This window comes from Sceloporus occidentalis, unplaced genomic scaffold, assembly GCF_023333645.1.
Source record: "Sceloporus occidentalis isolate IW3139 unplaced genomic scaffold, rSceOcc1.0.p SCAF_3, whole genome shotgun sequence".
Taxonomy (NCBI): Eukaryota; Metazoa; Chordata; class Lepidosauria; order Squamata; family Phrynosomatidae; genus Sceloporus; species Sceloporus occidentalis.
In genome coordinates, this window is record NW_028316983.1 from 4,207,105 (window position 1) to 4,321,267 (window position 114,163).

General features: G+C 45.2%; 4 protein-coding genes across 7 annotated transcripts; 3 read left to right on the plus strand and 1 right to left on the minus strand.

The window, feature by feature from the left end:
* Nucleotides 1–2,135: 2,135 nt before the first annotated feature.
* On the plus strand, nt 2,136–17,330 carry TRIB3 (tribbles pseudokinase 3). Of its 2 annotated transcripts, none has more exons than XM_089513489.1 (4): nt 2,136–5,249; nt 6,351–6,635; nt 11,853–12,145; nt 14,247–17,330. In XM_089513489.1, exons 1-4 carry the CDS (start codon nt 5,241–5,243, stop codon nt 14,740–14,742), a joined length of 1,083 nt encoding a protein of 360 aa, XP_089369615.1. In that variant the 5' UTR covers nt 2,136–5,240; the 3' UTR covers nt 14,743–17,330. The 2 variants fall into 2 exon arrangements, with proteins under 2 accessions (XP_089369615.1, XP_089369616.1); XM_089513490.1 differs by having other exon boundaries at nt 2,138–2,452.
* Nucleotides 17,331–23,042: 5,712 nt separating this feature from the next.
* On the plus strand, nt 23,043–46,742 carry RBCK1 (RANBP2-type and C3HC4-type zinc finger containing 1). Its single transcript, XM_089513491.1, has 13 exons — nt 23,043–23,131; nt 30,294–30,360; nt 33,468–33,612; nt 34,788–34,881; nt 35,723–35,921; nt 36,492–36,634; nt 36,755–36,928; nt 39,079–39,239; nt 40,216–40,327; nt 41,640–41,819; nt 43,075–43,173; nt 44,409–44,552; nt 46,046–46,742. Exons 2-13 carry the CDS (start codon nt 30,339–30,341, stop codon nt 46,124–46,126), a joined length of 1,554 nt encoding a protein of 517 aa, XP_089369617.1. The 5' UTR covers nt 23,043–23,131; nt 30,294–30,338; the 3' UTR covers nt 46,127–46,742.
* Nucleotides 46,743–49,396: 2,654 nt separating this feature from the next.
* On the minus strand, nt 49,397–78,117 carry TBC1D20 (TBC1 domain family member 20). Of its 2 annotated transcripts, none has more exons than XM_089513492.1 (8): nt 77,691–78,117; nt 64,927–65,112; nt 62,192–62,272; nt 60,904–61,090; nt 58,369–58,470; nt 55,473–55,614; nt 54,395–54,579; nt 49,397–53,241 (listed from the first exon to the last, which is right to left on the minus strand). In XM_089513492.1, exons 1-8 carry the CDS (start codon nt 77,737–77,739, stop codon nt 52,983–52,985), a joined length of 1,191 nt encoding a protein of 396 aa, XP_089369618.1. In that variant the 5' UTR covers nt 77,740–78,117; the 3' UTR covers nt 49,397–52,982. The 2 variants fall into 2 exon arrangements, with proteins under 2 accessions (XP_089369618.1, XP_089369619.1); XM_089513493.1 differs by lacking the exon at nt 77,691–78,117 and adding an exon at nt 76,522–76,745.
* Nucleotides 78,118–79,733: 1,616 nt separating this feature from the next.
* On the plus strand, nt 79,734–103,083 carry NSFL1C (NSFL1 cofactor). Of its 2 annotated transcripts, XM_089513494.1 has the most exons (10): nt 79,734–79,904; nt 85,889–85,986; nt 88,272–88,346; nt 91,167–91,332; nt 92,889–92,912; nt 93,320–93,412; nt 94,994–95,103; nt 95,295–95,432; nt 102,206–102,370; nt 102,512–103,083. In XM_089513494.1, exons 1-10 carry the CDS (start codon nt 79,803–79,805, stop codon nt 102,672–102,674), a joined length of 1,134 nt encoding a protein of 377 aa, XP_089369620.1. In that variant the 5' UTR covers nt 79,734–79,802; the 3' UTR covers nt 102,675–103,083. The 2 variants fall into 2 exon arrangements, with proteins under 2 accessions (XP_089369620.1, XP_089369621.1); XM_089513495.1 differs by lacking the exon at nt 92,889–92,912 and having other exon boundaries at nt 79,736–79,904.
* Nucleotides 103,084–114,163: the final 11,080 nt, after the last annotated feature.

Below are 114,163 nucleotides of genomic sequence, written 5' to 3' on the forward strand. Positions count from 1 at the left end.
ACACTCCAACCAAACTCTACCAAGCCTTGGTTGGGAAATTGCACCCCCTTCTTCCAAGTCTCCTTGCCAGTCTGCACCTTTGCTGAGTTTTGAACTCCCAGATAGGAACCACAGAAGGACCAAAGGAGCGACAAGGCTTTTTAGCAGCAGGCGTGATTATTACAGACAGCCTAAATACCCTCAAGGCACCAGATCCCATCTGCTCTTGGATGCTAAGTATGGCAGCCCAGTCCAGTAACATCCAAACCATAATACCTTTAGTGGAACAACCAAAATGCACAATTATATGTTACAAGCTTTCGAAGTCACACCGGCTTCTTCATCAGGCAAACAGGAGAAAGAAAGGGAAGGTGTTAGTCCTAGCCTTGCATTTTCTGTATTTGGTCTTAGTTCAGATGGTAGGGAGGGCTATCTGCAGGCTGGCAGCTCTCCCTTTGACCAAGCTGGCACTGGGAGATCTTCAAAGTCAGGGACATTTAATGCCCATTTGCAATTCAAAGAAGATGTTTCCTTGGAATCAGCATGTCCCCTTCCTTTGTGAAAGCATGGGTTCCTATGTAGGCAGAAAACACTGAATTTCTCAAGAAGTCTTCATGGTTTGCATCAGGAAAACTTTAGGCGGTGTAGCAGTAATGCATGCCAATCAGGGCCGATATTAAAATACATCGCTTTACTTTTATTGGAGGCTGAAGCCGCAGATGGCCAGGTCCCAGTGCGCTGGCTCTTTCCATAGGATTCCCCTGTGATGGCTAAAATGGGGTATCTTGAAATCCAAAAAACATCTAGGGCTAGCCATGTTGGCCATATAGCAAATCCAGAGTGTGATGCTGCAGCTAAAGAAGCCAATGTGAGTCTAGCCTGTATCAACAGGAATGCCGTATAGTCCAAGTTAAAGCCATACAAAGCATTAAAAACACACTCGGCCTCCCCATTCGCTGGGGTTAGGGGCCCCTGTCAAAGTGGGAGAACTGCAAACAAGGAACACCCAGTTTTCACCCCAGAGAATGAACAGCTCTCTAGGAATCTCTAGGTCCTCCGGGGCAACTCTGTGGTCAGCACCTGCCAGACATTGGCCAGAGAACTGCGCTGGAGGAGCCACAAAGGCCTAGACTCCTCTGGGTCTGGCAGGGTGGCTTTTGGTTCAAGTTGAGCATAGAGTTGCGCTGGAGGACCTAGAGATTCCTAGAGAGAAAGAGATGAATAAATTCTGTGAACAATCAAATCTGCAGAAGTCAAAGCTGCAAATCTGGAGGGAGTCCTGTGTGTCCTTTCAGGCGGTTGAGGGGCATTTGGGAAGAGTGATGCTTTTGAAGGCAATGTCAAAAGAATAAACATTTACAATTAAAAAGCCCCCCCACCCCCAGATTGAATGCCTTCTTCTCCGGAGCCTCCCTCCCCTGCCCCAAAGGGAGACAGGCCATGGCAGGAGTCAGTCAGGGTGCCACCCTCCCCCTTTGGCCAGGCCTCCCCCGGAAGAAGGCAACAGGTTCAAAAAGGACGTGGAGAGAGGACCCCCGGGGAAGGGCCTGGAAGCCAGGAAGGACTCGGGCAACTGCTGGGGATGTTCAGCCTGGAGAAGAGGCGGCAGAGAAGAAGAGGGGATATGATGATGAGAGAGAGAGAGCCCTGTTGAAATACTTGGAGGGGTCTCACATTCAGGGGGGAGCAAGCTTGTCTTCTGCTGCTGCAGAGAACAGGAGCCAAGGGAGCAATGGATGCAAGCTGCAGCAAAAGAGATTCCACTCAACCTTAGGAGGCTGTTCGACAGAGGAACACACTCCTCCCTGGGAGGTCTTTAAGCGGAGGCTGGATGGCCCTCTGTCCATGGGGTGCTTGGAGGGAGAGTTCCTGCATGGCAGAAGGGGCTGGAGTGGATCGGGGCCCTTCTTGGGGTCTGAGTTCCAATTCTGTGCTTCTCTGTTTTTGGTCTGACTTTCTGCCCCAAGGATCGCCTTTGAGGGGGCCTGGCTGGGGGGGGGGGCAGGCTGGCTGGGGGGGTCCTCTCTAGGTCTCTCCCTCCCTCCCTCCCTCCCTCGCTGCTGCTGGGTGGCCCAGGCAGGCAGGGAAGGAAGGAAGGAGGAGGAGGAGGAGGAGGAGGCGCTGCCGCCTGGGCCCTCCTCCTCCTCCTCCTCCCTCTTCTTCCTGGGGCCTTGCATTGCATCAGCCCCGGCGGAGGAGGAGGAGGAGGAGGAGGAGGCTCGGGGCTGGACTCAGGCAGCTCCAGGAGTGGGCTCCCTCCCGGCTCCAAGGAGAAGCCTCCGGAGAAGGGAAAGGGAGAAGAGAAGGAAGGAAGAGAGGGAGAGAGACAGACAGACAAGGAAGGAAGGAAGGAAGGAAGAAAGAAAGAAAGAAAGAAAGAAAGAAAGAAAGAAAGAAAGAAAGCAGGCAGGCAGGCAGGCAGGCAAAGGCTCCTGGCCCCCTTTGCACCCAAGAGCTCCATCCTGCGCCAAAGGTAGGTCTGGCTAGATCCGCACTGGAAACAGAATCCGGATTGACTCCGCTTCCTCTGCCAGGGGCTTCTGGGCTGGCCTTTGTTCTGTGGGCCCCGTCGCCTTCTCTGCCCAGGGCCCCCAACAAACCACAAGCCCCAGGATTCCCCAGCACTGAGCCCTGGCAGACAGAGCAGCCCTGGAGGGGAGGGCGAGGGGGTGATCTTGGGGGGGTCTTTGGGGGTCCCAGGGATTGCCCCCCCCCCATCATTGTAGATTTGTGAGATATGTAGCCTTGTCTGTCGGAAAGCTCTGGGCCACAACGAACTAGAGTTCCCAGGATCCCATAGCATTGAGCCAGGGCAGCTATAGCTGTTTCTGGTGGATCGGGTCCCTTGGCTTCTGGGGGGCTGGTAGGAGGAGCCTTGGCTGCAGCTAAACCAGCCTTCTTCTCAAAGTTTGGGAGTCCAAAGCCCATCATCCCCAGCCTGGGCCCAGGGAGGATGTGCAATGCACCTGAACCTCCTCCGTTTCTTTGGCAGCAGAGTGTCTCCCTGGAAGAAGGCCAGCAGCTCATAGAACCCAAGAGTTGGAAGAGACCCCAAGAAGGGCCACCCAGTGCCACCCGATGCTGCCATGCAGGAACTCTCCATCAAAGCAGATGGCCATCCAGCCTCTGTTTAAAAAACCTCCAAAGAAGGAGACTCCCCACTTTCCAAAGCAGCCTCTTCCACTGCTCTCCCCATCAGGAAGCCCTTCCTAATGTTTCGGTGGAATCTTTCCCTCTAGTCTGGGGATGATGTGTGTAGGAGTCCCACATTCATATACTTTTCCCAGCTTTTGTGTGTGTGCCTTCAAGTCAACTTATGGCAACCCCATGAATTTCACAGGGTTTTCTTAGGCGAGGAAGACTCAGGTGGTTTTGTCAGTTCCTTCCTCTGAAATAGAGCCCACAGAGTGGTCTCCCATCCAAGGGCAAACCAGGGTTGGCCTTGCTTAGCTTGCAAGATCAGACGGGATCTGGCGCCTTTATTTGGGGTCTACTTTCCAGCTTTTAGGTTCTTTAAGGAAGAGAAGCAGGCAAGAACCTATAAAAGGTTCAGGCACATCATCCATCGCTCAGAGTCACATCACCCAAAATGACTACCGGATGAATGTGCAAACTTCCTCCATTGCAAACAGTGGTGAGGTGAGGTGAGGTGAGGTGATGCAGAAACTATGCCAGCAAGGAGGTTCACCCGTGCCAGTTGCTCGCAGATGGCACAGTGGGCGATTGTCAGAAGGAGAGCAGGGAGGTGCCCTGTGGGACCTGGTTGCAAAGAGAAAGAGAGAGATTTCAAGACCTGATGCAATAGAGGAAGAATTGCTCAATTAACCCAGCCTTGGGAATGAAGTCTGCAAAAAGTATGAGCTGATAAGACACTACTAGGGAGTAGAGAGCCAGCAGAGTGGTTTGCGTGTTGGACTATGACTCTGGAAACCAGGGTTTGAGTCCCTGCTCAGACATAAAACCACCTTGGGCAAGGCACACTCTCTCAGCTTCAGGGAAAGGCAGTGGCAAAAGATCTACTAGGCGATAGACAGTTAGTGTGGCATAGTAGTTTCACTGTTAAAGCGGTGTCAAACTGCATTATTGCTGCAGTGCAGATGCAGCTCCTAAGGTTGAGAGTAAAACCAGAACCAAACAGATTCCCCCCGCTCCTAGCCCATAATCCACTTACTGCTAGGTCTTACAAGAGTTTCTATGCCAAATACTCAAACCCCACAGCCTTTGTATTTGTACATTTATATAAGCACAGCTTTTGCAAACATGCTGAATTAGGAGCATTGATGTCAGGAAACACCCTGTGCATGCTCAGAAGCTACAAAGAATTCTGAGTGTGCTTGTTGTTACATGGCCTTTAAGTCAAGTCAGCAACACTTGTTGTTGTGTGCCTTCAAGGCATTTCTGACTTATGAGGACCCTAAGGTGACCCTATCATGGGGTTTCCCTCTGCAGCTTTATTCAGAGGCGTATGCCCTTGCCTTCCTCTAAGGCAGTGGTTCCCAACCTTCCTGATGCCTCGACCCTTTAATACAGTTCCTCATGTTGTGGTGACCCAAACCCATGAAATTATTTTCATTGCTACTTCATAACTGTAATTAAATAGGTGTTTTCCAATGGTCTTGGGCGACCCCCATGAAAGGGTCATTCGACCCCCAAAGGGGTCCCGACGCACAGGTTGGGAACCACTGCTCTGAGAGAATGTGATTTACCCACAATCACCCAGTGGGATTTGCATGGCTGAGTGAGGAACTCTGGTCTCCCGGTCTCCTGATCCAGCACTGAAACCACTGTACCATGCTGCTGTTTTTCCTTTATCTTTGCATGGTTGCAGCTGTTTCTGCAAGGCTTAGCAATGGAGGGATCATACTTTCCAGGGCCTGTGTCATCAGCTTGTAGAGAGTAGTGCAGCCAGGCTTTCTCTCAGTTTGCATCATCTGCATTATTCGCTCTGCTGACTGCCATTGAAAGAGTGATTGCAGGAGGCTCTTCCTCCTCCCCTGGCATTTTGGCTGGCATCATGATTCACCTTGGGCATCCTTCTGGATGTTGGAGGCCAGGGATCTCTGGCAGTATTGGGTGCCTAGGGACTTTTCTGCCTTCTCCTGAATGTTTCTGGGTTGTTTAGCTCAGCGTTTCAGGTTTCAGTTTTCAACTTTTAAATGCTTATAACTGTTCATAGTATCATAGAATAGTAGAGTTGGGAGAGACCGCAAGTTGTTGTTGTTGTTATGTGCCTTCAAGGCACATAACTCTAAGGCAACCCTATGGAGCAGGTGGGTTTTAGTTATGCTTTTAACTTTTGTATATTTTTATGTGATTTTTATATTGCTGTAGATGATTTTAAATGTTTTGCATTTTATTGAGATTTTAAAATGTTTTATCTGTGAGCTGCCTTGGGAGAAAGGCAGCATACAAATCAAACCAACCAACCTATCATGGGGTTTTCTTGGCAAGATTTGTTCAGAGAGGGTTTGCCATTGCCTTCCCCTGAGGCTGAGAGAGTGCGCCTTGCCCAAAGTCACCTAGTGGGTTTCATGCTCGAGCTGGGAATTGAACCCTGGTCTCCAGAGTCGTAGTCCAACATTGAAACTACTACATCTCACTGTCTCCCATAGATCATAACAATATAAAAACAGAGATTATACAAATATCAGATAACGGAGCTAAAATATACATTGCTGAACTGTAGATGCCAACATTATTCAGCATTGGGTATATTGGCTAAGGCTGATGGGAATGGCAGGCCGACAACACCTGGAAGTCTTCATTTCTCCATTTCTTAGAGGTTTAAAAGCAGAGGCTAAACCAGTGTGTTGTTGTTGTTCTTGTTGTTGTGTGCCTTCAAGTCCTTTTCAACCTACGACAACCCTAAGACCCATAAGTCAGAAACTATCATGGGGTTTTATTGGCAAATTTCTTCAGAGGGGGGTTTGCCTTTGCCATCCTCTGAGGCTGAGAGAGTATGGCTTGCAGAGATTATGCCAATATCAGATAATAAAGTTCAGATATATGTTGCTGAACTGTAGCAGTGTCAACATTGTTCAGTATTGGGTATGCTGGCTAAGACTGATGGGAATCAGCCAGTGGGTTTCGATGGCTGAGCCGGGATTCGAACCCTGGTCTCCAATCCAGTCCAATGCCCAAACCATTGCACCACGCGGACCCTCAGTGATGCAGTGGCAGCTGATATACTGCAATGGTTTTGGGATGAACTTCTGAAATGCATCCAAACCAGTGATTATATGTATTGGCCTTGAGACCGTTCTGAATGCTCACATCCTTTAATTCCTAGAGAAAGCATGCTGCTGCTGATCAAACCCTGAGTACTACTGCCATGGTGTGTCTTAACCCTTTGTGCTTTTCTTTTTCCCTAGATGAGTCTGCTGACACAGGAGTGTCATGCAGTGGCCACCCTGCGGAAGAAGCGGCTGGACATTGACGACGCATCAGGGGCAGATGATCCGCAGCCCAAACGCCGGTGTCCTAATCCGGTGCAAGGACTAGCACCTTGCCTCCAGCCTTTGGCTTGCTCCCCTCCCATTCCAGACCAGGATCCGAGGGTCTCTCAGATTGGCCCATATCTCCTTTTGGAGCCCACCGAAGGGGGACGCTGCTACCAGGCTGTGAACAGGCAGACTGAGGCAGAATATACCTGCAAGGTAGGAGGCCCCAGAGAAGAGCGTCATTTTTCTCACTTTCTTGCTGATATTAAGTGTTGCATTTCAAAATGCATTTTTTAAAAAAAATATGCCTGTCCTTCTTGAGTCAAATCTAGAGTTGTCCACAGTCTACATAGGGACCACCAAATGCAGTGTTCAAACACGAATCAAGGAACATGAGAAGCACTGCAGACTGGGTCAGCCAGAAAAATCAGCAATAGCAAAACACTTTATAAACCAACCTGGGCATAAAATGCTATTTGAAAACACTGAAATTCTGGACCATGCCAACAACTACTAGGTCAGAATACACAGGGAAGCCACTGAAATCCACAAACACCAGGACAGCTTCAACAGGAAAGAAGTAGCCCTGAAAGTAAACAAAGCTTGGGTACCAGTCTGAAAAACACCAAAATCAAGACCCAGCACAAGGAAATGAGAAGCACCCAGGGTCAGGGGCTTTCCCAGCAGACAATGGATCCCGAATTACATAGATACCCCGGAGCCTTGGCATTCAACACAGACCAACATGGATTAACATGTAAATCACTTCCTCTCAACCTAGGGTCATACAGTATATATATATCCCCCACTCATTCCCATGCCAGCATTCTCTGAAGATGCCAGCCACAGATGCTGGTGAAACGTCAGGAATAAACTTTTAGAACACGGCCACATAGCCTGAAAAACCCTCAAAAAACTATAGATGCTGGCTGTGAAAGCCTTTGACTCCAGCATCAATAGTTGCCAAGAAGGAACAGCCCCTTCAGTTCATCTCCCTGCAATCCCAGCTCCTCTTTATGATTGTATCTACACTGTAGATACACCACTTGCACTGCCATGGCACCATCCTGCAGAATCCTGGGTTTTGTAGTTTTGTGAGGCAGAGGAGGTTCAAAACCTTGTAAAAGTACAAACCCCAGGATACCATAGGATGGAGCTACAGCACTTAACGTGATGCCAAAAATGATTTCTACAGTGTAGACGCACCTTTTCTATTCCACCCTGTCCTTTTCCCTTCAAAGTCCTGCTCCTCTTCCCCTTTCCCAACTGTGATCACCAATCTCCACCACTGCACAAGTTTTCATAAAAGCACAGAATCCTAGCGTTGGAAGAGACCCCAGGGCCATCCAGTTGAACCCCATTCTGCCATGCAGGAATACACAATCAAAGCACCCCAACGGATGGCCATCCAGCCTCTGTTTAAAAATTTCCAAAGGAGACTCCACCACTCTCCAAGGCAGTGTTTTCCACTGTTGAACAGCTCTTACTATCAGGAAATTCTTCCTGATATTGAGGTGGAATCTCTTTTCCTTCAGTTTGAATCTGTTGCTCCATGTTCTAGTCTCTGGAGCAATAGAAAACAAGCTTGCTCCATCCTCAGTATGACAAAACCATTGAGCCAAAAAGTTGCCTCCCAGGAATTCTGCCTCATTCCACCTGTCTTCCTATCCATCCTGCCCTCTTCTACCAACAAACCGCAGCCAAACATCAGCTCCTGCAAGGTGGGGATGTGTCATTTTGCAGCTGCTCTTCCTCAAAACCGAAGAAGTCCAGCAAATGCTGCATATCTGTGCAGAGATGTTGGGCTGAGAAACTCCCAAGCCCCAGACAATTTTATTTTATTTTCAGTAGATTAAAATGAGTGGTAAGTTAAATACATAGCATAGATATGAGTAATATTTTTGGAGAACTGCATCTAACCCTGTTTCCCCTGCAAGTCCTGTTACTTTAAGAGTGCAAATCACTATGACATAATTAGAGGATACCAAGTTCAGAAATCCAGGGTTCAGTAGTTAAAACGGAGAAAATCTTTATTAAGAAACGAGATCCACTCCAGTGATGTTCATTGTCAGAACTGACCAGCAAGCGTTAACTTTGCCTAATTAGCATAGACACAGTTTCAAACTTTAGGCAGGCTTAATTCTTATTCGTCATAATTTATAAACACACTTCTCCTCTCTTACTCATCCCACCCCTTTCTTTGTTGTTACAACCAGATCCATTCACAAAAACAACATTAGAACAAGCTTAGCTCATGTCTGCCGCCCTTCCAGCATTATCTCAGCATCTGCATCTAAAATCACCACGACGTAACAACCCCACTTCTACTGTATAACCCATCACACCTCATTCACAACATGTTATGGAAGGCAAGTTGTCTGTGCAACTCCTGACAGACTATAGTGCAGCCCTTTATAGGAACGAAACTATTGCGTTGTAGCCGAACTTACTGTGGACTCATAGTGCTGTCATTGTATTGTCTGAAAGGGCCCTTGCCTTCCTTCACAGTTCCCTTGGGGCATCTGTTTCTGAGTTTTGCCACTACAGGCTGAATTCCAAACTCCCTTGTTAATCACAACAAGAATACAAGAAATAATAATAATAATAATAATAATAATAATAATAATAATAATAATAATAGATCCACTGAATAAATGGGGACTCAATATGTCAGCAACTGTATAGATTCTATTGATTCATTGGTTCTACTCTGGTTGGAACTGAAAATTGGATTTTGGCCAACAATGGGGATTGTGTGGTCCTTTGGTTGTGGTTAGATTGCAACTCCTAGCATTCCTCCAGAATTATCTATGATGGCTAGGGCTGCTACGACTTGCAGTCCAACAACATCTGGAGGAGTGCACAATTATTCCTGTCATTGTTTGATGATAGTCTACTTTGACTTATGGCATCCTTATGAATGAAAAATCTCTGGGAGACATTGTTATTAACAGACCTGCTCAGGTCTTGCAAACTCATGGTAGCTTGGTTTCTTTGATGGAATCAGTTCACCTATAATGTTCTTTTCCTGCTTCTTGTTGTGTGTTTGAAGTTATTTCTGACTTATGGTGACCCTAAGGCAATACCATCACGGGGTTTTCTTGGCAGAATTTGTTCATAAGGAGTTTGCCTTTGCTTTCCTCTGAAGCTGAGAGTATGTGACGGGACCAACGTCACCCAGTGGATTTCCATGGCCAAGCAGGGATTTGAACACTGGTCTCCAGAGTTATAGTGCAACACTTAAATCATGATACCACACTGGATCTTTTTCTGCCCATGATTTAGGCCAGGGGTAGGCAACCTTTTTGAGCCGGGGGCCGGGTTGCTGTCCCTCAGACAACTGGGGGGTCGAAGCCAAAAAATAAATAATTAAATAATTTTAAAAAATTGAAATAAATAAATAAACCGGGACAAATGTAGGACAAAATTTTCAAATGGAGGGCACTTTTTTAAAAAATGGAGGACACCCAAAAAAATTTGCTGATTTTTAAAAAAATGTTAATATAAATGCATGTTTTGGAGGCTTCTATAGACAATTGCCCCCCTTGCCCGCCTCCTCCTGATAGGCCAAAGGCCCCACGCCCTCACGCGAGAGGCCAAAAGCTCCGGCGGCAATTGGCGGCAGGACCGGGCGGAGGCCGGTCCCAAGGCCTTGCCGGGCCGCATCCAGCCCGCGGGCCGCAGGTTGCCTACCCCTGATTTAGGCTTATGAGTGTTTTGGCATCTTCTGTCACTGTCAGCAAATCTCTGTGGTTCTTTCATGACAATTGCCATTGAAACAGCTTCCAGCAGTGACCTTATGCTGTCACCTCCTGGTTAAACATGGAATTTCATGCCTTTCTTAAGGAAACAGAAACTAAAGTTAGGAGTTTATAGAATCATAGAATATTAGAGTTGGAAGAGACCACAAGGGCCATCCAGTCCAACCCCAATCTGCCATGCAGGAATTCCCAATCAAAGCATCCCCGACAGATAGCCATCCAGCCTCTGCTTGAAGACCTCCAAGGAAGAAGACTCCACTACACTTCGAGGAAGGAGTTTGTTCCACTGTCGAACAGCCCTTACTGTCAGGAAGTTCCTCCTAATGTTGAGCTGGAATCTCTTTTCCTGTAGCTTGCATCCATTGCTCTGGGCCCAAATCTCTGGAGTAGCAGAAGACAAGCTTGCTCCATGCTCAATGTGACATCCCATCATATCACCTCTAAACCTTCTTTTCTCCAGGCTAAACATCCCCAGCTCCCTAAGTCTTTCCTCATAGGGCATGGTTTCTAGGCCCTTCACCATTTTAGTCGCCCTCCTTTGGACCTGCTCCAGTTTCTCAATGTCCTTTTTGAATTGTGGTCCCCATCACAGGAAGGAGATCAGGAGTTTATCCCATGAATATCCCAAAAAATTGTGTAATTACGCAAAACAATTTCACACAACATTGCACAAAACCCCCCATTAAAGTGGTCACAAAGAAGCATTAACGTGCATCTTTTTGCTTTATGGGATTTCAGCGATAATACATTTCCGATATCACTTTATTTGCGCAATCGCGTGTGATAATCATTTGTGCAATTACTCACCATTTTCACTTTATTTGTGGGATGCTTTAAATGTGCTTCAATCTCTCTTTAATGCTGAAATTAGCCCCAGTGTGATAAACTCCTTAGTTTGCAAAGGGCTTTTGTAGCACATTTGATACTCACTGAAAGAAGGAAGTTGGTAGCATGAGCTTTCCTAGACTTGAGCTGCCTTTTCTGATGCACATTCGACCACAAATTTCAAATCCATTATTGTAATTGTTAAATGCTGGGTTTTTTCTCCACTTTTTGAATAATGATGAGCTTTTCTTGTAAATTTGGAAGGTGTGCCCATTTTTAGTATTTTTTTTTTCATGTAGAAATCTAATGATTTAGGATTTTTAATAACGACGAAGCAAATTAGTTTTATTGATTTCTGTTATTATTATTTTTTTTAAAAAGTATCATCAGGTCTCATTTTAACATCTCAGTAGTAATGCAAATGTCTTGATGCTCTGGGACAACTCCATCTCCACAGATAGCTATTTTGTGTTGGCAGCCATGGCATCTTCTCAAAATCCCAAATGTGTCCACTGGTTAGGGTTGTTATATTCCAGCCATAACTGGGCATCTAATTAGCTAATTTATGTAAATTAATTTGCACTCTGATTAAGCCAATTCAGCACATTAATCATTGCACTTTTTCTAACGTTATGTGGCACTGGTCCATAAAAGTCATGGATCCCGGTTAGAATTTAGGGATACTTTTGCTCATAGTTTTCCCCGTTTTCTTCTTTATTGCTGGGTCTTCCAAGGGTGTCTGTGGCCATACGGTTCTAGGAAGAACCTAGGATACAATTTCTGGTTGTGACTTCCCAAATAGCTTTAAATCATCTGTATAGAATGACATGTGGTTCTTTTTTTATAGGTTTACCCAGCCAAGAGCTACCCAGAAGTGATGGCCCCTTACAGTGCCCTCCCTTCACATCCGAACATTGCCCATGTGGCTGAGGTGATCGTTGGAGACAAAAACGTTTACGTCTTCTTCCAATCTGGGAAAGATGACATGCACAACTATGTGCGGCGGTGCAAGCGCCTGTCTGAACATGAAGGGGCTACTCTCTTCCGACAAATGGCCGAAACTGTTGCCCATTGCCACCAACATGGCATCGTCCTACGGGACATCAAGCTGAGGAAATTTGTCTTTGCCGATAGGGAAAGGTGAGGTGATGAGAAAATTATGGACACCAGACATACACACACTTGTGCAACTTCATTCTAATGCACAACAGTCCTCCTGCGTTTTTGTTCTTCCATTGGTCTCTGCCCATTTTTTTAAAATGAAATACAGTTGGCTCTCCACATTTGCAGCTTTGACTTTTGCAGCTTTGATTATTCATGGATTTCGTTACTATGTTCTTATTATTATTATTATTAAAGTTTATTTATACAGCGCTGTAAGGTTTACACAGCGCTTTACATAACGAACAGTCAAAATAGAAGTAAAGCCTGCCAAATGGCGTTCAGCCTAAAACAAAACAAAATTATATAATTAAAACATCTCTTAAAATGATTCTAACCAATATGCTATGAAAAAAATAGATTAATGTGTTCGCCAGTGTGACTCTTCTGGAATTTGACCATAGAGTCATGCTGGAGGACCTAGAGATTCCCAGAGAGAACACATCCGTAGGCATTTGTAGGTCCTCCAGCATTACCCTATTGTCAAATTCCCACAGATGTTGACCTTAGAGTTGCTTTGTTTCAGTAGTAGCAGGATATTTATTGCTTTATTCCTTGGACTATGGCAAGTGGTAGTGTAACTGCTCCAAATTTTAGTCCAAACTTTAAAGATGTTATCCAATATGCTACCCGCCTTCCCGGCCATCCTGCAAATAGATTTAATTTATTGGTGAGACTAAAATCTGGAACAGATTCACTGCCCAACTTATATCAGGACCACCAGCTTACACTGGTGCATTTCTCCTGCAAAACAAAGTGTAGGGCCTATGCGTCTTGGTTTTTTTGGGGTGGGGGTGGGGGTGGGGGTGGGGGGTGGGGATCAGTTTAAAACAATATAGTACAGTTGGCCTTCCTTATCCATGGATTCTTTGTCCATAGATTCAAACATTCACAGTGTGAAAATATTAAAAATATATAAAATTCAAAATAACAAAGCTTGATTTTGCCATTTTATAGACAGGATGCCATTTTACCATCCATTGTATTTAATGGAACTTGAGTGTCCATGGATTTTGGTATCCATTGGGGGTCTTGGAACCAAACCCCAGCAGAGTCCAAGGGCTCACTGTAGTGGCTTTTTGGAAACTAGTGCATCCTCCAGAGGGTCCTGGGGTAAAAAATAAATAGCCCTGGGACTCCCAGACTTTGCCCACCCTTTCTTATACTGTACTTCTTATTTGGTTTTAACATCAGCCAAAAAAAGTATAACAAAGCACCAGGTCCTTGCAATTTAAATTTCAGCACTGAGGGAGACCTCAGGTAGGAAAAGGAAGGTGGGTGGAGAGGATAAACATAGGATGCTTTCATGTTCTTGGGGTTAATTTCCATATGGATGAACATAAGGGCTTGTGCCAAAGGTTTCACGGAAGAGGAAGAATTTGGCGGAGAGAATGGAAAAATTAGAGACAGGGAGAACGAGAAAGAAAAAGAGAGAAAGGAGGGAGAAGGAAGGTAGGTAGGTAGGTAGGTAGGTTGGTTGGTTCTCCGCAGTATACAGAGCAAAATGGGAGAAAGTTCTGAGTCTCCACCTTCCTTTATTCTCTAACTTGTGTCCTCCTACCCTCCAACTGTCCTGATTTGGCAGAAACTTTCCCAATTAATCGTCTGCCATCCCACTTTTTCAGCTGCATTTAAAATGCCCCAGTTTCTCTCTCCTTCTCCTCACCCTTTCCCCCTTTGCCCAAGCTTCCTTCAACTGGTGCAAACTAGATCAAAGTTTAAAAGCCATTTGCACTCAGGTAACTCAGCAGGAAGGAGAGGAGAAGAGGGGCATGATTTTGTCCTTCCCAGTAGGCTCTAGCCTCTCCTAGCTTGTGTGTTTTTCCTCATTAATACCATTTGAGATCTTGACCACACTCTTCCTTTGCTTGGCCACATGTATGTTGGTTTCATCTGGGAAATCATGGGAGGGTATGTATCCGGCTTTTAACCCAATATGGGATTCAGGGCAGCTTTCAGCAACCTCCCAATCTCTTGCTAACTTTTATGCTGAATTATTGTTTAGATAAATTTGGGGGATCAAGAGGTGGCTGCTAATCTCTGACTTTCTTCTCTACCCCCTTTCCCCAATTTTACATAGATCCAAATTGCTGCTGGAGAACCTGGAGGATGCGTATGTGCTGAGTGGTCCCGATGACTCCTTGGAGGACAAGCATGGCTGCCCAGCCTACGTGGGGCCTGAGATCCTCTGCTCCAAAGGCTCCTACTCAGGGAAGGCAGCGGACGTGTGGAGCCTGGGCGTTGTGCTTTACACCCTCCTTGTGGGGTGCTACCCATTCCAAGACACCAAACCTGCCTCGCTGTTCAGCAAGATTCGCCGTGGGCACTTTGCTGTCCCTGAGGACTTGTCGCCCAAGGCTCGGTGCCTCATCCGTTGCCTCCTCCGGAAAGATCCAGCTGAGAGGTTGACAGCCAGTGGGATATTGTTGCATCCTTGGCTGGCCATGGTTGGCATCTCTGAGGGCTTGCACAGTAGCCCTTCTGGGGAACGAAGCCTGGAGCAGGTGGTACCAGAAATGGGGAGCGTCCAGAAGCCTGAGACTGGACAGGAAATGGAGGAAGACCTCTATAGCTAAGCAGAAGCTGGAGACAAGATGACAAACATTGACTCTGTCTTGACCTGACTTCGGTTATGCGTTGGAATGTGGTCCCTTCCAGCTCTCAATTGCACAGGACTGCTTCCAGAAGTGCCTTCAAGATGGGATGAGGGTTTCCCTTTGCCAGAAGGTGCTTTTGCAACTAAATCAGGGGAAAAGGGAATCAGAACCTCCCTTGTATCGTAGCATGAACTCTGTGGCATGCTCATTCATGTGTGCCAAAGAACCATTTCTGAACCCTTTGTCGTCACCAGCAAAATCTCCTGCATTCAGAAAGCGGTGCTTTTACACACTCCAGTCCTCTTCATCAGCACCTAAGTGAAGGATCCATGTATCAGTTTGGTGGACTGCAGAAGTGTGTCTGGAGATTCATCTGGGATTTCCTGGAAGGAGAGGTCTATGTTGCAAAGGCTGGATCACAAAAATGCCCTTCTGTGTCCATAGACAGGACCATTTTATCTTGGATTTCAGTTGGTGAAATGGACTTTTGGTTGGAGTTTTTGGCCAGGCAGCTATCAAGAGGGACCCCCACTCCCTCCAAGCTTGAGCACATCACAGTTTACAGGAGAATGAGTGTTTTCCCTTGCATTGTGCCAAATGGAAAAGGATGCACTCCATCATGGACCAGAGATCTTGTATTGGGGGGAGGCAGCGTTGAAGGAAGTTGCAAGCCTGGATAAACTAAGCTGATGTCTCCCTCCTGACACCTTTTTTGACAAATTTATGGTCTCTTTGTAATAACTTCCCGCTATGCTAGGGCCATAACTGCTCTCCTACCAAATTTTTCCTCTGTTTTTTTTTTCTTTCTTTCTTAAAGAGTGCCTCTTCTGATTCCTAATCTGCCTTAAAAGGAAACTTCTGTTGGGAAGGAGTCTTGCAGGCCTCACCAAAGAGCTTGGACAAGGAACTTTTTGAGGACTACAACGTCTATGGCTAGCTGGGGAATTTGGGGAGTTGTTGTTACTTGTAAAAGGTCTGATTCTCTACTTGAATTTATGTCACTACTGGACATGGTTTGGGATCTTGGGGTGAGGAGTGGCTGTGCTGGCATCTCCTGCCTTGAGGTCTCACTGCTATGCCCTTCCTAGCTTTCTCTCCCTGTTCCCGGTGGCTAATGGAGAGATAAATGTGGCCATGCAAGATTTGGTGGAGCTGATTTTGCAAAGGCCCACTGAAACTGGATTATCTGTTGTTACCCACACACCATTTCTTCTAGAGCGCCTGTAATAGTCGATAACATCTCCTTGTCCGAATCATTTCCTTCCCACCCCTTCCTACACCCGCCTTAGCCTTTAACTGACTAGTGTTTTGCTGCTCATTTTAACCATGGAAACTGTGAAGAGAAAGAGGCAATGCCTGTTTAGGGGGTCAGGCAATAATTTGAATGCTTAGTTTTTTGTGGGTTTTTTCTGGTTATGTGGCCATGTTCTAGAAGAGTTTGTTCCTGACGTTTTGCTAGCATTCTTCAGAGAATACTAGCATGGAAGTGAGTGGGGTATATACACTTGTCCCTCCATAATCGCTAGGATTAGGGGCACAAGACCCCCATGAATATGGAAAAACCGCAAATAACAAAAACACTATGTTTGTTTACCTGAGAGGGCACCTCTCTAGGAATCGCTAGGTCTTCCAGTGCAACTCTGTGGCCAACATCCAACAGACATTGACCATAGCACTGCACTGGAGGAGCTACAAATGCCTCGTAGAGTATTTTCTCTAGGAATCTCTAGGTCTTTCTGTGCAACTTTTAGTTAAGGTTGACCATAGAGTTGCACTGGAGGATCTAGATATTCCTAGAGAGAACATAATAATCAAATCCGTGAATATCTGTGTGACAGTATATATATACTGTGTATGTATACACACACACACACACACACAGAGGCTAATGGTTATTCCAGCTCAGACATCAGAAGGGCTGCCAGACCCTAGAAAAGCCCAGAGGAGTGAAGACAAGCAACCACCCAAAGGGAAGGTATTTTTTACCATACATCAAAGGAGTCACAGACAGAATAGGGAAACTGGTGAGGAAGCACAGCCTCCAAATGGTTTACAAACCACGAAGAAAAGCCAAGGAGAGACCCGCTATCAGCAGCTATCAGGTCAGAATGCACAGAGAAGCCATTGGAATCCATAAACACCTGGACAACCCCAGCAGGAAAGACGAACCCCTTGTTTGGCTACCAGTCCTGAAAAACACTAAAATCAAGACCCAGCAAATGGAAATGAAAACCACCCAGGACCAGCGGTTTTCCCAGGAAGAGGTGGGTTTCATGGTCATTGTTTCCTCTTCCTGGGAATTAGAGCTTCGGCAAGTGCCTTGTTTGGACTGCAGTTCCCAGAATCCCTCAGCCAGCTCTGTTGGCTGGGGGATTCTGGGAGCTGCAGTCCAAAGGAGGAACTTGCTCAAGCTCTGCCTCATTGCACCCGCGTCTGTAAATATGTAGCATGTCTATGTGCCTTTTCGGATTTGACCAAATGAAGGCCACGATTTTCTTTTTGTTAACAAGAGTGAGTTTGCTTATTTTTCTGTCACTTGGAAAATAAAAAACAAGACTTTTTGTTGACTTGTTGGTGTGTCGCTCCAGTTTACCTTGTCATGTCTTGTCTTTTCAACAGAGTTTATCACACTGGGGGGCTAATTTCGGCATTAAAGAGAGATTAAAGTGCATTTAAAGCATCCTGCAAATAAAGCGAAAATGGCGAGTAATTGCACGGGTGGTGATCACACACAATTGTGCAAATAAAGTGATGTCAGGAATGCATCGTCGTTGAAATACCGAAAGTAAAAAGATGCGTGATAATGCTTCTTTGTGACCACTTTAATGGCGGGTTTTGTGCAACGTTGTGTGAAGTCATTTTGCAAACTTATGCGATTTTTCCAGGATATTCATAGATAAACTCCCGATCTCCCTCATGTGATAATCTCCAATGAAAGGCATTGCTGGCTTCTTGCACAACCTCCCTGTAAGGTTGAACATTCATGAAACACTCTTAGGCAGGCTGATTCCAAACCATGATCAAGTCTCTGTCTCTCTCTTAGTCCATAACTGCGTCTGCACTGCAGAAATAATGCAGTTTGACACCACTTTAACTGCCCTGGCTCAGAACTGTGGAATTCTGACATCTGTAGTTTTGTGAGATAACCTTCTCTGTCAGAGAGTTCCGGTGCCACAAGGACAATAATGATATCTATTTGTATCCTGCTCTTTTCCCTGAACTGATACCCAGAGCAGCTCACAATATTAAAAGAGCAGTACATTTAAAAACACAGAATTAAATAAGATTCCATAGGATGGAGCCAAGGCAGTTAAATCACTGTCAAACTGCATTATCTCTGCAATTCAGATGCAGCCCCTGTGGCTTTTGCTTACTGCTGGGATTGCAATCATGTCACCTTCCAATGTTGGATTGCAAATCCCAGCAGCACTATTCAGCATGGCCTAAAGTGAGGAATGCTGTTGAGATGCAATCCAACTTCTGGGAAAGATGCATGATTCCTATTTTTCTTTACTGGCTGTAGCTCTTTTGGGTCTCTGAGGGTGAAGGATCTCTCTCCTCAGTTGCTGCCTCACAGTTTATTGTTGTTGTTTAGGGACCTCTGACTCCCAGGTTAGACTATTCTAAACCCAGACTTGGCTGGATGATAATCTTGGGGCTTTTCTCCCCAGATGACTTCTGGCTTCACCTCCTGCCTGCCTGCTTGTTTTGCTCACTCTGCAAGAGGAGAAGCACTCCACATCTGCAATCATAAAAGGAAATGAAAGTGAGGTGTGGAAGGAAACCCTTTGGTTCATGACGAGTCAATAGTGTGATGCCACAGCCAAAAAGGCCAATGCAATAGGCTGCATCTACAATACTAGAACATTCAGATGGAGGGAAGTAATACAGTCGGCCCTTGGTCTCTGCTGCAGCGTGATTCCAGGACTCCTCATGGATACCGAAATCTGTGGATACTCAAGTCCCCTGGTGTAATTATTTGCAACACTGGCAGCATTAAAAATCAATGCAAACAGACAGAGAATAAAACTCTGTATGCCTTGAATGGGCTTTGAATACATTCACATCATCAGCTCCCATCTTTATTTGAGTCCTGGCTCATGTGAGCAACTGAACTCTCAGAGATGTGCAGGACTGCTGTTCCATAGTGTGCATAAGATTATGTGAACAAGTATCATAGAATCATAGAGTTGGGAGAGACCGCAAGGGCCATCCAGTCCAACCCCATTCTGCCATGCAGGAAGTCTCAGTTAAAGCATCCCAATTGACAGATGGCCATCCAGCCTCTGTTTAAAGACCTCCAAGGAAGGAGACTCCATTACACTCTGAGGAAGGAATTTGTTCCACTGCTGAACAGCCCTTAATGTCAGGAAGTTCCTCCTAATGTTGAGCTGGAATCTCTTCCTGCATCTTGCATTCATTGCTTCGGGTCCTGTGCTCTGGAGCAGCAGAAAACAAGCTTACTCCCTCCTGAATATGACATCCCTTCAACTACTTAAATACTTATTGGCCTTTTTCACTGCCGCATCGCACTGTTGAGTCATGTTCAACTTGTAGTCTACTTGGACTCCCAGATCCCTTTCACATGTAGTTTCATTCAGCCAGGTGTCCCCCATCCTATATCTTTGCTTGCCCATAGGGAATCAGCGGAGGAGAGTCCCACAGGGAACCATTGGGGAATCCTTGCCCATGGGGAATCAGTGGAGGAGAGTCCCATAGGGAACCATTGAGGAATCCTTGCCCATAGGGAATCAGCGGAGGAGAGTCCCACAGGGAACCATTGAGGAATCCTTGCCCATGGGGAATCAGTGGAGGAGAGTCCCATAGGGAACCATTGAGGAATCCTTGCCCATAGGGAATCAGCGGAGGAGAGTCCCACAGGGAACCATTGAGGAATCCTTGCCCATGGGGAATCAGTGGAGGAGAGTCCCATAGGGAACCATTGAGGAATCCTTGCCCATAGGGAATCAGCGGAGGAGAGTCCCACAGGGAACCATTGAGGAATCCTTGCCCATGGGGAATCAGTGGAGGAGAGTCCCATAGGGAACCATTGAGGAATCCTTGCCCATAGGGAATCAGCGGAGGAGAGTCCCACAGGGAACCATTGAGGAATCCTTGCCCATGGGGAATCAGTGGAGGAGAGTCCCATAGGGAACCATTGAGGAATCCTTGCCCATAGGGAATCAGCGGAGGAGAGTCCCACAGGGAACCATTGAGGAATCCTTGCCCATGGGGAATCAGTGGAGGAGAGTCCCATAGGGAACCATTGAGGAATCCTTGCCCATGGGGAATCAGTGGAGGAGAGTCCCATAGGGAACCATTGAGGAATCCTTGCCCATGGGGAATCAGTGGAGGAGAGTCCCATAGGGAACCATTGAGGAATCCTTGCCCATGGGGAATCAGTGGAGGAGAGTCCCATAGGGAACCATTGAGGAATCCTTGCCCATAGGGAATCAGTGGAGGAGAGTCCCATAGGGAATCATTGAGGAATCCTTGCCCATGGGGAATCAGCGGAGGAGAGTCCCATAGGGAACCATTGAGGAATCCTTGCCCATAGGGAATCAGTGGAGGAGAGTCCCATAGGGAACCATTGAGGAATCCTTGCCCATAGGGAATCAGTGGAGGAGAGTCCCATAGGGAACCATTGAGGAATCCTTGCCCATGGGGAATCAGTGGAGGAGAGTCCCATAGGGAACCATTGAGGAATCCTTGCCCATGGGGAATCAGTGGAGGAGAGTCCCATAGGGAACCATTGAGGAATCCTTGCCCATGGGGAATCAGTGGAGGAGAGTCCCATAGGGAACCATTGAGGAATCCTTGCCCATAGGGAATCAGTGGAGGAGAGTCCCATAGGGAATCATTGAGGAATCCTTGCCCATGGGGAATCAGCGGAGGAGAGTCCCATAGGGAACCATTGAGGAATCCTTGCCCGTAGGGAATCAGTGGAGGAGAGTCCCATAGGGAACCATTGAGGAATCCTTGCCCGTAGGGAATCAGCGGAGGAGAGTCCCATAGGGAACCATTGAGGAATCCTTGCCCATAGGGAATCAGTGGAGGAGAGTCCCATAGGGAACCATTGAGGAATCCTTGCCCATAGGGAATCAGTGGAGGAGAGTCCCATAGGGAATCATTGAGGAATCCTTGCCCGTAGGGAATCAGTGGAGGAGAGTCCCATAGGGAACCATTGAGGAATCCTTGCCCATGGGGAATCAGTGGAGGAGAGTCCCATAGGGAACCATTGAGGAATCCTTGCCCATGGGGAATCAGTGGAGGAGAGTCCCATAGGGAACCATTGAGGAATCCTTGCCCATGGGGAATCAGTGGAGGAGAGTCCCATAGGGAACCATTGAGGAATCCTTGCCCATAGGGAATCAGTGGAGGAGAGTCCCATAGGGAATCATTGAGGAATCCTTGCCCGTAGGGAATCAGTGGAGGAGAGTCCCATAGGGAACCATTGAGGAATCCTTGCCCATGGGGAATCAGTGGAGGAGAGTCCCATAGGGAACCATTGAGGAATCCTTGCCCATAGGGAATCAGCGGAGGAGAGTCCCACAGGGAACCATTGAGGAATCCTTGCCCATGGGGAATCAGTGGAGGAGAGTCCCATAGGGAACCATTGAGGAATCCTTGCCCATGGGGAATCAGTGGAGGAGAGTCCCATAGGGAACCATTGAGGAATCCTTGCCCATGGGGAATCAGTGGAGGAGAGTCCCATAGGGAACCATTGAGGAATCCTTGCCCATAGGGAATCAGTGGAGGAGAGTCCCATAGGGAATCATTGAGGAATCCTTGCCCGTAGGGAATCAGTGGAGGAGAGTCCCATAGGGAACCATTGAGGAATCCTTGCCCATGGGGAATCAGTGGAGGAGAGTCCCATAGGGAACCATTGAGGAATCCTTGCCCATAGGGAATCAGCGGAGGAGAGTCCCACAGGGAACCATTGAGGAATCCTTGCCCATGGGGAATCAGTGGAGGAGAGTCCCATAGGGAACCATTGAGGAATCCTTGCCCATAGGGAATCAGTGGAGGAGAGTCCCATAGGGAATCATTGAGGAATCCTTGCCCGTAGGGAATCAGTGGAGGAGAGTCCCATAGGGAACCATTGAGGAATCCTTGCCCATGGGGAATCAGTGGAGGAGAGTCCCATAGGGAACCATTGAGGAATCCTTGCCCATAGGGAATCAGTGGAGGAGAGTCCCATAGGGAATCATTGAGGAATCCTTGCCCATAGGGAATCAGTGGAGGAGAGTCCCATAGGGAACCATTGAGGAATCCTTGCCCATGGGGAATCAGTGGAGGAGAGTCCCATAGGGAACCATTGAGGAATCCTTGCCCATGGGGAATCAGTGGAGGAGAGTCCCATAGGGAACCATTGAGGAATCCTTGCCCATGGGGAATCAGTGGAGGAGAGTCCCATAGGGAACCATTGAGGAATCCTTGCCCATGGGGAATCAGTGGAGGAGAGTCCCATAGGGAACCATTGAGGAATCCTTGCCCATAGGGAATCAGCGGAGGAGAGTCCCACAGGGAACCATTGGGGAATCCTTGCCCATAGGGAATCAGCGGAGGAGAGTCCCACAGGGAACCATTGGGGAATCCTTGCCCATGGGGAATCAGCGGAGAATAGTCCCATAGGGAATCATTGAGGAATCCTTGCCCATAGGGAATCAGCGGAGGAGAGTCCCATAGGGAATCATTGAGGAATCCTTGCCCATAGGGAATCAGCGGAGAATAGTCCCATAGGGAATCATTGAGGAATCCTTGCCCATGGGGAATCAGTGGAGGAGAGTCCCATAGGGAATCATTGAGGAATCCTTGCCCATAGGGAATCAGCGGAGAATAGTCCCATAGGGAATCATTGAGGAATCCTTGCCCATAGGGAATCAGTGGAGAAGACTTGCTGATAGAGACTATAGAGCCTGGGTTGCTAAAACATTCAACACCGAAAAAGGAATCCATAAATGCTTCTCTATGGGGAAGTATGGTTTCTGTATGGGCCAGTATTCCCCAATGGATCGATCCTGAGGGCCAGGCTTCTGAGGAGGGGGAGGAGCCCGGGCCCGTGACGTCACGGGGGATTCCCTTCCTCCTCCTCCTCCTCCTCTTCCCTTCTCCGCGCCTTCGCTTTCGCTTTCCTTCCTCCGGAGCCGGAGTGGCTCTGCAGCAGCAGAAGGGGCCAGCCCCATGCCTCCCTCCCTCCCTGCGGAGTCCGGGGAGGAGAGACGGGGCTTCCACTTCCCTGCTCTGCTTCCATCTGGCCGCCTTGGAAGAGTTTCCGACCCGAGAGGCAGCAGGCAGAGAAAGCCAGGCTGCCCTGCTGAGCCCTCCCTGACTCCCGAGGAAACCTGCCCAGAAGGGAGGGACCCAGGTGAGGTTAGATCGGGGCCCAGGTCCGGAGGGAGGGAGGGAGGCAGAGGGGCCTTCCGGGGGAAGGCAGCCCGCAGGGAAGCGGAGCAGCCCTTCCACCTCCTCGCCCCCGACTCACAGGGGACTCGCCCGCCTGCCTGCCTGCCTGTCTTTCTTTCTTTCTTTCTTTCTTTCTTTCTTTCTTTCTTTCTTTCCTGCTCTCTCTCTATTTTCCTCCCTTTCTCCCTCTCTCTCTTTCCTTTATTTCTTCTCTTCCTTACTTCCTTTCCCTCTGTCTCCTTCCTTCCTTCTCTTTCCCTGTCTCGTTTATTTTCCTTCTTTCCCCCCCTCTCTCTGTCTTATTTTCCTTCCTTCCTCCCATCTCCTCTCTCTTTCCTTCCTTCTTCTCTATCTCTTTCTTTCCTTCTTTTCTACTTTCTGTCTCTTATTTTCCTTCCCTCCTTCTCTCTCTCTCTTTCCTTCCTCTCTTCCTCTCTCTCGCTTTTCCTTCCTTCCTTCCAATTCTCTTATCTTCCTTTCCTTCTTCTCTCTCTCTTCCTTCCTTCCTTCCTTCCTTCCTTCCTTCCTTCCTTCCTTCTCTCTCTTATTTTTTCCTTCCTTCTTCCTCTCTTTCCTTCATTCCTACTCTCTCTCTTATTTTCCTCCCTCCCTCCTTCCCTATAAACTACAATTCCCAGGATTCGCAGGGCAATTAAAGCGGTCTCAAAGTGGACGATTTCCGCCGTGTGTTTGGACCTCACTGAAAGAGAGAGAAGTTGGAGCATGTAGAGATGGGCGCCTGCTTCCTGAGGTCTTTCTGCCACTCTCTCTCTCTTGGCATTGCAGGCCCTTGAGATGCTGACCTGCTCCTTTTGGCCTCAGGGAGCATCCTTCTTCTTCTTCCTGCTGCCTTTGTCTCCCAAGGACCTTGCTTGGAGCTGAGCTTGCCACACTTTGTGCATTTGTGTCCCTATTATTCGCACACACAGCCTGCTTGCAAAGGCCTTTTCCTTGGAGGCACTTCCGCTTCATGCATTTGAGGAAGAAGACTCAAATCTAGGAAAGCTTAAGCTAATCACTTCTCTCTTTCTCTCAGGCTGCATCCACACTGGAGAAATAACCCAGTTTGGCACCGCTTTAACTTTTTCTGGCTCAAGGCTGTGGAATTCTGGGCTCTGCTCCGCTCTGGGCCCCACAACATACTCCAACTCCCAGAATTCCATAGCTTTGAGCCAGGGCAATTAAACTGGTGCCAAACCGGGTTATTTCTCCAGTGTGGATGCAGCCTTAGCCTCAAAGGTGCTACAAGATCCTTTTGCATGATAATCCGGACTAACACAGCCACATCTGCACTGCAGAAATAATGCAGTTTGACACTGTTTTTTACAGCCATGGCTCAATTGGAATTCTGAGATTTGGAGTTTTGTCAGATACTTAGCATTCTCTGGGCCATGACACACTCCAAATCCCAGGATTCCATAGTATGGAGGGGTGGAAGTTGAAAGCTGTATCCAACTGCATCATTTCTGCGATGTCTTTGAATAGTGGCTTTGCAGTTAGAGCTAACCATTGGCTTTAGACTTGAGTCCTTAGAGTTAGTTTCCTTCCTGGGCTCAGTAAGCAAAGATCTACTGCTTGCAACAGAGTCTAAGATCAGTATCTGTGGGTTTTAGTTGTTCTTTACCCTACAAGCCGAGTGGTTTGAGAGTTGGACTGCGACTCTAGAGATCATGAAACCCAATGGGTGACTTTGGGCAAGTCACAGTCTCTCAGCCACAAAGGAAGGCAATGGCAAACCTCCTCTGCACAAATCTTGCCAAGAAAACCCCAGGATAGGTTTGCTTTGGTGTTACCACAACCTTTGTGGTTCAGAAACGACCTGAAGCCACACATCAACAACCCCGAAAAGAGCTCCTAGCAATGGCCGCATTGTGTAAATATATGCACATAGAGATACACTAAAAGAGTGGCAAGCAATGGCTTCATTGTGTAAATATATGCACATGGAGATACACTATTCTGGCACTAATCAACCCCTGTGCAGAATAACAACTTTGTGCAACGTGTGTCAATGACTGGATACCCTTGTGCAAAGGGCAGTGCGCAACCACAATGCACAGTGTGCTATCACAGCATGAAGTGTGCTACAGCAGAACTGCTGTATGTGCAATGCCACTTCTGCTGCTGTCAGCAGAACAGAAGCAGAGTCTCCCTTATCCAAAATGCATGGGACCAGAAATGTTTGGGATTTCAGATTTTGGGGGATTTTGGAATACCTATCTTTGCATATATGTGCATAATGAGATCGCTTGGAGATGGGACCCAAGTCAAAACACAACATTCATGTAGGATTCATAGGACTTTTTCACATGGAGGAATGTGCCACTGTCCCGAAAGAAGAAGAAAGGGGAGGGGGGCAATCTGAAAATGCAAAAAATTACGTTGTAGCTTATCACATGCACAGACGAACACAGTGTCCATCCAAAAGAGAAAGCAGTGCGAATTTGAATGAACTCATCCAAGTAGACCACAAGTTGAATGTGAGTCAACAGTGCAATGTGGCAGCTAAAAAGGCCAATGCAATTTTAGGCTGCATCAATAAAAGTATAGTGTCTAGATCAAGAGAAGTAATAGTGCCACTCTATTCTGCTTTGGTCAGGCCCCACCTGGAATATTGTGTCCAGTTCTGGGCACCACAATTCAAAAAGGACATTGAGAAACTGGAGCGTATCCAAAGGAAGGTAACTAAAATGGTGAAGGGTCTGGAAACCATGAAGCCCTATGAAGAACAACTTAGGGAGCTGGGTATGTTTAGCCTGGAGAAGAGAGGGCTAAGAGGTGATATGATAGCCCTGTTTAAATATTTGAAGGGGTGTCATATCAAGGAGGGAGCAAGATTGTTTTCTGCTGCTCCAGAGAACAGGATCCGGAACAATGGATGCAAGCTCCAGAAAAAGAGATTCCAGCTCAACATTAGGAGGAACCTCCTGACAGTAAGGGCTGTTTGACAGTGGAACGCACTCCTTCCTCAGAAACTGGAATCTCCTTCTTTGGAGGTCTTTAAGCAGAGGCTGGATGGCCATCTGTCGGGGATGCTTTGATTTAGAGTTCCTGCATGGCAGAATGGGGTTGGACTGGATGGCCCTTGCGGTCTCTTCCAACTCTACGATTCTGTGATTCTATGATCACATAAGTACGTACCCATTGGCTTCTTGATTAGCGTGTTTGCACATGCGCAGGGAGCACAGGATCCCATGGCCGACAGTAATCCCATGGCCGAAATGGAGATGTATTTCATACTAACGCAAATGCAAATTGACTGTGAATTTGCAGTGGAAAAGGATTTATAAATTTGATATTTCTCCGAATTCATCTATTCCTGGGATGTCTCACGATTGCGTTTGGATTGCCTTCTGTTTGCGTTTGACGTCGTTTGAAAATCTTTTGCGAAATTATGTGAAATACCTTGGATGGCCCTGGATTAACCTTTGGTTAACCTTCCAATTTCCCCCGTGTGATAAAGTCCATAGACACATAGCCTGAAAGCGGTTTTGTACACAATTATTTTTGACAATTTTGTGCATGAAACAAAGCTTGTGCACATTAGGACCATGAGAAGCAAAGGCGTCACTGTCTCAGCCACCCATGGAAAAAGTCTCAGTTTCTGGAGTATTTCAGAGACACAACCTGTATAGCCATTGCACTGTCATGAAAAATTTGCCCCACATGTGTAGGGCAGCCTACACCTGTGTATGTTACTAAGAGGATGCTGGCTGTTATTGGCTACTTACCTGCACTCAAGGAAAACCTACTTACTCTTTCCCCCCACTTTCTTTAAACAATTTCTTGTCTGCTATTTTGACTCCCCTGTCCTGGAAAGTCACCTTATTCTTTTTCTCCTTGTCTCTCTCTTTCTGTCTCTCTTTATTCCTTCATTTCCCCCCTCTTCCTTCCCCCTTTCCTTTTTAAAATTATCACTCATCAAAGGTGCAGGTGGTAAATATGGGCCTCAGAAAAGGTGACTGGGGAGATCCCCACCAAATACAAGTTGTGGCTTGTATATAATCCTGTTTCTTTTGGCTGCCTCCGGTTTCATCGTACGCAAAAAGCGAGAATGGAGCCAGGACGGTTAAAGTAGAAAAATGGGCCAAATAACCGTTGGCCCTGGCTGCCCCTGCATTGCACAATTAATGCAGTTTGACACTGCTTTAACTGTCCTGGCTCCATCCTATGGAATCCTGGATTTGTAGTTTTTGTGGCTCCAGGGAAGGATAAATATCTCACAAAACTACAAACCCCAGAATTGCATTGCATGGAGTCAAGGCAGTTGAAGTGGTGTCAAACTGGATTAATTCTGCAGTGTAGATGGAGACTCCAATCCAGCAGGGCTCTTAACCTGGAAGAGGGTCTTCTTGGTGGTTGATCCTAAAAATTCCCTTCCTAGGGGTTGTTCCCACTTAAGATTTGAAACGATTTAAAATACAACGTTTTTAATAAAATCGATTCAAAATAACACTGTTCTTATCCCGCTATCCGAATCGCTTTGTTCATCGTTCCCATCTGGTTATTTAAATCGAAGTTTTTACCTGCAAGCGTTCCTACTTGGCATGAAATCGGTGTTTAAATAAAGCGATTCTTCTCCTCCATACCTTATTTGGAGCTGTCAATCAATAGTACGTCAGAATGACGTAACGTTAATCCGGAATATTTGGAAGCGATTTATCTTTTGGCATCGTTTCCATTTCATTGACTGTTTGTGAATTTAGCGAATTTAGGAAAGCGAATTTAGGAAACCCAAGCTCTTTCCAGAGGAACTATGGGATAGCTTTTGCATGACAGCATCCCCTCTTCATGTCTCCCAAGACAGCCAGGGAGAATCCCTTCAGAGAGCCCAGAGATCAATGAAGGAGGCTGCTGGAAAAGCAGGGAGGGAGCACTCTTCCCAAAGATTCTCTTTCCAGGGTTGGAGGAGAAGGCAGATTCCATTTGAGAAATGGAGGGAGAAAGGCTCTATCCCCCCCCCATTGATCAGAGCCCTTCCTTGCCTGGGCAAGATCAGATGCCTCCTCACGAGGAGCCTTCCCTTCCCTATCTGGGCGAGATCAGATGCCTCCTCGCGAGGAGCCTTCCCTTCCCTGCCTGGGCGAGATCAGATGCCTCCTCGCGAGGAGCCTTCCCTTACCTGTCTGGGCGAGATCAGATGCCTCCTCGCGAGGAGCCTTCCCTTCCCTGCCTGGGCGAGATCAGATGCCTCCTCGCGAGGAGCCTTCCCTTCCCTGCCTGGGCGAGATCAGATGCCTCCTCGCGAGGAGCCTTCCCTTCCCTGCCTGGGCGAGATCAGATGCCTCCTCGCGAGGAGCCTTCCCTTCCCTGTCTGGGCGAGATCAGATGCCTCCTCGCGAGGAGCCTTCCCTTCCCTGCCTGGGCGAGATCAGATGCCTCCTCGCGAGGAGCCTTCCCTTCCCTGCCTGGGCGAGATCAGATGCCTCCTCGCGAGGAGCCTTCCCTTCCCTGCCTGGGCGAGATCAGATGCCTCCTCGCGAGGAGCCTTCCCTTCCCTGCCTGGGCGAGATCAGATGCCTCCTCGCGAGGAGCCTTCCCTTCCCTGCCTGGGCGAGATCAGATGCCTCCTCGCGAGGAGCCTTCCCTTCCCTGCCTGGGCGAGATCAGATGCCTCCTCGCGAGGAGCCTTCCCTTCCCTGCCTGGGCGAGATCAGATGCCTCCTCGCGAGGAGCCTTCCCTTCCCTGTCTGGGCGAGATCAGATGCCTCCTCGCGAGGAGCCTTCCCTTCCCTGTCTGGGCGAGATCAGATGCCTCCTCGCGAGGAGCCTTCCCTTCCCTATCTGGGCGAGATCAGATGCCTCCTCGCGAGGAGCCTTCCCTTCCCTGTCTGGGCGAGATCAGAGCCCAAGCGGGCAGGGAATGCCTCTTTGAGAGGAGCCTTCCCTTCCTGCCTCTCCTCCGTTAGAAATGGGCTCTCCCCACACAGAGGGGAGGTTGCAATCCACCGGCAGATGCAGGCGCTTGAGCAGCCGGGACTTCAGGCGCTTAAAGCGCTGAAGAGATTAAGCGCCTGTAAACCATTTAAATAAAAAATAAAAATAATCCTTATCTCTTATTGAAAGACCACAGCGGACAAAGGGGTGAGGGAAGCAAAAATGGCGACAGCCATGACGGATGGGGACAGAAAGGGCAACTCCCCCAAGGCCAGCCTCATCGCACTCGGCTCCTCCCATCCATCTAACCCGATTTCAAAGGTTGTCGTTCCTATTTAAATGCTCCGGTTCCTAACTCGAATCAATGGAAAAACGTAGGTTGGACCCTAGTGTTTTTTTAACACGCGTTAAATGAGGAAAACTCGATTTAAATTTTTATCCCGCTCTACGATTCGATTTGTAGTGGGGACGATTGCGGGTTGCTCTAGAACCGTTCTAGGTTTAAATCGGATCCTAATAGGAACGCCACTCCTTGGATTCGATTCAGAACGCGGGGTTTCATCTAGTGGGAACAACCCCTTTCTGCTCCTAGAAAGCTTTTGGAGAAGCAGCTTTTCAATAAAACAGCAGGAACCCCTTCCTCTCCAGCCCAGAAATGGACTTCCAGGTTTCTGTGTTTGTATGCAATTTTAGAACATTTTTAGCAGTATGTGTGCCCCTCATGACTCTTTAAAATTTCCCATTCTCATTGGAGAGAATAATGAGAATGGCCATTGCTTCCCAAGTTTTGGCATTCTGAATGTTTTGGACTTCAACTCCCAGAAGCCTCAGCAAGCTTGGCCAACAGTCGGGAATTCTGGGATCTGAAGTCCAAAACATCTGGAGGACCAAAGTTTGGGAACCACTGATTGCTAGACAGATCAGTTGGGTTTAAGGAAATCCAAATCCAAAGCCTAGACAGATTGGATGTAAGAATGTTTCTTCTGCTCCTTATGTATAAAGCTGGGAAATGTGTTTTTCTTTTTGTTTGTGGGTTTTTGTTTTTGGGGGGATTTTTTGGGGCTGCAGCTCTGAGGATCTCACAACTGGGGGATTCTGGGAACTGCAGTGCAGAAATAACTTTTCTAAGTTCAGATGCCATGCGCAGATGCTCCAAAAATGGGCCCAGCCAGTTGTTAGGAAATGCAGTGGTATTGTCCAAAAGGAGATGTGAAACAATACTTTTTTGTCTTTTCTGTTTCAAGCAGACTTTGAATTCTTTGGTTCTGGATGCAGCTGGAACGGCAGCGTTTATGGAGGAAGCAACCAGAAAAGGTGGGATTGCATGCGGCATGAGGTGTGTGTGTCTGTAGTAAGGAGTGCATGCAGAGGAATTGGAAAAGGGGCTTGGGAACCATGTTTTCCATTCTTTCTTGCTGGGTGGGGGGCACGATTCACGAGATGCAGAAACCCCACAGAGACAAATGGGCATAAAAGAGATACCACCTAAACATTAGGAAGAGCTTCCTGACGGTCAGAGCCATTCGACAGTGGAAGATGCTGCCTTGGAAGGTGGGGGAACCTCCTTCTTTGGAGGCTTTTAAGCAGAGCTTGGATGACCATCTGTCAGAGGGAGTGCTTTGCTGGTGTATTCCTGCATGGCAGAATGGGGTTGGACTGGATGGCCTTTGGGGTCTCTTGCAACTCTAGGTTTCTATGGAGTTTATCACATGGGGGAAATCCTGTGCAGAAACAGGGGTTTAAATCGGAAAACACCTGCAAAAGCGGGTTGATTTTCACATGGCGTCATTGTTAAAGTGGTGTTAAGGCAAACGGAAAGTAGACGGAAAGTAGACAAAAGCCGATCTTTTTTTACTTTCAGGAAATCCCAAGAGTAAAAAGTAGTGGCTTTTGTCTGTTTTCTGTTTGGGTTAACACCACTTTAACAATGACATGTGTGAAAAATAAACCCACTTTTCATGTTTTTTCCAGCTTTTAAATCCTGTTTTTGTACTGGATTTCCCCTGTGTGATAAACTCCTATGATACTATGATGCTATTAGGGGGCATAATGCCATTAAGTGTAACACTTGTCATGATGATGGCAGTGTTGTTAAGCTTGATAACATCCAAATATTAACGAGCATCGCATAGAGGATGACATTCAAGTGAAAAATGCGGGAACTGATGTAACAGGTACAAACATGTTGCTGCTAAACAGCAGTATTGCTGATATCCAACATCCAGCATAGAACAATACACTTCAAAGGTTACTGTGGATCGTATTAACACTATACAAGATAAACTAACCAATATACAATTTAATCATTCTCCACAATGATTCACAACCTAAACTTTCAAGGTAATAAAAGACTTAATCTAAAAGGCGAGTTGTCCAAGTTCATATACATGAAAGCACCTTGCAATTCAACATGGATCAAAACTGTAAATGCATAAACAGTCAATGAAAAATTTCGTTTTTGAGGGGGGGTTAATAATTTTTAGTAATATATAAGAGCAAACAAAACAAAGCAAACAACATAAATGCACAGTTACAATACTATCTCAATCTACCCATTCCCTTCCCCTACATAAAGTACAGTACATTAAAAGAATTGACTTCTCATCCCCAAATCAAAGACAATATAACAAAAGACAAACTTCCCTTTATAGCTGCACTATACTTATATCTTCTGGCTTAGAATCTTGGAGAAAAGAAAGAAAAACTAGTCTTCTCATTTGCTAAAACAGATCTATACTTAGTTTATTAAGATTTGTTGTTGTTGTTGTTGTTTGCCTTCAAGTTGTTTCTGATTTATGGCATCCCTAAGGCGACCCAGTCCATCTGATGATTAATAGCATATGTCAAACTTCTGCTTTTAATTTTAATATTTGTTTTACTTCCCATCACAAAAAACATTAGCAAGGATAACTTGAATTTTGATACTACTAATTTTACTATGCCCCCCCCCCCAATTCTTTTATTTGTTCACTTTAATACAGTAAATGAAAAATTACATAGAAAATGAATCAAATGAAGGTAAGTGCAATGGTAGCCAGTCCAGATCTATTTCAACCAACAAGTCTTCTTATTTTTTAATTAATTGATTTTTTATTTACCTAATTTCTATGCCACCTCTCTCCCAGAAAGGGACCCAAGTGGCTCACAAGAGAAAAACATTTTTTAAAACTTTACTATATGCTTCTTGACGGAACAAAGAGAGTACAGAAGATCCTGGGTGCTATCATTTCTGTTTTGCCACATTAGGCATCTCCACTTGAATTTGCAAAATTCCCTTTGTGTTCTTCGATGCCTATAGCTTGCTGTCATGTATTTCTTACAGATGGGATGACATACTCCAGTCCAGTGATGGTGAACCTTTTACAGACCGAGTGCCCAAACTGCAACCCAGACCCCACTTATTTATTGCGAAGTGCCATATCCCTCTGGCTTTCTAGTAAGAAACTCTGACAGACTCTGTGCTAGGGCTACAGCATGTGTGCCCACAGAGAGGGCTCAGAGTGCCACATCTGGCACACGTGCCATAGGTTCGCCATCACTGTCTATCAGTAACACACTTGTACCTATTACTTCAGTTCTAGCATTGTCTTTTCAGGGGTTTTGTGGTTCTGTTGTCTCAGATTCAAGTGAAAAATACCAAGTTGAACAAAAAGAGGAATATGGACGCAACCACTCTTGTACAAACAGTGCTGTCACCCTGAGATTCCTCCCTCTGCCTTCAGGACTGGAGAAGAGGGACCAGACCCGGCCACTTTAATCCCAATCCTATGCCATTTAGAGTTTAGGAGGTCAAAAAAGAAGAGGGCTGCATCTACATTGCAGAATTAATGCCGTTTGGCACTGCTTTAACTGCCATGGCTTGATGCTATGGAATCCTGGGATTTGTAGTTTCTCTGCCTGAGAGTGCTGGTGCCATAAGAGTAATAGAAGTAGCAATTATAACAATAACAACAGCAACAATAATAACTTTATTTATTTCTTGTCTCTCCTCAATGCTCGGCAGGGTGCAACATGTTAAAACACAAGCCACAAAAAAGAAAACATAAAACCAACAGGCAAAATACAATAGTATGAAACCATTAAACTACACTCATATAAGTACAGTCGGCCCTCTTTACCCATGGATTTTTTGTTTACGGATTCAAGCATTCATGGCTTGAAAATATTCCAAAACAGTATAAATTCCAAATAGCAAACCCTTATTTTCTATTTTATATAAGGGACAGTTTTACTATGCCATTGTATTTAATGGGACTTGAGCATCCACAGATTTTGTTATCCACGGGGGATCCTCGAACCAAACCCCAGTGAATAACAAGGGCCCGCTGGTGTTGAACTGCATTAATTCTGCAGTGCAGATACAGCCGGCATTGTTGGGCTGCGTCTGAACAATGGCCACCTGTCTTCTTTCTCCTTCCCAGCTGAACAACAGGCCCTGAAGTTGTCCGAAGCTATCCGAGGAGGAGATGAGGAGGCAGCCCAAGAGTGTGCCGCCTGGCTGGCTGAGCGATGCCTCCCAGTCACGGTGCAGGTGAAACCCGAACCCCGTGCCAAGCGTGACATCAGGTGATTGCGCAGCAGCTGGCAAATTGCCAAGAGCTGAGTTGGCACAGCCCAATGTGGGGCTGATTTTGTGGGGGTCTCAGTTCAGCTTGTGATCTGTTTAGAGGAGAGCTGGGTCATAGCAGTGGATCTGGCTGGGTCATTCTGGGGGTGGTAGTGCCCCCAAAAGTAATTTACCCAAGCTTTGGGTATGAACAGGGGCAACTTCCAGCAGACAGACATTCTGTGTGATGTCTTTTTAAAACGGGTGGACAACTGTGGCGGGCCAGCTAGGATCACCCCCCTCCCCCCCAAAATGCAGAAACATCCTTTGTAATGTTGACCGGAGTGGATATCATGTCACTCCCTGCTACCATTTCGGAGGAGGATATGGAAAAGGATGCACAGGTTGAGTCTCCCTTATTCGGAATTCCAAAATCCAAAATGCTCCAAAAATCCAAAACTTTTCTCATGGGTGGCTGAGATAGAAGACACCTCTGCTTTCTGATGGTTCAGTGTGCACAAATTTTGTTTCATGCACCAATTTATTCAAGATACTGTGTATAAAATGACCTTCAGTCTCTGTGTATAAGGTGTATATGAAACATAAATGAACTCTGTGTTTAGACCTGGCCCCCATCTCCAAGATCTCTCATTAGAAAGGGCCGGGGTGTTGCATTGTTTTAAAGTGTTTGAAACATTTTTATCTTTCTAACTGTATTTTATTCTTCTAATATGTAATTTGTTTTAATATTGTAATAATTTAATTCTATTTTAATGTTGGTATGTTTTAAATGTACTGTTTTTTTAATATTGTAAGCCACTGGAGTCTCAGTTTTGGGGAAAGGGCAAGATATAAATAAATATCATTAACGATTATGATGATGGTGGTGATGATGCATATGTAAATATTTTAAAAAACCACATCCAAAACACTACTAGTCTTAGGCGTTTTGGATAAGGGACAATGAACACCTTCTTTTGGAGATAAGGGTTTTGTGCACTTGTGCATGTTGGAAAGGCTTTGGGTGTGATTTTAGGGCAGTTTGCATCTGAAAGTTCTGCCGATAATATATATTTTCAAAACTGGGGCTGAGGGGTTTGGGAGAACAAGTGGGAACTTTAGGGGCCAGATGCAGCCTGCAACCTGCTCCTTCCTTATCCATTTTAAAAATGCCTTAATTCCTGTCTTCTCACAGGCTGTGGGTAGGTGTGGAAGATGCCCACATGCGCACCGTCCCTATATACCTGAAGGTTCAGCCCTGCATGACCTTGGCATCCCTCAAAGACATGGTAGGGACTTTTTCTGTGGGTTTTTGTGGAATGAAACGTGCTGTGCAATGTGAGCTGGATGGCTTTGCTATGTTCCTAGGCTGGGAAGGCACAACCACTTGGGCGAGGAATGTTTTCCACATGCAATGGCATGCAAGTTTCATCTGGGATGTGCTTTGCTGTTGCTCTCAATAGCCATTTGGGCCAAGAAGGTGGAGTTCTACCAGGCATTGTGCAATTGGGAAGACACTGGTTGTGCAAGGAGGCTTTGGATACTTCCTTGAGCAACTGTAGAGAAATGACTTAAATCTTGTGTAATCCCTAGTTATGCAAACCTTTTCCACCGAGAGGATTCTGTTCCTTGATTACTGCAAAGAAGTGAGCCATGCCTGCAAATGCTTCCCAGCCTGTTGCAAGAATGTCAGCATATTACACACACAGAGTGCTGAGTAATTTTCAAGTGAACGGGGGCTAAACTGCATATGACTTTAAATAGGTACCAGGAAGTTCAAGAGTCCTTTCTTTTTTTGTACCCAGATGCATGCCTTTGATCTGGACTGGGACCACTGGGCATAGAAAGGGATGTTAAAACAGAGCTCTCTGACAGACCAGTCTGAATACCTCACAAAACTACAAATACTACAGGATTCTGTAGGATAGAGCAATGGCAGTTAAAACAGTATCAAACTGCTTAAATTCTGCAGTGTGGTACACCTTCTATAAAAATAGGATTGGCCCCTTGAGGAAGTTCACTGCTCCACTAACATGAAAGCCATTCACTGCCCCTGTTCCTTGGTTTCTGAGACCACCCCGAGTTCCACCTCTTGGGATTTACTGAGACTCACCCTTTTTCACGGTTCAGATGTTCCTCCACTACGGTTTCCCTCCCAGCATACAGAAGTGGGTGGTTGGACAGAGGCTGCCTGGAGACCACGACACTCTTCACTATCATGGCATCCAGCGAGATGGGGATGCCGTTTACCTCTACCTCCTTTCGGCCAAGGCAGCCAAGCTGAGCAAAGACACCTTGGAAAGGGACCATCAACGTAGGCAGCTGGAAGGTGAGTCTATGGGACAATTTGGTTGGGGACAGCTGGGCAAGAGAGGCGGTGGAGGGATGGCATGGTGGAAAATGTCAAGAAACCTGCCCTTGAAACTGTGGGTGACACCATAAAATCTTCTCCAGTGCTGCCCAGTGTAGCACTGAGAGGTGGTTGGTATAGAATTGGTGGGGTAGAAAACGTCATCAAGAAGCTCTCAATTAAAACTGCAGGGTGGAACCATAAAATCTTCTCCAATGCTACTCTGTGTGGCACTAGCTGAAATGTGACAGTGGAGGGTCAGATAGCTGGTTCATCCTTGCAGACGTGATCCTCCATGTTCACATTTCTTCCCCTCCAAATACTTCTAACATTTGTGCATCATGAAGACACTTTGAGCTTTGAAAGCTTGTGTGATGTATTTTGCATCTTTTTGTGGGTTTTTTGGATTTTACTAAAAATATTAACTTTGAGGCCCACATATAGCCTACAGGGCATACTTTGGCCATCCTTGTTCTACACCCAAACTTAGCAGGATGGGCCCTGTTATCCATCCTTTTATATTTATATTTATTTTTGCCTTTCCATTAGAGTTGGGCATTAAGGATGGCATCCTGGTGCCCCGAGGGGTGGCAGAAGCAGCAGCCCTGACTCCAGAGGAGCCCTTGGGCCTTCCAGATCCCAGTGCAGAGAGGAGTGACACCGCTTCACTTCTTCCGGTGATGCCCCTAAAGGTAAGGGAAAGCGAGGTGATGGGGCATGAGAAGAACATGCCACTCCCAAGGTCTGTTCTCTTCTCCGAGGGGTGTGTGCCCCATCACGCTCCTTCCTCTCCTGTGTGGACGGTATCCTAGGTTGGTTGGGAGTGCCCCACCTGCACCTACATCAATAAGCCTACATGGCCTGGATGCGAGATGTGCTGCACGGAACGGCCCAAGGGGTACGTTATGCCAGAGGACTACCAGCCGGATGAAGAGGAGATGGAGCGGATGCAAAAGGAGGAGGAAGCCACTTGGCAGTATGAACAGGTGAGAGTCACTTTAGCCTACTGCATGTTGCTGGACTGCAAGTCCCATCAGCCTTAGCCAACACAGCCAGTGGTGAGGAATGCTGGGAACTGTGGTTTGGTGAGATCTAGAGGGCTGCAGTTTGCTCTAGTGAGCATTTTCATCTAAATCAAGGTGTACTTATCCACATTGCTCTAGTACCCCCCCCCCCTTTTTTTTTTTTTTTTAAAAGAAGTGGGAATGACTTCTGGGAGTCATGTCTAGCTTTGCTAGGAAGGAGAGCATTGAACAGTTGGTGAGAGTGGGGAGGACTGATGATGGGAAATGTCTGGGGTTGCCCACTCTGTTACCATACATTGTTTTGGTGAAGAGATAATTGCAGCTAGTATTGTTCATAAATTTATTTATTTATTTATTATATTTATTTGTATCCCACTTTTTTCCTGGGACTGGGACTCAGAGCAGCTTCATAGCATTAAAAATTAAAAACATAAAAAATTAAATAAATAAATAAATAAAAGTAAATTGAAAAGGACTTAAATTATTACAATATTAAAACAGATAGTTATTAAAAGAATAAAATATATTTTTAAAAGATAAAACTATAAACAAAAGGGGGGAAAAACTAAACAAATTTTAAAAATGGTCTACCATCCCAGCCTCTCCTTATAGCAATTCCTTAAATGCCTGTGTGAACAGGTAGGTCTTCACCTGCCAGCGGAAGGCCATCAAGGATGGAGCCATTCTGATCCATTCCCTGGGCTGGGAGTTCCAGAGTCTAGGGGCAGCCACCAAGAAGGTCCTCTCTCGCGTCCCCACCAACTGTGTTTGTGATGGTGTTGGGACGGAGACAAGGGCTTCTCCAGAGGATCTCAGAGTCCGGGACGGTTCATACCAGGAGAAACGGTCTGCCAAATAGTGTGGACCTAAGCCATGTAGGGCTTTGTAGGTAATAACCAGGACCTTGAATTGTGCCCGGAAACAAACTGGCAGCCAATGAAGCTGTTTCAACAGGGGCATTGTATGGTCTGTGTAATCTGCCCCTGTTAACAGCCTGGCAGCAGCTCTTTGAACCAGCTGAATTTTCCGAACACTTATCAAAGGCAGTCCCATGTAGAGCCCATTATAGTAGTCCAAATGGGATGTTACCAAGGCATGTACTGTGGGCATATCTGGCTTCTCAAGGAACGGGTGCAGCTGGCGCACAAGTTTTAAATGTGTGAAAGCACCCCTGGTCACAGCAGAGACCTGGGCCTCCAGGTTCAAAGTTGAGTCCAGGAGTACCCCGAAACTGTGAACCTGCGTCTTCAGTATGAATGTGACCCCATCTAACACAAACTGGGTCCCTATTCCCTGATCTGACCAGGAGCACCTCTGCCTTGTCTGGATTAAGTTTCAATTTTTGTTTGCCCTCATCCAGTCCATTACTGAAGACAGACACTGGTTTAGGACCAGGACAGCCACTTTGGATTGAGGTGGGAAGGAGTAGTAGAGTTGAGTGCCATCTGCATATTGATGACACCACACCTCAAAACTCTGGACAACCTCTCCCAACGGTTTCATGTATATGTTATACAGCATAGGGGACAACACAGAATCCTGAGGCCAAAAGTCAGGAGGTTGAACAGGAGTCCCCCCAGCACCACCTTCTGGGTTCGCCCCTCTAGGAAGGAACGGAACCACTATAGAACAGTACCTCCAAGCCCCATCCCAAAGAGGCGGCCCAGAAGGATACCATGATTGATGGTATCGAAAGCCGCTGAGAGGTCCAGGAGAACCAACAGAGACACACTCCCCCTGTCTAAGTGGTGCAAATCTAGATGCGGAGAAGTGAGTCTAAGCTGGGTAAACAAGGGAAGAAGAGGGATGCACTGATAAACAGTTGGGGGCTGTTTCCAGGTGTCAAATCATGATGGAGTGTTGGAAGTCATACAGATGTCTTCCCTGAGTGGTGATGGATGTGACTTCTGACAACTGAAGTCTGCAGTGCTGAACAGTGTCATAGCACTGCATATCAACCTGTTCTAGGCTGAGCCGTATGCCATCCCTTGACTTAACAGAACAACCGCTGAATACTGGGGGAGCTGTGTTTTGTTGCTTTTGCTCTTGCATTCATTCATTCATTCATTCTTTCTTTCTTTCTTTCTTTCTTTCTTTCTTTCTTTCCTCAGGCCAGAGAGCAGCAAAAGCAGAAGAACTACCAGGAACTCCTGCAACTGGATGGGCAGAGTTTGGTGCCAGCCGATGAGGCTGTGGAGTGCCCTATCTGCTTCATGGCCGTAGAGCCTGGCGAGGGGGTGACCTTGCGGGAATGCCTGCATTCCTTCTGCAAGTAAGCTCTGGAGCAGGGCCTTGTCCATAGGTGCCCCATGGCCCACTGGAGAGATTTGTTTCAGTAGCAGTAGAACATTTATGGCATTAGTTCTTGGAACTTGGCAAGTTAAAATCAAATGATGGCATTTATCTAAAAATGATGAATCCAATTAAGAAAATTAGATAGTAATATGTATATTACTTACATGTGAAAACAACCATGGTGTAGTGTTTGATAGTTGGACTGCAACTCTGGAGGCCAGAATTAAACTCAGCCATGAAACCCACTGAGTGACTTTGGGCAAGTCACACACTCAGCCTCAAAGTAAGGCAATGGCGAACCTCATCTGAACAAATCTTGCTAAGAAAAACCCAGGATAGGTTCACCTTAGGGTTGCCATAAGTCAGAAACAACTTGAAGGCACACAACAACTTACATGTATGTATATATGTGTAACATGTGCATATAACTTATAAAGTGGAAAGTAATGGTAATGTGGAATGAGTACTTATAACACTTATTTAAAACTATTTCTCTTTTGTTGATTTGTTCCTATTATACTCAGTGTAGATCAGGAGATGGAGGGGGAGTAGTTTTCAAGCGGAAGAGCTACATTTCCTGGGGAATGATAGAAAATGGATTCCAACACATCTAACTTTCCAGAGTCTGTATGCAGTAGTGGCATCTGGTGGCTCCAGGTTCAACGAAGGGGAGCATAATAAACCTGAAGAAACACTCTGGGTTGTAGTCCAAACTGTATCAGTGCCAACACTGTTTTGAGGGATGGGGCCTTCACCTTGGAGACCTTCAAATTCAGAAGAAAACCTAAATTCACCATCTGTGGTGACGGGAGCTGTAGATGCTGCTAGGTAGAGGAAGGCTGCTATAGATTCTGCCCTATTTTTCCTGGGAGTAACCACCAAGAAGGCCCTGTCCTCCATTGCCATTGACACACTTCCTGCATTTCCATCACTGTTTCTCCTTTACCCTGCAGGGATTGTCTGAGAGGAACTATCTTGAATAGCCAGGAGCCGGAAGTCCATTGCCCTTACATTGATGAAAATTACTCCTGCCCATCAGAGTTGCTGGAGCGTGAGATCAAAGCGGTAAGTATCCAGGCAGGCATGGGATGCAGGAGGGATGGCTCATTTTTCAGAGTCCTAGAGTTGAAAGAGACCCCACAGGTCATCCAGTCCAACCCTATACTGCCATGCAGAAAGACACAATCCAAGCACTCCCTGTGACAGATGGCCATCCAGCTTCTCTTTAAAAACCTCCAAAGAAGGAGACTCCACCACTCTCCAAGGCTATGTATTCCACCATCAAACAGCTCTTACCATCCAGAAATTCTTTCTAATGTTGAGATGGACTCTCTTTTCCCATAGTTAGCATCCATTGCTCTATGTCCTAGCAGCGGAAAACAAGCTTGCTCCAGCCTCAATATGACAGCCCTTCAACTATTTAAACATGGCTATCTTATCATCTCTTAACCTCTTCTTCTCCAGGCTAAACATATCCAGCTCTCTAAGCTGCTCCTCATAGGACCAGACCTTTCACTATTTTGTATGTAAAGAGATCTTGTAGCATCATGAGACTAACTGAAAGAAAGAAATTGGCAGCATGAACTTTTGTAGAAGCCCTTGCAGTCAATTCCTAAAATCCTGCCAGAATAGGCTTTTCACTTGCTGCAGAAAGAGGAGGAGGAGGTCACCATCCTAACCTGCCCAACGCAGCAATCCCAAAACTTTGGAGAAGCTGCAGAGATTACCCTGTCCTGTGTTCTTACAAAATGTGCCTATGAAGGTGGTGAGCCACAGAGAAGGGCCTTCCCCATGGATCATAATGCCCAGATAGGTTTATATAGAAAGATACAGTATTTCAGATAGCCAAGAATCAAGCTGTTAAGGGCTTTATGGATCATCATCAGCACCGAGAATGAATAACCGATTCAATGTCATTAAGCAAACTTTGCTTAGCAGGGATTTGAGGTCAGCCCCACTTTTCAATCCCCTATCTCTAAGTCATTACACCACCCTTTCTTTCTCAAAATTGATTTTTGCTTATTAAAATTATCTCCCCACTTACCAAACATTTGTAAGAGCCTGCAAGCTTACTCATGGTTGCCATCTTGTTAGTTAGTCAGTCCCAGCTGCTGTTGACTTATTCAATCAATAGTTGAATTATAAGGTAAATTCTGTTGATTCAATGAGTCTAGTCAAGAATAACAAGAAGATTTAGACCTATAAATGTCTGGTGAGCATCACAAAATCCCAGGGTAGTGGGTTTCACAGGTAAAAGAGTTTCCACAGGTTACTTCTATAGGCAGATTCCTTGACTTAGAAGCATTACTACACTGTCAAGGCAATCCAGTCCTCCATCAGGGATTTCCTCTGAGGTGCTCCTATTTTGATCCTGTAGCTGCTGAGTGAAGCCGAGTATCAGCGCTTCTTGGACCTGGGCATCTCCATTGCTGAAAACCGCAGTCGTTCCAGCTATCACTGCAAAACCACAGATTGCCGGGGCTGGTGTTTCTATGAGGATGACGTCAATGAGTTTTCTTGCCCAGTGTGTCAGAAGGTGAACTGTCTCCTTTGCCAGGTGAGGTGCCATCCTTCCAACAAGAGAGAGGTGGCAAGGTGCATGCATGCGTGCACAAATGATTCTGGAAATAGTGGAAAGAAGGCCTGTGGGAAGGCTGGCTGGCTGAACGTTGTGTTCAGACTCAGATGTAGTTTATGTAGTTTACAGCACTTCGTAAATAAAGGTTAATAATAATAATAATAATAATAATAATAATAATAATAATAATGTAGTTCCCCAAGAATTTGCTTGGTACAAAACACTGACATAAGTGAGTGCTATAATATATTTATTTTATTATTTATTGAAAGCATTTTTCTTTTGTCTCCCAGCCCACTAGGGCTCCCAAGGCAATGAAGAAATAAAAACCAATTAAAACAGTACAAAGAACATATTAAAATACATTAAAATGCTCTTTAAAAACTCCAAGCTAATGCAAAAGAGTAACTGACAAGGTAATTTATACAAACTAACCCTTTCTATACATTTGGATAGCTGTTAATGTTTGGCCGTGATGCTAACAAAGACTATAGAACCCATCTGCCTGGTAGCAGTCTCAATTCACTACACTTAGGGATTCTGGGAGATGTAATCCAAAAGGACAATGTTTCCAAGCTCTAACAGCAGGAAATCTTAACTATAAACAGATGTAGCTGGACTTCTGAAGCACTTCTAGAGCTTTGTCAGTGGGCAGGATAGAGATAGTAGAAAAAGTAGTTCCAGATTAAGGCACATAAATGCAAGGCAGAACTTATTAGACAGTTTCCATAACTGTAGTGTGACACTTCTGAAAACAGTAAGATAGCCGAAGTTGGAGAAGGTTGAGGAGACTTACCCTTCTTTGTCGAGGGAGTTAAATATATTGGTGCTTAAGCCATGGGGCCTCTCCTGTAGCGAAACGTAGGTAATTAACAGCCCATGTAATGTAGTGGTTTGAGTGTTGGACTGTGACTCTGGAGACCAGGGTTCGATTCCCAGCTTGGCTACGAAACCCACTGGGAGACCTTGGGCAAGTCACACTCTCTCAGCCTCAGTGGAAGGGAATGGCAAACCTCCTCTGAACCAATCTTGCCAAGAAAGGTTCACCTTAGGGTTCCTGTAAGTCAGAATCGAGATGAAGGCACAGAAATCTGTCATCTGAAGTGGATGAATGGGTCAGCTCTGTTAAGAGACTGTATAAATGCCCTGTGTGTGAGGTCCCAAAACAAGTGTTTAATAATAACCTGGGTGAGGGAGGAGCAGAGCCAGGAACCCAATAGTGTCTTCTCTGCAGGCGATCCACGAAAACATGAATTGCAAGGAGTATCAAGATGACCTCCAGCTCCGAGCTCAAAATGATCAGGCTGCACAGCAGACCACGCAGATGTTGCTGGTGAGAAAAGGCCTGTGTGATGGAAGAGAGGGCATGCCCATAACATTCACAATGTCAACAAACTGGGAAGGGCAGCTTATATCTTAAAGGATTCAAAAACGTAATAGATTGGAGAGCTGGGCCGAAGCTAACAAAAGGACATTCAGCAGGAATAAATGTAGGGTTCTATGTTTGGGTAGGGAAAAAAAATTCAGAGGCATAAATATATGATGGCCAATACCTGGCTTGGCAACATTGCATGTGAAAAAGATTAAGCCATCTTTGTAGACCACAAAGGCAGCAAGAGAGGCTAATGCAATTCTAAAGCATATTCTCCAATCCTGGTCTAGGTTCTTCTCTCTTAATTCAACCTATTTGGTGGTGAGGAATGCATAGGATAAGCTTGTGGGCTACCCTGAGCTACTTAAAAGGGGCAAGAAGGTGTCAGGATGCAGTTATAAAGACTTAAAATGAGGACTAGTGTATGTGAACGAAAGCATGACAGATTTGAAGCTGTAGTCCAAAACAGATATTAGGAAGAAAACTGAAGACAGTGGGATGTGTTCTTGTGTGTGTTTTCATTTGCAGTTTTCTCTGTTTTGTTAGCTGGATGGACAGGACTTCTGAGGAAATGTGTATAGAATGGCAAATACGGGTTGAGTCTCCTTTATCCAAAATGCTTGGGACCAGAGTGTTTTGGGTTTCGGATTTTGGAATATCTGCATGTACATAATGAGGTATCTTGGCAATGCCAGCCAAGTCTAAACACAAAATTCATTTATATTTCATATACAATATTTTTCATACTAATAGCCTGAAGATAATTTTATACACAATATATTTTTAATAACTTTGTGCATGAAAAAAAGTTTGTGCACATTGAACCATCAGAAAGCAGAGGTGTCACCATCTCAGCCACCCATCTGGACAATTTTAGAGTATTTTGGATTTCAGAATTCCAGATAAGGGAGACATAACCTGCCATTTCAGGAGTATTTTCTCAGTTCTGAGTAACTGAAAACAGTCTGCTATTGAGAACTGGTTGTCAGTCAATCATCTGGCTATCCCAGTTCTCTGGCAAACAGATATTTATCCCCAAGAGTGCTTGGGTGCAGGTTATGGGAATATTCAGGCATGCAAAACCTCTGCTACAGCTCCAGATGTCATTAAATTCCTTATTTATCTGCTAAGCTTCTCTACACATGTTTGGAAGAGACCCAGTTGATACCACCTCACTGCTCTCCCTTCCCTTTCAGAAAATGGTGCAGAACGGGGAGGCCATGTACTGCCCTATGTGCAAGATCATTGTCCAGAAGAAAGATGGCTGTGACTGGATCCGGTGCACCGTCTGCCACACAGAGATCTGCTGGGTGACCAAAGGCCCACGATGGGGCCCAGCGGTATGTACTGATGGAGCACACCACAGACATGGACCTTCCCTGAACTGGAAGTTATAGGGTCCTTTTAGGACCCTTTTGTTGTTTTTTTCTTATGGCAAGCCTATCATGGCGTTTTCTTGGCAAAATTTGTTCAGAGAAGGTTTGCTATTGCCTTCTCCTGAGGCTAAGAGAATGACTGGCCCAAGGCCACCCAATGGGATTTGTGGCCGAGCAGGGATTTGAATCCTGCTCTCCAGAGGCATAGTCCAATGCTCAAACCACTATGCCACACCGGCTCTCTAAATATGTTGTTCTTGGCGTGTGCCTTCAAGTCATTTCCAACATAGTTACCCTAAGGCAACCCTATCATGGGATTTTCTTGGCAAAATTTGTTTGGAGGTTTGTCATTGCCTTCCCCTGAGGCTCAGAGGATGTGACTTAGAATCAAAGAGTTGGAAGAGACCACAAGTGCCATCCAGCCCAACCCCCTTCTGCCATGCAGGAACTCTCAATCAAAACATAGCTGACAGATGGCCATCCAGCCTTGGTCAAGGCCACCCAGTGGGTTTCATGGCTGAGCTAGGAATCAAATCCTGGTCCCCAGAGTCATAGTCCATGGCTCAAACCACTACCCCACACTGGCTCTAGGGACATCATCATCATCATCATCATCATCATTATCATCATCTCATTTTTAATCCAAAATTGGGGCTAAAAGCAGCTTGCAGTTTAAAAGAACAACACAATCAAAAGCATACAAAAGTGAGCATTAACATTCTATTACAATATTAAAACACATAACCCATGGAGTTCTATTAAGAATACCAACTGCCTAATCATCTGGGTTAAGTGCAGATGCTTAAGTGCATAACTCAATTAAAGCTTTATGGCTTTGGAAGCTCCACTGCTCCTTTACACTTACATGACCAGGAATGGATGAAGTACTGACCAGTGGTGCTTGTGCCACAGCAAGGATGTCTTTGCAGCCTTCAAAGTTTCCACAATTCCTGAACTATCTGCTTTCTTCCTTCCCTTTGCAAGAGTAAACTGTCTCTCCTGGAACCTCCAGGAGCATGACAGTAGCTTTTGCAGGATCCAGAGGGCTCTGCGTTGTCTTAATATATATATAAAATCATTGAAAAGTGGGCTTCTCACTACTTCCATTTTTAATTGCTTTGGGAGTTTTGTCATATTTTGGCTGTCATTGCAATCCCTGGAGGCTCCCGGGACAGAAAATTGGCTCTTGTGCTTTCTTTAGTTGCCTATCCATATAACAGTTCTACAGCATAACTTCCTGCTCTTGACACTATCTATCTTCCTTTGTTTCAGTGTTTATTTCCATTTTATTCTGTGTTTCTGATGTTGACCTTTTCTATAACAGGAAGGCTGCACAGCTTTCCGCAGTACCCTCCCCTGATCTTCCTCTGACTCCTACTTAAATAGCCTTGTGGCGTTTCGTGTGAGATAACTTCACATGATTTAACTCTTTGCTGCTTTGTCTTCCTTGTTCCCAGGGCTCTGGCGATACTAGTGGAGGTTGCCGCTGCAAGGTGAATGGCGTTCCCTGCCACCCTCACTGCCAGAACTGCCACTGATGAAGAACGCTCAGTGTTGGCATTTGGAAAGAACGGGTTTTCTTGCTCACAGATGGGGATCCATGCCCAGGAGGGGAGCTGGTTATTTACCAAAGCTAAATTTTGGGTAACTGGACTCATCCAAAGTCATGCTGAATTAAACATTCAGAATTTGTGCTTTTGGTTCCAAGCACTCAACAACCTACAGACTGATCCTCCATATAAAAAGGCTCATTACTTCATTTTCTAAATACATGAGGTCTGGAGAGGGTGATGTCTCTCCTTGAAGCATGTTATTTTTGCAGAACTTCAGGTGGCTGTTGCGGATAGTAGCTTCACCTAGTCTTTGCAGAAATGTTTTGGACTCCTCTTGCTCTACAAACAGCACAAGCTTCCCTTTTTCTCCGCTCCTTCTTCACAAGTAGCATTACATTCTGCATCCTTTGAGGCTATCAGCTGAGGACTGAACATACTTCGGCCACCCCATGGGTGTTCAATGAAGCTTTTGGATCCCTTTATTATGAGATCAGCATTACCCTACAGTGCACTAGAACCAGGGTTTGGAGTTCTGGTTTCACTACAAGAAAATGCCATCTAGATTTGCCCTAATAAAGAGGTTTTTAAGAATTCAACAGCACCATTTCTCTCCAGACTGTTATTTGCAAGGTACCTTATCTTGCATCACTGAAAACTAGGCTGGTGTGGGATAGAGCTTTGGTTTGAACAGTCTTGTTTTCACCATCTTCTGTCAGCCAAAATTATTTCATTATTCATGTGGGTTTATGTGGTTGGAATCCTTTCAGCATCTAGACATTTGTAAGTTCCCCGGTTGTGCATTGTACAGAGCAGCACGTCAGTGGTGAACGTTGCACATGCAGATGCCCGTGAACATGTTTTACTGTATATACTCATGTATAAGTCTAGAAATTTTAGTCAGAAAATTGACTCCCAAACCCTGGATCGACTTATGCCTGGGCCAATGTGCGTACTGTAGTTTAACACTTATTTTTTAAAAAGCCATCTCCTGGTGAAAGGCAAGAGCATAATCTGTCCTGGAAGCATCTGCTGGAATTTTTTTATGTTCTTTGACATTGTTTTCCTCTGCTTTATCCTTCACATCCTTTCTTACATGCCTCTAAGTTTTACTCTCAACTTATCCATGGGTCATATCAAAATCCTTAATTTTGGCCCCAAAACTTGCCCTCGACTTATACATGAGGTTGACTTATAGTCAAATATATACGGTAAATATTTCCATTCACTAACAAGGTGGTATCATGCATTTACTTTTGTGGGGATAACATTTTACTCTATTTCTTCGATGTAGGGTCTTGGCCATGGAGTCATACAGTGTCCCCAGAACATGAAATTAAAGTAGGTAAGAAATCTGCCAAATTGTTCCTCAACACAAGTCTTGGGCTCAGGATTCAAACAGTTGGAACATTTCTGAATGGTTCTTTCTTTTTTTGGTCTGGTGAAAAGGTGCTACCTTGGTTCCTCCATAAGTCAAGACACCCTAAACATGGTGTCAAAACATCCCCACTGCAGTCTTAAGTGCTGTACTTTCAAATAGGCTTGCTACTCTTACTGTGGAAATTAGCTGACCTTTAGATGCAACTTAACACCTCTGGCTTAGCTGAAACTTGCTCCCAGTCCCATCAGTTCCCTTCTACAACAGCTGACTCATTTTGGAAAAAAGGTATTCTTTGTTACAACAGGGTAATGGTCTGCCCTGGACCTTTCCTTATTTTCATTGGGGATTTCCCCTTGACTTTGAAGAAGACTTTGTGCATTTTATGTCAATTATATGATATTCTTAGGACGTTTTATGTCCATTAAATGCAACAGACACCAAGGCAGTCTGCTCCAAGAAGGCTTCCTGGAGACATCTGGTGCCAACCTAGAATGGATCTTTGGTCTGATCTAACAGATCCCTCTGGGTGTTCTTAAGATAACAAGAAGAACTAGCATTCACATTAGTCTCTGTGCAGACAATTTCTGAACAGCTGCTAATGTGGCAGTGAAAGTAGAATCATAGGATCATAGAATCATAGAGTTGGGAGACCGCAAGGGCCATCCAGTCCAACCCCCTGCCATGCAGGAAATCCAAATCAGTGCATCTCCAACAGATGGCCATCCAGCCTCTGCTTAAAGACCTCCAAGGAAGGAGACTCCACTACACTCTGAGGAAGGAGTGTGTTCCACTGTCAAACAGCCCTTACTGTCAGGAAGTTCTTCCTAATGTTGAGGTGGAATCTCTTTTCCTGTAGCTTGCATCCATTGTTCTGGGTCCTGTTCTCTGGAGCAGCAGAAAACAAGCTTGTTCCCTCTTCAATATGACATCCCTTCAGATATTTAAACAGGGCTATCATATCACCTCTTAACCTTCTCTTCTCCAGGCTAAACATCCCCAGCTCCCTAAGTCGTTCCTCGTAGGGCATGGTTTCCAGACCCTTCACCATTTTAATCACCCTCCTTTGGACACACGGCTCCAGTTTCCTAATGTCTTTTTTAAATTGTGGTGCCCAGAACTGTATTCCAGGTGGGGCCTGACCAGAACAGAATACAGTGGCACTATTACTTCTCTTGATCTAGACACTATACTTTTATTGATGCAGACTAAAATTGCATTGGCCTTTTTAGCTGCCGCATCGCACTGTTGACTCATGTTCAACTTGTGGTCTACTTGGACTCCCAGATCCCTTTCACATGTACTTTCATTCAGCCAGGTGTCCCCCATAATCCTATATCTGTGCATTTTATTTTTCTGCCCTAAGTGCAGTACCTTACAATTCTCCATGTTGAATTTCATTTTGTTAGTTTTGGCCCAGCTTTCTAGTCTATTCAGATCATTTTGAATGTTGATCCTGTCCTCTGGAGTATTAGCTATTCCTCCTAATTTGGTGTCATCTGCAAATTTGATAAGTATGCTCCCAATCCTGTCATCCAGGTCATTGATAAAGATGTTGAATGACACTGGCCCCAGGACAGAGTCCTGTGGGACCCCACTGGTCACTTCTCTCCAGGATGAAAAGGTGCCATTGTTGAGCACCCTTTGGGTTCGGCTGGTCAACCAGTTACAATCAGTAAGCTTATGAGGGTAAACCATGATGAGCTGAAGATTTACCCCATCATATTAGAAGATTTACTGGGTAGATTACCATGCCCCTGGCCTGAAAATGAGTCAAAATATACAGAAAGAAGACACAGTCAGAAGAGAGAAACCACTACACAGCTAGCATACATAAAAGAGCCATTTCTCCCCAAAAACACAGCACTGCAAACCATATGTTTTAGTAAGTGGATAAAGCATTTATTTTTACACAATTACCTGTACAAATTTGGAATTTACACATATATGTATAACCTTTACACACTGCTAAACCATCGAAGAACACTCTTCTGCATCAGAGGGTGGGCAGTTGGTTTCCTCAAGGATGGAAAAAGAAATCAGTTTTTTTTGCTGCAGGACCCCTGATCTACTATCTACCCCGAGTAACAGTTGTAACTGTTCTGTTTGCCAGAACCCTAGATTTTCCCCTGCCTTGACAGACTTCAAGGCTCCCTTTTGAAATACAGAATGCTCTTTGTCGTCATATTTATTGGGAGTTGGTAACAGTTAGGGCTGATTTGTGACTAAGTGCATCCAAAAAGCCACATACAGTGGCCCATTCTGGACTTGGTGCCTGTGTGGGATTGCACAAACAGGAACAATTTAAGCATCTGGTGGGACACCTTATAGGACTGGCAATTTGCATCTGTCTTGGCAGAAGTACGTACAAGTGCAACAAGGCAGTCTATACATGCCCAGTGTTAGAGGGTGGGTCACAGTAGCTATTCAACTGACTACTAAGGGATGACTTCAGGGGCTCATGAGGCTGGACACCCCACATTCTTCGTTCATGATGAAAGCTGGCAGGCACCGCCTTTATGGATTTAACAGTCACCCTGAGTATAATACACCATGTTACAGCTGGCCACAAAGGCTGGCAGTTCATCAGCCTGTAAAGGAGAACTGCAAGGGAGCAGGTGTGTGGCTTACAGTTCATCTCTGATCTGCACCGATCATAGAGATCTGCCATGCTAACTGGGCTCCCACCAGCCCCTTTGGCTTCAGCTTATTATGGTCTTTCAATTAACTTTGTTCTCACAGGCAGAGTTTCACCAAATGCACACAGCCAAACTGTCCTTAACTAATAAGGATGAATTTGAAGAATCAGCAAAACCAAGAACCAGAAAAGGTCTTCCTGAACTCTGGAGTCCACCCTAGAGAAAGAAAAAAAAAAACCGCAGCTGGGGGGGGGGGGGAGATTCTTCTCCAGAAAATGCTGCTACCTTTTATTTTGCTTTCCTTTCTACACAGAACACTCAAACCCCCAAGTGGAGGAACATCAGTTGTGTGACTCTGCTGATTGTATAAGATAGCTTGAAGGACTTCACCCTAATAAGATGTTAAACATGAAAAGAGCTTCCTCTTCCCACAGCTGCACAAGTTTCGTTTCCTTCTACCTAGTCAAGCAGTACTTTTTAGATGTGCTAAATTTTCTGCTTAATGTTGGGTCATCATGGGACAGATGGAGGAAGCAACTCAGTTCCCGTTTTACTAAGTCAGGGAAACTACCACAAAGGAGGTGAGGTGCCCAGAGTTAACCTTTCTCTGCTGTCTGTTGCCCAAGGCAATGGTACAGCAAGGTTCTGTCCCAGGCTGCAGCCATCATAGTCTATTCTTCCAGGACCACCCCAAGGCTTCATAAAGTGAGCTGCTACAAACGTGAAGGGGCTATGTTATACTACAAGAAAATCCCCAATAGGGGCAGGCATTTCTCCCTCTTGGTTATCCTCTTTTTTCTTTTTCATAAAGTGCTTAGTGAAAAATTTCCTATCTTTCTCCCTTTCTGTGCTGTCCACCCACAGAAGATCTCTAGCCATCTTTGCATCTGGCATTCCCCTATACCCCTGTCCTTCAAGAGGTGCCCTAAAGAACATCTCAGGAAACATAGGAGATCTTACTTTGTGTCCTACTTTCTTTTGCTGCTGCTCAAGGTAAACACTATTATTTGAAGACTATCATGCACCCCTAATGTTTCTGATGCCACACGTATCCATAGTTGTTGGTGCTGATGGGCCAATAGTCACCCCTAGCAGCAGGAAAATGTTACAGGGCACAGCCTCTGATATAACAAGCTATGAGGAAAAGCAGATTTCCTCTACAGCACAGTCAAGCTGCACTGCTCCATTTGAGAAGAAAGGCTCCAAAAATATAGTCCTTCCCTGAGTTGGAAGGACAGTGTAAGATCTTCCCAGGGACAGTCTTGGGCTGTTGAGAATAGAGACCCCCTAAGTAACAGGGGGAAGGCTTCTTTGTTCCTTAGTAGTCATCCTTCTTGCACATGCAAATTCCAGTTGAAAGGTAAATTCAGCAAGGCAATGGGTTGAATGAAAGCATGCGCTGGTTAGTTCTACAGCTTTATACTGTGCAAGATTTTTATGAGCTCCAGATTACTATGACTTCCTCTGGAGCAGGCAATGAGAACAATGTGGGTTTCAGTCACTGCTGTTAAGAAGAGTTCATTACACCACCATGTCCCCCATTCCAATGGTCCACTCATTCACACTCTTTCATAGTTGCTGCACCCAGCATTGCTACCAACTTGACAAAGTGAGCAACCCACACTCATGACTCAGCAAAGAGTCTCTCTCTTTCTCTCTCTGAAGTAGCTCCTGGTCAGTTGAAGAGGCTGTTTTAGGTTAGCAATGGCCAGGAACAATGGCAAGCAGAGAAACAACAGTCAGTGGTGTAGACTAAGTAAGGACACTTGTGAGAGGATTTCTTAACAGAGGAAAGAGGTAGTGGCATATGGAGGGGGGCACAGAGAGTTAATGTATGGATTTAGTGAGCAGTTCCTGGGAGAATCCTTCATTACAGCAGTATAATGTCTCTTTTCTGTAAGCATGTCAGAACTTCTTAAAGGGTGCTTTTCTACATCAAATAATTTGGTCCTGTAGGTTAAACACCACAAGAGGAATGTCCTTCCCATGCCCATTTTGACCCCATTGGCTGTTACTGATTTTGTGAGATGTTGGCAACAGAAAGGACACTGAAGTACATTTTGAGGTGTAAAAGGTCATGCGCTTGGTCCAAGGTTTCCTACTCAGTCCCAGTCCACAGAAATAGTTGCTTGGAGTGTAGCTGGGTGGCAGCTGTTCCCTTTCTAAGACATATTCATTAGCTCACCAGCTTGGAGAAAACACGAATCAATTTGCAGGCTTCAAATGCTAGAGTCTAGTGAGCTCCTCAAGTGTTGACTTTCCAGAAACAGCCTGCCTGGTTACACATTTTGAGGACACAGGCTATTGAATGTTTTGGTGGTGGGAGTACACCTCTGAAAACATCCCAGATGTCTTCCATCACTCTGTTTCAGTTAATATTGCAGAAGCATCACTTTCCCTGAAAATATCCAGTGTTTCTTTCCTCTCTGATTTCAGCAAACAGCCAGAGTAGTGAAAAACATTATGAAGCGGCCACTGCTCCATCACTCCACAGGTTACAGGCCCATCAAATGGGCAGGAAGCACAGCAAATTCAAGGTTCTCTGGCCTTGCCATGGCCCAAGGCAATCACATCCCTCTTTCCCAAGGGGAGAGACTCTGGATAGTCAAGGAGGACACCAAGATGAAAGCTGATGCCCTTTGGCCAGAAAGCAGCATCACGCAGGGGCCAAGTCTGAGCTGCTTGAAGTTTCTAAGGCAAGTTGTGTGAGGGAGTGGGGAGGACAATGAACATTTGAAAACCCTATTTGCCTTCTGCAAACACAGCTGTATCCTTGCCTGCCACATCAAGCAGGACATAGTGGAGGGGGAATCTTTCTCCTCAGCTGTCATGGAAATATTTGCAGTTCAAATTTGGGTGCCCATTCCAGTGCGCTCTTCACCACAGCTAAAGCTGCTGCACCCAGGGCCACTGTCAGCCCCATCACTGCCAGCTTGACAAAGCGGTTGGTCCTTGGTTTTGTCGCCAAGAGTGATTTGGCCCGCTCCTCAGCACGGAGGCGGTCTCTGAAGCGTTGCCGGAGAACTGTGTCAGGCCGTTGTTGGGCTGAAGCCAGCTCAAAGTCCTTGAAGGTGGAAGCTGCCGTTCTGAATGGGAACAAAAGACAAGGTAGAATGCATCATTTCAAACATCTAGATACAGTGATGCTTTCCTGCTGGGGAGAAAGCAACCTCAAGGTGGAAGGAGTCTGCATTGTAACTGTAATTTTGTTAATTTTTGGAATCCGCCTCGATGCGACAAAAAGCAAGGACAAAGATGAGGTGAGCTAAATTATTATTATTATTATTATTATTATTAAGTACTTTTGTCTGGATTTATAGCCCTGGATATAAGGGCTGTTTTGAGGATGGACTCCCAAGGAGACTTCCCCCCCGATGTACACTGTAAGATGATCTTGTTTGTGCACACACATACACAGACCTTTTGTTTTGGTCTCTAGGACTCGGTAACCTGAAATTTTACCTCACAGGCACTTTCCACAAGATCAGTTTTCCCATGTGAATGAAGAATTATTATTATTAACCTTTATTTATGAAGCGCTGTAAATTTACACAGCGCTGTACATGCAATCTTTTTAGTTAGACGTTTCCTGCCCTCGGGCTTACAATCTAAAAAGACATGACACAGAAGGAGAAGGGAGCAGTGGAGGGAAAGGGTAAGAGGTCCAGCAGTTCCTCTCTACCTCCGAGGCCTGGACCAAGTCAGATGGATTGGAGGGAGAGCTTGGCTTCAAAATGGAAGGTTAATCTTCATCCAGGGAAAATACATACTCTCAAGTAGGATAATACATATACAATACATAGCAATACAGGAAATGGTTCGATAAAGAGACACCTCAAAAGGATAGCCCATGTCAGACAAGGTTACAGAGCAAATCACAGAGGTGCAGGCAGCCCTGAACACATCTGACTTGTTCCACTCTCAGACATACCTAGAAAACTGACTAAAATGGCAACCGCTAACTCTCAGTTTTGAAGGGGGTGCTCACTCTAGCATGTTTCTAAAACTCTTGTACTCTTATCTGCTGCAGGTCTCCCCAGAAAGACATCAACAATTGGATCTCTGATCTCATCTCTGTATCCTTCAAGGACAAAAAGCAAGGACAAAGATTTGCCACCAGCTAGCCATGTTTTCTTCTGCAATGATGGTGTGACAATGAAACACATCCCATCTACACACAGGAAGTGGCAAGGTATTTGGAGGGCATTGCTTGTCTGTGGAAGAGGCCTCTCTACCCACCTCTCAGCTTGTTGTTGTGCAGCCTCCCGAGCAAGTTCTGATGGCGGAAACTGCACAAAGAGATCTCCAGCTCGACTGATCAGGGTCTCGTATGGAAGGTCCTGTGGGATCTGTGACAGGAGATGGTGGACTGAAGCCATGTCACACTCACATGCCAGAACCTCCTCCGATCGATGGAGCACAATCTGCAGGGGAAGGAAGAAAGCGAGTCATGATTTAGTCCTGGTAACGGAAGTCACTGCTATCTCTGGGACCGCCTTCTCCCCTACAATCCTCCCCGCACACTCCACTCCTCTGGGAGAGGCCTACTTCAGCCACAAAAATTGAGGCTTTCAACTACCTCCCAGAGAGCATTTTCCATCGTCGCCCCCAGACTGTGGAACGGCCTCCGGATGAGATCCGTCTACTTACATCCTTAGACAGCTTTAAAAACGCTGTTAAGACGGATCTCTTCCGGCAGGCCTTCCCAGAACATTATTATTATTATTATTACTATTAATACAACAATCCCAAAGGCCTACACTAAAACAGACCACACATGGATTCTCTTTTGTACTCTCAGGGCATGTCCCATTTTACATTTTTTGGGAGGCTTGGCAATGGTATGGTATCTTGGATGCCATGTCCAGCCACATTCCAAATTTGTGTTTACACATGGGATTGGTTTTTAAGCAGAGGCTGGATGGCCATCTGTTGGGAGTGCTTTGACTGTGTCTTCCTGCATGGCAGGGGGTCTCTTCCAACTCAAGGATTCTGTGGTTCTATGGTTCTTTTGGTAACTTAACAATTTTATCTCAGCAACCTGATATGGCTTTATCGCCACTGCATGTGTGAAATGTCAAGAGAAACAAGCACAAATACACATGGGTACACAAAGACGTCATCTTTCACCTTTATGGAGAGCTCCTCGACAAATCACTAAATCACTAAAACAAAAAGTAGCCTTCCCTGCCTGCTGTATACATCGCAATGTAACTGTTTTTAACCGCCATCTGGTATAATTCATTTTTCAGTGCAGATGACCAGAAGGGATGGCCCTTGTGGTCTCTTCCAACTCTACGATTCTATGTACACTTACCACAGCTGCAAAGTAGATTGGCATCAGGGGGTGGCATGCTAGAAAGAAGTCATACAACCGCACCACATGTCTGAAGTCAGAGAGAACATGTCCAAACCAGGTGATCAGCCAGCTCAGAGCAAAGATCGTCCCCACTTCTGCCCTGTGCAAAAGAGAAGGCATGCAAGGTAAAACACCGCATCCAGAGAACTTCTGCTTATCTTCTTCCTTCCCAACTACACAATGCAACAGTGAGACGAGTAAGGCTGTTCCTTCTGTGAAAGAGCACAACCACAACTGATGATGAATGTCCCACATATGGGCACTGCTAGCTCCCAGCCTGTCATTTAAATTCTTTGAGAGAAATCAATGAGGAATCCATGGGCCAGAGTGCAGTCCTTGCGCAATGCAAACAACACCCTGTTTTTTAAAAAAATATTTATTTATTTTGAGTATTTACATCCTACTCTTTAGCCACAAAGGCTCTCAGAGCAATTTACAGACTGATAATTTGGCAGTTACCTGTCAGGAATTCAGAACTAACAAGGATTTCTTGGGAGGAAGACTCTACATATTAATCACTCTGGCCCTGAAGTATGGTACTCTAACATGTGAAGAATCCCAATCAGACAATAACCAGCCTTCTAATATGCAGAATACTCCTCCCTGAGTATTTTAGAGAGAGGGTCCAACAAACACCTGTCAGATGCTATATACAGAAGAAATCCTGCGTCAGTGAAGGGGTGCTGCATTGGATAAACCACATCCTCCCCTCCAAACCTACAGCCCTGAGGGCTTGCTTCACCAAAGATGCCCAAGCTTGGTTCCTACAAGCTGAACCCAAGAGAGGATCTCTTAGTGATGGGTATGGAGTGTTCTGCCCAGACAGGATATTCTAGCTGTTAAAGGTTCCCAGAAACAGATGGCATTCTTTTTCTCTACCCCATACTCCCAGTTCCAGCATGTCTCCACTATGATGGAAAACTCTTTCAAACATCAGGCCTTTAACAGCAGACAGGCAAACTATACTGTCATAGTCAAGTAGCTTGTCACTGGCCACTGTTTTCTTCCTTCTTCAAAATGTGAGGTCAGTAATCTTGCCATGGAAATTACAGCAACAGAACCAAGATAGCAGTGCCATGTTTTGACAGAAAGACTTTAAATATCAAGTGAGGAAATACCCCCAGTGACTTAAAGGCAGGGGATTCCAAAAACCTTGCCCATGAGGAGCAGGCAAGCCAATTAACATTTCCACTCTCGGCTCAATCAAATGATTCTGTGCTGGAGGCAGCCCACACTAGATATTTCAGACATGACTAGGCCTGGGTGGCTTTTACTGCTTCCCTGAGGACAGGGGCAGAAACAGCAACCTTGTGGCACAAGAAGAGGTCTGCTAGATCAGACTGTCCCAGCTAGTCCAGTATTTCCAGAGTTGTGACACAGTTACACAAGCAGGACATGGTTACAACTACTTGCACCTTCCTACTTGTATTCTCCAGCAAATGGTACACAGAGGCAACTCCCTTTGATACTGGAGACAGCATATAACCAGAATGACTAGTAGTTGCTGACAGCCTCATCCTCGATTAATCTGCCCAATCCCTTTAACCTGGTGCTGGCTGGTGGTCATCACTACATCTTGCAGCAGTGAATTACATAATCCAATAATGAGGTGTGTAAAGTAGTACTTCCTTACATCTGTCCTAATCCTGGCACAATTCAATGGATTTGATTTATATCTCTGTTCTTCCCCAAAACTGGTACTCTGAGGATCATCCAGCTTCACTGATAACTAGATTCTAGTATTAGAAGAAAAGGAGAAATGCTTTCACAACATGCATAGTTTTATATACCTTTATCATGTCCTCCCTTGCCACTTTTCTTTTAAAGAACCCCCACCAAAAAAAACCACATTATAACCTTTTGTTACATGGTGTGTGTATGCTCCAGCACCTTGATCATACTGGCTGCCCTGTTCTGCACATTGTCCTACTCTACAATGTCTGTCTGTCTGTCTGTCTGTCTGTCTGTCTGTCTGTCTGGTGATCAGAACTGTACATAATTTTCAAGCTCTGGTTACATGACAGATTTGTTTAAAAACATTGTGACATTAGCAGTTCTGTTTTCTTACAGATCCCCCATTTTGGAATCAGCCTTTTCCACAGCAGCTACACACAGCATTGAGATTGCATTGAGCTATCCATCCTAACTCCAGGACACGTTTCCCAGTCAGTCACTCTGAGCCCAGACTCCATTCATCATGGTTTACAACTGGGACCAAATGAAAAGGCTACTAAAGGCTTCTACACCATGTTAAATGTGTCTGGGATCTTGGACAATATATTTACACTACAGTGGTGGAGTCATAACACAGAAACATACAGAAACATAAAAAGCTGCATTATATCAAACAGGTAGATCAGCACAGCCAACTCAGACAGGAGCTTGAGATTCTAGGAAGAATTCCTTCCTACTCTGAATTCTCTAGTATTATCTGAAGGTATTTCATCAAGTATTAGCCAGGCTCAGCCTTGCTTAGATAAGATCATGGTCTCAGGGTGATATAACTAGATTTAGACTTAATATTTGGTATAACCACCTGATTCAAAGAGTAGTTTAGGATAAAGCAGCCATCTAAAGGGGGTTGTGACATCTTCCTTGGAAACACCCAAGACTAAATATAGAGGAGCTATGAAATATGCTTCATGATGTTCCATCTCAAGATCTGGGAGGTCTAGAAGCTCCAAAAATTTCATAACTTTATTCATGTTCCACTTTTTAAAAGGATGCTTTGGGAAGAAAACCAAAAGAGCCACTGGAAAGCGATATCAGGAGAACTGTAACTTCCGGGGACTCTGACTTCCCTGGACTATTTGCCCATCAGATGGGTTGCAGAAAGCACATCAGCTCCACCTACCTCTGCATGAAGTCGTGCAAATCTGGATTCACCTGGTCTATAATGGGCATCAGGTAGTTCAGGATGTGCTTGGTGTTGTCCATTGTTGGGTCCATAAAATCCCTACCAAGAAAAACAGGTAGGATCAACCAAATAATCATGTAACACTGATGGCATTACATGTTCCTATTTATCACAGATGATGAGCAATGCTAAGTGGACCAGAACCCAGGAACCACTAAAGCTGCACTTGACCAGGGAAGTGGGAACAGCCTCACTCAAATGGGATGTTTTTCAATTCCAGCAACCAGAAGCTTTCTTAAAATATTCACAGAGTGATTTCTGAATTCGCAATCATGAATAGGATAAAGAGTGTTAAAACAGAAAGAGTATTACAACAGCAGCTGTAGGGACCCAAACTGACCAAGTAATTTTGTATTTTTAGAAAAGGCATGCTTACAAAGACCTGAGCAGAAAAATGTGCAATTCCCACTGTAGGTTTCACCCTGGAGCTGATCTGCACAAACCCTGAATGCACAGATTTACTCCTGAACACACAACAAGCTTGCAGTTCCTGAAGAAAGTGTGCTTAACAGAAAGCTCTATGTCTAAGCCAAACAAATTAGCTGCTGCACCATGGAATAAAAACATGCTAAAATTCCAGAAACCAGCAACTAGAAGTGTAGTGCTTCTGCACCACTGCCTTCAGGAAAACTGTCCAGCAGGGACTGGCCACAGAAGAATCTGAAGATACCCATCTATCCCCTAGCATGCACTGCAGATTTCATATACACTCTTAAGCTCTATAACATCATCTCATATTAAGGAAGTGTGGAAATTATTACTGTCCAAGAGCCAACCCGTAGGTTGTCGTTTCTCGAAGAAAGAGCTTGCAAAGGCCCACTCCCTCCTCCAACCACATTTCTGTTACCAACAGGCCAACGACTGACTACAAAGTGGGGAAAAGGAAGAAATGCATAAGACACTCAGAAGCTTCTTTGGGTCACTCCTGCTGCCGCTCCACTGTATAAATCCTCCATTTGAGGAGTTCGTATGTACTTTCCATCTTGAACTTGCATTTATTGCCATCTTCATCTGACCAGACCATCCATCCCCATTCTATGATCTCACTTCTTCTGTCTGGAATATCTTAATCCATATATTCTGTTTCTTGCCAGCCCAGCTCTTTCTGCACCTTTGCACTACATCCACATATATTCTGAATCTTCAGAGTAGCACAGGCATGGGGATGTTGTTGTTTTTTGTCCTGAGAATCACATCCCTTTGGAGCCAACCTTCTAACATCTGCACCCAAGTGGTGGCATTCCTTGTAAAGTGTGGGCAGACGCCAAAGGAAATGTGGATCAAGTCAACACTGAAATGGGTAGAGCTAGCCCACCCACTTTCTTGTATATACCACAGATGTACTCATACACACACAACTAATTTTACACACCAAGATGACCCCACTCTTGTGGCAATGGTGCTTAAAACAAAGGCTCCAGCTGCCTTAATTATCATTTTTTCCCCAAATCTATGAGCTGCAATTTAAATGCATTCAGATTAGAGTAAATTATCAGTGTTTTATCAAATTACAACACTGAAACTTTTGCAACATTTAACAGAAGTGAGGAAAGACACAGTGAAGACTTATGAACAGGTCTTTTGCTCTAACTGCAGCTAGCATTGTGGATGGCATATTCCCAAAAGGAAGTGACAAGGACAGTGGAAGTCTTCACAGCCCATGAACTTTTCTCCACTCCAGAAGTGCAGGACAGGCAAGGGAGGGAGGACTGGCATCTTTATAATAAACGAAGCCTGGCATGCATGAAGAGAATGTGCCCCAGGGAGAAGTGGGGGTGGGGAGGCTGCAGTTTCACCTCCAAAGTGTCCTTTTGCTTGCAGGGCAGGGAAAAGAAACAGCAGATGCTATAGGAGAGAGAAGAATCTGGAGTTTAACCTTTGCTGGGAGGCTGCACAGCAAAACAAAATGGAGCAGAAAGAAACATCAGTTCTAAAATCAACCTGAGAAACCCCATTGAAGATTTCCAAAGATCTAAAGAGAGACACCTCCCTGTCACACATATTCAGGGCTTGTAAGAAGCAAATAGAAGCTGCACTTGAAAGAAGGAACTTGTGTGGGTGTCTATTTATTTCTTTAAGGGTCCAAACAGTGAGGCCAAAATAAAGCTGCTTCGGGTCACTTTGGAAGCAAGCTGTTTAAATGATGCATGCGTCTTGAGAGACTGGAAGGCATGCCAAAGCCATGCTCCCATCCTAAGGACTGAAGCGCAGCTTTGGCGCAGCTTCTGGCCTCTTAAGATGTGTGTGTCATTTAAACAGCATACCCCCAAAGTGACCCGAAGCAGCTTTATTTGGCTTGTCTGTTTGTGCCCTAAATTTCCTTCTTTCTTACAATAAGCTGGTGTGTAGCTGGATGGCCACCACTGGAAGCCAAGGAAATTAGCCCCTGCATAACAACATGGTGGCTTCCTTTGAGATTCTTTCAGCATCAAGGACTCAAGTCATAGTTCTTAATATCATAGAAAGGTGTACCTGAGGTGATGGGTTGAAAGCTTTTCCACCAGAGCTGTTGCCAGTCTCTCTCCAACAACAAGCAGGAAGGTGACCACGATATCATGGTAGCCTTGGTAGTAGTGCAGCTGTGGGTTGCGCTGCAAGACCTGCAGGATGCTGTCGATCAGCTCCTCTTGCAGCCCCTCTCTCTGCTCATCTGGCATCCCTGCAAAGAGAGCACCAAGAGAGGCTCAGTGAGGCTGCAGACAGGCTGGGAACTGCAGCCTAACAGTCTCCTGCACCCTCTTCCACATTATTCCTTATATTAGTCAATAATAACTCAATTATCATAATAATCAAAAGAGGGGACAAGGAACAATCTTTCCGTGTTCCGTTTTGGATCTCTACTACATTTGACCTTTCATCGTTGACTACAATTCTTGCTTTCTGTTTATTGCCTGAAATCTAGAAGAGCTTCTGTTAGTCAAAGCAAGAAATAACAGAATGAGATGGGCCCACAGTCCAACTCAGTACAAAGTAGCTTCATGTGTTCATGTATTTACAGCTGACTTGAGTTGAAGTCAGAAGTATGAAAGACATTTATTGGGCATTGTTCTGGGGAAAACTGCAAGCTACATTTCTGTGACTAGGTTCCAAGTATTCTGGCTACAGTTTCCTTGGGATGATAGTCAGTAAACATGGACTTTTTCTTGCACAATGCAAAACAGCACCAATGCCAGCAACAAGGGAAGGAGCACCATCCTTTGAATGGAAAGCCTATCTCTGTACTTGACCTGCTAGCAAACTGACTCAGCAGACTACGGGCAAGATAAGATGTGCTTCTTCTTTCCCTTGTGGCTGAGCAACAGCATAGTATGATGCAAGCAACAGCCAGGGGGAAACCACAACATGACTGCAGCAACGCCCCATTGGTTGTGAACAAAAACAAAGCTGATAAAGCTGACAGGGACCTCCCTAAACAGCCACTTATTTGGGGCCAATGGGTTGTTAGTGTGGCCATATAAGCACAAGCAGCATATATAAGATATAAATGTAAACCAGTCAATCATAATGGCTTTTTACATCTGGCTGTAGCTCTGTTAGAGGGATCATGACATCTACCAGAAAGAGTTCAGCTCCCACCCAGCCGAATTACAGTTAACAAGAGTTCTTTGGAGGAAGCTGCCAAGTAAACAACTTCAACTTAACCCAATTTTTAGGGCATTCCAAATGTTTCACAATTACAAACAGAAATAGGAGACAGAAATGATTGGGTCTCATACTTGAAGAAAAGTAAGCTATTAAATATACACACATATATACATACCTGGAGGGAAGCGACGGAGGGATCGCCTCACATCCAACAACACTTGCTGGTAGTCTTTGTTGTTCTCCCGGAGATCCTCTCCTAGCAAGGAAATAAGGGTGTTAAAACTTTAGTGTAGTCACAACGAGGGATCTGACACCAAGAAACTATAGAAAGTGGATATGTAGTAAAGACTTTCATTTCGCTTGTTAAGGGGACACCAGAACTAGGACAGGGGCAAGAAAACACAGTTTCTCACCAACTAGACAATGTCAGTGTATCTTAAGTAAAAAAACACTCTGCCCAATCTCATCTGATTTCAAAAGCTAAGCTGGGCTAGGGCTGGGCCTGGGTGAAAGGGAGAAAACCAGCAAACACTAGGAGGATTGGAAAGAATCCTGTCTGGAAACCTGAAGAGTCACTGCTGCCAGTACAAGTTGACCATGCTTGGCTAGAAGATCTGCTGGAGTATAAACCATTTTACTATAGTCCATATCATTAGACCACAACAAATTAGAATCACAGATGATTCTTGAATTAGAAATTTAAAGTGTTTATTAATCTGTTGCTATTTCCCACCTTGAGCCAGAAGGAGTAAGGAGTAAGAAATAAATGCTATTATCACATCATGGCGGGTTACAGACCGCCCATTTGGGGCAGGCTGTACCCGCCCCTTTCCCCGGTGTATCGGGGCCTCAGTGGCTAGAACGGCAGCCGCTGAGGCCCCGATCTGCCGCTTTTCAGGCTGCGGAGAAGCGGCAAAAGCGGCTTCAAGCCCCAAGGACACCCCGCGGCGGCGGGGAGGAGGAGAAAGGGGCAGCTTGGCCCCTTTCTCCTTTGGTCCGCTGGGCGCAGCCATGTGAAGGCTGCGCCCAGCGGACCAAACCAGGAAGGAGCTCCGAAACGGAGCTCCTTCCTGCTCCGCGCTAAGGGCTCACTAGGCACCCTGGCGCAGAGCGAGGACGTCACTTCCATGCCGCCCCGTATAGAGGCGGCGCAGTCATGACGTCCTCATGGTGGCGACCGTGTGGAATGGCCGCCGCCATTTTGTGCGTGCAGAGCGTGCACTAGGGTTAGGGGGGTGCGGAAGCACCACCCCTGTCTAACCCTAGTGCGTGCTCTGCACACACAAAACGGCCCGTTTGTAACGGGCCCATATCATTTTCTCTCAGACACAAGTGAAATGAATGGGTTAGCGGAAAAAATCTATGATACACTTAGAGCATGTTACAGTAACATGTTCTAAAATCTTTTTCTCCCAGTAGTAGGCACAGATTTCTCTAAAAGACATACAGTATTTACCCAACCCACAAAGGTTGGACACTAAAAACATTTACGTAACTAAATTTATTAATTGCCAGGAAGAGTTTGCAGAATCTACTGAGCTTCTCTGGTAATGTTACAGCCTTTCTGTCTGATAACTGTCCCACTGTGCTCTCTGCTCATCTGATAAACTAAGGGCAAGATTTGGCTCCAGATCTGCAATCATGGGAAAACTTGAATTGGTATTTACATGTGATTATCATATGATTGCAGTCTTTTCTCCTTCAAGGAAAACTGACTCCCTAGAACTACGCTGAATCAATGACCAAGCAGCAAGGAATGGAAAAGACTTAATGCCGCTTTTGCCTTGAGACACACAAGGCAAGTAATATTATTTAAAACACAATTCAAAATTGGCCACTTGAAATATCCAGAGTAAATTAAATTGAACACACAAGTCACAATACCCAAGCATGATTTGCTGTTGATCTTCTGGGTGTCAAATATGATATTTGTTTTTTGCTGGAGTAAAACCAAATCAATACGAAAGGGACAGTCTTGTTTGTGGCAATGGAGATGACAGCAGAGAGAAGAAGATGCTGACAATGACTTAGGTTGGGTGAAGGGGTCAGCCCACTGTGTCTGACAGATGTGCACCTATCACAGGATGACTGAGTGCAATTTTGCTTGCAGGAACATTATGACCCTGAGATCAGCACAAAATCAAATTGTGCTATCCTACTGCAAAGGCAGTAAGGAGAGGGAAAATCTAAGGAAGAGAGTGGGTAAGGTGCTAAGAGACAAAAAAGAATGCAGGAGATCATCCCTAACATTCCTAGTTACCCGAATTCGGAGGCAAGAGACCAGGAAATGTTGAGAACAAATCTTCCTGCTATGCGCCAAGGAAAAAAGAGTTTCGAAATTAAAGTGAAAATGGAAGTTAATGGAAATTTCAATGGATATTGATGCCTGTATCTGTGTGAAATGGAAACTACCCAAGAACTCAAGAGTGCCAGTAAGCTTAGATATCTCATCTATTATTTCAGTAAGGCTCATGGATACAAGAAGCTTGGGCTCCTGCCAAAAAAAGATTCTTGAACAAGACACATTTTGCCATGTGGCACCTCTACTGAGAAAGCTGCTCAGCACCAGCTATGCTTTCCAATGTATTTACAATGAAAATGTAAAGCTTGAAGCTACAAAGACAGAGGACTCTGGAGAGCGTCTGTGTATGTTTTAAAAGTGAAACCATTCCTGGAAAGGATCTGCTTTTAACAGCATTAAATATGTAACAAGGAACAACTCTGCCCACTTACTGAAAGCAGGATTAATGAGAGGAAGATCTCCATTAACACAAGATAAATACAAAAAGGGAAGTACAGACTATTCGTATTTATTTGTTTCCTCTCTATGAAACAGGCCCCACATCTCACCCACATGGCTCAAAGGTTCCCATGGCCTTTCCTCAAAGTGGAAGAGCCCAGTGGCCTCACCTGGAAGAGGTGGCAGGTCCTCCGTGTTCACATTCAGCAGCTTTGGCCAGACTCTCTGGCGAATCTCATCCACCAGGAGACCCCCTTCGCTGATCGCCATGCGCCTGAGGGCAGCCACATCCACAGGATCACTGCTCAAGGCCTGGAAGATCTCAGCTTCTTTCCTTTTCTTCTTTGAATCACAGTCTGTGAAGAGAAATAAAACCCAGGTACAATATAGCCTTAAGATAGCTTCTCAAGCTATTTGGTCTAAGGGGCTAAGAATTTTCCCCCCAACATGCCAGGAAATTGAACTATATTTGTGTCCACTGGCTGCAACTGTTTCTGTCTTTCCCGGAAATTCACCACAGACCAGTTTCCAATATCCACAAACCAATACTTTTGAGTAGTACTGACTTAAGCTAAAGCTGGGACAAGGGAGAAACCCAGTGGCTTGCCTCTGAGAGGGCTGGTGTAATGACTGGGCCCTCCAGTCATATCACCACAGCTGGCTAACCAGCCCACATTGCTTTCCAGAGTACAGTAATCACTTTGTTCCAGAAGAAACCAAATACTGGACCATAAACAAAAGTATATAATGCTAAACATCATGCTACTTACTAACACTGTTGGGAATGTATAATTTCGTGAACATATCTATTTTTAGAATAACCTTCTTTATTTAAAACCACTTTGCTACAAAAGAACAGCCACTAATGTCTTCCTTTCAGTTTAGCGTTATCCACAGGATGGCCATTAAATCTATATTTAAAGTCACCTCTCAGCTGTTTTCTGGGAAGTCAACAGATCTGTCAGTCAGGTCAGGAGCCCACTGTTTCCTAACAGCTGCTATTACAAGGCAGCTGAAAATTCCCTTCTGGCAACACCAGTCTTAATAAGGTCACATCAAGAAATATTACATCGCAGATTGCTTTTTGCATCTTCATAAACGCACAGCCTCACTCAAAACTGATTATGGACCATATCAGCCTCCCTCAACCAGGTGCCACCCAGATGTGCTGGACTACAAGTGCCCTCACCCCAGCCAGCAGTCATGCTGGTGCAAGAAGATGGGAATTGTATTCCAACTAAGGGTGACCCAGGCAATGCCTGCATCAGCAATGCCTGTCATTTCAACTTTTTCTTAAAGATTAGCCTTTTTGTTCTTTCAGAACCATGTCAAGACCCAGCATTTATTAAAGCAAATCATTTAAGGGCATTTGACCACCATGTAGAGTAGCGAATGAACACCAAAAAGCTAACTACACAGCATACAATACAACAAACACTCAAGGGCCTAAGCCTTTTGCAGTTACATTGTGACTGCTGCTACAAATCGGACCAAAGCCAAGAAAAAGGTGGTGATTATCAGCTGTTTTATGTCTTCTTGTACTAAAACTAAGAAGAGTCTCCATCTCTGGAACAAGGAGGAAATGAATTGGGGCAACCAACCCCTCCCATGACAAATGTTTGCATCTAGCTGTTTCTTACATAAGATCCTGACTGGGACCCTAGGATTTAGAATTCGAATTTGGGAAATTCTGTTTTGATGAATCTACATGGCAAGGTTGAATTCTTCAAGTTACCAACAGTCAGGGAGAGGAAGGCTGAAAGCCTCACACAACCCCCCCCCCCCCCCAATTATCTGAAGCCCTGCAGTTTGATAGAGCACATTGAAAAGGGTCATGTGTTCCTCAGCATTTCCAAGTGCATATGTTGAGGCTGCTTTGGAGTGGAATTTCACAGGCAATCACAGACTGCAGCCGAGGAGCCTGGAAAGCAAGCGTTAATTCTACTTGACACAAACGCATCCCAAAATAAGTAGGTCGAGCAAAGAGGAGGAATGCTAGATCCAAATTCTAAAAATAAGGACTCTGCAGTGGTGCTGGCTCTTCTACTGAGGTTGGTCACTCTGACAACTGTAATTTGCAATTGTAATTTGGAGGGTGCCTATAGCAAGAAGTCTCACATCCCCAGCTCTCCCTCCTCCCAGCTGCATTCCCCCAGAAGGGAAAACCCAGCTCTCTGCCAGGGCAGGGTAGTTCCCCAGCCCTGTCCCTACACATCTTCATAGATGTGAAGAGCAAGCATTTCCCTTCCTGTTATATACCAACAAATGGGATCTCAGCAGGCATAGGGAGCCAAGAGGAAAAACACAGATTCTTAACAAAGCAGCAAAGGGATGGGGGAGAGCCCCATGAAAATCTGCTAGAACTATTCTTTTGAAAGAGGAGAAATGTGGCCTTTTTATGGAGCACAGCAGTCCACTGTGGAAACAACTTGGACTTTCTTCAGCTTCTCTGTTATTTGCTCTAGCTAAGTGCATGCATCTGTGTGTGTGTCTTAAAGTTGCTCATCAATTTATGACAACCCTATAAATTTAATAGGGTTGAGGCACAGAATACTCAGTGGTGGTTTTGCCAGTTCCCTCCTCTGAAATATATCCTACAGCACCTGGTATTTGTTGGCAGTCTCCCAAGTACTTACTAGGGCTCACCCTGCTTAGCTTCCAATATCAGACAGGATCTGGCGCCTTCTGAGGTATTTAGTATGAAACCAATAATTTCCAGTCACTGTGGCTTCTTCAGGGAAAAGTTTCAACAACTCCAGTGCTGCCAACAAATCAACAATGATATTGTATGGATATTGGGACAGAGGCTGGCATTGATCAAAATGGTTAGAAGGATGCCAGCATTATCTTAGTATCCCTTCTTGTGAAATCAGCAACCAACTCATCTGAGTATTGTATATTTGGCGGAGAGGGAGCAATGCTGACATTGTGTGGCTTATTTGAATCCTGGCTCCCAGCTGAGTCCAGATCTGAAATAGTGGGGGATTTCCTGGCCTAAAGAATCATCCCACCAGCAGAGGCATGCTCATGCCACCAAATGCAAACAGACTGTATCTCCAGATGCCACCAAATGCAATCTGTCTGACAGTATCTCCAGAACTGGCTAGACTGTTTTGGACAGCAACTCACAATCAGAAAGTATAACCAGAGCAAACAAAAATAAAATAATGAATCCCAATGTGGGAGAACGGCAGGACATAAATCCTTGAAGCAAACAAACAGACAAACACACATGGGAAAATGAAGATGTTACAACAATACTCCCAGCAGAGCCCACTGATTTTTAGCTCTTTCTTGTTAATCTGGAGAAGTACTTCTTAACTTATAATTTCACAGTGGTTTCCAGATAGGGTTGTCATAAGTCAGGACCTCCAAACCGGGACAAATGTAGGACAAAATTTTCAAACGGAGGACACTTTTTTTTAAAGAAAATGGAGTACACGCAAAAAATTTTGCTCATTTTTTTTTAAAAATGTTAATATAAATGCATGTTTCTGAGGCTTCTATAGACAATTGCCCCCTCTTGCCCCCCCTTGCCTGCCGCTTGCCCCCTCTTGCCCCCCCTTGCCCGTCTCCTCCTGACCACGGTGCTGGTGGCGGCTGCAGTGGCGGCCACATGAGCGGCCCCGCGTGAATGCCCCAGAGGCCCCCTGCGAGCGCGAGAGAGGCCACAGGCCCCGAGCGAGAGGCGCCGTGCGGCGTCAGAGGCCCCGCGCAAATGCGCGAGAGGCCCCGCATGAGGGCCTCAGGAACAGCTGCACGGCCGCAGCCGGCCCATAGCCTCCCTCAGCGGCGCCCAGGGCCGGGACAAAGGCCAAACTGGGGCGGGACCGTGATGACCGACCCAAACCCGGGAAAGTCCCGCCCCCTGGCAGGATATGGCAACCCTATTTCCAGAGGTTATCAGAAATCTCTGATTTCTGGCAGGTTATTGGAAATCTTTCTGGAAGCCAAGATGACTGTCATACTTTAACCACATCATGAGAAGGCGTGACTCATTGCATAAAACAATAATGCTAGGTAAGGTGGAGGGAAGCAAAAAGAGAGGGAGGCCGCATGCTAGATGGATGGACTCTATAAAAAAGGTCATGGATATGCATTTGCAGGACTTGAGCAGAGCAGTGAACAACAGAGAGTCTTGGAGATGTCTCATCCATCCACAGGGTCAAAACTGACTTGAGGGTGGATAACAAGAAGAAGAAAGGGCATGTTATCTATTGAAGGTACTACTCTTACCTGCCTGTACTGCCTTTTCTTGTTGCTGTTAGCCACCCTCGAGTCTAAACATTTTTATCTGGCATATCCTTTCATGGATAACAGCCCAGTTCATCAGCAGCCCAGCAGGAATAAAAATATTTATGTCAAATAAAGCTTCCTAGTCTTTAAGATGCCAGAAGATGCTTTAATTATGATCGATTCATCTCCTTCTTTCCCTCTTTCCTCCTTACAGCTAACATGGTCAGTGTCAATGCAGTGGGATGGAACTGAAGGCTATCCACTTGTGCTCTGCCACCAAACTATGAGGGCAGCCAATATGAACTATTTCACTTTTGAGCATGCCTCAATAAATCAGTATGTGACGGATAATATGATACTTCTCCCCTTTGAGCTGCCTCTTGATGACAAAATCAAAAGAAAAACCAATCATATATGTGGATAACTGTAGACTTCTTATCCAAAAACACTTACAGGATTAAGCTGTAGACAGAGAATTTCTCAGCCACTGCCATTGAGTTTAATGGCATGGATAGAGATGTACGATTTCTGGAAATTCTGAAGTCCCCATTTTTCAACAAAAAATAAACATCTTCAGAAAATTTGGGGGAAAATGTGGCATAAGCACCTTTTACAGATTAAAAGTCATTTTGTTACTTTAAGAAAAAATAAAAATTATAATGTATAATGTATAATTTGGTTTGGCACCACATTATAATGTTGGCATTTTAAAAGTACAGTTTATTCTAACAATTATTCCAAATGAAATTTATGTTTTTAATTATTTTTTTAAATGGAGCTAGCAAGTCCTGTAATGTAAGGTACGCCTGAGTTGTAAGACATCTCTTTGGCTTTGCCACTTTATTAAGAGCAGGCCAAAAAACAAAAACAACAGAAGAAACCATCAACATTAGCAAAACAAAGAAAATTATTTTGTTTTTTCTAGTCCTCCAAAGCTTTAAATAGCAGGGAAAGAAACCATTTGCATCTCACAAATAATGGGAACAGGAAACCAGAACCAGATATTACAATGATCAGATACTGTATACTCTCTTACACAAAAGACTTTCTCTAACATGGTTTTTAAAAATAATTTTGGAAATGTAAATATATGGACAACTTCACTTAAACATTTTAGTCTAAAAGAAAGAAAATATTCTGTAATCTATTTTTTTGAAAAAATTCTTATTATTCTGGGGAAGAGGCTTAAGAAACGGGGGGAGAAAACAGGCTCCCTTCCCAATTTTTGTATTTTTTACCCCAGGCCTTTTCATCGCTCGGCATGGACAGAGGTCTGCATAGGCAAGAACACCTTCTCTGGATGTGGGAGGCTCCCAAGCCAGAGCTCTCCTACTCTGCTAGTTCACTGTTATATTGAAGGGAAATGTTGTAAATATGTCTCTCTCAGCAGGTTGCTGCAGCTGCCTTTAATGTAGCCCTGGTGGCGCAATGGTTAAATGCCTGTACTGCAGCCATTCACTCAAAACCACCAGGTTGCGAGTTCAAGACCAGCAAAAGGGCCCAAGCTCGACTCAGGCTTGCATCCTTCCGAGGAGGGAGCTAAAATGAGTACCCAGACTGTTGGGGGCAAATTAACTTACTTGCTAATTAGCTTACTTGCTGTTCACCGCTATGATCTTTGGAATAGCGGTATATAAATAAAAACAAATTAAATTATTAGTATCAGTTCTGGATTTCCCCCCTCTATAAGTGTCTTTACGTTTTCTTTATTTGGATTTAACCTACCGTATTTTCTGGCATACAAGACGACTTTTTGACCCTCTAAAATGGGGTCAAAAGTTGGGGGCCGTCTTGTACGCCGGTAACAAGAGAGCCCCAGGAACCCAGCGCACTTACCTGGTTGTCCTGCCAGCTTCCAAAGCCCTCTGGAGCCCTTTGGAAGCCGGCGCGGGGGTGCCTCCCTGGATGCCGGCTTCCAAGGGCCTCCGGAGCCCTTTGGAAGCCGGCGTTTGTGGGCATCAGGCCCCCTAAACTTGGCCTATAGTAGGCCAGGGCACTACCTGCATGCAAGGCAGGCTTTGCAAGCCTCAGCAAAGGCCTGGGATAAATAAAAATAAAAAATGAGAGAGAGAGAGAGAGAGAGAGGGAGGGAGGAAGATAGAGAGAGAGAGATAGACACACACACACACACAGAGGGAGATAGATAGATAGAGATAGATAGATGAGAGAGAGAAAGAAATAGATACAGTGGTACCCTGGGATACGAATTGACCGCGTTACGAAATTTCCGGGGTACGAAAAAGTTAGATTTAAAAAAACTGTTCCGGGTAACGAAAGATTTTTCGGGTTACGAAATTAATTTCGGCGCGTTTCGGCGCGAAATTCAAATCGGAAGCGCGGCTAGCGGCTTTCCAGCGCCTTTTCGGGTTGCGAAATGTATCGGGTTACGAACGGCGCCGCGGAACGAATTAATTTCGTAACCCGAGGTAGCACTGTAGTTAGAGAAAAAGAGAAAGAGAGAGGGAGGGAGGGAGATAGAGAGAGGGAGGGAGAGAGAGAGGGAGATAGACAGAGAGAGAGAGAGAGAGAGGGAGATAGATAGAGATAGATAGATAGATAGATAGATAGATGAGAGAAAGAGAGAGAAATAGATAGTTAGATAGATAAAGGGAGAGAGAGAGAGAGAGAGAAATAGAGAGAGAGGGAGGGAGGGAGGGAGATAGAGAGAGAGAGAGAGAGAGAGAGAGAGAGTGGGAGAGAGAGAGAGAGAGGGAGAGAGAGAGAGAGAGATAGAGAGAGGGAGAGGGAGAGAGGGAGGGAGATAGAGAGAGAAAAATAGATAGATAGATAGATAGATAGATAGATAGATAGATAGATAGAAATAGATAGATAGATGAGAGAGAGAGGGAGGGGGAGAGAGATATATATAAATAGAGAGAGAGAGAGAGAGAGAGAGAGAGAGAGAGAAATAGATAGATAGATAGATAGATAGATAGATAGATAGAGATGAGAGAGAGAGGGGAGGGAGATAGAGAGAGAGAGAGGGAGGGAGAGAGAGAGGGAGATAGACAGAGAGAGAGAGAGAGAGAGAGAGAGAGGGAGCTAGATAGAGATAGATAGATAGATAGATAGATAGATAGATGGATGAGAGAGAGAGAGAAATAGATAGATAGATAGAGGGAGAGAGAGAGGGAGATAGAGAGAGAGAGAGGGAGGGAGAGAGAGAGGGAGGGAGGGAGAGAGAGAGGGAGATAGAGAGAGCAAGGGGGAGATAGATAGAGAAATAGATAGATAGATAGATAGATAGATAGATAGATAGATAGAGATGAGAGAGAGATATAGATAGAGAGAGAGGGAGGGAGGGAGATACAGAGAGAGAAATAGATAGATAGATAGATAGATAGATAGATAGATAGATAGATAGATAGAGAACTTTATCGCACCGGGTTCTCGGCCCGGCCCGGCAGGAAACGGAAATGAGTGGGGGACGGATTTTACTGCACACACCCGTCCCTCACTCGTTCCGTTCCCCCTCTCTTCCCTGCCCATTCCGTTCCAGAGGGAACGCTTTTTGAGAACTGTTCAGAACAGTTCTCAAAAATTTCCCCCTCTGGAACAGATTAAGAACGGAAGAGAGGGGGAACGGAACGAATGAGGGACGGGTGCGTGCGGTAAAATCCGTCCCCCACTCGTTCCGCACTTGTCCCTGCTCCTTCCGTTCCGTGCTCAGAATGGAACGGAAGGAGCCAATGCGATAAAGTTCATAGAGATAAATAGATAGATAGAGAGAGGGAGGGGGAGAGAGAGAGATATATAAGTAGATAGATAGATAGATAGATAGAGATAGATAGATAGACAGATAGAGAAATAGATAGATAGATAGATAGATAGATAGATAGATAGAGAGAGAGAGAGAGAGAGATGAGAGAGAGAGAGAGAGAGATAAGCAAGCAGGCAAGCAAGCAAGCAAGCCAAGATTAGAGAATGAGTTGGGGTAAATGCAGTGATTTTTTTAAATTTTTATTTGGTGTGCATTGGAAGAGGGGTGGTCTTATACGGCAAGTATATCCCAAACTCTATATTTTAACTGGAAAAGTTGGGGGTCGTCTTATACGCCCAGTCGTCTTATACACCGGAAAATACGGTACATTAACACATTGGGATGTGGTGGCTTAGTGGTTCAGACGGCAATTCTGACGATCGGAAAATCGGAAGGTTAGCAGTTTGAGGCCCGGATGCTGCATGATGGGGTGAGCTCCTGTCAATAGTCCCAGCTTCTGCCAACCTATCAGTTTGAAAGCATGCAAATGCAAATAGATAAATAGGTATCACTTTGGTGGGAAGGTAACAGCATTTGGTGCAGTCATGCTGGCCACAAGACCAACCAGAGCAGTCCTCAGACAACGCTGCTCTTCGGCTTAGAAACGGAGATGAGAACCACTCCCTACAATCGGTTACAACTAGACATTCATGTCAAGGGACTACCTTTACCTTTAACACTGTGTACCATCTCTTCAAAGGGCTTAAATACCCTCAAGGCAACAGGATCCATTTGCTCTTGGAAGCCAAGCAGGATCAGCCCTGGTTTGTAGTTGGATGGGAGACTGCCAGTGAATAGCAGGTGCTGTAGATTCTATTTCAGAGAAAGGAACTGGCAAAACCACCGCTCAGGATTCCTTGCAACAGCAAGCATCATGTAATTCATGGGGTTGCCCCAAGCCGACAGGTGACACACAGATACACATCATCATGTTGAGTGTTTTGTTACACGGTGACAAGGTTTTGGAAAGGAATAAGGAATACCTGCCTTTTAGCTTGATTCTGCTCATGTTTACTTAAGACATAAACTCTACAACTTTCTACTAAGTAATAACAGGATACACCCAAACACAGAACAGTACTGTACTTTAGTCCCCTTGAGTCCCTATACTGCGAGAAAGGGAAGATTTAAGTAAATAACAATAGTAAGTTGTTTACATAAAAAGGGGAGGAAAGTACGCATGCTCCAGACACAGCCATTTCATTACTCTTCTGGGTGCCAGAGTACAAAACTGTATTCACTGCCCTTTAAATTGTTTTAAAATGACCACTACTTAGTTTTTTTAAATGTTGACCTATCTATTGCTTTAAATATATTTTGTTTAAATTTGTATCATAAGCGGGCTTGGGTTCCATGTTTGGAGAAAAATGGGATATAAATTGAATAAAAACAATTTTATATTGTTTAAAAAGGATTGATGTTTTAAAAACTTTGTTTATTTAACTGGATTTAAAACCTTATCATAGCCAGCCTCCCATATCCACGGATTCAATCATCCACGGTTTGAAAATATTCCAAAAGGATATATAGTGGGCCCTCCACATTCGCTGGGGTTAGAGGGCACTGGGCCCCCGTGAAAGCGGAAAAACACAAATAAAAAACCACTGTTTATTTATTTACCTGAGAGAAGACCTCTCTAGGAATCTCTCGGTCCTCCAGGGCAATTCTATAGTCAGGATCTGCCAGACACTGACCATGAAATTGTGCTAGAGGACCTACAAATGCCTAGAGAAGTGTTCCCTCTAGGAATCCCTGGGTCCTCCAGCATGACTCTATGGTCAACTTCCAGAAGAGTTGGGCAGGAGAACCTAGAAATTCGTACAGAGAACATATTAATAAATCCCATGAATAATCAAAGCCACAACTGTATATTCTAAAAAGCAAAGCTTAATTGTGCTGCTTTATATAAGGGATACCATTTCACTACGCCTTTGTATGTAATGGGACTGGAGTATCCAAGGGAGGCCCTGGAACTGAACCCCAGCAGATATCAAGGGCCCACTATATTAGGTTTTAATTCATGCCATGCTCCTTGATTCATGTTGTGAGTTACCTTGGGTCCCATTTGGGAAAAATTCAGGATACAAATAAAATAAAAAATCAGAGAAGCCAAAGCAGAAAGGGAGTCCATTTCCTTCTTGCCACCATCCCCTCCTGCGCGGTCTCTGCCTGCTGCCCTTGGAAACCATCACACTCTCTAGCAAACCAGCTCTGTTATGACTTTTCTAAAAGGTAGAGCCAGTCTGGCATAGTGGCTTGAGTGTTGGACTAGGACACTGGGAGTTAAAACAGTTTGAATCCCCACCCAGCCATGGAAACTTACTGGGGCTGCATCTGCACTGTGGAAATAATGCAGTTTGACATTGGTTTAACTGCCATGGCTCAGTGCTATGGAATTCTGGGATTCCTACTTTTGTGAGAGATTTAGCCTTCTCTGTTAGAGAGTTCTGGTGCCACAGCTAACTACAAATCCCAAGACTCCACAGCAAGGAGCTATGAGGGCTATTAAAAAGGTGTCAAACTCCATTAATTCTGCCTGGATGACCTTGGCCAGTCACTCTCTCTCAGCCTCCACAGAAGACAAGGTCAAGCCCCTCTAATCAAATTCTGCCAAGAAAACCCCATGATAAGATTGCCCCAAGTTTGAAATGACTTGAAGAAAGGCACACAACAACAACAACAACAACAACAACAACAAAAGCCACGTTAGTCAGTTGCAGCAAGAACACCCGCTCTTGTAGTACTGCAAGGGTGAGAGTCACAGGGCTCTCTGCCAGATGTATTTTGGGACTCCAACTCCCAGCATCACTGGCCATGCTGTGTAGGCACCAGCTGGAAGCTGCAGTCCAACAACCTTGGAGAACCTTCCAGTTCTTACCCTTTCCTTTCAAGGCTTTTTATTTGTTATAAGCTTTAGTTATAAGCAAAGATGAAATAGGGAGGGAGCCCATGGCAGGACTCAGGCCACAAACAAAACTTTAAAAACATGCAACGCCATTCTTATTAAATTTCTGTGTATACCAAAAAACTGAGTAAACCACACAAAGACACACAAAAGTACAATAAAAGAAAGCAAGCTTTCGTAAAATGTATTTAAAAATCTGGCAGCCTTTCACAAAGTATGTAAAGAAGAGAAGAGGGGACATTGTAACTACAGATTTTGATATACAGAAAGAAAATATTTTCTGTTTTATAAGGAAAGATAGACAAAATAGACTCAGTTTAGAAAAGAGGAATACTGTTGTTGTTGTTGTTAAACACCCTCGAGTCGACCCTGGCTCATGACAATGCTGTGGCTGAGAGGCCTCCAAGCCCAGCTGCCCTCCCTGCTCTGCTCAGGTCCAGAGGTTTCAGGCTGCGACTGAGTCCATCCATCTGACATGTGGTCTTCCTCTCTTTCTGCTCCCCTCCGTCTTCCCCAGCATCACTGCCTTTCCTAATGAGTCCTGCCTTCTCATGATGGGGCCAAAGTACAACAGCCTCTCATCTCTGGCACTCTTCTCCAGCACAACATTCTTCCTACCTGCTTTCTTTACTGTTCAGCAATCGCATCCATACCTGGCGGTGGGGAATACGATGTCTTGGAAGATCCTCGCTTTAGTGCTTAGTTGTTCATCTTTACTCTTTAGGATCTTTTCTACTTCTCTCATGGCTGCCCTTCCCATTCCTATCTCCTTCCTGATCAATCTTTGATCCAAGGACAGGAACTCTTTTACTATCTGGATTTCCTCATTGCTAGGTTGGCTGTGTGTTCCTCTGCGGTCATTACCTTTGTTTCCTTTAGGGTCAACAGTAGGACTGCCTTTGCACTTTCTCCTTGATCTTCCTTATTAATTGTTCCAAGTCTCTGAGGCTTTCAGCTAGTATTAAGGTGTCTGTGTTGTTGTTGTTGTTGTTGTTGTTGTTGTGTGCCTTCAAGCCGTTTCCATTCTGTGACAACTCTGAGGCAAACCCTATCATGGGAGTTTCTTGGCAAGATTCATTCAGATACTAAGTAGGTATTAAACCTGACAGAATACTTTTAACACCCTCCCAAAGAAAAGCCAAATGAAACTCATAATCGTTATAATATTATAATTTTATAAATGATTATATTTATCACAATATGTGTCTATAATATTTATATCTCTATAATATCACCAACAGTTCCCAAACTTATATTTAAAATATTGATTTAAATAAATAAATAAATAAATATAATAAATAAAGATTTATTATACTATAATAAGTAATTATAAATCATTATAACAAATTATTATAACACATAATTGTAAATAAATATAATAAAATAATAAATTACTATTATGAATTATATTATATATTAAATTATAGTATAAATTGTATCATATATATTTATATTATATTAAACATTATTTTAATAGAACAAATACTATCACTTTGGGAACTGCTGATGCAATGCATTATTGCCATTCTATTCTACCAGCGGATCCCAAGCGTTGGTTCTGCGGGTATTTCGGACTCCCAGAATTCCCAGCCAGCTTGGCCAACCGCAAGGCATTCTGGGAGATGAAGTTCAAAACACCTCGAGGACCAAAGTCTGGGCATAATAACACTTTCTAACCTTCAAACTCTCTCCCAGCCTCCCTCCTCAAGGGCCCCTCCAGAAGCGTGAGCCCAAGGGCGCTCTCCCTGTTGAACTCCTGCCTGCCTCCATTTGGCTTTCTGACACTTCTGGGCAGAGGGGCGGGGCCAGAGAGAAAATGTCACTCATTCCTTGCCACGTCACCCTTCGCCCGCCCACTCCCGGCACGGCCTCCTCTGATTGGCTTGTGGGGCGTCAGGGGCGGGACATCACCCTTAGCCACGCCCCTCCCTCCTCAGGCCCAAGTCGCCCCAGTGAAGGCCCCTCTCATTCTCCCCTCAGAGCGCACCACAAGCGGACGCTCCGCCCGCGAAGGGCCCAACCCGAATAGTTACCTCGCTTCCCGTTGCCATCCGGGGGTGGCGGCGGCCTCCGCAGGGCCATGGTCTCCGGGCGCCGCCGAGGACCATCCCGGCCGGGCCGCCCTCTTCCGTCTCTTTGACTTCGGGCCTTCGCTAATCGCTTCCCTCAGCCTTTCTCCCCTCCCTTGACTCCGCCCCTTTCCCCTGGCTTCCCTGGCGCGTCATCAACCGCCCTCGGGAGGAGTAAGCACCCCTCGCGCGCCGCCGCCGCCACAACAGCGCATGCGCCTTACTCGCCCCGCCCAAGTTTCTTATCAAAAGCCTAGCTCTACGGCTTCACCATAGAGATTTAGAGGGAGAAAAACCAAAGAGTGACCCACCGAGGTGTAACTTCCGGGTACAGTGAGGGAAGGGGGAAAAAGATAGAGTTAGAAATTTTAGAGTGATACTCCCTCTTCAACAACCATTTCTTTACATTTATAAAACAAAAGCATACATCAGTTATTTTAAATAATTATTTTAAAACAAAAAGTGCATCTATACATTTTTAAAAAACAATGCAGCTTCGTTTAAAGTTTTTAAGGGCTTTGTAAGGGATTTGTAGTTTTAAAAGGTCTATGGAAGTGGTCCCCAAACGGTGCCCTTTAAGGGATTTTGGACTTCAGCTCCCAGAATCCCAGACTATTGGCCAACATGGCTGAGGCTTCTGGGAGCTGAAGTCCAAAAGCTCTTATTAAAGGGCACAGTTTGGGGTCCACTGGTCTTTAGGGCTTCTCTGTTTTGGATTTTAGCATATTTTGGAGTATTAGCACATATCCAAGCCGAAGGTGCCAGCCAAGAGTGTCTATTATCACTCTGCTTGTTCAACTTGTATGCAGAAAGCATCGTATAAAGACCTGGACACAGAAGAAAAGGGGAGTGAAGATCGTAGGAAGGAATATCAACAGTCTAAGATACACAGATAACTCCAGGCGACTAGTAGAAAACCTCACTAGACATGGAACAATGACTAAGGAAGGTCAAGGAGGAAAGTACAAAGGCAGGCCTAACGCTGAACACAAAGGAAACGAAAGTCATGACCACAGATTTAACCAAGTCCTAGACAATGAGGGAAAATCGAAATGGTTAAAGATTTCTTGTACCTTGGATCAAACATCAATCAGAACGGAGACTGCAGTCAAGAAATAAGAAGAAAATAAGAAACAGAGAGGGCAGCAATGAAAGAACTAGAAGAGATCATAAAGAGTTGTTGTTAACTGCCCTCAAGCCTCTGCTGATGAATGGAGAGAGACCCTAAGGATGAGACATCTCCAAGACCCTCTGTCCTCCACTGCTCTGCTTAGGTCCTGTAAACCCATAGTGACCTCCTTCATAGAGTCCATCCTCCCTCTGGCCTGTGGCCTTCCTCTCTTCCTCCTTCCCTCCACCTTTCCCAGCATCATTGCCTTTTCCAATGAGTCCTTCCTTCTCATGATGTGTCCGAAGTACGACAGCCTCAGTTTGGTCATCTTGGCTTCTTCCAGGGAGGTTTCTGGCTTGATCCACTCTGGGACCCATTGGCCTGTCCTTTTGGCTGCTGTCCCTGGGATCCTCAGCACTGGGATGTATGATTCTAACTTCCGTGCTCAGTTGTCCATCTTTGCATGTTAGGATCTTTTCTAATTCTTTCATAACTGCCTCCCCATTCTTAAGCTTCTTCTGATCTCTTGACTGCAGTTTTTTTAAATGGGTGATCTGTTTTTATACTGTCATACTTCAATCCTAGTTTAATGTATGTTTTAATTTTACTTTTTAAAAAAAAATGTAAAATGCTTTGATTTCAAAGCAGCTTACAATTTTTTAAAAAAAGTAAAATTAAAATATACACAACAACAACAACAACAACAACAACAACAACAACACAAGTTCCAGGATTCCAAGACTCTAATGAAAGTGGCGCTAGTGCTGTTCATATCACTGCAACGGCAGACCGTCACTTCTGCCACCCGCCGCCAGGTGGCGCTGCAGCGCGTGTGTCGCCGTTTCTCGCCCGGAGCGGTTTGAGTGTCGGGCCTCAAAAGGAGCGGAAGTGACGCAAGGCTCGGCCGGAAGCGGGAAGGAAGTGAGGCCGGAGCGGAGCGCTTTGGCGGTGCACCCCGAAGCAAGATGGCGGACCGGGAGGAGGCGCTGAGGGAGTTCGTGGCCGTGACCGGGGCCGAGGAGGAGCGGGCGCGGTTCTTCCTGGAGTCGGCGGGAGGGGACCTCCAGGTAGAAGGGAAGGGCAGGGCTTGGGGGAAGAACCCGGTTTGGCACCGCTTTGATTCTCTCTCTGGCCGAAGGCTATGGAGTTCTGGGAGCCACTAGCCTCCCATTTATGCAGCCTAGAATGGCGTTGGCCTTTTTAGCTGCTGCATCACAGTCTTGGCTGATGCAGTGGGTCCCTGAGCAACTAATTCTGCCCAGAGTGACCCAGGCATTGAGCCGTCTCTTCTCCAGGCTGAACATCCCCAGATCTCTCAGTTGCTCCTCATTGGGCTTTATTGTTTTCGGATGCTGACCAGAATCCTCCTTGGGCCCAGTCTAGAGGGTTTGGGATCATAGATCGTGCAGAAAGGGGGGCCCCAAGGGCCAGGCAGCCCAGCCCTTTCCTGCCATAAGCAAAGCAGCCCTGATAGAAGGAGACCCCAATCTCCAAGAGATTCATGATGTACTCTTCCACAAACAGACACTCAGACGCTCTGTGTAAATGAACAGCCGTTCCCAGAGATGAGGAAAATATCATCTTTGTTGTTGTTGTTGTTGTCATGGTTGTTTACGTCTTCCTACCGCCATTTTCCTTCTGCTTTCCTAAGGCTTCTTCTCTCTGGCCCCTCTTTCTTGCCAGGCTGCCCTCAGCCAGTTCCCCTTGCCTTCTCCACTCCTTGCCTTCGGAGCCCTCTCTCCTTCCCCTCATGTTTTTGGGCTGCCCCTTGCCTTCTTCATGCTCCTTCTCTTTCCTCCGCCTGAAATCGTGCTTCTTAATAATTCTGTTGTTCTTGTGTCCCTTCAAACAGTTTCCAGCTTATGGTGACCCAGCCCCAGGGAACCCTATTGTGGGGTTTCCTTGGTTTCTTCAGACGAAGTTGCATCCTCTGAGGCTGAGAGAGTATGGCTTGCTCAAGGTCACCCCATCGGTTTTATGGCTCAGCAGGGATTCGAACCCAGGTCTTCAGAGTCTTAGTCCAACACTCAAACCACAATGCCACGCTGGTTTCCACATACGCTAAAATGGGAATGAAACACACACAAAGCTAAAATGCAGTTCAGCACAACGCAGACTAAAACAACTGCATCGGTCTAACAAAGAATGACTCCCTGTTGCATTTTCTACAATTGTGGCTGCATCCGCATGGCAGAAATAATCCAGGTTGACATTGCTTTAGTTGCCACTGCTATAAGCTGTGCAATTCTGGGAATTGTAGTTTTGTGAGGCATTAAGCCTTCTCTCTCAGAGAGTTCTGGTACCACAACAAACTACACATCTCATTATTCCATAGGATGGAGCCATGGCAGTTAAAGTGGTGTCAAACTGCATTAATTCTCCAGTGTAGCAGCAGCCCCAGTCTTTTCTGTGACTAGTTGTGCCAAAAGACTGTCTCTCCTTTGGTCTTATCTGTTGGAAGCAGATTCCATTTTCCAAGAATGGCCCTTCTTGGGACCGGGCGGGAATGAATTGATTTCTATATTTGCCCTATATAGTCGCCTTTTAGTTAGTTGAAGAATGTCTTTGCCATGAACAAGCTGTTGGCCTTTCAGAATTCAATCAGTTGCTGTCCAGCCTCATTTCTTGATCCGAGGCCCAATTCCCCCCAAGCCTTGATTCTTCTGCTCTGTTTCCAATCTTTGCCGTCTGATCTGTGATTAAAAAGACGTCTTGCTTCCTCCTAGACTCCAGCACAGAATCTTTCAGTTTCTTCTTCTTTTTCCTCTGTAGTTGGAGCGTAGTTTTGTATTATGGTTATATTGACAGGTTTTTCCTCAGGACGTACTGACATTAGTCAATCAGATTTTGTATTATATCCTTTGACTGTTGTGGGATGGGGGAAGGGAGCAGCCTTGTAGCCTCTTTTGGGTCAGGCTTTGCTGTCTGTCTTCCTTTGATTGGGATCTTGGTCAGGAGTTGCAAGGAAATTTCCACTCCTCCTTCAAAATTTCCTTTGTCTCTCATAGTTCTGGTGGCTAAGCCAGTATATGCCAAATAGTGGTTCAAGATCAAGGTAAAACAACTCCAGTGGGGACCCTAAGAGCGAGAAGGTGTTAGTGTCAGAGCTCTTTAGTTAAGATGGGTCTGTTGGAGCCTCCTTCTCCATATTTTAGGCATTTTCCTTGCTAAACGATCGGGTTCTTAGATGTTCACTGCAGTCAGAGATGGGGCAGCGACCCGTTTGGCACAGATTGCAACTACTTGTAGTTTGACAACCTGTGTTTCAGGAAGAACGAGTTCCCAGTGTGGTCCTTCAGCTTCCAGGGAGATTGGAACTGTTCCAGTTATGTAGGTGTCACAGGCTGAGGTAGTCTCTAAACCTGCTCCTTGTACACCATTGGTATGCTGCATCAATAGAAGTATAGTATCTAGATCATGGGAAGTAATAGTGCCACTCTATTCTGCTTTGGTCAGACCTCACCTGGAATGCTGTGTCCAGTTTTGGGCACCACAGCTCAAAAAGGATGTTGAGAAATTGGACTGTGTTCAGAGGAGGATGACCAAAATGGTGAAAGACCTGGAAACCATAAAGTCCTATGAGGAGAGACTTAGGGAGCTGGATGTGTTTAGCCTGGAGAAGAGATGGTCAAGAGGTGATACGATAGTCCTGTTTAAGTATTTGAAGCGGTATCACATTTTGAAGATAGAACAAACTTGTTTTCTGCTGCTCCAAAGAACAGAACCCAGAACAATGGATGCAAGCTACAGGAAAAGAGATTCCACCTCAACATTAGAAGGAACTTTCTGACAGTAAGAGCTGTGTGATAGGGGAAGACACTCCCATGGAGTGTGGTGCAGTCTCCTTCTTTGGACGTTTTTAAGGAGAGGCTGGACGGCTTTCTGTCAGGGGGGCTTTGGTTGTGTATTCCTGCATGGCAGCGGGTTGGGCTGCATGGTCCTTGGGGTCTCTTCCAACTCTGATTCTATGGTGTCTTTTGAAAAGTTTCATAGGCATGTTGCAAATCAGCCTTGTGCAACTTGGCACTACTGAGAAGCAGGAAGTTTTGGGAATTGTAGTCCTACACAGCTGCAGAGTCCCAGAATAGTGATACCCCATCTATCACAAGACACTTTTAGCTGTGGGACTGACAAGATTTTTGCTCAGAAGCAGTAATTTCCAGGCTCAGGTAAACAGGTATCTGAAATCTTTTGGTCTGGAACGTAAAGGCAATTCCATCTGCCTTCTGAAAAAGGACTTACTGTAGTTTTCTTTCCAACAGGTCAGAGCTTTTTCACACATTACAGTAGGAACACAAATGGTCCTCCACATAATAATAATAATAATAATAATAATAATAATAATACAGCCCGTCCTCGCCTTACGCGGGGGATCCGTTCCAGATCCCTCCGCGTAAGGCGAATTCCGCCTATGCTCGAGCCCCATTGGAAACAATGGGGCTCGTGCGCGGCGGTGCGGGCAGGCGGGGGGCACAACGGGCGCGTGCGCCCATTCAGTTGAATGGGACGCGCCACCCCTTCTGCCCCGCGCGCGCGCCGCGGCTTGAGCACATACGCTCAAGTCCGCGTATGGCGCGGGCGCACTGTAATAATAATGTTTTATTTATAGACCACTATTCCGCAATGATCATAGCAGTGTACAGTAAAAATTGCAATACAAAATTAGCCCCTACCCACCCCCTCACTCCCTCCAGGCTGGATGATGACAGTTGGCCGTGGAGGGAGGGCTCTGTCTCTTCATGAGCTGAAGACATTGAAGAATTTATTCTAAGTGCAACATAACAGACTTAACCTGTACATATTTAAAAACACCCTAGATTATGATCTAGGGTGCATTTGAAAATATGTGCAGGTTGAGTCTCCCTTATCTAAAATGCTTGGGACCAGAAGTGTTTTGGACCTGGGATTTTTCTGGATATTGGAATACCTGTATTTACATAAAGGTACATAATGAGATGTCTTGGGGATGGAATCCAAGTCTAAACACAAAATTCATTTATGTTTCATATACACCTTATAAACATAACCAGAATAACATTTAATATGCAATATTTTTTTAATAATGTGCATGAAACAAAGTTTGTGTATGTTAAACCATCAGAAAGTAAAGGAATCACTGCCTCAGCCTTTCATGACAATTTTTTTTGGTTTTGGAGTATTTCAGATTTTGTTTCTTGGAACACCATAAAGACATACCTGTGGTTTTGCAGACCATACCACCCTAAACAGGACAAATCATGTATGTTTTCAGAAGCTAGGCACAGTTGGGCCTGGCTTGCTACAGAGCTACCCTGCTGGAAATAGGTCCAAGCCAGGCTCTTGATCATCTATGCCTGTTTGTTTGTTTGTTTATTATATAAATTATATAAATAAATATTTGGTTTAGTAGTCTGTCAGTCTGGCTTCTTTTGAGTTTTAGGTTTCTATGGGGCCTTACTTATCCACTTGTTTTATCTATCCTGTCCTAATAAGTCCCATTACCAAGTCCCATTAACTTGTCCTTCCTGCCTATGGCTTAGCAGAAACCAAATTTCTTGAATAACTTCCACTCCGTTATCCCTCATCTTTGGCTAATTCTGACTTTGCTTTCTTGTCTCATGCATTAACACCCTCAATAATTTTCAAGCCTTTCTCTCCTTCAAGGAAGCCTTTAAAAACCCAATAGGAATAATAATAGGATTTATTTATATGCCACCCAATCATTGGGGATCCAGGCGGCTTACAACAGAGGGGATAATACAAGGAAATAACAATAAATATGAATTAAAAAACAAATGCAACATTGCAGTACATTAAACAATAACAATAAAATAAGATAGTGATTAACAATAGCAATAAATAAAAATACATAGTAATCATAGCAACAATAAAATTAGAAAGCAAAATACAACCCACATATTTTCCTCTGGCATTTCTTACTTAAATCTGTTTTGATCTGTTATTTTTACATTTAGATTACCTAGTTTATAGACTTCCTATTACTTTATAATATTTTTTAAAAAATTCTTTTGTTGTTAAGCACCTGGACTCAATCTCTACTCATGGCAGTCCCATGGATGAAACATCTCCAAGACTCCCTAATTTCCATTGCTCTGTTTAGGTCCTGTAAATTCATACCCATGACCTCCTTATTACAGTTCATCCATCTAGTATGTGGCCTTCCTCTCCTACTTTCCTAGCATTATTGTTTTTTCCAGTGAGTCATGCCTTCTCATGATGTGACAAAAGGATGAAAGGATGTAGCCCTGCCTGACCCCTTTGCCAATTGGAAACCATTCTGTTTCTCTGACCTGTTCTGTTTGTGTGTGTGTGTGTTTTAAATCATTCATCCTGCAGTAGCAAAGCTTTCTTTCCCTTCCTTTCAGTTTTGCCTGTAGGTTGAGTTTGTGGGCAGGGACTTGTTTAGTTTCATCAGTGTCCTGCAGCTGGTGTAGTTCCAAAAACACTTTTATAATGATCAGATAATACTATTGCCTGGGAGAGTTCAGCAGATGGGCTATCCCACCACACAGTTGAAATAAGAATTACCATGTATCGGGGTGGGGAACTATTTGGCCCTCTAGATATTTTGCACTAGAACTCGTATAGTGTGAGACAGGACTTAGGAGAGATGGAGGCCAGAACATCTGGCAGGCTGAAAGTTGCCCCTTCATGCCATGTACAATGTGTATAAGGATGATTGCATCCTGGGTTTGTTGAGTCTAATAAAGACTTCTTGAAACTAGAAAGTACTATAAAATTGCATCAGATGTTTACCAAGAATTTAGTGATGCTGGGTTGGTACAATCAAGACTTCCCTGGCTGATTCCTCCTCCTTTTTTCACTTCATACCCCCCCCCCCCTCGTGGTGCCAAATTTCAGCAAAGCTTTAGTGAAATGCCCAGGTTTAGCAGGATTTTCCCAAGGGGCTTTCCTGGATTGTTTACCCTTTGGTATGGGTGGGTGGTGCAGACGGTGGTATGGGATAATTTAACATTGTGCTCCAGCCTCCTTGGATGGCACTAAGTGGTGGTACCATGTGTCAAAAGCTGCTGTGAATCCCTCTTTTCAGATTGCCCTGGCCAGTTTCTACGAAGATGGAGGTGACGAAGACATCATCACACTCCCCCAGCCTGCTCCGAGCTCTGTTACCAGAGGTACCACACCCAGGTGAGAACAAACTAGCCTGCCTTTGGGCACACCTATATACTGTCAGTATATAGCTGCCAGTTTCCACAAGGAGATGAGAATTGCAACTTTGGAAAGCTCTGGGAATATGCTGCTAGGGATCTCTAGCATACACTGAACTACAGTTCCCCCGATTATGGGCTTGTGGTGGAGTGTTGGTAAACTGGAACAGTGAGGTTAGGTGTGCCTTTTAAGTCATTCTTACACTTTGAGAATGTGCATTCATTTAGGCTGATTGCAAAGTCCTGGAAGCATTTTAAAAATAGCAGGGCTATATGTGCAGCTGAAGGCTTTCATGGCCAGCATCCATAGTTTTTGTGGGTTTTTTGGGCTATGTGGTCATGTTCTAGAAGAGTTTATTCCTGACGTTTCGCCAGCATCTGTGAGTGGCATGGAAGAGAGTTGGGTATATACCTTGGGTACGGAGGAGTGATCTCCATGTTAATCTGTATTGTTCTGTTGTTGACGGCCAGGTCTCAGGGTGGGAGGATATGCAAAGAGGATCAGTGTCTGCTTAATTGGTGATCATTGTCTGCTGGGAAAGCCCCTGACCCTGAGTGGTTTCTCATTTGCATTTGCTGAGTCCTGATTTTGCTGTTTTTCAGACTGGTACCCAAACTTTGTTCACTTTAAGGGTTTCTTCTTTCCTATTGAAGTTGTCCAGGTGTTTGTGGATTTCAGTGGCTTCCCTGTGTACTCTGACCTGATAGTTGTTGGAATGGTCTAGAATTTCAGTGTTTTCAAACAGCTTTTTATGCCCAGGATGGTTTATAACTCTGCTACTGCTGGTTTTTCAGGCTGACTCAGTCTGTAGTGTCTCTTGTGTTCCTTGATTCATGTTTGAACACTGCGTTTGGTGGTCCCTATGTAGACTTGTTCGCAGCTGCATGGTATGTGGAAAACTCTTGCGGCTGTCAGAGGGTTTACCATATATCATGCAGGAGTTTACTGCATACCATGCAGCTGCAAACAATTCAGATTCAGGCCCCCCCTCCCCCGCCCACTATTCAATATCCTGTCATGGGGTGAACTTAGGTTCTGAGTCTGTGCAAAATTCCTCTTTAATATCTTGAAGAGCTGATGCCAGCAGACAGAATTGGCTCAGAGGAGCTAGAGTCTTGGATGACTCAGCATGACCCTGTTGTGGACTGTAGAAGGTTTTGTAAATGTCATACCATTTAACTTTATTGGCTGTTGTCTCAGGTTTGCATTTTCACTCATTTGGATGTTGAGAGCAATAGGGAAAAATAGACACATGTAAAAAAGCCATTAACCAATTTTATTTTTTTAAAGTTACCTACATAGAGAGAATAATGAAAGAGCAACATATTTGCAGCAACGTGGCAAGTGCTTTGCATTCAGCTTCAAAGGCACACCAGGACCCTTAGCAGTGCCTAAACAATTAGTTTCTGAAGCCATGTTCTGGAATTCTGCTTCAAGAAGCAGGCTGGCTTTATTCTCATTGGTTTCCAATCTTAAAGAGATGGTGAAGGCTGCATTCTTGATGTCTCCTGGAATGTATTCTTTTCTTGCTCCCGTATGCTGCCTCAGGGATACATGGGATCAGAGTGAAAGCTGCCTTCCTGATACTGGTCTGCAGAGACCTGGCCTTTATTGATAGGAATCTCTTGGGTGTGTCAGAGCACACAGAGATGTGCTACCCCTCCTCTGTGGATCTTTACAAAATGGTAGCTCTCCCTCCCCCAAAGTGACCATTCTTTCATAATCACAGAATTTTAGTGGTTAGTTGTAATGTGCATAGGTCACCTTCTGAGCATGTATGTGATATGTATGTGATCCTTCTGTTGCCTGGTAGATGTTCAACTTTTAATTACCCTTTTGACTCTGTTTGACTTGCTGCTTAGTACTGTTGCTTCACTGGTGTCCTTGCAAAGAGAAAAGAAGGTTGGGATTTTCCATGGATCACATTTCAGTGAGAATTACCACTTATTCATCCTTTCCCTGTCTGTCTCCTTCTCTGCCCAGATTTCAGCTTTTTGTACAACTTTGCAAGATGCAGTTGCACCGTATCCCAGATTGCTGCATCCTTGCACCATTCTGAATGTTGTGCTGTTGTCATTATAGAATTCTGCATTCTGCTGGTCCTATCTTCTTTCTGGTTTTTTTCATATTGTTTGCATTACCTAGCAGGATTTACACCTCAGTGTAAAACGCAAGGAGGACTGGTTACTTGAAGGAATGCATGAGAATGAAAGATCACGTTAGCAGAAGTTGAACTCATTTGGCTTTTCCTTTATTCTCTCCAGTGACCACAGGGTGACATCATTCCGAGATCTTGTCCATGCTCAGGAAGAGGAGGAGGAGGAGGAAGAAGGACAAAGGTTTGTTGCTGGTTGAATGCCGAGATCTCCATCTTACTTACCAGGAGAGGATGAGAGGAGTGGGAAAGTCTGGCTTTGTCCCTGGAAATACATTGATGCTGCTATAGAAATGTCTGTGTTGGGCGGGATTAATCACTGTTGAGGCAGCTGTTGAAGTCCCTGCTCTAGGAGGGCATGACCTTCCCTTCCTTTGTCTGAAGCCCATTCATTCCAGCCCTTGCATAGTAAGTGGCTGCTCTCTTCTTAGCCATAAGATGGAATTATTAGGTTTTTTTATGTGCTAATATCCAGCTAGGCATTCTGCATCAAGAAAAGCTGAGTTCTCTGACCCATGGGATTTACATATATTTGTGTAGCGTTGTATTTGATTAAATTTTAATATACTCTTTCACTTGTGCCACTTACTCTATTTTTACTAGTCAAGGGGGAGCCAAATGTGGCCTCATATCACCTGGTAGAAATTAGAGGTCTCTACTCCATAGGTGACAGGGAGGAACCCCCTTGCGGCCCAAGATACTGACTTCAATGATGGGCATCCTTAGAGTTCAGGTTCTTGTGAGGGAGGGATCCAAAGCAGCTTCTCAAAAGTGACTACTCTGTGGCTGTATTATCATGTGTCTTCAAGTCATTTCTGACTTATGGCAACACTGTCATAGGATTTTCCTGAGCAGATTTACTCAGAGGAGGTTTGCCATTGCCCTTCTCTAAAGCTGATAGAGTGTGACTTGCTCAAGGTCTCCCAGTGAGCTTCCATGGCGGAGAGAGGATTTGAACTCTGATCTCTTGGAGTCCTAATCAAGCACTTGAACCATTACCCTGTGCTAATTCTCACTCCTGTGGTACCCCTCATAAAGTCCAGGATGTTTAGCTTCTTCCTTTTCTTCCCAAATATTCAATCTACCTGGTTGTGGAGAAGGATAAAGGGGCACCTTTCAGCTCTAGGATGAGGAAAGGGAAAAGTGAAGTGTTGTGTAACACAAGCGTATCTTGTCTCATTGCTCCCCATGCTTCTAGGAGTGTACATGGTTTGAACCACAATCTTCATTCAAACCAGCCCTGGGATCCCAGCTTCTGTGTTAGGCTGCTACTGTAGATGAATATTTAAGTGTTTTTCCTGAGTGTGTCAGATGCTAAGATACAAAAAATGGTCTGGATGCAACCAAAAGAGCATCAAACACATTCTATTCCAGAGTATCCATTTGGTCTGGTCCTTTGATATTGTAGCAGAGTAGCAGAATAAGAAAAACAGAAGGATAGTAGGATTAGTCTGTTGTGGAGACTTACTTGTGGAGACTTAGGCGGATACTGCCGCCCTCGTTTGTTGCGCGAGGGAGCCGCACCTGACAAACCGCGCGGCTCTCTTGCGCAACAAAAAGAAGCTGCAAAAAAGGCTTCTGTCTGCAGTGCCAATGGCGCACTTGCAGTGTCATGAAGGTGCTGACACATGCGGATGCTAGGCGTCTGTCACATCAAAATGGCAGCACCCATGTGTATAGGGCACCACCATTTTTACGCCCTTGTTATGTGCAAGGTGTGTCAGGAAATGCTGCCCCTCATGTGTAATGACGGCACCTGATAGGGCACGTCTATACAGCGCCTTACTTGTGTGGCATAATAGGGGAGAGCCACACACAAATAAGCAACCCAGAAGGTTAAAGACCTTCAGGACCTGTGCACACTGAGTCAATTCAAGTATGGTATTGCAGATCAAAATCATATACAGTGAAGTGCACTTGTGTGCTTGTGAACATCAAGGCAGTTGTTAATTTTCAGAGCAGTCTTGGTGCAGAATGAACTAATGAATTAAGTCAAGAATGTTCACAGCTCTTGACCTACACTGCCTTGTTACCCTAAGCTCAGACCTGTAAGTAGATCAGTTTTTTCCCCCTGTTGCGTGGTTGAAAGGTGAGGTTTTTGGGGAGAGCCACCCGAAAACCATTTGGTGAATTCATGAGAGAAGCGGAACTTGGAGCAAAGTCATCTTGATTCATAGCTGAGTTTCCTAGCCTGCTACAGGGTGCTTGCTCACCATGCAATGTTAATGCATTCTGGTACTAATTCATAAGAACTGGAGAAATTGAGGTGATACCTGTATTGTCTGATGCTTGGCGTCTTTGTTCTTTCCTCTGGCTGTCACCCGTTTGGCCTTTCTAGGTGGCTGGCTTTGCTATCTGAACTTAACTATGGGAGTATTTCTTGACAAGGGAGTTCTTGTTAACGCTGAGGGGTCACAGTGTCCGGTTGGATATAATAGTACCCCCCCCCCCCTTTGAGGCAAGTGTGTCAGACGATCAGTCCAAATCTTGCAGGAGTGTGCACACTGCAGATAAGCTGCTGCCTGTTGTCAGCTGAGCCAGGCCGCAGAGCAGAGCTGGCTGTGGAGAGGCATGTTGGCGCAAAGGCCTAATGGCAAGTTTATCTGAATCTTCTTGTTAGGTAGATTGCTAGCATCTTTGCTCCCAACTGGTCATCTGTGGAGTGAAAATAGAGCAAATGTCCATAGGTTTTTAACAGATCTTTCCAAATCTGTTTCTTGGCTTGGATGTTGGATGCTAAGGTGGGGGAGCAGGAGAATTTTCCAAGATGAGATCAGCACTTGCTGTGGCTACAAGACAGATCACAAATAAGTAAATGTGGTGGGTGTTGACTTTTTCTTTAAATGCCCTCATTGGTGTTCCTGGGAACCTGGATTGTCTGCCTGCAGAGTTGTGATATATTTGTCCAACCCAGATACACATGCATACACAAATGTTCCAACCAGTGTCTTAATACTCTCCCATGAAAACACACGATGATGGTGAGGGTCTGTTGACTTTTCAGGTTTTATGCTGGGGGTTCAGAGCGAAGTGGGCAGCAGATTGTTGGCCCGCCAAGGAAGAAGAGTCCTAATGAACTAGTGGAAGATCTGTTCCGAGGGGCCAAAGAGCATGGAGCCGTGGCCGTTGAGAAAACAGCTAAGAGCCCTGGAGAGGGGAGCAGGCCGAAGGTGAGCTCTGAACAGGCTCTTGTTTATTTGACTTATATTCTACCTTTCTCCAGAAATGGTCTCTGAAGACTGCTCAGATACTTAAGAATGAAAATGTGAAGAGGGGATAATCTGCAGTCAGGTGGCAGCAGAGAGATAGATATATTAAGCTGGGATGGGAAGGTTAATCCATCCTAAGAGTTGCTTCTACCACTCCCCACGCTACATCCACCGCCCTGCTGTTATCTCCCATCAGAGAGAAGAGAGTATTTAAAGGGGTGTAAGTTTTAAAACATTGCCATGTTGCTGAACTTCAAAGTAGATTTGCTTAGAGCTTAACAGTGCTTTGCATGCTTGAAATCAGTTGTGCAGAGGCTTAGTCCTCGTTGGATAAACCACTATGAGGAAAAGTTACAGTGTTATGGGGTTGTTTAGCTTGCAGAGAAAGAGCAAGTAAAGGAGACATAATAGATGTATAAAAATATATTTCGTGTAAAAGAAGTTGAAGACAAGATGCTTTGTCCCTGGCTTTAGCTACAAGAACCAAAAGAGTGATCTATTGGAACTAGTTGATGGAAGATTCAGGACTGATAAGAGGAAGGACTTCTTCACACAGAGCTGGGGAATTCACTGCCACAGGATGTAGAGATAGCTCCAGTCTTGGACAATTTAAAAAAAAAAGAGAAAATCATGAAGGTTAAGGTTGTCAGTGGCTACTAGTCAGAATGGCTTTATCGCTTCCCATATCAGAGGCAGCATTTCTCTATGTCAGTCATTGTGGAGCATAAGGCCCAGGGTGCTGCTGTACCTGTGCCTGTTAAGGGGCTCCCATAAGCAACTAATGGGCCACTGTGAAGAAAATGCTGGTCTAGAGAGGCCTTTGGTCTGGTTCTGCTTCTAGTCTCTTCTTATATTCTCATGTGCATTGAAATGAGCTGCAGTTTGCACATTTGTTGGGAAATGTCCCATTTGCAAAGGATAACGTTAAATTCCACCTATTTTATTTTGTCCTGTTTGCTTGGCTGTGCCCACATGTCCTTAGCCCTGCCCAGGGTTAGGAAACACCACTGTGAACCTTCCAAATTGGAATTTGACACCTCCCCAGGCCAAAAAAGTTGCCCTGCTCCTGATGTAAAGTAAGTTCAAGGAGGACCAAAAAAAAAAGAGAGAGAGAGATTGACAGAGTGGACTTTAAGAAGGACTTCCAGAGGATAAGATAGCTGAAGACATGGAAACAGGGATTGGAGGAAAAGATAAGGAGTTGGAATCAGTACTAAGAGGTTCAGCACACTGCAGTAGGGTGGAAAAGATAAGAGGAGGAAACATTTTTTAAAAATGTTTTGCTGCAAACTGGTCATCTGTGGTGTGAAAATAGAGCAAATGTGCATGACTAGGAACTTGCAAACTCTCAAGAACCAGAGAAGGGTTATTATCAGTGGCTGTTCAGGCGAAGCTATGGTGCGATGAATTCACTGAAGGTGAGATAATCTTAAAGCCAAATTAATACTGGCCAAAATTTATCTGTCAGGCTAGCTGCTTATTCATTTCATTTCATTTATATTCTGCCTTTTTCCCAGAAAGGGACCCAAGGCAGCTCACAGGTAAGTTTTTAAAAAACTTTACAATAAACATTTAAAACAATTAAAGTGATCTAAAAACAGTATAAAATTACATAAAAATATACAGATGTTAAAAATCATAACTAAAACACACCCCATATAAACACCACCCTGATATAATTATATATTGAATATGTGTACTATTTGCTTCTGTCCCTTTTTGGATTTTTTTTGGGGGGGGAGAAAAGCTAATCTTTGGGCATCAGGTGTGTCAGTCCATTTGACATCTTCCAACAACAACATCAGCAATATTATTATTATTATTATTATTATTATTATTATTATTATTATTATTATTTCTTGCTCTTTTCCCACAACTGTGACTGGCTCACAACATTAAAGGACAACACAAGGTTATTTTTCCTTAAAGGTTCTTTTATCTCTTTCAGCCCTTTGCAGGTGGAGGATACCGCTTGGGAGCAGCCCCTGAGGAGGAATCTGCTTATGTCGCAGGAGAGGCAAGACAGAATGCAGCCCAGGATGTGAGTATTTCTAGGATGGAGCTAAAAGATACAGATGTTGTGGTGACTTCCAAGGTTTCCATTCTGCAGTCTGGGATCTAATCCCAGATTTTTCTCTCTGGCAACACCGAAACAAAGATCAAAGAATGGTTGCTTGACCAAATAGTCCAAATGTCCATGGGAACTGTGGCCCAGTTATGTAATGAGAGAAACAAGAGGCAGTGATTTTCCATTTTCCATTCTCATGAGATGCTCAGAAAAAAATATGTGGAGATCTCTGCTTCTTTTGTCCAGAAGGCATTGGGATACTGAAGGAAGCAAAAACTGGGAAGCACCCAATAAAATGTGCAGAAGAAACCAGAGATGTTTCAGAGTGCACAATTTATGGAGCTGAAACTCTCACATTTGCTGTGTTTCAGCTCCAGAAATTTCTGAAGTTACATGGTAGATGTACCCTGAAGCAGGCTTTAAGAATATACACAAGCCAGGACACGTTGAGGTTTTTTTAGTAATAAAATAGCCATTAGTTGAGGACTTTGTGCCTCCAATTTCTTCTGCACATTGGAATATTGGACACCTCACAGTGGATGCATTTGTTTTCTAAGGCCTGAATCCTCCTAGTAATACCTTTTAGAGTGGTCAATTGAATGGGTTGTTAGATGGTGAATCAGCACTTACATAAATCCCATTGATTCATGAGAGTACTCTAGTTGCAAGTTGTTATTGTTAGGTGCTTTCAAGTCAATTATTATAGCAACCCTATCGTATCTCTTCTGGGGAGGTTTTCCTCTCAAGCTGAGAGAAAGTGACTAGCTCACAGTTACCTAATTGGTTTCTATGGCTGGATGAGAATTTGATCCCTGGCCTCTCAAGAGTGCAAGTCTTAACTCTCCAACCACTGCATTAAACTAGCTCTGGTTTATGCAGAGAATTTCACCATTGCCTTCCTCATACAAAGAGTGTGTGTGACTTGCCTGAGGTCACCCAGTAGGTTTCTGTGGCCGAACGGGACTTTGAAGCCTGGTCTCCCAGAGTCCTAGTTCAGTGCTCCAAATTGGTCCGTTTGCCATACTGGAACTGAAACAGCTCCAAACCAAAACATCCATTTATTGATGCACAATTCACTCTTTGAGAAATAACCAAGTCCACTTTGATTTTACCCACAGCAAAGGCTTGAGATGCTTCTTTTGAAAATCTAATAAATAATATACAGTTCTCAAGTCGTTTATTTGGCTGCTGCTTTGTATCTGGGAGAAGATGAAATGGAAAATGAAGGAAGGGAAATGAAGGAATCAAGAAGCACCTTGCAGACTGCTTTATTTTAGCATGGGTTGATACTCACAAAAGCTCATGCTAAGATAACTTTGTTAGTCTTAAAGGTGTTTGTTTCCTTCATTTTTCACCTGCCCCTTTTTTGTTTTATGCTAAAACAGACTAGCATGGCTGTCTCTTTGAAACCTATTACTGTGGGACAAGAGAGTTGGTGTTTCTGCAGCCTGACTCCCAGTCTAGCTCCCTGGTTTGAACTTGCCTGAGTGTGTTGCTAATGTCTTTTTGTCAGAGACACCCTACAGCTATTGGAAACAGTTTTGCTTTTTGCAGGTACATGTGGTCCTGAAACTGTGGAAGAGTGGGTTCAGCCTGGACAGCGGCGAGCTGAGGAGCTATCAAGACCCATCCAATTCCCAGTTCCTGGAATCCATCCGCAGGGGGTAATAATGGGGTGTAGGAAGGCGCCCAGTATCAAAGGTTTCAGGCTGGGGCTGTTCATGCTCTGAGACTCTGCATGTCCTTCATGGAGACAGAACAGGCCCCTCTCCATTATATCATCCAGAAAGGAGGGCCTGGCTAGTTAGGTGACTTGCATTATCTTTAAATTAGTTCCTTCCCTTCCTTTTGCCAGGGAGGTTCCTGCAGAACTTCGTCGGTTGGCACGTGGCGGGCAGGTGAACCTGGATCTGGAGGACCATCGTGATGAGGACTTTGTGAAGCCCCGAGGGACTTTCAGGGCTTTTACTGGAGAAGGGCAGAAGTTGGGCAGGTGAGTAGCCACCTTGATCAAGACTCTTCTCTCTGTGTGTGCACATACCTATCGTAAACTGTGCCTGCCACGTTGTTTCTGAGAGAAGAATTAATTGGAAGAATCCAGGTGATACCAGTCAAGGTCTACATTTCCCCTGTAAGCGGTCATGGGGAGAGTACTACATGGGGCTGCCTTTTAAGAGTTTTTGGACATCAGCTGGTCCAAAAATTTGCAGACAGACAGTCACTGAGGCTGGTGTTAGGAAACATATAGCTCTCTTGTTGGAACAATTCCCCTGGCTGCTGGTCTGTTTACAGACACAGCTCACAGTGCTAGTTGTGAACTATACAACTCAGTATGGCTTCAGTTCATGCTACCTGACAGACGATTATCTCCACATCTGATATTACGTGTGTTTTGAGATCTTCTGGAGAGGCCTTTCTCCCTGTCCCATCACCCTCACCGGCACATTTGGTGGAAACATGGGAGAGGGCTGGAAGCAAAATGTTTCTTCCTTTACTAAGGGGTGGTCAAAGTGAATCTATGGGGTCACATAATGCCCTTCCCAGCTTTTTGTGGTTCCCCAACCACTCTGAACTCACCAGTCCACCCTATTTACAGTGTGGCCAAAAAAGAAAGGGTGACGAAATCGATGTGTAAAATCTATCTTGCCTTCCTTCCACCTTCCTAACCAAAGAGGCCTGAGGGTCAATCCAACCGTACCACAAACCCTGTCTCTGCTCCTGTGCAATGCCAGGTCTGTGAAGAACAAGTCCCACATTATATATGATCTGTTGGAGGATAAGAACTGCGACCTGGCTTGCATTACTGAGACCTGGCTTGGGCCTGGAGGTGAAGCTGTGTGGACACAGGACCTCCCTGCCGGGTTCTCAGTTAAGGACCAGTCCAGGTTAGGTGGGCGGGGGGGGGGGGGAGTTGCCTTGATCTATAAGAACACCCTTCCTCTAACCAGGAACCATGTCCGACAAACCTCTTTTATCGAGTGTATTTACCTGACCCTAAAGGCCAGAGACAGTTTGGGGATTCTGTTGGTCTACCGGCCACCCCATTCACTAACAGATTCCCTGGTTGAGCTGACACAGCTGGTCTCGGAGCTGGTGTTGGAGTCCCCCAGGCTTCTTGTCCTGGGGGACCTCAACATCCCCCTCATGGCCAGCCATAATCGATCCGGTGCGGCTCGGGAGTTCATGGATACCATGACTGCCATGGGCCTGTCTCAACTGGTCATGGGGCCGACGCATCCTGCGGGTAATACACTCGATATGGTCTTTTGTACGGATATGGAAAGTCCGTGGGCGGAAGTAACTAACATTTCCGCCCTGTCATGGACGGACCATTTTCTAGTGGAGGCAAAAATCAAGGCATCTACCCAGATCCCTCCCGGGGGTAGCGGACCTACTAGAATGGTCCACCCTCGAAAGCTGATGGAACCCAAAAGGTTCCAAGAAGCCCTAGAGGGGTATATGGTTGGATGTGACGGCGATTCTGTTGATGCCCTGACTACCATCTGGGACACTGATCTCTCCAGGGCTATACACAGTATCGCTCCCAAGCGTCCTCTCAGGCCTGCTTCCAAAAAACAGCCCTGGTATTCTGAAGATCTCCGGGCAAGGAAGCGGGTCCTGCGATGACTAGAGCACAAATGGCGGAGACATCAGGAATTAGCCGACAAGGCACTCCTAGCCTCTCTTTTAGACGACTATGGAGTGGCGATAGACGCAACAAAGAATTCATTCTATGCTGCGCGTATCACGTCCGAGGAGTCGCGTCCAGCAGAGCTGTTCAGAGTAGTGAGGGAGCTTACGCAGCTTCCCTCCTCTCTGAACCCTATTTTGGAACCATCCAAGGCCTGCTGTGACCAATTTAACAACTTCTTCGCGGATAAAACCTCTCAGATAAGGGCTGATCTCGACGCCATTATTGGGTCAGAATCCGGTGTAGAGGCCTCCAGAGCTTCCGTGGACTCTATTGTACTGGATCATTTTGAGTCTAAGTACTGAGGATGTGGACAAGATCCTTAGAAGCGTAAGGAAAACAACCTGCTGTCTCGATCCCTGTCCCTCATGGCTGGCGGCTCAGGGGTGTGTGGGTGTAACCACCTTGTTACACCAAATTATTAATACATCACTCAGGGATGGGCAATTTCCAACCAGCTTGAAATTGGCTGTAGTGAAACCGCTGATCAAAAAGCCCTCCCTTGACCCCCTGATGCATAGTAATTATCGGCCTGTTTCGCTATTGCCATTTTTGGGAAAGGTGATCGAGAGGGCGGTTGCACTCCAGCTTCAATCGATCTTGGATGATACTGATTAGACCCATTTCAAACTGGGTTCCGGGCGGGCTATGGAGTTGAGACTGCCATGGTCGCCTTGGTCGATGATCAGGGGTAGCGTGTCCCTGTTAGTGCTCTTGGACATCTCAGCGGCTTTCGATACAATCGACCATGGTATCCTTCTGGAACACCTGAGGGAGTTAGGAATTGGGGGCACTGCGCTCCAGCGGTTCCATTCCTACCTCTCGGGCAGGTTCCAGATGGTGCAGCTGGGAGACGTGTGCTCCGATAAGAGGGCACTTACATCTGGTGTCCTTCAAGGAGCCATTCTGTCTCCCATGCTATTTAACATTTACATGAAACCGCTGAGAGAGATCATCCGGAGACACGGGGCGCGGTGTTATCAGTACACTGATGACACACAAATATATTTCTCTGTGTCTCCGATTGATGCAGGGATGGCATCTCTCCTCTTGATGCTTGTCTGGACTCGGTAATGGGCTGGATGAGGGAAAACAGACTCAGACTGAATCCAGAGAAAATGGAAGTACTTGTGATAGGTTCCCCAGGTCCAGGTTTGGAGATTTGTCCACCTGTCCTAGACGGGGTCACGCTTCCCCTGAAGGTCTCTGTTTGCAGTCTGGGGTGCTCCTGGACTCGTCGCTTCACCTTACATCTCAGGTGGATGCGACGGTCAGGAGTACCTGTTATCAGCTTCGGTTGATACGCCAGCTGCGACCCTATCTGGGCCGGTGGGACCTAGAAACAGTGGTACATGCTCTGGTAACCTCTCGTTTGGATTTCTGCAATGCGCTTTACATGGGGCAACCCTTGTACCAGACCCGGAAGCTTCAACTGGTCCAGAATATGGCAGCAAGGCTGGTCACTGGATCTTCCAGGGCCAGCCATATAACACCGGTACTTAAAGATCTACATTGGCTGCCTATTCGCTTCCGGGCACATTACAAGGTGTTGGTTATCACCTATAAAGCCCTAAATGGCTTGGGCCCAGGGTACTTAGAGGACCACCTCTCTCCATATAATCCGCCCCGCACTCTCAGATTGGGTGATAAACATCTCCTAAGAGTTCCAGATGCTAGACGAGCCATCATTACACAAAGGGCCTTTTCCACCTGGGCCCCTAAGCTCTGGAACTCGATCCCCAATGAGCTCCGCTCGACCCCCTCCCTAGCCCAATTTAAAAAAGGGCTGAAAACGTATCTTTTCAAACAGGCATACCCTCAATAGCCCTGTTGTGATCCCTCTCCCCCTCACCGTTGTTACAATTGCTGCTAGCTTGGAATTGTTATTGTTGTTGTTGTTTTATATGTTTTATATAATGTAATTGTAAATTTCTGACAATGTTTTTATTGTAAATTGTATGTTGTTGGATTGCAAAATCCACCATTGTAACCCGCCTTGATCTCTGGAAAGGTGGGATAGAAATAAAGTTTTTATTATTTATTATTTATAATTGCTTCTCCTGGAAACTTCTAGGAGCAAACAGAGACAGGAAGTAAACAAATTGAATTCATATATAATGAATACATACATAGGTCTAAATATCCTAAAGCACCAGATCCTGTCTGATCTTGGAAGCTAAGCAGGGTCATCTCCAGTTAGTACTTGACTAGGAGACTGCAAACAAACACCAGGTGGTATAGGCCAGTGAAGGCGAACCTATGGCACACGTGCCAGAGGTGGCACTCAGAGCCCTCTCAGTGGGCACATGTGCTGTCCCCCCCAGCACAGTTTGTCACTAGAAAGCCAGAGGGACATGGCACTTTGCAATAAATAAGTGGGTTTTGGGTTGCAATTTGGGCACTCGGCCTCTAAAAGGTTCACCATCACTGGTATAGGCTGTATTTCAGAGAAAGGAACTGGCAAAACTATCCCGGAGGATCCATTGCCTAAGAAAACCCTATGAAATTCATGGGGTTTCCATAAGTCAACAGGTAACTTGAAGGCACATACACACAAACAAAAAATGTTAAAGAAATCTGTAAAATAGTCTTTCTCCAGTTAAAGATTAATCTCAACAGACCTTCACATCAAATTGTTTAATACGCCTTCAGTCTGTTCTAATTATATTTTCCCGTCCGAAGTTGTGTTAAAACTGATCAAGTTGATTTTATTGTAGGTCACCCTGAAATCATTAGATATAGGGTGAGAGATTAACATTTTAATAAATTAATAATTGCGGGATGTGCTGCTGCAAGAGGCACAAGTGGCCACTGACTTTGTATGGGGAATAGAGAAATCAACATTGTGTTGGTAAGTGGAGCCTCTGTGTACAGAGGCAGTTTACCTCTGAATTCCAGGTACTGGAAGGTGGCAGTAGTGGAAGACCATACATTCATGCCCTTCTCATAGGCTTCCTGTGGATATCTGATTATTCAGTGTTGGAAACTGGATACTGGACTTTGGTCTGATCCAATAGGGATGCCCTTAGAAATCCTCCCCTACTTCACTTCTGTTTTTTGCCTTTCATGGTCAAATTTCCAATCATATAAAAACTGAAATCAAGCAGAAATGTTACTTTCTGTATCTTGGCTGTATCTTGGGAGAAAACCAGTTTGAAAAAAAAACACCAAACCCTGATTGTTTTGGTTTAAACTGGGTTTTTGTTTGCTTATTTTGTTATTTGTATTAATGTTTAGGACTACACCAATAGCTAAATCTGAAAATAAAGTAGCAAAAGGTAGTTCAGGTTTTATGGCCACTAGCCTAAATAATAATTGTTCTTTTAAAAGTGTTATTTTACACGCAAGTTGTTTTGGTTGAACTTGGGTTAATTGAAGGATTTGTTTCTGAATGGCATTTCTTGCACTATAAAATAAAGTGATTAAAATAGTTACTGACACTTTATGGTCTAACAATGAACAACTGCCAATAAACTGTTCAAGTTAAAATGTTTATATTCGAACAGTCATTGTTGTTCCAGTAAGAGAGTTGGGAAATAGTAATAATAACCATAATTTAAAAAAGAAAAGAATAATAAATTAAAATAAACGAGTGTTTTTTTTTAAAAAATCATTTGGTTTAAACCAACCCGGTTTAAACCAGCCAGCCCTGCTTAATGTGATTAGAAATGCAAACGATATTAACTTTTCTAGACAGAGGCAATCGGAGCGCAGCCATTACAGACTCACCATCAGCTGCGAAAGCCAGTGCCAAAAATACATCAGGTCAATCAGAGAGTGATATGATCACATTTCAGATCCTCATTGCTCTGTCATTCTGGCAGACATGGCACCTTCCCAGCTCCCTTTGGAGTAGTCTGGTGGATGCTTCTGGTCCTGACAGTTGTCTGCATGAAATTACACATTGCCATCCACAAGTTTACATTCAGAATCAGGTGCCTCATGTATGATTTCTTTTACTTATTCTAGGCTCTGGTCCACCTGTTCTCAAGGCAGTATATTGGAAATACTTGACCAGCAAAGGCCTATATGATCCAAATTTAACACAGGACTTAACCGCTCTGAAATTAAGGAGGATGACCCCCAGGTGAAGCAAATGGGAGCCCTTCTCTCACTTTTCCACTTTAGGAGTTAGTGAATATTCTGTTGGCATAGTAGTTCAATCTGCTAGGGCATGAAGAATTACAGGTGTTCCAATGCTTGAGACTATGGGCTGTCCTGAGTTGCTCTCTTTGTGTATTTTGAGAAATAGATAGAATGTGCTTGGTTGAGGCTCTTGTGGTGTGTCAATTCAGATTTGGTTCTGTGCCTCCATGGGAAATTCCCTGAGTAGGCTGTGTAATTCCTTTCAGTATTCATCTATGGCAGCGGTTCTCAACCTGTGGGTCGCCTAAGACCATAGGAAAACACATATTTCCAATGGTCTTAGTAACCGAGATGAAAATAATTTTATGGTTTGGGGTCACCACAACATGAGCAACTGTATTAAAGGGTTGTGGCATTAGGAAGGTTGAGAACCACCGATCTATGGGATCGTTAGGCAGGATGTTGTAAAATGCAGTGGACAGTTGCCTCTCAGCCTCCTATATGTAATCGGATTTGTCCATGTCTTTTGTTAGCCTCTTTAATAACAATACTAGAATTCTTCCTGGGCCTGTGTGTAGCATCTTGTTCTTTGCGGCTGAGATTGTGTGGTAAATTATGTCTCCGATTTATTATTTCTGTCCGGGCACATTGGTGGAAGCATTCTATGTAGAAGTCAATTTCTGTGCGCTGACCATCCAGAGGAGTCCAAGTGGAATTCTTTTTCTGACTCTGAGAGATATTTGGTTGTTTATTGGTATAGTGTATATTGTTGTGCTGTGGAGACAGGGGTGATCCTTGTGAGTTGTTGTCCTGACAGGTTTTACTGTCCTTGAAGTATTCTTTAAGGCGTAGGCTGTGAAAGAAGATCTCTAGGTCACCACAGAAGCATGTTGCATGTGGGTTTGTTGGGACAGAAAGATAAGCCCCATGACAAAACTAAACAAGACAAAAATAAAACATGTTGTCTTTTCTTTCTTTCTTTTTTCCAGCACTGCCCCCCAAGTGATGGGCACAAGCTCTCCAGCACAGCAGGCTGAAAATGAAGCCAAAGCTAGTTCCTCAATCAACATTGATGAGTCTGAGCCCACCACCAACATTCAGATCCGGCTTGCTGATGGTGGACGCCTTGTCCAGAAATTCAACCACAGCCACAGGTAAGTAGAGTGGATGGAGGATTTGGTACTGGTGCACATGAACTGGATACGTTTGCCTGGAGGAAGCAAGGGTGTTTCTTTCCTGTCAGCCTGGAAATGGGGCCCAGCCAAACATTTTGCCTTGTTTTTTCTCCTGGGCAGGATCCGTGATGTTCGGCTTTTCATAGCAGACGCCAGGCCGGCCATGGCTGCCACCAGCTTTGTCCTCATGACCACCTTCCCAAACAAAGAGCTTTCGGACGAGGACCAGACCCTGAAGGAAGCAAACCTACTCAATGCCGTCATTGTCCAACGGTTAATATAACGGGACCCTGGCCACTGGCTGCCGCCCACGCCGTATAGCCCTGCGTGTGGCACACCGGGCACCGTGGCATCACAGATTGTAGCGCTGGGTTCCAAGCTGTTGGGTTGGACTCTTTAGTTGCGTTTCCCACGTTTTGTTTTTGGTTTCTTTTTTTTTTTTTGTGCTGATCCATGGACTTTTTTTTAAAAAGGCAAATTAAACCAAACATAAACTTTTGAAAAAAGGAGCATCTGCTGCCAGTTGTGGCTCCCTCGCACCCCCACCAGATAACTTCTGACACAGATGACCATGGTGCTGCCCTAAGGGAGAGGGGAGGGTAAAAGATGTGCAACCTGCTTCCTCCTCCAAGGGTAGCCACAAAATTCTTCCCTCTTTGATGTTTTAAATAAAACAAACCCCTGAACTGGGACCTCTCTTCTCTGTTGCCAACCAAATCCTATAGATTACTATGGTGTGTCAAGGGTGGAATTAGGGGACAATTACACCAGGCTGGCCCACTCCTCTTCCTCCTTAAATATCGTAGTGTCTCCGACTCCACCATCCACACCTCTGTGTCCTTGCAGACACTGCAAAGAGAAAGCAGTCCTTGGACTGTTTTATCTTTGCATGTCCTGAGAAGTGGCTGCTTATTCATCCTAGGAAGCTGCAGAATAAGGTGTTTATCTGGTGCAAATGAGATGCCCCTTAGGAAGCTTCATAAAAAGTGAATGGAAAGCCTAGGAATGTTAGAGAAACAGACTGGGATTTTGACTCATCTTGGAAAAAAGGAGAGGCTTTGGCTTGCAGGGTGTGACTCCACAGTTTCTGGAAATCTGTATAACTGGAATCTGTCATCATGGTAAATTGTAAATCCAGGTGCCTAGATTTCTTTCTTGTTTAGGAAAGAAATCTTTTGCTTCCCACCATTGTTTTGTAGCATCGTTTAATCTGAAATCGGTCTTTGTCATTGGAGCAGAATGCCCTTCTGCTTGTTCAGAAAGCATTGTCCATGCAAATGTTTCTTTTGTGAAGCATATGCAGCATCAGCTGGCTGTCCATTTAAACCCATCCTTAGCTCTGCTCTTCTACAGCTTTCACTGGGTGAAGATCAGACACTCAGCTCCCCACTGATGGGGAGAGAGTAAAAGAACAAGTCTCTCACTAGGAGCAGAAGCAGAACTCCTCAATAATCACAATTCTTTCCTCGATTTCCATTACAACAAGTAATGGCAAACATTTACTGTGATCTGTCTGTCTGTCTGATTTCCTATAGAGTGCGTATTTGTGAGAAGGCATAGGCACGGTTTAAGGAGCTAATAATAATACAATGAGAGGAGTGGATACTTCGATAGAGATGCTGAATCCAAGACACGCTGTCTGTCAGCCATTATCCCACCTCAGTATTCAGAAATGGGCTTTTTTTGTGGGTAACCAAATGCACACCACATGTTGACAGTGAACTCTGTAAATTATTGTTACAAATGTGAGCATTAAAAATCCAAACCAAACCTAGGACAGTGTTGTTTTCCCCTTTCTGATACAAGGTAAAATATTCTCCAGTTCAAGCTGTCATCAGAGGATGTATTGCCATAGAAGCAGAGTTGGAAGAGATCCCAAGGGCCATCCAGTCCAAAACCATTCTGCCATTTGGGAATATACAATAAAAACACTCTTGACTGGGCCATCCAGCCTCTCTTTAAAAACCTCCCAAGGAGACTCCACCACCCTCCAAGTCAGCATATTACACTGGCCAGCAGCTCTTACCATCAGGAAGTTCTTTCTAATGTTTAGGTGGAATCTCTTTTCCTATAGTTTGAATCCATTGCTCCATGTCCTGCTCCCTGGAGCAACAGAAAACAAGCTTGCTCCATCTTCAATATGGCATCCTTTTAAATATTTAAACATGGCTTTCATGTCACCTCTTAACTGTCTCTTCTTCAGGCTAAATATATCCTAAGCCACTTGTCACATAGGTCATGGCTTCAATTAAGTTCTTAATGTGTAGGAGGAATCTCTTGCAATTAGAAACCATTGGTTCATGGTCTGATTTCTGGAGCAGTAGAAAATAAGCTTGCTGCATCTTCTACATGACATCCTTTCAAATAATTAATGCCTATTCAGATAACTGTGACTGTCCTACATGCCTGCATACTAGGTGGCCAGCCTTCAAACTCTGCCCAAGACCTATCCTAAGTAAGTAGCTAACTCACAAAATTATTTTAAAAAGAAGCATTAAGTGTCTGCTTAAAGAATCCAGTTTTCGTTTTTTTAAAAAAAGATTCAGGCTGGAAAGGACTGGTAGCTGCCTCGGTTATCTTTGATAGGCAGGATACACATAAAATATCTATTTATTTATTTATTATAGCTGTATGCCAAGTAACTCCTCAATAATCACAATTCTTTCCTCGATTTCCATTACAACAAGTAATGGCAAACATTTACTGCGATCTGTCTGTCTGTCTAATTTCCTATAGAGTGCGTATTTGTGAGAAGGCATAGGCACGGTTTAAGGAGCTAATAATAATAATAATACTTTATTTATATACCACTATTCCAACAGAGATAAACCTCTTCCAGCACTTTACTACTTCAAACCACCATTGAGAGGCCCCCATGGGAGGGAATGGTTGCTTTTCCACATTAGAAAGAATTCACTGCAAGTAGACAACAAAAGAGGGAGGAGGAAGAAACATCAACAATTTAAGATATGTGGATAACACCATACTACTAGCAGAAAACATAATAGACCTGGAACAACTACTAAGGAAGGTCAAAGAAGAAAGTGCAAAGGCAGGTCTACTGCTGAACATAAAGAAAACAAAAAATAATAACCATGGAGGCTATATACAAATTCAACCTAGATAATGAGGCAATCAAATAGTTAAAGATTTCCCATACCTTGGATCAAGCATTGAGCAGGAAGGAGACTAGGAATGGGAACGACAGCCATGAAAGAACTAGACAGGATTCTAAAGCGTAAAGGTACATAACAGTACCAAAGTTAGAATTGTCCAAGCCATCATATTTCCCCCATCACCATGAATGGATGCGAGAGCTGGGCAGAAAAGAAAGCAGAAAGAAAGAAAATCAAGTCATTTGAGATGTAGTGCTGGAGAAGAGTGCTGAGGATGTTGTGGATGGCCCAAAAGAAGAACTGCGACCTGGCTTGCATTACTGAGACCTGGAAGCCAGGATGATTAAATTGAAGCTGTTGTATTTTGGCCACTTCATGAGAAGGGAAATGATGCTAGGAAAGGTGGAAAGGAGGAGAAAGAGAGGAAGATGCCATGCCAAATAGGCAGACTCAATCAGAAAAGTCAGGGGGCTGAATTTACAAGACCAGAGCAGAGCAAGGGAGGTCTTGAAGGTGTCTCATACACAGGATTGCCATGAATTGGAGTCGACCTTAGGGCAGTTGACACCAGCATGTCTGCAAGAAAGAGGACTCTGGCCTTGTTTACTAGTTTTCGACGTGAAAGGAGCTTTTTCTGTATCTGTGGGCTTTCCCAGTCCAGTGTTCTGTACCTACAGTCCCTAGAGATTTATTTCTGTACCTACAGATTTATTTATCAGGGATTGCAATCATGTGTTAAATCAACTGAGCAGAGATGGGAACTGTGAGGCCATCCAGATGTTGGACTGCAGCTTCCACTTCTCTTCTCCATTGGCTCTGCTGGGACTTGCAATCCAACATTTGAATGGCCAGACAATCCTCGTTCCTTTCTTAGAGGGTAAACATTCATGGAGCAGGCGGGGAAAATGCAGTGCTCCAAAGGCATGGAGAGCTTCTGACTGCATTAAAGGAAAAGTGGCATTTTTTGTTTTGGCAGAGCTTGCCATTCTTCCTCTCTTCCTGGGGATGGAGCTGCTGTACTGGAACATGATTTCAGCATAGGTAGACTGCCAGGTTCTTCCAGAACTGCAAGTATTTTGGTTTTGCTGATGTCCTCCTTACTTGACTCACGATTTTATTGAGTCCTCCTCCCTGGCTATTCTCTTCCTCTTTTATTTCAAGAGTTTAATGATGTGGGATTGTGGTGATCTGCTCCAAGAGGAATGCTGGGAGATGTGGGATGTGCTGATTTATAAATACAAGGCAAAGTCTCCCCCCGCAAGGCAACCCACACAATTGATGAGGAAGAGAATCCCCATAAGGCTAGTTCCCTTTGGGTCAATTAAGATGCAGCTATTCTGTGAGTGGCTTCCCATTCCACGGATGCCTTGTCTTTCTGTGTAGATGAATAAATAAGTAAATAGACCAGGCAGACAACTTTCTGGTGTGAATGGTTTGCTTGTCAACTATAGAAACAGAGGCCGGCATTGGCTTCTGGAAATATGGACACCACCGTAGTTAGAGCAAGGGTGCATAAAAGTAGGCCTCCGACAGCTGTTGTGGGACTGCAGTTCCTATCAGTGGTGAGGGATGATGGGAGCTACAGTCCAAATTGAGGGCCATTTGTCCCTCAACCTGATTTGGATGACTTTGCACAACCTGAGGAAGGCAACTTCCCTATATTGGGAGAAAGGTGAGATATAAGAAAATAAAATAATTGATGACTGGCAATATCAGAGGTTTCTCATTTGTAAGGTCATCCTAAATCAAAGGTCCAAAACACCCTGCAGAAATAATCCAGTTTGAGACTGCTGTAACTGCCCTGGCTAGGGGATCCTGGGAATTGTAGTTTGTTGTGGCACCAGAGCTCTCTGACAGAGAAGGCTAAACATCTCTCAAAACTACTTAGCATTGAGCCAGGGCAGTGAAAGCAATCTCAAACCGGATCATTTCTGCAGTGTGTTTTGGCACAAACCACTATCACCACCATGACCAGTCTGGTGTAGAGCAGCCCTCACAACTCTGGGCCCTGCAGACTACATCTCCTACAATCCCACAAGCGGTGCAGCAAGGTGGGGACTAATGCAGAGCATGCTTTGAACTTAAATGAATTTTTCAGTCTTATGTGAATTAAGCTGTACGAACGGAGCTTCCCACACAGTTATGTTTGGGCCACAGGCATACATTCCTCTAAACTGGTGCAAGAGTATTGGGGGCCCTTCCCCCTCTTCTTCTCCGCTCTTCCACTGAGTTTGTGATCTGAAAGGGAAAACAGAAGTCTCTATCAGTTCTTTACCAAAAAAAAAATTCCTGATCTTGAAAAGGTCAAACCTGAAGGAATGAGTCATTTTGGCTTCCTCTGGAGGCTTCATTGCCCTCCAGTGTTCTTCCTACCTTTTCTTGTTTTTCTGTTTTTCTTTCTTTCTTTCTTTCCTTCTTTTTGGATAATATGCATATTTTATTTTAATCCGGAGCACAGGAAGTGCCATCTGGAGAACGTCGGACCAAGAGACACGGACTAATTGAAAATCTCTTAAGCTGGAAATTTTTTTTTCTGCCAAAGCAACTGGAAGTTGGAAGGAATTTCAGCATTAACTTAATTCTAGAAATTGGTTATTAAAAATTTACATTTTTGATTGATTGAATGAGAGAGAGAGAGAGAGAGGTTGGTAAAAGCCAACGCATCCTGAGATGGGTACTTCTGAGCAGGGCTGGCTCTAGGTATTTTGCCACCCTAGGCGAGAAATGTTTTGGCACCCCTGTCGCCCCTCATAATTATTTTCACCCCTTGATCTCCGCTGTTCCATTTGTTAAAGCTAAACATGACATAAAACTTAGGCCCGTTACAGACGGGCCTAAAAGTACGTGCTCCACGTGTACTAGGGTTAAAAAAGAGCGTCCTTTCCGGACGCTCCCAACCCCAGCACATGCGGAGTGCGCACAAAATGGCGGCGGCCGTTCCACACGGCCGCCGCCATTACGACCGCGCCACCTCCAAATGTCTTTGTGCCAAGCAAGGGCGCCTAGGGTGCTCTTTCCGCGGCGTAAGAAGGAGCTCCGAAACGGGGCTCCTTCTGGGGTTTGCATCGCTGGGCGCAGCCTTTACATGGCTGTGCCCAGCGACACAGAGGAGAAAGCCTTGAAGCCCCAAGGACACCCCTTTCCAGGTCACGGGGAAGCGGCCTTTTGCCGCTTCCCCGCGGCCTGGAAAGCAGCGGATCGGGGCCTTGGAGGCTGCCGGTCTGGCAGCTGAGGCCCCGATACTGTGGGGAAAGGGGCGGGTGCAGGCCGCCCCAAACGAGCGGTCTGTAACCCACCTTAGGTTCCAATCTCTCCTCAGTATTGATAATTAGTCAAAAAGCCAATTAGGTTTTTACAGGTTAAAGACTTTTTTTATTGCTGTAATATTTGGAATGGAGACTAATGCATACATATTCCTTTTGCAAGCTGGAAGCATCATTCATTCTAATGATGTGGAAAAATCTGGATCTCATCCCATGAATTTGTGGGGTAGTAGTGGTCCATCTATGACCCCTTAAAACCAAAAATCTTCCCCCAAAGGGCAGAAAAGGGTGTCACAAGAGAGAGAAGAAAACCAGTAGAGTCACCAGGAGAAAGGGCCAGGGCTGCAGTTTGATACCACTTTAGCTGTCTTTGGCTCCCAGGGTGACCAGCTGTCCTAACCACAAAGGAGGACAAGGCACCGCAAAATGTAGGACTTTCAAGTAAAATGGAGGACATGACCAAGTAAAAGCTGCAACCCCTCATATAACTATAAATTCATACTTCTTAGTAATGCTCAAAAGGGAGGACATTTTTAGAATTCCTTCTGGACAGAAGTCTGAAATGTAAGATATACCCCAGAAAAAGAGGACATCTGGTCAACTTGTGGGTTCCATGCTATGGAGCCCTGGCTCCTCTGCTCTCTGACTGAGAAGGCGAAATCTCCTTCAAAAATCCAAACCCCAGGATTCCATAGCATGGAGCCAGGGCAGTTAAAGTGGCATCAAATTGCATTATTTCTGCAGTGTAGATGCAGCCTATGAAACAAGGATGGGAATGGCTCCAGGGCGAAAGAAAAGACACATAGTAGGCACACCATTTACAGTGCTTTAGAAATAAACTATAACAAGCGTGGGCAAGCCACACTCTCTCAGCCCCAGAGGAAGGCCATGGCAAGCCTTTCCTGAACAAGTCTCTCTCTTGGCAAGAGAGAGAGGGAGAGAGGAAGGAAGGAAGAGAAGAAGGAGGGAGGGGGGAAGGAAGGAAGGAAGGAAGGAAGGAAGGAAGGAAGAGGGAAGAAAGGGGGAGGGAGGGGGAAGGGAAGGGAAGGGAAGGGAAGGAAGGAAGGAAGGAAGGGGGAAGGTAGGAAAGAAGGAAGGAAGGCAAGAAGGAAGGGGGAGGGAGGGACAGGAGGAAAGAAAGAGGGAAGGAAGTAAGGAAAGAAGGGGGAAGGAAAGAAGATAGAGGGAAGGAGGGAGAAGGGAGGCACTCTGCACTCCACAACAAACTCCAACTCCTAGAATTCCATAGCCTTGAGCCAGAAAGAGTTAAAGCAGTGCCAAACCAGGTTAATTCTCCAGTGTGGATGCAGCCCAGGAGTAGCAGAGCGCAGCAAACGTCTCCCCCTCTTTCAGCCTCAGCAAGCAGCTCTCTCTCCTGCTACTCAGAGGCTGGCAGTGCTGCTGGCTGCTCTGTTGCCTGATTCTGTGATCCTCTGGCTCCAGCCACTCTCTCTCTCTCTCTCTCTCTCTCTCTCTCTCTCTGGCGCCCCCTAGAGGTTGGTGCCCTAGGCAGCTGCCTAGTTCGCCTCTATGGAAGAGCCAGCCCTGCTTCCCAGGTGAAAAGGTTTAAAATCCACAAGTAGTGGAAGCATTTTGGAAGAGGGGATCTGCATTCAGGTGGCCTTCCTCTTTTCTAACCAGTGCCATGGACTGATGCCAATCTGCAAGCCACCAGATGTTGGTTTTTGGAGAATTTCCAGGCAAGGAAGAAACAGTTGTAGGCAGAAATATGATACCAGTCTCTGGCCCATTGGCAAAATATGGTACCAGTCTATTAGAGGACTAGGAATGGGAAGGGATGAAAGAACTAGACAAGATCCTCAAGCGCAAAGATATACATTGGCAAACTGAGCAGTTTCTCTTCAGATGCCCCTGGATTGTGGAATGACCTGCTGAAGCTAAATCTGTTGTCCACATTTAAAACAGCATTGAAGACCACTCTCTTCCGGCAGGTTTACCCAGATGAGTTTTAAACTGAATTTTAAATGATGAGTTTTACATGTGGATTGTGTTAAGTTCATCAGAAAAATATGACTGACTACAGAATAAACTATACGTAGTGTGTATATATATATGTGTGTGTGTGTGTGTGTGTGTGTATGCAATATAGTGGTAATAGGGAATGTTTTTGTCTTCAGCATCTGGCATTCCCTGCCGGTCTCCCATCCAAGTGCTAACCAGGCCTGATCCTGCTAAGCATGTTTGATTATTCCCGGAGGAGACCCACAAAGGGAAAGCTAAATTTGGGAAGTCATTTATGTACCTAATTCCACAGTAATCCCACCTGAAGTCATTTGCTACAGTTAATACAATTTCTCTATAATACAGTTAGTACAATATAAATGTTGTTTGTCATTTTAAACTGATGTGTATTTTAATTGATAGGTTTAGCAGATGTTGTTTATCTGTTCATTGTTGTTGTTCCCTGCCTTGATTCATGGGGAGAGGTGGATAAGATGATATTAATAGGAATAACAATCATCATCATAATAATTCCTGATCTTGGAAAGGTCAAATCTGAAGGAATGAGTCATTTTCTCTCCCTCTGGAGGCTTCATTGCCTTCCAGTGTTGTTCTTACCTTACCTTACCTTACCTTACCTTACCTTTCCTTCCTTCCTTCCTTCCTTTCTATCTGGATAATGATGCAAGTTTTATGTCAATCCTGAACCCAGGGAGTGCCATCTGGGGAATGTCAGGTCAAGAGACACAGACTAATTTACGTTGGAAACTGGTGATCTAGACCAATGCCACTATTGTTACTACAATTGTAATAATACTTATTATTAACAATTAAGTTAGGAATTTCCAAGCCATTGTATTCCCTCTTACCATGAATGGATGCAAGAGCTGGAGAGTGAGGAAAGTGGATAGGAAGAGAGGCCATTCCTGGAGAAGTGCTGAGGCTCCCATGGACAGCCAGAAAGACAAGCCAATGGGTCCTGGAGCAGATCAAGCCTGACCTCTCCCTGCCAGCCAAGAGGGTGAAACTTTGGACATATCATGAGGATCAGGAGAAGGAAAGACTGGTGAGGAAGTGCTGGGGAAGGTGGAGGAAGGCCCCAGGCCAGATGGAGGGCCTCTGAAGGTGCTCCGGGGCCTGAGCAGAGAAGTGGGGGACATGCGGCTTTTGCATGAGGAGACTGGCATCTCTGAATTGATTCCAAACCATTTAAGACAGCAAATCTCTCTGTGGCATTTAAATCTGATTTGAAGTGCCCAAGTGGCATCGTTCTGGATCAAAATGTGGCCTGAAGGAGGGATGTGGACTGGGGATTCTGGGCCTGGTAGTCCAGAAACAGCCACGCTGATGGCATTTTGCTTTGCCCCCGACTTCAAAACCTAGTCTGAAGGGGAGAATGAAGGCTGGGCTTCTGGCTTTGGGAGTCCAAAGACAGCTCCTTCAGCTCCACAGAAGGGAGAAAGGCTGGGGAATGTGGGTCTGGCAGTCCGGATTCGGGTTGGAAGAAGCCTGGCTGAAAGGAGCGAGGGGGAGGATAGTGGGAGCTGCAGTCCCCGCTCTCAGTGTCACCCCCTCGACCTCCTCCCATGTCCTTAGTCCTGCTTTTTGCACTGGCCATTCCCAGCGAATAACGAACGTCCCACTCCTACTAATGGCTCTGGCCTAAAGGACCAGCGGCAAGATTCCCCCCAAGAGCTTCGCGAGGCCTCAGAGCAGCCGCACAGCAGCCCTCAGCGAAGGCGCCCAGAGCAGCCCCCAAAAGGCTGACTTTTGACATCGGAGTTTCTTAAAGGGCCTGAAAGCATCTTGCAAGGGGAGCCTGGATGCCACTTGGGGCGCCCCCCCTCCCCCCCCAGGGATGCCCCTGGCCCCCGCTGCCGCCTCTGCCGAGCCCTGCTGCTGCTGCTGCTGCTGCTGCTGCTGCTGCCGGGAGGCCAGGAGGAGGAGGCGCCTGCTGCCCCGGAGCCCCAGCCCTCCTTCTGTCCGGTCGGGATGGGCTGCTGCTGCTGCTGCTTCTTGGGGCAGCCATGGCCGAGGAAGGGCGGCCGGAGTCCGGCCAGGAGGGGCTCCCTGGCGGCCATCCAGAGCAGCCCCCCCAGGGCCAAGCGGAGGAAGGGGCCGGGGCAGAGGGGCACCCCCTCCGGAGCCCCCAGGTCAGCCCCCAGGAGGACTGGCAGGGATGGAGCTGGGGGGGGCTGGGGAGCTCTTGGGGTCACTCTGGAGGAAGAGGCTTCTTTTCCTTCTTGCCCCTTCTGCTCCTTCCTCCTCGGGGTGTCTCTTCCCATCCTTTCCCTCAGCCCTGGGGCTTTCTTGGCAGCATTTCTCGGGAGGGCTGCTTGCTTGCTTTGAAGTCTTGCCTCCCTCGGAGGCTGAGAGAGTGTGACTTTCCCCGGTGACTCTGCTTAGCCCCCAAGGAGCTGGGACTTTGAAAGCCTCTTTATGGGTTCTTTTAGGTTGCTTTTTCATGCCGCATTACTCCCAGAAAAAGAGAGGCAAGGCGGCTCACAAGACAGAAACACAGGATCCTAGAGACTCCCAGGGCTGGCGGAGACCCCTTCTGCCGTGCAGGAACTCTCAGTCAAAGCCTCCCTGAGCAAAGAAGGCCTAGGAAAGGATGCCCTCCTCCCCAGAACTGCATCCTGGCACATGCCTCTGGTTCGGTGCCCGGTGCCCATCTGTGTGGCTCCTTTTGTGGTGCTGCTGGTGGTTGGACAGCTCTAGCCCAGGATTTCCTTGGCTGGGTTTCTTGGCTCCCTCTGAGGCTGAGAGAGTGTGACTGGCCCAAGTCGCTGTCCTTTTATGGAAAGGATTTGCTCTTGCCTTTCTAGGACTTAATTTTGTCTTTTAGGATGTACGTGCCTCTGGTCCAGTGTCCAGTGCCCCTCTGTATTGTGTCCTTGTTGTTGTTGTTGTTATTGTGTGCCTTGAAGTCATGTCTGACTTATGACACCCCTAAGCTCTCATGGGGTTTTCTTGGCAAGATTTGTTCAGAGAGCAGTTGCTCTTGCCAGCCTCAGAGGCTGAGAGAGTGCGACTTTTGCCCAAGAGCCCCTCCGAGTGGGTTTCCATGGTCAAGCCAGGATTCGAACCCTGGCCTTCAGAGTCACAGTCCAAGAGTCAAACCACTATGCTGGCTTGCAAACAAAAAGGTTAGTATTGTTGTCTCTCTGCGGCAGATGGACTGAGTTTGCAGGAACGGTTAAGTTTTGGAAGTGAAAGAGAAATGTGTCAAAATGCATTCAAATTGGATAATGATTGCTTTAAATTCAGAAAAAAGAAGAAAATAAACATAAAAATAAATGATGGACCAAGAAGAGACCCATCCTGCCTCCAGTTATCTCTTGGAAGTAAACATGGATGGTCTGAAAAAGGGCTGGGGATTCTGGGGGTTGCAGTCCCAACAGGTTTGCAAGGGTTCCACTTGAAGAAGG

What these genes read in the sequence shown, in the direction of transcription:
- TRIB3 (XM_089513489.1), top strand. An exon ending in AGGCAGAATATACCTGCAAG is followed by an intron (nt 6,636 to 11,852) that starts GTAGGAGGCCCC and finishes CTTTTTTTATAG; the next exon opens with GTTTACCCAGCCAAGAGCTA. An exon ending in GTCTTTGCCGATAGGGAAAG is followed by an intron (nt 12,146 to 14,246) that starts GTGAGGTGATGA and finishes AATTTTACATAG; the next exon opens with ATCCAAATTGCTGCTGGAGA.
- RBCK1 (XM_089513491.1), top strand. Translation starts at nt 30,339, where the DNA reads ATGGAGGAAGCAACCAGAAAAG. An exon ending in TTCCGGTGATGCCCCTAAAG is followed by an intron (nt 36,635 to 36,754) that starts GTAAGGGAAAGC and finishes ACGGTATCCTAG; the next exon opens with GTTGGTTGGGAGTGCCCCAC. An exon ending in CCACTTGGCAGTATGAACAG is followed by an intron (nt 36,929 to 39,078) that starts GTGAGAGTCACT and finishes TTCTTTCCTCAG; the next exon opens with GCCAGAGAGCAGCAAAAGCA.
- TBC1D20 (XM_089513492.1), bottom strand. Translation starts at nt 77,739, where the DNA reads ATGGCCCTGCGGAGGCCGCCGCCACCCCCGGATGGCAACGGGAAGCGA. An exon ending in GGACCTGCCACCTCTTCCAG is followed by an intron (nt 62,273 to 64,926) that starts GTGAGGCCACTG and finishes TTTCCTTGCTAG; the next exon opens with GAGAGGATCTCCGGGAGAAC. An exon ending in CTTTCAACCCATCACCTCAG is followed by an intron (nt 58,471 to 60,903) that starts GTACACCTTTCT and finishes TTTTCTTGGTAG; the next exon opens with GGATTTTATGGACCCAACAA.
- NSFL1C (XM_089513494.1), top strand. Translation starts at nt 79,803, where the DNA reads ATGGCGGACCGGGAGGAGGCGCTGAGGGAGTTCGTGGCCGTGACCGGG. An exon ending in CTGGAATCCATCCGCAGGGG is followed by an intron (nt 95,104 to 95,294) that starts GTAATAATGGGG and finishes TCCTTTTGCCAG; the next exon opens with GGAGGTTCCTGCAGAACTTC. An exon ending in GAAGGGCAGAAGTTGGGCAG is followed by an intron (nt 95,433 to 102,205) that starts GTGAGTAGCCAC and finishes TCTTTTTTCCAG; the next exon opens with CACTGCCCCCCAAGTGATGG.